The following is a 138,047-nucleotide window of genomic DNA, read 5'->3' as shown; positions in this document are numbered from 1 at the left end:
CAGTGGTATTTAAAGAAATTCTTTATATTGACTGATTCTTTAATTTGCACCACCACGTTTTTCTCGGAGCTCTCTGGACAGTGGGCTTATGAAGCACCTCACTGCTGGAAGGCTCAGGTCCTGCCTTTGCTTTTGATGTGATTGTATAGTGAATATGAGAAAAGTCTCCTGTGATCGTCCCTGGCTGGATTCACGAACCTCCTTCTTTGGGAAAAATATGACATCATCCTATTTTCTTCTGCACAGGTATTGTTTTCTCCTTGGCGGATAAATCCAGCTCCTCCAACATGCGGATCGACACACTGTCCTTCCTCCACGTCCTTCTCTGCAACCACCAGCCTGAGGTGTTTCACCCTCATGTCAAAGCCCTGCTGCCTTCTGTTGTGACCTGTATCGGAGACCCCTTTTACAAGATCACATCAGAAGCTCTGCTGGTAACTCAGCAGCTTGTGAAAGTTATCAGGCCTTTGGACAAAGCTTACAGCTTTGATGCCAAGCCCTATGTGAAGGACCTTTTCCCCGGCACTCTGAAGCGGCTGAAGGCAGCTGACATCGACCAGGAGGTGAAGGAACGTGCCATCTCCTGCATGGGACAAATCATTTACAGCTTGGGAGACCATTTAAGCACTGACCTCCAGCCAACCTTGAAGATATTTCTGGAGAGGCTCAAAAATGAAATCACCAGACTGACAACAGTCAAAGCATTAACCTTAATTGCTAGTTCTCCACTTAAAATAGATTTGAGACCCATCCTAGGGGAAGGTCTCCCCATTCTAGCTTCCTTCTTGAGAAAGAATCAACGTGCCTTGAAACTGAGCACTCTGAATGCTCTGGACATTCTGGTGAAGAACTACAGTGACAGCCTCAAGCCTGCCATGATTGAGCCTGTGCTAACAGAGCTCCCCATCTTAATTACGGAGAATGACATGCACGTGTCCCAGGTGACCGTCGTGTTCCTCACGACTTTGGCCAAGGTTTATCCATCCTGTGTCTCCAAGATCAGTGGCTCCGTCCTTGCTGAAATCTTTCAGCTTGTCCACTCACCTTTGCTTCAAGGAGGGGCCCTGAAGGCCATCATTGACTTCTTCCAGGCGCTGGTGCTGACAAAGACGGCTGCGGTGGGTTACCCGGAGCTGATGAAGCAGCTGACAGCACCGGTTTACTCCTCGGGCTCGGCCGGGGCCTCGCTGACCTTGCACAAACAGGCGTATCACTCCATCGCAAAGTGTGTGGCAGCCCTGTCCTCAGCCTGCCCAAAGGAAGCCCCTGCCACAGTGAACCAGTTTGTCCAGGATGTGAAAAGTCCCAAGTCCAGCCCTGCCGTTCAAGTGCTGGCTTTCCTGTTCCTGGCAGAGGTGGGCCGCAGCACGAACCTCAGCGCTCAGAGGGAGCTCAGAAGCGTCATCCTGGAGGCGTTCTCTTCCCCCAGCGAAGAGGTGAAATCCGCCGCCGCCTACGCGCTGGGGAACGTCAGCGCTGGGAACCTGAAGGAGTATCTGCCCTTCGTGCTGCAGGAGATCGGCAGCCAGCCCAAGCGGCAGTACCTGCTGCTGCACTCCCTGAAGGAAGTGATCAGCTGCTCCCCGGCTGACAGCCTCACGCCCTACGTGGAGGACATCTGGGCTCTGCTCTTCAAGCACTGTGAGTGCACAGAGGAAGGGACACGCAACGTGGTGGCGGAATGCCTGGGGAAGCTGACTTTGGTGAACCCTGCTGAGCTGCTGCCCCGGCTGAGGAAACAGCTGTCAGCAGGTAATGGGTAGGGCAATGACCAGAGCAGGGAAGTGCTGCCTTTTGATGGAAATTCGTTTTGTAAACTGCTTGTGGGTACAACGGGGAGCAAAGCTAGTTGAGAGGAGAGCAGGTAATAAGATGGATCTCTCTGCAAGGGGGATCAGAGGAGCACTGATCCACACAAGAGTAGGAGGGAGTTGGGAACAGGGACTACACAAGGAGATTTTGCGGGAGCAGATTCAAACACAGAGTTGGTAAGAATCCTCTAGTCCCTTATAACACACGTGTAACAGGACCAAGGGCAGAACATGCACTACAGAGTTACAGCAGTGATGTTCTCTCTTGATTTTTCACTTTTTTCTTGCCCTCTTCACTGCAGGCTCCCCACATGCCCGGAGCACCGTGGTTACTGCCATCAAGTTCACGATTACAGACCAGCCGCAGCCCATCGATGCTCTCCTGAAAGGCTGCATAGGTAGGCTGGTTTGGACAGGGGTGTGAGCTGGGGGCATGAGAGGCTGGGTGTTGTTAGCAGCTCAGGGATTTCCCATTCCTGCGTGAACCACATGGAGTCAGTTAGTTTTTATCAGTGTTTCTCAGCTTTTGGGATTAAACAGCAGCACTGTACTGTGAGTCCTTGCTAACTGCAAGAGCAACTGATGTGTTGCTCTTGGGCATGTTCCATTGTTTTTTAGAGTGCTTAAGTTCTTTCTGCATGTGAACTCAGAATTCCAGCACCCCACAAAAGGGATCTTCAGAAGTATAACCTACATGAGGAGTTTTTGACAGCCAGGGAGCCCACAAAAGGATCTGCTGTATAAAACTGGCCCTTCTGTTTCAGAGAAGTTTGATCAGATGGGATCTAAGCAAGAAAAATCCCCCACAACTTCCTTGAATAACAAAGCTTCTGATTTGACTTTAGGGTGAGGTAGCTAGTCACATAATTTGTTTTTATGCCCAAATGCAGGATAATCATGTTTCTTTACTGTGTCCCAAATAGAGGGAGAGAAAGCATCTCAAATGGCTCTGACAGACGATGCCACTAGTTATTTTACCAAAAATGCTCTCATAACCAGCCTCCTTGAAATACATCCCAATACACTTTAAAACACTGCAAAAATGTTGCAGCGTGCTGGCTGCAGGACTGACTGACGTGTTCTTATCCCACAGGTGACTTCTTAAAAACCCTGCAAGATCCAGACTTGAACGTTCGCCGTGTGGCCTTAGCCCTGTTTAATTCTGCTGCTCACAACAAGCCTTCTTTAATCCGGGATTTACTGAGCACAGTCCTCCCCAGCCTGTACAATGAAACCAAAGTGCGAAGGGAGCTCATCCGGGAGGTAACTGGGCTCAGCAGGGGCCACACGGCGGGATGGATAAAACTTGGCCTCACAGCTGAGCTGCCGCTCTGTCTGCTCTTTGCTGACAGCTGGACTGTGTGTCTTGGTTCAGGTGGAGATGGGGCCATTCAAGCACACAGTGGACGATGGCCTGGATGTGAGGAAAGCTGCTTTTGAGTGCATGTACACCCTGCTGGAAAGCTGCCTGGACCGGCTGGACATCTATGACTACCTGAACCACGTGGAGGATGGGCTGAAAGATCACTATGACATTCGGGTAGGTGCTGTGCCCTGACTGATGTCACTTTCTGCGTGGGCCTGGGCTGCAGTCGGGCTGTGTGTCCCCAGAGCCCCGTGGTGCAGTGTCCCCAGGGCCGTCAGCCCTTTGCAGACACCTGGGCCAGCTGCAGCTCCAGCCCCTGGCTGCCAGGGGTGCGCTTCCAGCTCTTAGCAGAGCCCCTAGCACGAGGGCAGAGGAACCTGGTGCAGGTACAGCCTGCCAGCAGAGCTGGGTGCCCCGAGCACCAACCCGTTTCCCTCCCCTGGCCAGATGCTGACGTTCATCATGCTGGCGCGGCTCTCGGTGCTCTGCCCCAACGCCGTGCTGCAGCGGCTCGAGCGGCTGATCGAGCCCCTCCGGGCAACCTGCTCCACGAAGGTAAGAGCAGGATCCTGCAGGGCTGGGGTGGCTCCTGCCCGAAGCTGCCTCTGCTCCTGGCCTTGTCCCTCAGTGCTGCTGGGCCACGCACTTCCCCAGCTGGAGAATCCTCTGCTGGCCTTGGCCGCTGTGCCCGTAGGGGCTGTTCTAAATGCCAGCTGAAAACGGGGCTTTGGATTTGCAGGTGAAAGCTGGTTCGGTGAAGCAGGAGTTTGAGAAGCAGGATGAGCTGAAGCGCTCGGCCATGCGGGCAGTGGCTGCTCTCCTGACCATCCCTGAGGTGGAGAAAAGCCCAGCAATGGCCGAGTTTTCATCCCAGATCAGATCCAGTCCTGAAATGGCATCGCTTTTTGAGAGCATTCAGAAAGATTCCGCTTCCCTCCCCAGCTCGGAGTCAATGGACATGAGCTAAGGTGTTTTTCCCCACCACCCTCCTGCCTCGGGACGCCTCAGCCAGACACCAGCTGGGTGGGGAAGAACAAATGCCACTGGGCTGCTCTTCTGCCTCAGCCAAGTGCAAATCCCTGGGCGGCCACAGGAGACACTGGGGATGGTGTGTTAGATGTGACAGCTGGACGTGACTGGCTTGATCCAGCTGCCTTTCTGTTGAGACCTCAGAGAATTGGAGACCTGAGATCAGGGAGTACAGCCTCATGCAGGGGAGGGGCTGGAAGATGAGTATTCCCATTTTTTCAGGAAGTTTTAAGGGGTGCACAAAGCAATTCCACGAGCAATGGAAATTACTTCCTCAAACCCTCCTTACTGCAGTACAAAAGTTTTTTAATCACTGCACATGCACTTTTTACCTTAAATTGCCCAAGAATGTATTTATGGTTTTTAACAAAAAAACATGGCTAAAAACTGGAAGCCATGTTTTATTAATGAGTTCATCCCACAGGCCTTTTGGGAAAGGAGACTTGCACCTGCCAAGCTGCTGAGGCTGCACAGGGCAGGGGGGTTACCTGACACCCCCACCCTCCTCCTGGGGCTTCAGTTTGGCATTTGGGCAATATGAAGCTTTGTTGCTTGGCTTTCGTATTTATGGTTTTGATTGCAAAATACCTCAGCTGTCTTCCCTGAGGGATGATTAGTGACTGTTTCAGTGACAAACCCTGCTTAAAGCTTTGCTGTGCACTAACACTGGCCTCTTTCTCCCCTTGGAGCACCTTGGTGTTGGTGTCGCCAGCCACAAGGGTCTCCTGGTCCTGGTCACACGTGAGCAGCAGGCCAGGGGTCAGTGTCAGAGCCATGGGGCTCAGACGTGGCAGGCAGGAGCCAGGGGTGCAAGCCCATAGTGGCTGCTGTGCTCAAATCCTGCTTTGTGCAAGAGAAAATGCCTTAAGAGACGAAGGTTCTAACAGCCAACTAGAGAATGAGGCCATCATGACACATTGCTCTAGCCATGAACTGCTCTGTGTTTTCTTTTCTCTTTTGACAGAGTGGTTGATGTGAATAGTATTTATAGTGCTGTGTGAAAGGACATCTGTTGTCTGGGTGGTACAGAAAATAAAATTCACTTGTGAAGCTGCGTACCCCGAGTTCACTGACCATCACCACGGCACTGCTCCTGGAGTGCCCCTGACAGCAGAGCCCCGGAGCCAAGCACAGGCTGCTGCCCCTCCTCTGCCCATGCAAAACAGCACCCGAGTTGGACTGAGGCTTTATTAAATACACCTGTGCTGCAGAGGCTGCTACTCGTTCTCCTCGCTGCGCAGTCTGGCGTTGGGGTTGGTGATCTTGATGGCGAGCTGCGCGGCTCTCTCCACGATCACCTTCCTGTTCTTGGAGGACACGTTGTGGGCAATCTCTGCACAGTACGACCTGTTGGGGACACACAGCGCTGGCCTTGCTGCAGCAGCACCAGAGTGAGGCAAAGCCCTCTGGAGCCACAGCGCCCTGGGGACGGGTTGGAGCTGTGCTGCCAGCAGTACTGACACAGCTGAGCTCAGGGGCATCACTGCACAGGCGCTGAACCACGACTGAAGCAGGAGCTGCCCTCCAGAACAGTTCAGCTTTTCCTGTGAACAACTCAGTCATTAATCATTGTTCTTAGTACTTTGTAGCAAAAACAAGCACTGGAGCACACTCGTGCCCAGGTCTGACTGTGGCTACCAGTGATGTGGCACAGCCTTGCTTGCCACCGTTGTGTATTTTTGCCAAGGGGATGAGATTGCCAGCCCCAAGGCCTCTCTGTGCCCCCACCCTCCAGTGGCACTGGGGGAACTGTGATGGCATCTGTGCTCTCAAAAGCAATGATTTTCCTCACTTCCCCCACCATGCCACTCTCCCAGGTGGGAGTACAGGCCCCACACACTCACTTGTTGCTCATCATCAGCACTTCCAGCTCTTTCACATTGTGGACCAGGAACTTTCTGAAGCCCGTGGGCAGCATGTGTTTTGTCTTCTTATTGCTGCCATAGCCGATGTTGGGCATCAGGATCTGTCCCTTGAAGCGCCGGCGCACTCTGTTGTCGATGCCTCTGGGCTTGCGCCAGTTGCGCTGCACACACACAGAGAGCAGTCACCAAAGGAGACCACCCTGAGCCCGCACCCTGCCCACCCTGCTGGCCTTGCCTGCACCAAAGGCTCCCGTCCTCGGGAAGCTGCAGCAGCCCCTCACCTTGATCTTGACATAGCGGTCAGACTGGTGCCGGATGAACTTCTTGGTCCTCTTCTTGACGATCTTGGGCTTCACGAGCGGCCTGAGGGCAGGCATGGTGGCTGCGGGACAGAGCGGGGTGAGCGAGGGGCGCGCCCGAGGTGCGGCGCGGCTCCCCGGGCCACGCGTGTCGCAGACTGCCTTCCCCCAGGGGCCACGGCAGGCCGGTGGGGGAATGGGTCTTCATCTGCTGGGGCTCTTCCTCCCGCCTCCGAAGCTGGCAGAGCACTGCGAGCCCTCCAGATGCGATCCTGGGAGGTGCCGCGCTGCCATCCCCGCCACGCTCCCGCCCGGCGCCGCACGCCGCGGAGATCAACAGCGACCGAGACCCCCGCTCCGCCCGCCCACGCCCCACAGGCCCCGGCCCGGCTCGTGCCCGAGCGCGGCCGCGGCGGGCCCGCCGCCCGGGAGGGGCACGGGCGAGGCCCGGCCGGCACAGGACCGGCGCCGGCCCGCGGGGGCCGCTGTCCGCGCCCCGGGGAAAAGATGCGGCGGACGGGGAGGGAAAGGGAGGAAGGCGCTCCGTGCCAGAAGCGCCGAGGCCCGGATGGCCCCGGATGGCGCGGCCGGGACTCACCGGTGCCGATGGCGCGTCCACCGCGGGCCGGGCGAGAGAGGGAGGGGCTCGGCGCGCAGGGGCTTATGGGACACGCGGGCGGTCCTGGCAGGGGCGTGTGGCGCTGCCGCCGCGCACACACAGCACCGGGCGCCGGCGGGGCGGCGCGGAGGCCAGGCCGCCGCCGCGGCGAGGTGGCACCGGGCAGGGAGGGTCAGTCCGGCGGGAGCGCCCGGATCGGTGCTTCCCGCCCACCGCCACGGACAGCGCGCCTGCTACGGGGCTGACAGGACCTGTCTGCGTCACGCCGCAGGCCGTGCCCGCCAGCCACTTCCGCCAGTGCGGGCGGGCGGGAGCGCGGCCCCTGGCGGCGCGGCGGGCCCCGGGCGGGCGGCACGGCCCGGGCACCGAGAGCGGCCCCGCTCCGGGAGCTCCGGAGCTCCCCTCAGCCCGCGTGCAGCAGCACCGAGGCCAGAGCCCGAGCGCTCCAGCCCCGCTCTGCTGGCACGGGCCGGCTGTGGGCACAGAGCTGCACTGCAAGGAGAGACAGGCACTACAAAACAGGGACGCGTTTATTAAAAAATAGCAACGACTCCAGCCACGACGCCACACAAATATTTACACCCAGAACTGTGAGGGGACCAAGGGGTGCTGGGGCCAGGTCAGCCCAGCTCAGCTCAGTCGATGCTCAGCCTCTCCCGGTTCTCCCACAGCCACGTGTGGTACACGTTCAACTTGTGGTCCTGCGGCTGCACCTGAGACACAGGGAAAACATCACATATTTACTAAAACACCTTAAAATACCCATCGCTCCAACATCATGAGTGCTGGCTTTGCAGTGCCAGGGGGCCAAAGTGAGATGCTGAAGGAGCCGAAGGGCACCCCCCACCTCCTTCCATTCGTTGACGCAGAAGATCCTGTAGGAGTCGTTGCCGTACTTGCCGATGCCGTGCAGCTCGATGGGGTAGCGCCACGCCTTGCTCAGGTACTCACCTGCGGGGCAGGGCACAGCGCTGAGCCCCTGCCCACAGAGCTGCCCTCAGCCCCTGCCCGCAGAGCCGCCCTCAGCCCCTGCCCACACAGAGCCGCCCTGAGCCCCTGCCCACACAGAGCCGCCCTCAGCCCCTGCCCACACAGAGCCGCCCTCAGCCCCTGCCCACACAGAGCTGCCTCACAGACCCACCCTCACTGCCTGCACACGCAGATCTCCTCACTGCACACACAGATCTCACTGCCTGCACACACAGATCTCCTCACTGCCTGCACACACAGATCTCCTCACTGCCTGCACACACAGATCTCCTCACTGCACACCCAGATCTCACTGCACACCCAGATCTCACTGCACACCCAGATCTCCTCACTGCACACGCAGATCTCCTCACTGCACACGCAGATCTCCTCACTGCACACGCAGATCTCCTCACTGCACACGCAGATCTCCTCACTGCCTGCCACAAGGAGCACCTGGGCAGGACCCTGTGCCACTGTTACATGACTTCACTCCGGCACATTTCAAATGAAAGCCACAAGTTTTAGGTGTTTCCCGGTGCATGCAGACCATGAATCCCCACGGGTTAATCTTGAACTCCTTTTCAACAAAACACTGTGGGAGTTTTAATCATCATCTCTCTCGTCTGAACTAAAGTCTCCTCAGCAGGTTCTGAGTACAGAACCATAAAAATCCCAGCTGGAAGGGCCTGCTGCAGGCCAGCAGAGCGAGCCACCCTCCAACAGTGCTCAAACACAGCAGCAGTGCTGCGGGTGCTTGGGTCTCTTCTACTCCAACAAGCTTCTGGTCTCCGTGGCTGGCGTTCCCTCCCCAGCTCAGACTGGGATCAGCAGCTTTGCCTGTGTGACACCAGTGGATCCCAAGCGCTGCACAAACAGCCACCAACCCACCCAGCAGAGGAGAAGCCACAGAGCAGCGCTTGCATCAAAGCTGTTTGCCTTTTGCCAGCATAACCGAGATTGTTCCAGACACCAGGAAAACCCACCCGAGAACCTGATGATGGTTTTGGCTCTGAGTTCATAGAGGCCAAGAGGTTTGAGCAGCTCTGACATTTCTTTCCAGTCTGCAGCCCTGGCTACCTCAGGAGAAGGATACTTCTTCAGGAACTCCCAGAGCACTGGAATGGCCATTTTCCCTGGTGAAAGAATCCCGTGAGCAGGAGGCTGGGATGGAGTTCTCCTTCTGCACTATCCATATGCTTTCTCAAGTGAGCTTTTCCAAGGCAAGGTTATTATTTCACAGTGACACAAGTTAAAATCAATTCTTTCATGCATACCATTAAAACTGGCAGCTGTTTCAGCCCTCTAACACCTCCCACCATTTACACGCCTACTCCTGCTACTCTGCTTACCTGAAGTTTTGTTGAGAAATATGGTGGCAATGAGAAGCTTCCACGGATCATGGAAGAGTGTTTCCTGGATAAGATTGAAAGGAGAACGGGGAGGAGTCCATTTTCTGAGGGCCTTCCTTCTGGGTGGGTTGGGGGCTGCACAGAGCAACACAGGAACATTTATTAGACAGGAAAGGATGGCTTTACCTATTTAATAAAAAAAAAAAAAATGAAGACCTCTGAAGCATCACTGTGGAGGCACTGTGCACAGATGCAGCCACAGCAGGTCCCACACAGCCTTTACAGGGCTGCAGGGCACTGTCCCACATGGCACAGCTGCAGCCAGTGTCAAGCTGCAAGGAACTTTCCACATCACCATCGATCCTGAGCCGTCCTATCCCCTCCCCACAAAAAAATGTATTTCCCTAAGTACAATACCTTCTTTGCTGTATTTACTGGAAAAATACGGACTTGTTTTCCTTCTCTCCACTTGTGTTCGTGGGACAGACTCTTCTGTAAAGAAATAAACTTCAGCATTAAGAAAAAGCAGCAATTATTTTGCTGTCACGTTTCACACACCATTTCCACTTTACGCAGTGATGGAAACAGAAGGAACTCATGTACAGAACACAAGTGTACCTAAATCTCCTCAGATTATTGCCTGACACTGCACAGCTTAAGAGCTTGGCACAGTAAGTTTCAGTTTTGAGTAAGTCTGTAGCCATGATATTATGAAAATCCTTTGCTGGGATTTTTCCTCTCCTGAGAAGCTGAGGAGCCTCAGGAGAGAAATGTAAACAATTCCTATCTGCTGCTGTGGAATGCAACAGGTGCATCCATGATTGGTCCATGTGGATTGTTTTCCATTGATGACCAATCACAGCCACCTGTGCCAAGGCTGTGAGCAGTCACAGGATTTTTGTTATTCTAGTCTATTCTGTTCTTGTTGTAGCCTTCTGATCTCTCTGTTCTTTTAGTATAGTCTTAATGTAGCATTTTAATATAATATCTAACATAATAAATCAGCCTTCTGAAATAGAGTCAAGCCTCGTGTCTCCACACACAGAGAGGAATCATCAACATAAGTCTGCATTAATTTAAATGCTGCTGGACAAAAATGAAGATCTGGATGCCAGAGCAGCCTGACCTGAAGCAGAACACGTGCCTCAGCAGCCAGGAGGGGCTGGCAGAAGGCGAGGGCTGGCACAGCCCTGCTCTGGCAGGCACGCACCTGCTGACATCCCGGCTGCTGCGCAGCTCCTCCTGCCCCTCGGCTCAGCCTCCAGCTCGCTGTCAGATCCAGCGCTCCGCGCACCCAGATCCCCCGCAGCTGGCGCCTTCCCTGTCCCCAGGCCACAGGATTTCTCCTCAGCCCTCGCAGCAGGCGTGTCACTGGAGCAAGGCCCCTGCTTTGGCAGGTGACCCAGCTCCCTGTGTGAGCCGGCCGCTCTCCTCAGCCGTGCCCTGGACGCTGCTGACAGGGCTGTGCCTGCACGCCCAGGGGCAGCACCTGCTTCAGCCACCCCCTGGCTGTCAGCTCCACGTGTGTCTGTGTGTTTGCTCTCAACACGCTTGGTCTGCCCTGTGTTACAGATTCTTCTCTGCCTCTTGCTCTTGGGGCCACCTTGGTTCTTCCTTTCTGAGCCCTTCTCACGTTTCCTGGTTTGGACACTTCTCCCATCTGCCCTCTTTCTTTTGGACTTCAAACTCTCCTCTGGGTTTGTGCCTACCACTACTGGATCTGTGCCTTCCACAGGAGATGCAGCATCCTCCAGGCGTTCACTCCCAGCCTGGATGTTCTGAATGCCAGCCTCAGCACCGTCCTGTGCACGGAGCTCCTGCACTTTGCTCTGACAATCCTCCTTTTCCAGGTCAGTCCTCGCATCTCCCGTGCCATATCCCCTCAGTCCTGAGCGTGTGCTCCCTCGAGGAGCTGCAAAATCAAAATCTGCTGCTTTCAGTGTTGTCTCCCCAGTTTTCTGCAAATACTCCACAAGTGCTCGTTTTGACCTCAGCTTCTTCCCTTCAGGGCTGTGGTAAGGAAAGTAAATTAGCAATGACTTTCTCATTCTGCTCTTCGCTTAAAAATCTTCAATAATACATAAAAATAAACCTCAAAACGAAGGACAAAAAGAGTTTTGAGGGCGACGTCGGGGCAGATTTCTGTGGTCCTGCCAAGAAAGGCCACACAGCTCACCGACAGCCCCAGCTCACCTTATGAAGTACACGTCGAGCCTCCCGGCCGTCCTGCCCGCCCGCCGGCGGCTGCTCACCCGCTGCCACCCGCGGGGGACGGCGCTGGGCCCCGCCGCGCCGTGGTCCCCGCAGCCGGGGCTGGGGCCGGGCCGTTCCGCCGCCGCGCCTCGACTGCCGCCCCCGGGGCTGCAGGGGAAGAAGAGCCCGGGTAAGGTGCCGCTGCCGGCGGAGCTCCGGGGACGGCGGGGCGGGCCTGGGCACGGGCCCCCACCCGACCCCGGGGCCGGGCCGGCGCTGTGGCCCGGCCGTGAGGGCGGCGCCGAGCCGTGCCGGGCCGTACCGAGCCGTGCGGGGCCGTACCGAGCCGTGCGGGGCCGTGCCGGGTCCGAGGGATGCGGGCCGCGCTCACCTGGCGCGACAGGGCCGAGCAGTGGTGAGCGGCCCCGGCCCGGTCCCATCCCGGCGCGGGGTCGGTCCCGGCCGCTCCTGCTGCTCGGGCTTTGCGGGCCATCGCTCCCCGTGCCGCTGCCGCCGCTCTGTTTGTGTCTCCTGACGCGCCGCTCTCGGTTTGTTTCTTCCCTCAGCATTTACGACCTCGCGTTCAAGCCGGATGGGACCCAGCTGATCATTGCTGCTGGAAACAGGCTGCTGGTAGGGAAACCCTCCCGTCCCCTCTCCTTTTCAGCTGTATGAGCGTGATTTATTTCACATTAACTTATGAATATAACCTATCTGAAATCCCCTTATCTCTGTCAGTGCAGCCTCACAGTAACATACATATTAATGCGGGCCAATTCTAAAGTATTTTGAAGCTTTTAAGTATTTCTTAGCAAGTTTTAAGCTCTATTTGCAGAAGTAATGAGATTTCAGTTATTTGTGTCATCTCATGCCGGGGTTTGAGATCCATGAGCCTGCCCCTAGTCCTGCACAGCGTGCAAGTTTCCCTAAATCTGGCTCAAAGCCGTGTCCTGGCGTGGTGGTGGCAGGGCAGGTGAGGGAACATTCACCTCAAGCTGTCTGTGGGTCCCTGGGGCTGCTGCAAGAGCTCAGGACCAGCTGCTCACAGGTCCTGCAAAGCTTTCAGGTGGGGCAGGTGTAGGAGCTGCAGGAAGGGTGGGTGGGATGGATGGATGGATGGATGGATGGATGGAGGATGGGTGGATGATGGATGGATGGATGGAGGATGGATGGATGGATGGATGGATGATGGATGGATGGATTGTAGAGGTGGAGTTCAGCATTGCAGGACAACAGGTGTTATTTTCAGGGCTAACAGAATGATGTATTTAGCGATGCTCCTTTGCAGTAATTTATTATGCTTAAACATAAAATGCGTAGAAAGATGTTTTAACAGCAAGATGTAAAATATAAAAATAAAAGATAAAAAGCCAATAAGATGTAAAACAAGCTGCCAAACAAGCTGTTGAAAAATGTCCTTAGTGCATGTTATTCTCTAGTACTGACTTTTTTCTTTCTAAGAATATAATGTTACAGAAGGCTGTTTCTGTGCTAGAAAGTGTTTTGTCTTGTATGAACTATATGAAACCCAAAAAGCAGACACAAAGGGAAGTGCATAATCTGCTGGCCTTCAGTAATTTTATATCCCAGCCCTCACACTGGAGGTGTTTTAGGCCAGGTTGCATGGGGCTTGCAGCAGCCTGGTTTAGTGGAAGGTCTCACTGCCCCACACGGGCATGGAGTGAGTGAACTTCTAAAGTCCCTTCCCACCCAAATGTGGTTCTCTGATTCAATGAAGGTTTTTTTTTTTTTTGTAAGTTCTTTTGTTTGTATATTTGGATTGGTTTTTTCTCCCCATTTGAACAGGTGTATGATACTTCTGATGGAACCCTAATTCAGCCTTTGAAGGGCCATAAAGACACTGTGTACTGCGTGGCTTATGCCAAAGATGGTAAATAGCACCTTGGGGCGTGCGAGCCTGGTGTGTGAAGTGCTTCTCTCCCACTGGAGATGGAGAATGGGCATTGTGGGGTGCTGGGGGTTGTTCTTTATCAGCTGCTGGGGCTGTTGTCCAGAGGAGGCTGTGATCTGCAGATCTGCCTGCACAAGAACCTGTAAGGTCACCTGTGAGCCAAGAGCTGTGCTCCCACTGCTCCTCCTCTCTGACTTTAGTGTTGGGCTTAGCACTGCTGAAGTGCCTGGGTAGTGTGAGGAGAAGGCTCACCTCAGAGATGCCTGTTCCTACTGCTCATCTGCCTCTGGGTTTTATTGCTCTAGTTTCTCTGTCCCAGAGCTTCCTGATCTCCTGATCCTTCATGTGTTACCTGCTCAGTGCACTCTGCTGCCAGTTCTCTCGTGGTCTGTGACTCTCAGTCAGTGGGACTCACTCTGTGGGCTGGGGGGCCTTCCTGCAGCTGCTGCTGTTTGGTGGTGGGAGTTCCTGTGACATTGTACCAGTTTAACTTGTCACTTCCCCATCAGTGTCCAGCTGGGGCTGGGCAGCACTGGAAGGACTGGTTACTGGCAAGGCCATGGAATGGTGCAGTACAGCTGCTGGAGCTCCATGTGCCTGGGGAAGCACCAGCACATCCAGGCACTCAGTCAGCCCCTTTATTACTTGAGCCTTGTCGAGTTCAAGAACTTCTTGCTCTCTCTTTGATTGAGTATTTGGAGTGAAAGTGATTCTTGTATGTGTGGGATTTAAATTATCTCTAATTCCTAGGCAAGCGTTTCGCATCTGGCTCTGCTGATAAAAGTGTGATAATTTGGACTTCAAAGTTAGAAGGAATTCTGAAGTACACGTAAGTGATGCTGCTCAGTTCTGTGCCTCAGAAGCTGATTTTCATTATGCACTGCTGCAATTAAAGAGCACGAGCTGTTGGATTTGGGAGAGGGTTCACTAAGGTCAGAGAAAAGGGGTGATGGGGAGGGAGGAGGAAAAGAGCAGCTGAAGTATCTGAGTGAGGCAGGACAGCAATTAAAGGCATGAAAGAAGGTGGGAAATCCAGAGCAATCTGTGAATTTAGAGGGCTGACAGAGAACTAGGGGAACTCAGAATAGGTCAGAATAAAATGAAACATAATATGACCAGTCTTCTATAATAAACCATAATTCTGGTTCAAAGATCAAATTAAAGATGGGTTTGGCACTTCTGGTATATTTAAATCATTTGGCTCTGTTTTCAGTCAGCCCTCTGAAGCAACAACTTCATGTTCTCCTGAGTGCACATTTACCAGGAGTTAGCTGGTCACTGCACAGAGCCTGCACAAGCACACTTGGTTTAGGATTTGGGTACAACCTTCAGTCATATTTCACAAACCACAGTTGCTGTAATCTTGATAAAATACAGTAAATCCTGCTACTTGGAGACACTTTTTACAAGGTTTATTACTGATCTACTTTACACTAATAGCAGACTTACTTGATGTACTATAAACCAATCCAATTATTTTGGCATCTGCTAAGGCTTTCAGCTCACTTGCTGAAAGTCAGAAAAGAGGCACTTGAGAATGATTAATTGAAATCTGATTGTAACTTCATTCTAGGCATAATGACTCTATCCAGTGCGTTTCATACAATCCTCTCACTCATCAGCTGGCATCCTGCTCCTCTGGGGATTTTGGTATGTCTTCTCCCTTGAACTTTTCCTTTGAGACACTGAATTCCATTGCAGCTGGATAGCTGAGCTAACCACAGACAGGTGCAGCTCTGACTCCAGAAGAGATGGGACACAAAGCTACCTAACTGATTTAAATCACTTAACCTCAGTGAGAAGGGACAGCAGTGAGAGGGCACAGGATCAAATGTGCTGCTCTGTTACTGGAGTTTTTTGCAGAGACACCCTCTGTTATTTAGATGGACGTTTTTCCCATTTAATAATAAATAATATGTATTTAAATGTCCACTGGCAGTGGACAAGATATTAGTGCCTCTGAAATCCCAGCTGAGTTCTTTGACAGTATTAATTTCCAGTCTGAACACTGGCACTTACTTGTCATTGGCTTTTTGTTTTCTTTCATCAAGGCTTGTGGTCTCCTGAACAGAAGTCAGTCTCTAAACATAAAACAAGTAGCAGGATTACTTGCTGTAGGTAAGTTTTAAGGGTTATCTGTGTCATTTAAGTTAGTTTCAATACAAACCATTTCAAGTAAGATGGAAGCTTTAAAAAAAATTACTTTTCCCTCCTTCTTTTTCAGTAGCAAAGTGTTGAGTTATACTTGGTCCTGTTTATAACCAAATCCTTCTGAAGGCATCAGAGACAGATTCTGGTCTTGAGCAGGTGTCTTAAGTGTTTTTTCTGTCTTGTGCAACAACAATGAAATGAAGTTACAGGAAAAATAACTGCAATGTTTGTTTGTCGTTCATTCCCTGTATTGTTGGTATTTTCATTTGAAGAAGGTGTTACCTGTGTGGGGAACCTGAAGCAAGGATTCCTACTGAAGTCATTCATCTGACTGGAGAAGAGACCAGAACAGACCCTAGGCCTCCCCAGTCCTACACCAGACAGTTCTGTCTGATCATGTTCTAAATGTGGCTTTTAAAGCATTTTGGTCTGCTCCAGACTGCCATCCCCAAAATGTGTCTGACTTAGCACATGTTACAAATATTGCAAGCTTTAATTTATTCTTTTACTTCTGTGTATAGGATAAAATGTCCTTGATGTAGAGTCCTTGATGTGCTGTTGCTATAAATGTGGATTTAGATGCATAAACAAACCATAGGATCACTAGCCACCTCCCAGAACTTCCTCTTAGAATTATACTTTATTCTGCCATTCCTGTGTGAGTGTGCTGTACACCATCCTGCCTTCCTGCTGCTTGTTTGTAGTAGTTTACTCTTCAGTATGTATGTGTTTTTTCAGCTGGACAAATGATGGCCAGTACCTTGCTTTGGGGATGTTCAATGGCATTGTCAGCATAAGGAACAAAAATGGTGATGAGAAAGTGAAAATAGAGAGGCCAGGGGGCTCTTCCTCTCCAGTATGGTCAATTTGTTGGAATCCTTCCAGGTAAATAATTTCATCCTTCCTTTTTTTTTTCCATTCTGAATAGATAATCCTTGGCTCATTGATTGCAGAAAGGCTTGTCTTTTATTCCTGCTGGAGCAGGTTAATTCCATGTGTGTTACCTTCTTTAAGTGATTATATATTGGGGTTTTGGGTTTGCTGCCAGTCTTCAACTGAATAGAGAGCCTGGGAACAGGTTTAGATTGGAGATGTGGGATTGTTTAGGTTGGAAAAGCCCTTTGAGGCATCAAATCCAACCACTCCCACAGCAGTGCCAAAGCCACCACTTACACCTGTCCCCAAGTGCCACATCCACACAGCTTTTAAATCCCTCCACCCCTGCCCTGGGCAGCTGTGCCAGGGCTGGACAGCCCTTTTAGGGAAGAAGTTTTCCCAATACCTAGCCTAAACCTTCCCTGGCAAAGCTTGAGGCCTTTCCTCTTGTGTCTGTTCCCTGGGAGCAGAGCCTGACCCCCCCTCAAGCTTTGAGTTATTCCTGTAGAGGATACTGGTTTTGATTTTGTGTCCCCAAGCTGTTCTCCAGAGGTTTAAATGACCAGCTGCTGTCCTTTCAGTTTGTGACTTTTAAAGAGTAGCATGAAGTGAACTCTGCTATTCTGCTACTTGGTTCTGTTGCTCTAAGAGATTTTTTTGTTTGTTTTTTTTTGGCAGAGATGAACGAAATGACATTTTAGCTGTGGCAGACTGGGGTCAGAAACTTTCCTTTTACCACCTGAGTGGCAAGCAGGTATGTCTTAGAGAGTTTATTGAAGAGTCACAGTGCATTTCTGGTTCTGTGTCCCACAGTCAAAATATTTGTATGCAGGTGCTTTATTAATTACATTAAATGTCTTCTGTTTTCCAAGCCTTTTATGAGTCTACTTTTTTTAGCCATTCCTCCTTCAGCTCTTATTTCTCACATAGCAGCTCAGCTGCTGTCTCACAGTTCTTCCATTAAAGCCCTTACAGCTCTGCTGACTTGTGTGACATGGTTCACTGGTCTGTAGAGAACGTCTCTGGGGTTTTTCTCAGCTGGTTAAAGGGGGTTTTGAGTTGTTGTGCTCTGAGCAGAATGGTTTGGGACTGGAGGGATTCTTGGATGTATTTTAGAACTGCCTTGGGAATCTTAATATAGCCAGTGGTTCTGGGTGTTGAAAGGCCATGCCTGGAGGAGATGGATGGTGTCAGTGATGGCACGTGTTGTTTTCAGGAAGATGAAATGATCCTCTTGTTAATGTTTTTGATTGGTTTTTTGGTTTATATTCCCTTGTAGATTGGGAAGGACAGAGTGCTCAATTTTGACCCGTGCTGCATCAGCTACTTTACTAAAGGAGAGTATCTCTTGCTGGGAGGGTCAGACAGACAGGTTTCTCTCTTCACAAGGGACGGGGTGCGCCTGGGCACTGTGGGAGAGCAGAGCAGCTGGGTGTGGGCCTGCAAAGTTAAACCAGACTCCAACTATGTGGTGAGTAGGGACGTTTTTCTAACGTTTTTCAGAGGGAATTTGTTACTTAAATAAGATAATACATTTTCAGCTTAGTTGCTTGGACATTCCTACCGAGGCAGTAGAACCTCAGCGGTGTGTAGGGAGGTCCTGTAACTGCCCCTGGAATTACATATGTCCCACAAAAGTAAAACCTGAGCTGTAAGAAGGATCTAAGGAGCATAACACCTCCTCTCAAGTGGTAAGGTGTTTGCTGCATTTTGATTAAAAAAAGAGGAGGGAAAAATAATTAAAAATAGCAGCTAATCGCTTCTGGAATTGACCAAATCTAATTCCATGATGGGAAGAAAGTGCCTACAGGGCAACTGTCAGCACAAAATGCTGCACTCTTGAGTCCTGTACAAGTGGGAAGAGAATTAAAGCAAATTTAAAAATTAACAAACACACCCCCTCTGCAAAAAATCTAACCAAAACCCCAACCAAATAAACCCAAGGCCCCCCCAGCATGGTGGTCTCCATGGTCTGTGGTGGGATCAGTCCATTCCCAGTGCACTTGTGCCATGGTTAAATATAAGTCAGCTCTAACTGGTGTTGGTCTATCCATTATGTACAGTCATCATATATAAACACCACACACTCTGCCAGTCCTCACCTGAAGTCATTCCCTCGTGGTGTTCAGGCAGTGGGGTGTCAGGATGGAACCATCTCCTTCTACCAGCTGATTTTCAGCACTGTCCATGGCCTCTATAAAGACCGCTACGCCTACAGGGACAACATGACCGACGTTATTGTCCAGCACCTCATCACGGAGCAAAAAGGTAATTCCACACTTGCAGGCAGGCCAAAGCTTCCTGCAGCTTGTTTTAATTAATATCCGTCAGGGCACCTGGAATTTGCACTGCGTGTACCTGACAGGCTGTTGTCACTTTGGCAGTCAAACCGTGGAACACACTTTGGATGAGGAGAGTGCAAACTTGGAGTGTGCAAGTTCAGCACTGACAAGTTTAATGAAAGATGTGGGGATTGGCAAAGAGACTGGGAGGGGCAGGGGCTCTTAAAATAAGGTTTTAATCTCTGAAAAAGAGATAAAAATACTGTGTGTTATATATAGCTTTTTTTTTCCTTAGTTGTAACCTCAAGCATTTGTGCTTATTTTGTTTCTTCATTTCTGCTGTCTTTTTATGGCAAGGATTCGAAGTACTGCTCCAGAATGTGCTGTTCAGAGAGGGTGGTAAACTGTGACAGGGATAGTAGATTATGTAGATGCAGAGCAGCAAACATATCTGAGCAGGAATGTGCTTTGAATTTTAGAAGTGCTCTAGGGAGATTCAATTTTAGTGTGTTAGTTCTCAGATTTCTGTGTATTATTTTTGTGTCAGCTTATACTTTATCATTTTGGTGTTTCTTCTTTCTAGTTAGGATAAAAGGCAGAGAGCTTGTGAAGAAAATTGCAATCTACAAAAACAGATTAGCCATCCAGATGCCAGAGAAAATCCTCATTTACGAGTTGTACTCGGATGACTCTGCAGATATGTACTATCGGGTGAAGGAAAAGATCATAAAGAAATTTGAATGTAACTTGCTGGTGGTGTGTTCAGATCACATTATTTTATGCCAGGTATGTGCTTTAAAAGCTAGAGTAGTCCTGGGGTGTGTTCAGGGTTCAAGGCAGCTGTCCCAGACCGTGGCTGGCAGGACATGACTGTCCTGTGGGGTCTGCTGCAGCACTCCCAAGGCAGCCCTGCAGTGCCCTGCCCTGCAGTGCTCACATGCTGCTGGGCTGCCACCACGGCGTGGCTCAGGTGACTGGTTCAGTAAAGCAGGCTCTAGAGTGAATTTGATAAATTAGCACAGAGTCCAGGGGTACTTCTGGGTGTGAGAGAACTACTAGGAAAAGATTGGGGGTGTTCGTTTCTGTTTGCTCACAGGATTGGAAAATCTTAAAGAATTCAGCCATTAAACTGAATCTTTGACTTTATGGTTTTTAAATGTGAAAGTAGACACACCTGCTAGTATAGGTATAAACATCACACATCAGACACAGATTTTTGTCCTCACCTCCAGGCTGTGTTTTATACCTTACTGTGTCCTTAGGAGAAGAGATTGCAGTGCCTCTCATTTAGTGGCGTTAAAGAACGAGAATGGCTGATGGAATCTCTTATTCGTTACATTAAAGTAATTGGAGGGCCTCCAGGAAGAGAAGGCCTCTTAGTTGGTCTAAAGAATGGTCAGGTAACATATCATCTCTGCTATGTGTCTTTCCACTGCAAACAAAATGTGTTCTGTGCTCTTGGAGGGAGACCTTAGGGGCAGCAGGCTCTTCTGCAACCTAGAATTTTATTTGCCAGTCTCATTTTTGGATTAAAAATTAATTACTTCTGTCTTTCACATTCTCTGACAGTAAAATTCATACAAATATGTTTAACTGGGTCTGGAAATCTGTGAGTTTTTGGTATCAACTGACAGGAATTGAGTCCTTGGTGAAGAGAGCAGGCTTGCCTTTAGTGGGGGTTGGAGGTGTGTACACTTCTGCTGATGACCACTTGTGAGGGGCTGTCTGTTTCTCACGCCAGCTGGCAGCTGGAAGTGCCAAACTGGAGCCCAGAGGGACTGATAGCAAGGACGTTGAGATCCTGTGTGTCTTCTGTGTGTTATGTATTCCTGTATTAATGAACTTGTGTGACTGGTGGAGAATCCAGGATGCATGGCATCTGATTTATCTGTACAGGCTTGCGACCTAGAGCGTGCTGTAGCAGCCAGGCTGCTCAAGAGACTCAAACTGGAAGCATTTCCCTAATTTCATTGCAGTTTGTCTCTGAAAAAGCTCGCAGTTTCACACTTCAGACAGCAGGGACGTTTTTACCCGCTGTGCTGTTCCCAGCTCGGGGGACAGGAAAGCAGGAGTGGCTTTGTTTCCCTGTAGATCCTGAAGATCTTCGTGGACAACGCGCTGGCCATCGTGCTGCTGAAGCAGGCCACGGCCGTGCGCTGCCTGGACATGAGCGCGTCCCGCAGCAAGCTGGCCGTGGTGGACGAGAACGACACCTGCCTCGTCTACGACATCCACACCAAGGAGCTGCTCTTCCAGGTCGACACTGACAGCTCCTGGGGCTTCTTAAAAGCGGGGGCAGGAGGCCGGGAAGTAGTTTGGTGCGCAGAACGTCCCACGAGTGTTGCTGTGCAGAAATTCATGTCACTCGTTTAAGCTATTAGTCGCATCTTGTAGAATGTAACTGTGATCTGTTTATCAAAACCACCCTCTCAGAGATGGTGGAGTAGGAATGAGAAGGCAGGAAATCTGTGTGAGCAACAGCTGAATAAAGAGCTCTTAGACATGTGACCTTTTCAGTTTAATTTAGAACTCTGCCCTGCTTCCCTCTGAAGCATTACAGTTAATGAGCATTTTAGTTTTATCATTAGTGCAAACAGAATTAAAGCCTAAACATCTTTGTTCGTTGGGCATTCATAGGCTATAAAAGGAATCATGATAATGCTCTCTTCATTGGCAGTTTAGTAGTCACTTATTAATGTTGATTAAATGTTTTCAGAACGTACTGGATAGCAGGGATGGAGTGCTGCAAAGACAGGGTCTGCAACTTCCTCTGTGTAATGGACTGAGAAATGATCAATTAAATGTGCTAACTAGCAGTATATTATTGTGGAATTTGGTATTATGTTTTACGGATTGATTGTAGAGATCACTAGTAAATATGCACAAAAGGCAAGACAATTATAGCTGAGTATTAAAATGTAAAATACATCCCAATGAATCTGTTTAGGAATATTGTAGGCTTTAGGATATTGCAAATGTGACTAATCGGTGTGTATGTACACACCAGGCTGTAGTGGGTCAAACACTCCAGCTGAAGGAGGCATGTTTCTTAGCAATGATGTGATTGCTTCAGTTGTAATCCTGAGATGTTTTGCTCATTAGGAACCCAATGCTAATAGTGTGGCCTGGAATACCCAGTGTGAGGATATGCTTTGCTTTTCTGGAGGGGGTTACCTCAATATCAAAGCCAGCAACTTCCCTGTCCACCAGCAAAAACTGCAAGGCTTTGTTGTGGGTTACAATGGCTCCAAGATCTTCTGCCTTCATGTTTTCTCTATGTCAGCAGTTGAAGTTCCGCAGGTAATCCTTTAATCTCATTAAGTGTTGCTTTATATCTCATAAACATGAATGTTTAACAAGTGAAGAAGCTTTTCTGAGATTTACTTGTATTTCATTACTAAAATGATTGCAGTTCACACTTCCTTCGTTGTTATTTAAGTTATATTGTGTGATCTATTTTATTTTTGTTTCTTTGGCGTTAATTAAGCTAACTTCCTTTTTGCTTTTGGTAATTGTTTCTGATTCTCCCTTTCTACTTGCAAATGCATGCACATAATCTAATATAGTGCAGGCCTTACCTCCTGCAGGATTTTTACTGTGTTCTCTCTGTATAACTTTTTTCCATTGTAATTTCATTTTTCTTGAATACATCAAATACTGTTTTATTGCTGCTTCGTCTAGATGTCTTTAAGCAATATTTAAATGGAATATTTTAGTTTGAATGTATAGTACCTGTGCGGTCTTTATATTCAAAATTTAGGGATTGCCTTCCATAAAATGCTGATTTCTGTCATCATGGAAGTCAAAAAAAAAAAACAAAGCAAAAAAAGAAAGCAAAAGGATTGTGACTGTGCATCCAGGAGTGTGCAGGGCTTGCCTCTGAGAATCGATGAAGAAGGCAGAATGTCCTGTGCTCGTATTGACTAAAGGACATCTGTGTTACAGACCCTGTGTCCCCTGAGGCCCTGGGCAGGTCCTTGGTGGGGCTCTGGGTTGCCCAGGGGGGATGGCAGGCAGCCACAGGATCACCAGGCCTTGAGCACTCCTGTCTGCCTTTGGCATGCTGTAGGCACCAAGATGCCACAGAGTTACTGTGCAGCAGCTCAGAGGCAGCTTCTCCAAAGCTGTGCTTTCGGAGAGAGGCAGTGGCAAAGGGTGTACAATGTTCAGATAAATTGGTAAAAGTAATGCAGAAATGGACCTGCATCATGCTGGGGTTGCAAAGCCAGGGTAAGGCAGTGGTGCTGCAGTGCTCCCTGTTCCCTTAGAGGGCTGGGGCTGTGGCTGCAGACCCACACCTGTCTGTGCCCCTGCAGCAGCTGGCAGCAGACCCACATCTGTCTGTGCCCCTGCAGCAGCTGGCAGCAGACCCACACCTGTCTGTGCCCCTGCAGCAGCTGGCAGCAGACCCACACCTGTCTGTGTGCCTCTGCAGCAGCTGGCAGCAGAGCCACACCTGTCTGTGTGTCACCCTGCAGCAGCTGGCAGCAGACCCACACCTGTCTGTGTGTCACCCTGCAGCAGCTCTGCCTGCATAGTACTAAAAAAGCTCAGTGTACGTCATATTTACATGTTCAATGCCCAGAAGAATTCACATCCTTAACTGCTTCCTAATATTGAAAGGAAATGAAGATTTCAAAATGGATGAGTTTGGAATGTAATTAACCCAGCTTGTCTAAAGATAAGGTAAAGATCACCCCAGAACGTTGTTCTGTCTGTGTACAAAACTGAGATGTTTATTCCCTGGGCAGCTTGTAAGGGTTGTGATTAAAATATTTTTTTCCCAATATATGTAGAGAATTTCACTAATATATCTCAGTATTATGCTTTCTGATACATGTTTTTTCTATGACAATCCTCAGTCTGCACCCATGTATCAATATCTGGAGCGAAAAATGTTTAAAGAAGCCTATCAAATTGCATGCTTAGGAGTGACTGATGCTGACTGGAGAGAGCTGGCCATGGAAGCCTTGGAAGGGCTGGAGTTTGAAACTGCTAAAAAGGTAAAGCATTTATTTTCTCGTTTAGCTTAAAGCTTGGGTTTGATATTTATATATGTGTATGTGTGTGACTATAATGCATGTTTTATGACTGGAATGCGTGGCGTTCCTGGGTTACTGTCTTGCTTGTCTGTTGTGTCTTATTCCACAAACAAACCAATTGTTTGTTACAAACTCAGGATTTTGAGATGAGGTTTTGAACTGATATATAATCTATCTCTGTAGATAAAGGCCGTGTTCTAAATCAAAGTGTTCTATAGGAAGAAAATGTTTTCATCTGGAAAATGCATTAATGGATTTAGGGGAGCAGAGCTGGGAAGCAGTGCCCACCGGGTGGCAGCAGAGGATGCTCACCTGGCCCTGGCCCCCACCTTCCTTGGTGCTATAAACTTGCCCTTTCCCCCTAAATATTTGCTGTAACCTCGGTACAAATGTGAAGATTTCCTACTCTTTGTTACCTCCTGCTAAGGCTGTGTGAAGGCAGTGGTGCTGGGATGGTACAATTTCAGTCCTGTTCTGTGTGGTGTGCCTTGCTAGGGGAGTGGTCTATGAGTGGGCATAGACTGAAGAATTGAGTTTTCTCTGGCATAAAATAATTCCCCATTTTCTTTCACCACCCCTTCTCAAGTAAGAGAGAGCAAACTGAGTTCAATGTCATGAATATTGTATGAAAGACAAAACATTCTAAAAATACACTGAGAATGGTCTGAAGTGATAGACATCTTTTAATAACAGATTTTTTTTAAAAAAAGGAAATTAAATGCTTCTTTTTTTTTTTTTTTCTTAAGTGGAGGCATCAGAATAATTCCAGTCTCATGGATGGCTTTATGCAAATAGATACTTTTAAAAAGAAGTTTTCAGTGCCTCCTTGGAATTTTTAAGTAATGCCCTCTTAGAATTAGAGCGGATTAATTCAAACAAAAGCAGCTTCTTGACATTAAAGGCTCTTACAGTTCCTAGTCCAATCCGATGTAAGCAGAATTCTGTGCCCTCTTCAGTTTGGTTGAAGTCCTGAATGTGCAGCCCAAAGAGTTAAATTTCTGTTTTGTGATGCATGTCAGGAATAAGTGCTGAGCTGCTGCAACTTGCACGTGACTTTGCCACTTGAGACTTGGGGTTGCACATTTATCTCCATTTGCAAAGATATTACACTGTCTTAAAGTACTTTTATCTTATCGTCTTCTTACTTCCTTTCCTCTCTCTGAGCTCCTTTCATGCTGGATTTTCAGAATGGTTTAAAAACTGGGAGCATATGCAGCCAGCTTTGACAATGGGATCAGTTATGTGCCCTTCCTTGTAACAGTTTCCTGAAGTTTCCTCCTCTGTGTCACACCTCGCACCAGAAAGGAGAACCAGCCAGAATGAAAGCACGGAGTATTTTAAGTGACACTTTGTGTTTCTTGGGGGCTGAGGCACAGCTCCTGCTGCCTGCTGTGCTGCTCAGCCAGGGCCCAGCTCTTTCCTGTCACAGCTCAGGGGCCACAGTCACAGCCAAACCCAAACCCAGCAGATTTCTGCCTGTCCTTCTTGCATGAGGACAGCTTGATTCGTGCAGAATGATATTTGGTGTTTTCTGGGTTTTCAACTTAATCCCTTTTGCTCTTTTTTTTTTTTAATTATTTTCAATAGGCATTTACCAGAGTACGAGACCTTCGATATCTAGAACTGATCAGCAGCATAGAGGTAAGCCAGTGTTCAAGAAGGTGTATTTTCTTAAACTTACTACTGTACCAAAATCAGTACTTTCTGTTCTGGAAGGACTTTGTTTGGATAGTGCTTCTGACTGTTGGAGATGTGTTTGAAGTGAAAAATCCTGGTTAGTAGAGGTGACTCAAGTTCTAATGGTAGGATTGGAACTTTGTGGACCAAAATGTGGGTGTGGGATGGGAACTTCTGAAACTGTCTTCAGGAGAACTGGAAAAGTGTTCAATATTCAATTAATAATTGGTAGAAAACTACTGTGCTGACAGAGCTTAGTACAGAATACTTCATAAACACGAGTTCATTAAGCCTTTCCCTACCCCCTGGAGGTAGGTAATTACTATTATCTCCTCCTTGCAGAGACAGAAACAGGCCCAGAGAAATGAAATGACAAATTTGGGGTCTCATGACAAGTCTGTGACAGCTGGAAATAGAATTTGGGATTCCATACTTCTATACTGTGCTCTAATCACTCCTTCCTATTCTTTTCACACTTCTTGATAGAATTTCACTCAACAATAACTGTCTGTCATGAGCACTTGAAAATACACTTAACACCCTTGTCCTTCTGCAGAGATGGCAAGATAATGCTTAAAGATCTTCTTGGAGATGGCATAAAGGGAATTCCTCTTCCTTGTGTTAATTAGATTTACACCTTCTCTTGAAAGATACACTCCTTGTCTTCATGTCTGCAGAGCTGTCCTGCTGCTGTCAAAATGCCAGCTGGTTACAGTGAACTTTTCTCTAACACAGGACAAAGGTCTGCATTAAGAGCTCCTTTTTGTCTGTTTATTTTCTTTTTTTTTTCTTTTGCAGGGTATAGGTAGGTGAGAGTGTTCTCTCACAGTACTAACCTTTCTTTTCCACATATGCTTCTCCAGATTTTCATTTATTGAGGATATTCTGGATTTGTCATGTCATATCTGTTTAGTAAGAAAGAATCCCCCTAAAAATAGGCATAAACTTAACTTTTACACATCCTGAAAATGCTCCTTCTGCAGTGAGTTCTACATCCCCACTTACTCTTGCCTGCAGTGGTTTGGATTCCTTTTAGGGCTTGTAGGGGTGTAACTAAACACACATGTTCCATCAATGCCATGGTTTTCTCTCAGTAATGACACTTTTCTTTCCTAATTGATGACAGAGAAACATGGTTGCCATCTCTATCTGGGAAGATTCTGTGGAGTCTTCAAAAAAGGGTGTAACACGTCCTCTGATTATTCATTTAACCAAGTTTTTGAAGGAAACTTTGAACACCAGCTCAGTGTCAGCCCAGTCTGTCAGTGTGACCAGGGAGTGATGGCTGAGCCCCTCTGGGAGCAGAGGATTGGATTTGGGTGCTGGTGGAGTGCTTTTCCCCTTGCATGCAGTTTTCTTTAAATTCAGTTCACAGCTATGTATTTCCATACAATGTGGGCTAACTGCAGCAGTAATTTTATCCCAGGCAGGGTAGTGGTGTGTGTCCAATACACAGGATAAGGCACACACATGGAAACACACACACCCACGTGTGCAAAGCTGTGCTGGGTCCCTCAGAGTCAGGGTGCTGCTGCAGTTTGATTCGTGTGCAGGGTTTCTGCACGGCTCTGCACTATGCTGTCCTCACAGTCCCTTCCCAGGCAGAACAGAACAAACAGTTCTGGTTTCCAGGAGAGCATCTACAGGTGCTCTGGAAGTGGCTGGTGCTGACCCAAATCCGTGAGCTCTTGCATGTGGGGACATGGAGGTGTCACTGGTTTGTATTCAGAGGCAGGCTGACGTGCTGCCTGCATCTACCTATTGCTGGCATTATCCTCCTGTTTGTCATCCCACCTGCACGTATGGTTAATGTGGCCAAATTATGTGCTGGTGAGATTGTAGGGAGAAAACGAGGAGCCCATCAGATGCCTTTTTTAAAATAGACTGGCATAATGATAGCATGTGTTCATTTTCCTGTGTGAAATCAAGAGAAGTGACTTTTCATCACTTTGGTTTGTATAGTGACATTTAATTTTGCTCTTCATAATTTTAATTAAGGAGGGATTTAATCCTTTAATTATAAATTCACCAGAAATGTAGGAGAGGCATAATTATGCTATCCCATTACAGGTTTTTAATTATTAGCAGTTAAAATCTAAGCCTGAAAATCTAATTGCTCAAAGGCTATTTCTTGCCTAGATCATCTAGAATATTTTCTACATCTCTCTTCAGTTTTTCTATTCTTCCAGGATCGGAAAAAGCAGGGAGAGAACAACCACGAGCTGTTCCTGGCAGATGTTTATGCCTACCAGGGGAAATTCCAGGAGGCAGCGAAGCTGTACAAGAGGAGCGGCCGCGAGAGCCTGGCCCTGGAGATGTACTCGGAGCTGCGCATGTTCGACCACGCCAAGGTAGGAGCTGCCACCTGCACGCTTGCCTGCACAGGGATTGAGGTATGGTCCTGCAAAAGAGGTGTGGGCTTTGAATTCCAGTTTCATTTTCTCAGGTATTTGTTTGGAGGTCGTTTGGCTTACAGGGGGAAAAGTGTCTCTGGCCTGGGTGTAACGGTGGCATTTTCCTTCAGAGGCTGCTACCAAGGCAGCAGAGTGTTTGTAGAGTCCCAGATATGGCTGTGGAAATTCAGGGCTTTTCAGTGAATTCTTTTGGTAGACCTTCTGATTACATATTATTGTCTATAGTAATTTTCCTTCTTTCAAAACTAAAAAGTTTGTGTTTATGACTCCTCCTTCTCCATTATCTCATTTGAGAGTCCCTTTTTGTTTGTTTGTGCTCCAAAGATGACAAGGTAGTACCCATGTTATAATAAAAATACATTTATGGATCAGAGTAAGTCAGTTCTATATAAATGCATTTTAAAAACTGTATAATATGCTAACATAGAATATTTTGGTTTACTACAGAATTTCTTCCAAAGATGCAGTATCTTCACATTTTTTAAAACTCTGTTCCATGTAGGAATAAATTGAATATAATTCTAAAAAGTGATGTTTTTATATGGTGATAAGGAGCATTACTTGGCTCTTAAGTCTTCTGTGGTGTTTTCTTATCAAAATCCCCGAGAATGCATGCACTGTTTAGTCTCATTCATCACTCATCAGAGCCCTATTCTGCCCAATCCAGGACAAAGAATTCACCATGACATGCACAGAAACTCTGTAGCAGAGATTCCCCGAGCCATGCTGCAGAGATCTTTTTCTTCCAAGAGCTCAACAGAAACATTTGGGGGCTTTGCTGATGTAAGCCTGACTTCCGCTATTTTTGGCTGATGAGTCTTTGTTAGCTTCAGTGTTTTGGCTCCTCTTGAACATAAATGTAATTCATACAGGAAAATGTTCCCATAAGTCTTTGTAAGAATCTTTTAATTCTTGGCTGCAGTCATGTCTAAATTTAACCAGTAGAGAGCAAGAGGTCTCATGTCTCCTATATTTCGGAGTGATTCCATGCTGAGAATTTTTAGGTACTTCATAAGGCAGCTTCTTGTGCAGGGAGTGCACAGGACATGGAAGGACATGTAAACCCCCCTTGTTTTCCAGTTATTTATCCCAGGAAAGAAACATGGGGGAGGGGTGTGTTGTTGTGGTGCTGTTTGCACTGGTGCTGCCAGAATTATTCAAAGGGACCCACAGAACCTGGTTTCTTGTGCATGGCTTTGATGAGGCCAGGATGGAGGGTCCAGGCTGGAGGCAGAGGTTGGGAGTCCTTTGATATCTGGTCACAGGCTCTTTATCACAGCCCCAGATCACAAAAAACCTCTTTATGCTGTGGGAGCTGAGCCTAGCTTTTGATTTTGGGCTTGTTTTGGTGACCTAAGCTGGAAAACAAGTCATGCCAAAGAGATTGTATGAGTTCACTCTGGAGGGCAGTTTTCCATACCAGAGGCTGTGGGGATAGCTGTGTGGCTGCTCCTGGAGCAGGGTGTGCTGCAGGAGGCAGCCTGGGGCTCACGTGGAGCTGGCACTGGTGGGCTGCACTTGTGGCTGTAGCAGGGAACTGCTGAAGTGCAGTGCTCAGGCAGACCTGGTGTACAGGTTTTTGCCCATTTGTTGCTTTGGTTCTGGTTTTTTGAACCTCAATCAGAATTTGCCAGAAATATAGAGGATACACAGTTTTCCACTCTTTTCCCACCTGTCATTTCTCCTCTATTCTGATTTTTCTTTTGATAGAAGCTGTTTAATGGGCAGTAGCCTGTTCTTTTAGCAGTCAAAATTGCCCTTAATCGATCTTCTGGTGTTGAAGGGGGGTTTTGTGTTTTTTTCCTGGCACATGATGTCAACAGATGTGAACCATATGGTGCCAGAGCTTTAGTACTGGCAGGAGAAGCTGAACTAACTATTAGAAATATTTCCAAAATGGTTGTCAACACAGGGTCCAGGCTTGATGTTTGCATTCCTTCCACAAGTCCAAGCAGTGCTTCAGAGCACTCTCACTTTTGAGCAGCTGTGGTTCTGCCATTATAAAAGAACTTAATGGATATATTTTTTAAAACACCTTGTGTCCTGCAAAGACACTTGATAATAATTTCAGCCTTCAGTTGATTTGTGGTGGGACATCCTGATGCCAGTGTGTGATTTAGTGGATGTGCTGCTGTTGACTGAGCCTGGGCTGGGACTGGGTTGTCACTGAGAATGAATCCATACCTGCTTGGCTTGCAAGAGAAAATCTGAGACTTGGAATTGATCTGTTAGAGTTTTTAGATTAGTACCATTTTGTTTTGGAAGGCCTGTTTCTGACAAGCTTGCAGAAATCATAACTCATATCCACCAAACCAGGCTTAGCAGAGAGCAGGAGGGGACATCAGTGTTACCCCTGAGGCACCTGCACTGTCCCTCTCTGGGCCTGGCCACAATCTCCTGCTTTTTTTAAAATTGAAAGCCATATAAATAGGAGACCTGCCATTGTTTCCTCCCAGACACGGGGCCTTGAGGATGAGCTGCTGAAGGCTGGCTCAGTGCTTGTTGCTCTCCATGGAGGATTTCTGTCCTTGGGAGGCATCATGGTTTTCATTACAAAAGCCTTTACCTGTTTTAGAGTTTAGACTTTGTGACCAGAAGATAACGCAGACTTTTGTATTGCACTGTTGCAGGAATTTCTGGGATCTGGAGATCCCAAAGACACGAAGATGCTGATAAAAAAGCAAGCAGACTGGGCCAAGGATATCAATGAACCCAAGGCAGCAGTGGAGATGTACCTCTCTGCTGGAGAGCACATGAGGGCCATCGAAATCAGCGGCGACCACGGCTGGGTGGATATGTGGGTCTTTTGTCTCCTCACAGATAATGCATAACAAAAGCTTGAATGAGATTTTATGAATTCCACATAATTTTAAAATAAGACCAAATGTATTTGGTATCTGCCTTTATATCAGACTGAGTATCTGAAACACACCTATGATTAAAAATGATTTAAAAGTTGCATATGTTTAGAGGGTAGAGGCATAAATATGTTACAAAAACGAATGCATTACAGCAATGAAGAGTATGCATGGGTTTATCTCCAGTATGAGATTGTCTAAAATAGCCTGAGTGCCTTCAGAGTGATCATCACACAGTACCTGTACCAGGCAGCCCATTGCTGCTGTTCTCAGCTGTCTAGGATAGATCTAGGGGATAGAGAAGTCTCCTGGAGCACAGAGTCTTTGGAAATTCTGTGGCCACTCCTGTCTCTGGTCGTTTCTCATCAGCCTAGGTGGCACTTGGGGTCATTTGCTGAGCTGCCTTAGGACCTTGGCCGGGCCCTTGAGGCTGGCCTTGCCTCTGTTCTGCTGTGTGGCACAGGGGCTGGTTTTTATCCAGGAGCCTACTGCTCAGGTCAGGGCTGGGAGGTGTCTCTGTGCCACTGAGTCATGCAGGACGTGTTCCCTCCTTCCATCTGCACAGAGTCTGAGATACAGGGCTGAATGTGTGAGCAAAGAGGGAAGGAAGGCTTTGAGCTTGCAGAAGGAAAAAGCTATTTGGAATGTTTACTGAAACTGTTCAAACAGGGTTCCATGGTAGTACTATTAGGATGTTTATTAAATGTTAACTGATTGAAGGTGAAGTTATGACAATAATTAAAAGGCAAAGCACCAAGGCAGAATCTGAAACATCTGGCTTCTTTCTGCTGACTCTAGGTTAATCGAAATTGCTCGAAAACTGGATAAAGCTGAGCGTGAGCCTTTGGCCAAATGTGCCTTCTATTTTAAGCAACTTGACAACCCTGGCTATGCTGCAGAAACCTACATGAAGGTTGGTGACCTGAAAGCATTGGTCCAGCTCCACGTGGAGACTCATCGCTGGGAGGAAGTGAGTGTGCCCTTGATTTCTCTTTGGAAAACCACTGCTTCTTGTTGTCACTGGTTGCAGCTAAAAGGGAGGCAAATGTCTGGCTCCCCCAGCACTGCAGTGAGGGAGGAAGGCTTCTGCAGAAGGGTTCAGAGTATTTCAGTTTATCACCTATGCCAGCATGTGTTTGGTGGTGGTGTGGTCTTCTGAGAGTGCATCCAAACTGCAATTATAGTGTTACTTCAATTTCTTTAGAAAATGCATTCAGTAAAAATACAAATATTTTTTGTCTCTTGCTGGGAAATCTGCTAAATTTCCCAGATAATCACTTTCAAGTCTTTCTGTTTCAATAGCCAGTCTGTTATTATGCTAAGCTTCTTTTCTTTTGTTGTTGATTGCTTTTTATTTTAAAACACACAAGTTTCATACTGGAGAAAATATGGATTACACTCTCTATTCTGTGTGTATGTTTTGTTGTGAATTTTCTTAGAGCTGAAGGATTGATCCCATGGAATATTTTAAACCCTTCAAGTGTTTAAACCATGCAATATTCTAAGAATGAGCTTTTATTTGTCAGGCATTTGCTCTGAGTGAAAAGCATCCTGAATTCAAAGATGAAGTCTATGTCCCTTATGCTCAGTGGCTGGCAGAGAGTGATCGATTTGAAGAAGCCCAAAAAGGTGAGAATGTCACTGACAGGTCACTGCTCACTCCATATTTACTCCATAGTTCTCCACTACAGAATATGCAGACTTTGCCCTGGTGAATTTCAAATCAGTGGTATTCAAAACCAAATATAACCCATCTTTTAATATGGTTTTAAAGTAACTGGAAATCCTTATAGGAAAATGTGATGGATCTATCAAAAATAATGGCATCTAAATATAAGTCCAGATTTTCTATCTTGTTGTATATCTGAGTGTGGCACTTAAGAGGTATTTGGCATATAATGCTAACTGTTGTTAAGATTTTTATCCCACAAAAATTCAAAATATGGCAGCTCTCTTATAAACCTGAGTGAAAAACGTAATTTCTCCTTCTATTTAGGCAATATTGGATTTGCACAAGTCAAGTTTTGCCCTTTCTTTAAGGTTTTTGTGGCGTTTGTTTGGCTTATAAGATTACATTTGAACAGAACTGTCAACTTTCCATCCTGTGGAAGGGCTTCAAAGTTGAGTCCCCAAAGTACTGGAGAGCCAAGGAGCGTTGAAGTGAGCTCTGAGAGCCTGCCTGGCTCGGTGCAGTCCGTGTGCCAGGAGCTGTGCCAGGAGCTGTGCCCTGAGCCAGCTCGGATCGAGCCTGACCCTGCTTGGCTGAGAAGGGCTGGGCTGGATCTGCCCCTGCACAAGATGAGTTTGTGTGTCCTGGCAGCGAGGCTTGGAGCAGCTGGGCGAGGCCAGGGCGGTGGTTTGCCCTCTCTGGACGCAGCTTAGAGCCCCCACAAAGCTCTGTGCTGCTGGGGCTCAGCAAGTGCAGAACTGGAGGAGCTGGAGGTCCTCATGGGGCTGTTCTGGTCTCAGAACAGAACGTGAGGTCTGGTTCAAGCTGAGATGGCTTCACTCAGGGGGCAGCAGTGCTGTGGGGCTGGGTTTTTTGGGGCTGCTTCCCCCTCAGCCCTGTTCCTTTATATGGAGACTGCATTGGCCAAATGCCGTTTGCCAAGTGAGAATTCAAGGTGCATCAGAAAAGGACATGCTGTTAGTAAATGAAGGAAGGGTGTAGTAGCTGTACTCTTAAAGTATTCAGCACAATACTTTTAAAGTATTCATACACACCAGAGCACTGGCTTCAAACAATTTATTGTAGTTTTGAGTGAAGTTGGGATTTGCAGTGTTTGGAGATTGCTGTTGTTTGTACAGAGATCTAATCATCACAGCATCTTCTCTATTTAAAAAAACCCAGTAACCAGTGTTATACATACTCCTTGAGCTCAAGAGTTGCTGGACAGTGCAAAAGCTTCAAAATACCTACAGATTCTTCTCATGTTCCATTAGTGTCACTGCATTCAAGGAGGAAAATACCAGTGTATAATCCCCTTTATCCTGCCCTGGACAGCGTGTTTGATATGGGCTGAACAGAGTGCTCTCAGTTCAGAGCCATTAATTTCCGTTAATTGATGCAATCCCGCTGTGAGCCCTCTTTGTTTTGGCCGGGCAGCGTTTCACCAGGCCGGCAGGCAGAGGGAGGCCGTGCGGGTGCTGGAGCAGCTCACACACAACGCCGTGCTCGAGAGCCGCTTCAGCGACGCCGCCTATTATTACTGGATGCTCTCCATGCAGTGCCTGGACATCGCCCGAGGTGAGTCACCCGAGGGAAGTGTGCCTTTGTCACCTTGTTGTGCACCTGGACCGTCAGCTCTGCATTGTCATGGCACTGCAGCTGCTGCTCTGCTGGGTTTGGTTTGGGTTTTTTAATGCTGTGCGCATCCCGGCTTGTGCTATTTTTGTAGTGCCCTGTTTTTCCCATGTGCTAATTTAAAACAAATAAACAAACCAGCGACATCAGCAGGCATAAGGCTTCTTCTGAAGTCTGGCTGGGATGAAAATCCTGCCTCCTGGGACCGTGTATCCTCCTGCACCTTCCCACCACACCCATTGCCTGGGGGCTCAAAGTGCTAGTAAATAAAAGATGTGGAAGAGAAAGTTACCTCAAGTGTTTGAACATAGCTTTGGGAGGTTACAAATTATTTCTGTGAACTGGTAAAACTGATTGTTTGCTAGCTGTCATCTTGTCCCCAAAATGTATGCCACTGTTAATAGTTAATAGGTGTAGTTTAGTGATAATGAATGCAGAAGGTTGGGAATACTGCCTTTTGCCTGGTGCTCTGAGTACCTTTGGTTTTAGTTCAGCTGATCTGTCGCCCCTCAGGTGTTTGAGATGCATGTTTTTCCAAATGGCTTGGTAGTGTATTTGGTATTTGTGAAAGTTTTCAAAACTAATTGTTTTCTGGCATTCTGGAAGAGGTTTCCAGTGATGCACACCTGCTGCTTTCTGTCTGTAGCCACTGGCTGTGTTAAACCATTGCCTCATTGTTCTGTGTTTTGCCATGCGTGTTTCAGGCCAGAAGTTTGCTCAGAAGAATACAACTCTGTAAGCATATGATTTGCAGGGGTAGAGGGGGCATGCTTGCCTGGTACATGCTTCCTCTGGCAGTGCTGGTGCTAAAATCATAACAGGTTGTTTTCTCCCAGCTGAGTCTCACAGACTGCTCTTTGGGACTGACACCAGTGCCTTTGCCTCCCACAGAGAACGAAGGACAGCAGACCGAAATGTTGCAGAAGTTTCATCACTTCCAGCATTTGGCAGAAGTTTACCATGTCTATCACTTTATCCAAAGATACACTGTAAGATACTCACTTCAGAATTGTGTATTTATGCTTCCTGAGCTTTTTTGCTTAGGGAGTCAAAAAATAACTAGGACTTTCAGGCAATTAAATATTGAATGTACAACAGTGATACTGTATAGTAAGTTTATTTATTTGTTTAACTTTATTTTATTATACAGTCTTCAGCTGTCCTGTACAAGGGCTCGCTCAGCTCTTTACAGCTGCAGGTGGGGCAGGGCTGTGCTGATCCTGGCCTCCCTCCTGCCCGTGGCCCTTTTTGTGCTGGTTGCCTTGGTTTGGTCCCATGGTGCCTGAGCCTCTGCTCCTGCACAGGCCAGGGTCAGTTTTTCCCTGAGTCACTGGAAAACAGGGTTGAACAGAGGGATTTCCACAGGGTGCTGCGTGTGTCACTGATGTGCAGTCACGAGTGAGGAGCTCCTACTAATTCCAGCAATTAGAGTCATGCTGCCATCACCATTGGCACAAATATCTGTTGTAAAACATTTGAGAACCCTTGCTCTGTGCCTTGCCCAAAAGAAGACCCTGTGCTATGGAGCCTTTGCTGTCAGACTACTTTAGATCTCACAGCACCAGAGATCTGCACTGTGGCTGTGCAGACTGCCCTCATTTTTAAATGACCTGTTAAAGGTTCTGTCCTAGCTACACTGATCTCTCTGTCTCTCTTTTCTGTATGTATTAGGCATGAGCTTTGGTGATAAAGATATGTAAAATCCACTTGTTACCTTCTGTCAACACCTCTTTTCTCAACGGATGAAAGAAACACCGTACTAGAGATGCCTTGTGCTGTGTTGCTTACTGATGTAAGTTGTTTGTTTTCCAGCTTAGAAATGTGTGTCTATGTTTTTCATACCACAGGAGGAGCCTTTCAGCTTCCACTTGCCTGAAACCCTCTTCAATATTTCCAGGTTTCTGCTTCACAGCTTAACAAAGGAGACTCCTTTGGGGATCTCAAAAGTGTATCCTTCCAATATTGTACAAAATCTAGAAGTTATCATGTGATAGATGAAAGGAATCACTGCTGTTGGTCCAAGGCAGGGACTTCCTGCAGGGAATCTTTGGTGTCACCTGTTGGTTATCATTAATGGGAACTGACTTCTGTCCCTCAGGAATAATCAGTGTCTTCAAACTATTGTGTGCTGAGCTGCAATAACTTGTTTGTTATTTGATATAGTTTTGGAGAGCTGTGCAAATCAACTGATGTCTAACTCTGTTAGGCCTGGAACACCTGCCCTGTCTGGTGTGTCACCTGTGTCAGAGGAGCGGGTTCCAGGACACCAGTCACAGCAAAAAGATGTTGGCTCTGAATCTTGACAGCCTTGTTAGAGGGAGACTGAGCTGAGGCAGCAGCAGGGAAACCCAGGAGCTTTTGCTTGCTGTGGGGCTGGTGTGGCCGTGTGGTCTGTCAGCCAACATTGCATGGCTCTGTTAGTGCTGGTGAGCCTCTGGGAGTGCTGCCTAAAGGGGCAGTGTGAGCCAGTGCACTGCACCCTTCTGGAAGGGATAGCCACAAGGCCACGGGGTGCCACAGGGAGCCCTTGTCTTGCTTTCACTTCATTTCTGGCTTTGGATGGGATATTAGCTTTCCTTTTCATAACTTCCTCGCTTGGAAATGTAGAATCTTTCATGAAGGTTTTGATAGCAGGCCTTGTGGTCAGTAGGTGCAAACAGCACTTACTGTTTCACTCTGGTGAAAGGGAGGGACAGCACTTGGTTGCTAACTTGGGGCACACTCTTCCAAATCACATCAGGTGTATTTACTCATTGTCAGTGGGTTACTTACACTGTAAGAAATGTTTGGATTTTGTTTTTTGTGGCTGGGGGAAAATGCGTGCACCCCAAAATTACTGAAATATGTAAATGTGAATGGAGCCATAGCAGTGTTTATATAGGGTCAGTTCCTTACCTTGCTAATAATTGCCCACAGATGTTCTGATAGTCCTTTCACACATGTTTGCAAATGAAGTTCTGTAAATAGATTTCTCTGTTTAAAGCCTGTTTGAAGTCCCAGTGTTGGATATGCTTCATTGCACAACTTCTGTGATTAGACAGAGTATTACGTTTTTTCATAAATGCTGTATGTATTTTTATTCCTTAATTAAATTATAGCAATACATTATTGGCCCTGGCAAAGCAGAGTAAAGCTCTTGGTGCATATAAATTGGCTCGTCATGCCTATGACAAGCTGCAGGGACTGCAGATCCCAGACAGGTTCCAGAAATCTGTTGAGCTGGGCAGCCTGACAATCCGATCCAAGCCATTCCATGACAGTGAAGTAAGCTGTAATGTGTTTCATGTTAATCATTAATATGTGGCCTAATCCTAGAATATGAGTTCCTGTGTGCACAAAACAATCTGAAATATATTATGCATGGCTCTGTGATATAATTGTATTTCTGCTGGAAACACAGTCCTTTTATTGTTATTCTTTGAGTCAGACTTCCTTCTGCTCCTGAGAGCAAATTAAAATCAGCCCTCTCTTTGTGGGCAGCTTCCATCCTCCCTCTCCTCTCTTGCAGTCACCTTCCTCACTATTAATTCTTCCAAGCCCTTTTCTCCCCAGTTCACATGCTATTGTTCTGCAGTCTTTGTCTCTCTCTCCAGCTGGAGGTCACTTTCATTTGTCCCACTCCTAACACTCTTCCCCTCCTCCCTCCATCCCTTCGGTGACCTTCCTTCCGTAAATCTTATTTTAACACCTTTTCTTCTTTCACTGAAGTCTGGCCTTCTGCAGTGTTCTATAAAGCCATGTCTCAGGGAGTACTCACTAAAAATAAATTGCATTGTACCAGTGAACATATACCTGGCCTCCTGAAATAATAGAAACACACCCTTTAAGAACTGCCTAAAATAACTCTGCTCTTGAAAAGAGATTAATTAATTGGAAAACCTAAATTTGACCAAATCTTAGAGAAAAAACTTTGCTTCAGTAAACTTCTCTTCAACTTCTTTTATCCCTGTGTATTTGATACAGAATTGTGCTCCTGTTACTGCAAAAGCCAGGTGAAAATCTAATTGTTAAAGTGGTGAAGACAGCTATTTTCAATGGGAAAACTTGCTGTTTGTTAAAAAGGGGAAGCCTGTTCAGATGTTGAAGGGCCTGATTTCACAGCAGAGCTCCTCCAGACCGGCGCTGGTGCTGTGCCGGTGTTGCCAGCCGAAGGGGCCCGTAGTTAACTGGAAACAAGGAGCTGGGCATGTGCTGCTCTGTGGTTACCACGCTCTCAATCTGTCTTTGCAGGAGCTCGTGCCCCTGTGTTACAGGTGCTCCACCAACAACCCCTTGCTGAATAACCTGGGCAACGTCTGCATTAACTGCAGGCAGCCTTTCGTCTTCTCGGCCTCCTCCTACGGTGCGTGGGTTTGCAAGCAGATAAATGTTAACAGAGTAGGTCAGTGCCTGATCCCTTCTTCCTGCAGTGCTGTTTGGACAAACAAATGTTCTTTTACTGTTGTTACATTTGACTAAGTGGGGGTTGGTGGCTCTCGCTGCAGAGCAGCAGCGCAGCATCCTTGCACTGCCAGACACCAAAATGCATCTAGTGCTCTCTGAAGGTGAACACAACCCTTTCAGAAGTTTGGGAGGTTTGCTTTGCTGCAATTTTATTTTATTTAGCTTGTTTCATGAGAGAAGGTGGGCAGAGCACTACTGACATGAAGGAGCACAGGATCTGCTATGAGGCATTTCCTGAGTTCCTGCAGGTCAAACACTTCCTGCCTTTCCCACCTTTTAGAGGTGCTGCATCTGGTTGAGTTCTATTTGGAAGATGGCATCACGGATGAAGAAGCTGTAGCTCTCATTGATCTTGAAGCTCCAAGAGTGAGTAAAAGAGAGAATAAATGGCAAGAGATGATGACTGACAGTATCCTTTTGATTAGAATTGGTTTCCTTTTCTTAGGGAAAATTAAACAATTCAGAGTTTATTTTTTCCCCTTACGTTTAAACCTTTCTGTCATAGGACTGATGTAAGTACAATTCCATCTTGTTTCTTTGTTGTGTTAGTATAACAACAAAAATATGGTTCAACTGAACCTAATATTGTCAAGACACTTTTCCATTAGGAGAGTTTATTTATAATCCTGGCAATGTTTGTTTTTAACAGTGGAATGCCATGCTTTACCTATTCTGTGTGGACTGTTTTCTGACAAGGATGAAGGGAATCTGGAGTGTGTTGCTTCCAATAGCAGCTTCTTTTAGAGGCTGCCTTCTCCTAGCCAAGGGAAGTAGCACTTCACTACTGTTCCTGTTGAGATCTGGTTTGGAATGCTTTGGCATCCAGAGCTCCCAGTTGCTGTCAGGGTTATAGAATATGAGATGTAGAGTAATGCACAAGAACACACAAACTCTGACTAAAGCTGCCCAAAAATGTAACTTCAGTAGATTGCTTCCTTTGCTCTGTCATCTGTGGAAGGGTAAGAGCTGATGTCATGCCTGGCTGTGGTCAGTCTGTTCTGGCTGTTCTGCAGCAGCTGCAGTGATAAACTTCCCCAGTCACTGGAAACCCCAGCAAGGCCTTCTTGGTACTTTTTGTAATGGTCTGGGGACTGCCACAGTTTGGGATACTCTGAAGCAGCAAGGGTCCTGCTGGGGTGCTCTCTCTCTGATTCTGTCAGTGCTGGCTATGGTAAGCAGAGCCAGTTTTACAGGAATTCTTGTGCTTCCTTAAGACATGCATCCAGATGTTCAGAGTTTGAAGCTTGATGACAGTACAGATATTATTGAGGATGATGATCCCTTTACAGCAAAACTGAGCTTTGAGGTAAGAACTGTACCTGTGTCTACCAGCACAACATTTTTAATAGAATTTTTCTAAATAGAATTTTTTAAAATAGAAATTTTATTTTAATAGAAAATTTTTACTTTACAAAGTCACTCTTCTGGTGTGTATGTGGTACAAAGAGAGCTGCAGAGCAGGGAACTGGGAGGGGGATGGCACTTGAGAGGGAAATGGACTAACCAGTTAACTCCTCCCTTAAGAATACAAACAAAACCCCTCAAAACAAACAAACAAACACAAACCTCACAGAGCAAGAGTGATTTCAAACCAAGCCCTCCTGGAATTTGGTTTGCTCACCGTGCTGGTGCAGCAGCAGCCCCGCCGCAGGGCAGGCCTTTCTGCAGGCTTTCAGGGCCTGTGAGCGGCTGTTCTTTGGGAGGGGTTGTGCTGGGATAGGGGAGGACGCTGGGAGCCCGTGTGGCTGGGTGCTGCTCTGCTGGAGCTTTTGCTAAAACTGACGGGGGTTTCGGGGGGACGGGGCTTGGGCCGGGTCGGGGTCAGCCTCTCCTGCTGTTGGAGCAGAGCTGGGCCGCGGCGCGTGACGCGGCGCCGCTCTGTGCAGCAGGGAGGCTCGGCCTTCGTGCCGCTGGTGCTGGGCCGCGCCGCGCTGCGCGCCATGAGCCGCAGGGACGTGCTGATCAAGCGCTGGCCGCGGCCGCTGCGCTGGCAGTACTACCGCTCGCTGCTGCCCGACGCCTCCGTCACCGTGTGCCCGTCCTGCTTCCAGGTATGCCGCGCGGGGGGCTGCCGGGGCCCGCCGGGTGAAACGGGGCGAGCCACTGGAGCCCCGTGCTCCGGAACGCGCTCGGCACATTCCCGATGAGCTGGCGGCAGGGCGGTGAAGCCCCGGCTCCGAGCGGGGTGGTAGACAGGGGAACAGCTGTCCTGGAAGACCTGGCCGTAGCTCAGTTTGGGAAGTTGCCCTGACAGCAAGTCAGAACCTCTTGAGCCAGCCGTGGCTGACAACAGAAGCTGATTTGTGTTTATTTCCTTTTGCTCTGTCTCTGACTTGCAGCCTGGCCTAGCAAGGAAAGCCAGTCAGTGACTGTTGCCTTGTGGTTCAGTCCTGCTCCTGCCTTGCTCAGAAATGACTTTTTGAAATGCTGGAATTCAGTCATGTTTGCTTACTGGCTGCCTAATTGTCCATCCTTTTGCAAAAGTGGTTAGCAGGTTTGTGCCCTCTCAGCCGCTCTGGCAGAGGTCTGGGAAGTGCTTGTTGCTGTGTTCCAGGCTGTAGCGTCCCAGGTGATTGAAACCAAGAGGCCCAACTCCCTGTGCTGGTAGTTCCAGAGTGTCTGTGCTATTGAGCTACCGTTGAACTCAGTTTGCATTTTCTTTGAGCAGGGTACAGGCTAACTTGTTTTAAATCTGTTCCTAATTAACAGATGTTTCACACAGAAGACTATGAGCTCCTCATACTCCAGCATAATTGTTGTCCATTCTGTCGGCGGAGAATAGATGAGTCAAACCAATGACAATGAAGAAAACCAGTCTTTTACCTCAACAACAGACTCCCCTGTTGGCTTGGCAGAACCCTTCTTAGATCTGTAGAGCTTTCCTAATAACTTAGTTACATCATCTAGTTCCATTTTGTATGTAAGAGTGCAACCAAGTTGAAAAATTGTAACTATTTTTTTAAATTAAAACGTCTGTTTTTTGTGACTGTGCTCTGCATTTTCCAGGCAAGCAGCTGAAGTGCCACAGAATTTTACAGGAACATTTCTAGAATCAAGTTCAGCCTTCAAGTAATTGGTTTTACTCCAGATTGTGCTCCTTAACACACACCAGTTATTGACAGATCTTCAAATAAATGGGACTATTTTTCGCTATTTATTGTCTCAGAATTTGCTGTAATACTCCTGCTTCTGATCGGAAATTTTTTCCTTTTCCTATTCCATTTAGATAAGAACAGCATTTAGAGCCCTTTAAATATAATCTGAAGAGCTCCAGTACTCTTGGCACTGGGGGCATCTCAGAGCCACCGTGGGGCAGGTGGTGGCTGGCTCTGTGTGGAGCTCACCTGGCTGAAGTGCAGCAGGTGAGGCTGTGCACCCTGAGCTCCGTGCTGAGCACGGAGGCTGTGCCAAGGGGTGCTGCTGAGCAGGGTGTCCCCAGCACCGTGCCGCTCCTGAGCCCAGCGCCAGCTCACAGAGCGTGTGGCAGGAGGCAGAGCTGCTGCTCTCTGCTGCAGCCGCTTGTGGAGGCCTGAGACACGGGGGGCATCAGTCCCAGGCAGCACCTGAGCCCTGCAATGGCTCGCTCTGCCTGCAGGACTGAGCAGGAAATAGGAGAGCAAAGGCCAAGAAACTCCTGTGTTGAGATACAGACAGTTTAATAGCTGCAGCGCAGCTCTGCGTGCAAGCAAAGCAGAGCAAGAAGGAATTGATTCCCTGCTTCCTGGAGAGCAGGGCTCAGCATCGGTAACTGTCACTTGGGAAGGCAAACACCACAAGCACAACATCCTCCTTCCTCCCCCTTTCCCTGAGCTTTTGTTTTGGAGCACAACATCATCTGGAGCGGCGCACGCCTTTGGCCAGCTGTCCCGGCCCGTGGCTGTGTTCCCAGCCCTGCCCTGCCGTGGCCGAGGGGGACAGGGCGGGCAGCACGGATCCCGCAGGGCTCTGCCCCGGTGTGTTCCCGGCTCCAGCAGCAGCAAGAGCACACAGGTAACCAGCTTGGCTGCAGCTGGGACGTGGTGCATCTCTTGACTTTAATCCAGGATCAGCTGTGCCGAGGTGCCGTGAGTTGAGTTGTGACGGCAGCCTGTCCGTTCCAGCCTGCCTTACCCCGAGTGGGAAAGGACGCGAGCAGCCGGCTGAGGTGCCGTGAGTTGAGTTGTGACGGCAGCCTGTCCGTTCCAGCCTGCCTTTACTGAGTGGGAAAGGACGCGAGCAGCCGGCCGAGGTGGCCGGTGCGGGCAGGGCAGCTCCCTCGGGAGCAGCGCTTTGCACGTGATACGGGATGTCTGTCTGCTCCAGTTCCTCTGGAAAAGGAGACCCTGCAGTCACTGCCGAGTTTCCGAGTCCCTCAGTGGTTCCTGACCAAGTTTGCTTGATTTACCACTTTAAAAACATTCTGTTCTAATTACAGCTCGTCTGCTTTCTGACTCAGCTGTCACTGTTTGCAGTGAAGACTCTGCTATTGACATGGATAAACAATGCTGTTTGAGATGGGAGCCAGGGTGGAATTTAGTTCCTTCTGGAACTGAGCTGGCTGTGCAGAGCCAGTGGGAGTGAAAAATTATAAAACTGAAGAGAAAGGGTTTGCTGTGACACAAAGACAAAATGGACCAAGACAAAATGGACCAATGTTTTTTTTTTAACAGCTCTGTGAATATAGTCTAGCTTTGAAAAGTGTTTTGGGTTTTTCTGGGCAGAAGCACTCTGCATGTTTCATACGTACATGGTGAAGGGTTCTAGTCCAGGCTGCCCTGTGCCATGGAGCCCACCAGCTGGCTTCATGCCGAGGAGTCCCTGGAGGTACAAGAGGTCCCAGCACGGCACTTTGGTTGGAAATTGTGGGTGATTTGCCTGTTCCTCCATCCCTCAGCTGCCTGCCTGTGCCACTGCTGCATCCAGTGGTGACGCACGCCAGCCCTAAGCTCTGCAGAGCAGCTGCTACCTCAGCAGTGGCTTATTGCATCAGCTTAAAGTGTTTTAGGAAATAAACCTTTAATCCCTGTGTGCCCAGGTAGAAGTGTAAAGAGCTGCATTTGCAGTTAGAAAGTGGCACTGCTCTGGCCTTGGAAACAAGTGTGAGAAATTAAGTGAGAGGGGCTTAGGGTGAACAGAGTGTGTGTGAGGACCTGGTGTTTTCGTGTTAAGGTGAAGGAAGACCTTTGGGACTGACCAGAGACTGGGCCTGCATTGGCTGCCAGCAAGGTCTGCCCTAGTCCATGGTGCCAGCACTTCAGCTCCTTCCACCTTCCCCACTTAGAGGGCAGGTTTCCCAGCTTGGTCTCTGCTCTAAGGAGAGTACAGTGCTTTGTGCTTTTTTCCATTAAACTTATTTCTGAACTAGCTTACAAAGAACATTGGTGAAAACTAGGCCAGGACTGGAGGAAGTTTATTAGGGCCAAGAGGACATGAACTTCTGCCCACCTTACACCCATGAGCTCCAGCAGCTCTGGTACATCCTCCTGTACTGGACGAGGCCCCCGTGTTCCCCTGCTCCTGCTGTGAGGAATGCTCAGCTCAGCCCTCAGTGCAGACAAAACAGCAAGGGGAGGTGGGTGTTCAGCTCCCTTCCAGCCTCTGTCACCTACAAAGGGGCAGATCAAAGTCTCTCTTTGTGCTCGCCTCCTGTACGTTCTGTCCCACTGCCTCTGAAAAATTAAGATAACTCAGCTGTGTAACTCAGCTTCTGGTTGGCACAAGGAATGTTTCAAGCACAACTGAGTGCACAGAGTGGTGAGACAGAGAGACAGAGGGCACAGAAGGCTCCAACAACAGCCTTCCCTGTGGAGTTTGGTAATTATGCGAGGTTTGAGAAGAGTGAGGTTGTCTGTCAACCAGTATATGAAGCTGAGTGCTGGCTTCAGTTCTGAACATCCCATCAGTGCCCTGGTCCAGCAGCCTTCTCAGCACCATTGCAGAATGATTCCAGTCCAGGACAGATGGACTAGGTAATTTATTAGCTGTTACCAATGCAGTTGGCACGACCCAAATGGGATACAAAGGCACAGAGGGGATGGCACAACCTGCAAGTGGGCCAAGTGTTTCATGCTGGTGAAACAGCCAGATCCTGAGTAGAGAGGTGGCTGGAGCCTGTGGAGGAAGGCTTGGTCATGCTGCCTTCTGCAGCCTGCCACAGGGACTGGCAGTATGTGGGGATGGTTCTCCAGTGGGGACTGGCTGGTCTCACAGATCCAGTTCCCCTTGTGAGAGTGGGGCTGGGACACCTCTGCCACTGAGGGACCACACCACGCCTGCTCAGCCAGGCCACCATTTGCAGCCCCCAAACCCACAGTCCTGGGGTGTGAACCACACATGTCCCTCCTGTTAGTGGGGAAGGGAAAGGAAGAGCTCCTGTGCAAGGGAGCTGCTGCCTGGTTTGAGCCCTTCCAAATGAATGGTGTGCAGAGCTACCTCTTTATATATGTGACCATGAGCCGTGGTCTCCAACAATGACAGTGCTGGGCAGAAACTGGTGTCACCTTAACACCTTCCCAGAAAAGCCAATTACCCTGGGATGATTATGATTAATAATTCTCTAAACCCTAATTGTGCTGACACCAGTGCCTGGAGCTTACCCCAGGGGCACTTTATAAGAGGTGCCCTGTGGAGGAGAGTGTCTCCTTGGGGCGACAGTGAGGGCTGAGACGTGGCAGGAGTTCCATTCCAGAGGCAGTTTTCCCCTTGCACAAAAGAACTCCCAGAGTAAGAGCAAAAAGCGCCTCACAAACTGCAGCCATGAACGGGACAGAAGGCCAAGACTTCTACGTGCCCATGTCCAACAAGACCGGGGTGGTGCGGAGCCCCTTCGAGTACCCCCAGTACTACCTGGCTGAGCCTTGGAAGTTCTCGGCGCTGGCTGCCTACATGTTCATGTTGATTCTGCTCGGCTTCCCCATCAACTTCCTCACGCTGTACGTCACCATCCAGCACAAGAAGCTCCGCACACCTCTAAACTACATCCTCCTGAACCTGGCCGTGGCCGACCTCTTCATGGTGTTCGGGGGCTTCACAACCACGATGTACACCTCCATGAACGGGTACTTTGTCTTTGGAGTAACAGGGTGCTACATTGAAGGCTTCTTTGCCACTCTGGGCGGTAAGTTTTCCAAATATTCAAATGTCTTCTGTCAGAAATTTCCCCGGATTTTAGTATGGGAGGGAAAACACAGATGATCTTGGAAAAACATGGTGCCTGTAATGTCCTTGACCTGCTGCTGTTGTGGACTGAGGGCATTTGCCCTGTTTCTGGGTAGGAGCTGAAGAAAGTGACAAGTGACACTTTTAAAAAAACCCTTTCTTTTGAGAGCCACCTGCTCAGCATCCTGAGAACCACAGTGCAGCAATGGAAACCAGCCAATACCAGATCTTGCAGTTGTTGGATTTGTGCATCTCCTTGGCTCACTTTCTGACTCAAGAGATGACAATTTTGTTCCTCCTATTTTGCAGGGCTGAATCTGCCATTGGCTCTGGTGTGGTGCATGGTGGTACAGGCAAGCAGAGCTGGCTCTCCTCCCCATGCCAGCCTGGTATGGAACCAAAGAGATGTGAAACAGAAATTGTGTGTCTAAAAATGTCCTCCTCCATTTGTCTCAGCCTTCAGCCACTGCTACTGTTTTAGTGATTTGGTCCTTGTGGCACAAGTTGCCTGGGAAGCTGTGGGTAGTGAGGGGAAGTCCTGGGATGATGGGCACTTGCTGCACATCAGATGTGACCACAGGCTTGCAGGTGCAGATGCTGTCTGGGATGAATGGTGGGATCAGCCTTGAATCTCAAAACACTGCAGCAAAGTGGTTCCTGTGGGTCAGCAGTACAGTGAGAAGGGGTCTTCTCACACTGTCCTACCACATCTGCCCTTGAGCATTCTTCATTTATCTTTCTGAACCCTTGACAGAGATTAAGCTTCTGCCAGGGGTTGTTCTCAGGAACATCAGTCTGAGGAGGCCTCATGCTGCCATCAGGGTGGTTTCTTTTCCTGCTCAAAGTGCCTGTGTCCCTTTCTGTCCCTCTCCCTGGTGCAGGTGAAATTGCTCTCTGGTCACTGGTGGTCCTGGCTATCGAAAGATACGTAGTGGTCTGCAAGCCCATGAGCAACTTCCGCTTCGGGGAGAACCATGCCATCATGGGTGTTGCCTTCTCCTGGATCATGGCCTTGGCGTGTGCAGCTCCCCCGCTTTTCGGCTGGTCCAGGTAGGGAGGGCATGGACCCAGTGCCAGGGGTGTGGGAGCCTGGCTGGTGGCTCAGCTGTGGCTTCCAGCCAGTCTCCTCTGCTGGGTGCTGACCTGCTGGGCTCACCTTGCAGGTACATCCCCGAGGGCATGCAGTGCTCGTGTGGGATCGACTATTACACTCTGAAGCCAGAGGTCAACAATGAATCTTTTGTCATCTACATGTTTGTGGTTCACTTTATGATCCCACTGTCAATAATTTTCTTCTGCTATGGGAACCTGGTTTGCACTGTCAAGGAGGTGAGTACCTGCCAGATGCAGTGGCCAGTAGGGCTACTACCCCTGTCCCCAGTGCTAGGAAGGGACCCACACCAGGTTCAAGAATGGTGCCAGGGACAGTCCTCCAGGAGCCAGCCTGGCCATCCACGAAGAGGGAAACAGCAAACTCCAGATGTGCAGCTTGGCTGCCGTGAGCCCTGCCCCTGTGTCCCTACGGGTGCAGCACCCACGGCTCCATCGCGTTCCCGCTCCCTTCTGCCCGCAGGCTGCCGCCCAGCAGCAGGAGTCTGCCACCACCCAGAAGGCAGAGAAAGAAGTGACTCGCATGGTCATCATCATGGTCATCTCCTTCCTGATCTGCTGGGTCCCCTATGCCAGCGTCGCGTTCTACATCTTCACCAACCAGGGATCAGACTTTGGGCCCATCTTCATGACCATCCCGGCATTCTTTGCCAAGAGCTCAGCCATCTACAACCCTGTGATCTACATCGTAATGAACAAACAGGTAACGGGCAGGGTGCCAGGAAACCCCTCTTTTGTGTTTCTCTTTATAACGGCTGGCAGACAGTTACAGCATCTCAAGGTGCCAGTGGTCTGGAGCAGGGATTGTTTCCAGGCAATCTAGTCCTGGCACATGGGAAACTGACTGTGCAGCTCATCCTTGGTGTCGCATAAATCTCACAAATGCAAGGCCATTCCACCTGAAATAATGCAGGTGCTGGGTTGATGGTGGAGCCATGACGGGAGCAGGCAGGGCTGGCAGTAGGTGGGGTGGGCGGCAGACAGTGGGACAGGAGACTCCATATAGGCATAGTCCTTCCTGCACCACAGTACTGCTGGGCTTAAAGACAGTCTGCAGCTAGAGCTGATGGTGTCCAGCTGGCTCACCCTGGGCTTCCCTCTCTCCCAGTTCCGTAACTGCATGATCACAACCCTCTGCTGTGGCAAGAACCCACTGGGTGACGAGGACACATCTGCTGGCAAGACAGAGACCTCCTCCGTCTCCACCAGCCAGGTCTCTCCTGCATAGGCCCCAGGGGAGCAGCCAGTCCCTGGGGTGCACCCTGGCAGCACAAACTTAACCCCACCACTGCCACCACCCACCCCTGCTTCACCGTGGCCAAGGCCCTGTGGGGCAGGCTCCTCGCTCCTGCCTCTAGGAACCCTGGGAACAAGGCTGAAAATGTGTACACATGTTTTGTAATTAAAATGCAAAGGCTTAGCTCCTCTGGCATAAATCCGTGCATTTCTGTTGACTTGCTGAGACCTCATGGCCCTTCTCTGAGTGCAGGCTGGGTCAGAGAGCTCGTGCCTGGGCCATGGCAGAGCTGTCCTTCCTCCCTCAACCCACCCTAACCCCCCAGCCGGGGCACGTTCTGCATCTGCTGCTGCCGGGGCCAGAGCTGGGCCGTTTTCTGGCCCTTTGGTCAGGGATGGATGCTGGCCAGTGCTGCTGGCTGCTCAGCCCCATCACACCCTATCTGCCCAGAGCACGTCTGGCTGCTGCCAAGTGCCCCGGCTCTGCCAGATGCTCCCAGCTCTGGCCCCGTCCCATCTGCCAGAAGTCCTGGGAGACGCTGTGATTCCTCCAGGGGGATGGGACAGACAGCGGTGCCCGGGTGCCGCCTGGCAGGCGGGTGGCACGGCAGGCCCTGCCAGCGCAGCGCAGCCGCGTGCGGCCGCAGCTCTGCGGGACAGCTCCGTGCTCGTCCTCCGGCACGGCTGCCGCAGCACACGGATGGTGTTTGCACCCTCAGCAGCAGCAGCAGCTCTGCCCCGTGTCCCCCAGCAGCCCTTCCCCGCCGTCCTGCCTCTCTTCCTTAGGCATCTCTGGACCCCTAGGGCCAAGCCCCCAGAAGCCTGCCCGTGCCCTCCCCGTTTTGGCTGTGGTCAGTTCGGCCCCGGCCCAACAGGAGGTTTTGGGCAGCCCTGGTGCTGCTGAGGCCTGCCGGGCCGGGGCTGCTCTCCCTCCACACCGCAGCAGGCAGGACCCAGCAGCATATGGCTCAGCCATGCCGACATATGTTCCAAGCACATTGCAATTGTAGCGGTGTTCTTCATTTTTATTTTTAGTTCAGTTATACAAATAAGATGTTTTTCTCACTGTTCAGTGTTATCAACATTTGAAACTATTTTTGTACATTATTATCCTCTCTGATTTCTAATCCTATGCAGCTTTGCAAGGACTAATAGGGAATGTATAGAGCCCATGCGAGTTAAACCCTTAATAAAGAGCAATTTGCAAGTACAATTCTCTCATTATTTTTTTTATCGATACTTCTGCATATTCAGTGAAATCTAAAGATTAGAGTTTTATGAATAATTCAGTGTTTAGGCTGATGTCTGATTCATGCTATTCATGCTCTTCAAACCTGGGAGGTGGTTTTGGAGGGAAGAGGAGGAAGGATTCAGTGTTTATTTGCTGTCCGTGAGGCTGTGCTCCACAGGAGTGTGGTGATGCCTGGCACTGTGGCTCTCCCACCCATGGAGGACCAGCCCTGGCACAAGGCCTGGCCCCAAGCCCCCAGGCTGTCCCCACACCGTGACACCTGGCTGCTGCTGCTGGTGCTGGGGGCAAACAAGGGTTTGGGACCCTCCTGCCAGTTCAGCCAGGTGCCAGAGGCATCACAGAGCTACCAGAGAGGTGATAAATGGATCCAGGATGAGGAAATGCACCCAAACCTTCTGGTGCCACCCCAGCAGCTCACTGTCCCCTGCCTGGGGAATTCAGAAATGGACTGGAAATGAAGCAATAAACAGGCTGGTGCTGGTCAGGGGAGGAGGAGGGCATGTGGGGCTCCAGGCACTGGGTGTATCCCCTGGGCTCAAGAGGTGGGTGCAGGCCTTGACAAAGATCTCCATGGGCAGGGCTTTTCAGGCGCATTGCTGTGGTCTGCTGAGATGGCCACGAGCCAGTCCTGCCATCATTTAATCCCACTTTACAACTTTCTCATGTTTCCAACAGACAATGCACAAAAATCCCTGTGAGTCCTGTGTGAAGTGGGCAGTCCCCGCCGCGGGGACATTTGTAGTGGGGACTGGGTGGGGAACAGTGGGGACAGTTTCTACACCAAAGAGCCATTGGTGTTTTACCCAGGTTCTCCTCACAAGCACCCCTGCCTGCACGGAGGGGTCATGGAAGTGCCGTGGCTGCCATGTCCAGGGCTGGAAGTGCTCTCCCCTGAACATGGGATTCAGTGGGTGGGGGCAAATTGTTGTCATGATTGTGACACCTGGGGATGCTGGGTGAGAGTTGCTCCTCCTGCCTCTGCTGGCTAACCAAGCAGCTCTTCATTTTCCTCCTCTCACTTGTGAAATCTTCTCCCATCACCATTTTCAGAGTCCCATTTCCTAGTGAGGCCGTACTTGGCAAGGGAGAGGGCACATCCCACCTTCACCCTGGCAATGGGTCTGTGTGGGCCCCATGCTCTGGGCTGGTTCCCTGCGCACCCTACAGCAAGTGTTGTCAGCAAGCTGCAATCCCAGCACCCCAACACCCAACCTGCAGCAGGTAGACACCTTTTGTCTGCCTGTTCAGGGCACTCACCCTGTAAAGCCCCATCTCTCATCCTTCTCTAAACCCTCTGCTTAGGTGTGCCCCTTCTCCCTGCAGCCCCTCACAAAGCTTTGGCAAAGGCCCTTCAACTTCCAGACCCTGGCTTCCACCAGGGCTTCGACCACAGCAATTAGCAGCTGCCAACCTGCACCTGCAGCCAGGCTGCTCATCAGATAAATTGGATGGAGGTGAGCTAGGTATGGCAGTAGAGTTTGTGCTGCTGTGGGTGGAGGTGCCTGTGACTGCCTGGGTTTGTGTGCTGCCATGGAGCCTCAGCTGGGTAAGGGGGTCTTCTGCAGGTGCTGTGGGGTCCCTCAGAGCTGGAGCTTGGCTCATGCTCTGGGTTATGGTGGCTCTGCTCCCTGGGAGGGCTGCAGGGATGAGCAGGGCTGTGGCTGCTTGGCTTCTGGGGGCTTTGAGGCTGCTGGGGGTGTGAATGTCTCAGGACTGGACTTCAGTCCCAAATGGTCCCTCTTCCAGCGGCCAAAGCTGCTGGCATCGTCCCACGCCATCCGGCCCACCACCCTCCAACCCTGCAGATGGTCAAGGAGGCACTGCGGGCCCACGATGCGAGGAAGGGTGCCTCTGTTGTTGCAATCAAGCGTTTCATCCTGGAGAAGTACCCCACTGTGGACCCCATCCGCCTCAAGTACCTGCTGAAGCAGGCGCTGAGCAAGGGGCTGAGCTGCGGGGACCTGGTGCGGCCCCACAACTCGACTGCTGTGGGGGCCACCGGCACCTTCAAGGTGAGCAAAGGCTGCTGCAGCCACAGCGCTGGGGACTGAGGTGCTGGCCGGCCCTTTGACACCCCTCTCTCACCTCCAGTTAGCACGCAAGAAACCAGGGCACAAGCAGGAGCTGGGCCAGGCAGATCCTGATGGGGAACAGGCCCCAAAGCCAGCACAGAAAGGGACCACCAAGGACCCCCAGGCCCCCGTGGCAGGAGCACGACCGCGAGGTAAAGGGCTGCGGGTGCTGGGAGCGAGCTGACACGGCCTGGCCTGGCCTGGCCTCACCGCTGCCCTCCCTCCGCAGGTGCCACAAAGCAGCAGCCGAAGGCCAAGCCCGTGAAGGTGAGTCGGGGCCAGCACGGGCTTGGGTGGCTCGCGGCACAGCAACACCCTGAGGGGCTCTCCTCTCTTCCCTCCAGGCCCAGCCACGAGCAGCAGAGAAGCCCAGGAGCAACAGAGTGAAGCATCCCCAAACTGCTGACCGGCCCCAGGCTCATGGCCCGGGGCCTTCAGGGCCCCCAAAAGCTGCTGGCCACCGCCAGGCCCCCCGAAAAGGACGCTCAGGACCCAGCACAGCTCAGGCTGCTGAGAACACGGGAGGGAGCGATAGCGACGGCTCTGGAAGTGCTGGGGTGAAGGGGCCCCAGAAGGTGCCCCGGGGAAAGAGCAAGGTGAAGGTGCCCAAGAAGGAACAGCAGGAGGCCCCCAAGGCACAGGGAGGTCAAGATAAGGCGAGGAAGCCCCGGGTGACTGCAGGAGCTGGGCAGGGGAAGGCCAGGAAGAAGAAGGCAGCCCCTGTGGCAGCAGACAGACAGGCTCCATAGGGAGCTTGGTCCTGCTTCTGCTGGCCCCAGGACCTTGGGGCCTGTGCTGGTCTCTGTCTCTAGGACAGGTTTTAACTCTGTGTTGTCCTCACCCTAATAAAGCTTCTTTACTTGCCTCAAGAAATGGCATGACTGTTGTGGGTCCCTGTCCCTGCATTTCCATCTCAGTGCCAAAATCCCTTAGCCCTCTCCTCAGCCTGCATGGCATGGTGGTGAGCTGATGCTGCAGGCAGCTGCCTTGCTGCCTGCCCTCACTGAGAGGTTCTCTCTCTGTCCCCATGTGTCCCCAGCTGTGGTGCCAAGGGGCTGCTGGGCTTGGGGGCTGTGTGTGTGCAGGATGACAGTGTGCCAGGTGATGGGCAGGGACCCCGAGACCCATGGGACACAGCATGGTGACATCCCCAGGAGCAGAGAAGCTCGTGCTTGGCCGGTGCTGTTGTGGAGCCATGGTGCCCACGGGCTGTGTGTCCAGCCCTCTGCTGTCCTGGCTGCCCTTGTGCTAATGCCTGCCTGAGCTGGGATTACAGGAGCAGCAGGGAGCAGGTCTGGGTGCATGCCATGGGCAAGTGTCTCCCAGCAGAGGTGAAGCAGCCCGTGCTTTAACTACAGTAAGAGAAGACAGAGGTGCCTTAGGGGCTCAAAAATCAAGTTTGGGGTGTTACTGTAGCCTCCAGTGCAGCTCATGCTCTTATTGCCAGTCTATGGCACAGTTCCCACCTACAAACTTTTCTTGTGAGCTCCCGTGGATCAGTGTATCACACTTCCATTTAATAGCTTCAGTTGCCTGAATTCCTCTTGCTCTGCCCAGAGCAGGGCCCTTCTGAAGGTCGTGCTGATCGTGTAAAGGGTTACAGTCCTCCTGGGTGGGAGAAAATAAGTGGAAGTAAAACTCTTTCCAAAGAGGATTTTGTTAATCTGCAACTGGCCTTGCCATTGCCCTCCAAGGCTCCTGGCCTTGCTTTGGGGCTTAAGCAAGAGCTGAGCAAACTAACTTCCCTTAAACTTCAGCCTTTCTGTACTGATCCATCTTTAATGGAACTGGAGCTCGTGTCCCTCCAGGGACAGGGTGGGGAATGTGGCAGCACTAAGTGAGCGGAGTTCACTGGCTTCTCAGACGGGGGTGGCCTCACAGAGCACCACTCACGTGTGGCAGTGTCCCCAACTGCGCCAGGCAGGGACTGTGTCCTCCCTCTCACCAGCCACCAGGTGTGACATGCAAAGCTCTCCTGCTTTGAGAGAGGCCAAATAATTTAATGGCTGGATTTAGCTTTGCAAAGAAGCAACTTCCTAGTGGAAGAAGAAAATCCCTCTGGTGTCTGGAAAGCACAGCTTTTACTAGGGCAGGGGAAGATTTAGCAATGCCGTGGTTATTAGGGGCCCTGGGCCACAGCTGGTGTCGGGGTGCTGCAGCTGCAGACCCAAGCCTGGTGCAGGCAGGCACCTGCCAGAGGAGAGGGTGCCTGGCAGCAGCTGCTCCTGTGGGTTACTGATCTCCAGCGCTGGTCACTTCAGGCGCTGTTGTCCTCATGCTGGCAGTCCCCTCCCGTGCCTGGTCCAGGGAGGAACTGGGGCATTGGCTGTGGGAGCGGTGTGTGTGAGGGTACAAACCTGTTCCCACTGCACTGCTGACCCCACACATGTGGGGGTCATGTGCAAAACTTGTCTGTGCACGTGTCATCCACGTGTGTCCTCCCCGTGTGCTTGCAGGAAATGCACACCACACGTTCAGCACCTTGTTTTATTACAAAGATAGGCTTTGCCAGGAGTCTGCCACTTCCACTACACAGCAGGTAAGGGCACTACACCCACAACACGTGCCAAAGTTTAAAAACATCTTACAAAGGGCTTGGAGGTTCAAGGCAACACTACAAACCCTCTGCTAAAGTTGTTCCTTTAAATGGTTGTAGCAACTACTTTTTCTTTTTTCTTTTTTTCTTTTCTTTTTCTTTTTTTTTTCCTCTTTTTTTTTGGCTTTGGAAAAGAATTAAATAATAAAACAATAGCTCCAATACATGGCCCAGCCACAACACCTGGAGGCAAACTCTACTTACTCTTAGCTCACCTGTATCCTTTCCCTGTAATAAACAACATGGGCCTATAGCTCCATGGTCCTCTCCCTGCCTCCAGCCAAGCTCAACATTCTCTGCTACCTTGGTCCTTCTCACCCTGGCCTTTCTTGTGCTGGGCCTGCCTACATCTCTGGCAGCTATTCACAGTTTCTAAAAGACAAAAACATCAAGAAATTTTTGTGAAATCACTTTCAAAATAAAATGTAGCCCAGCTACATTCTTAGAGTTTCTATTCTGAAGCCACATCCTCAGCAAAGACATTGAGACCTCCACAGTGTAAGTACTTTTTCTGTAGTTCTCTTTTAAAAAAACTCTGTTCTTCCCCTTTCCCTCCCCTCCCTCCCCACCTTTTAACATACTGGATAAAGTCTACTGTTTGTTTTAAAATAGATATCTATGTACACATACACAACTCTGATGTTCTGGTTTCTGACAAATGTGGCATTACTGGAAATGATGGAATGGAGACCACCTGTCCATGGCAGTGAATCACCCAGGAGTTTTGGTGGACGAAGTCATCCAATGCCAGAAGCATCCTAGCCAGCTGCATGGCTACCAGAAGCTTCCCTTACACCCTCCTGCAGTGAGGTAGTGACTGTGTTTCTTTCCTGGCAGCTGGAGCAGTGGCTGCGGCGGTCAGCCCTGTGGGCAGGAGCCTTTGCCCGTGCAGGAGTGCTGGTTTGAGCATGTGGCTGTGTCCAGCCTCCACGGGGGGCTGTGTGACACTGGAGCAACCACAGCTCCCCAGGCTGCAGGAGGGAGAACAGGCCACCAAGCTGGGCTGGCAGGGTGGCACTGGCGTTTCTAGTGTCAGGCAAGCTCCATTTGTCTGCCACTGGAGCCTCTCAGTGACCCCAGCCTAGCTGGGACACTCTCTACCTCAGTTTGCAGCTCCGGGTGCTGGAGATGCCCTGCTGGCCTGTGTCACCGCTGGGCTGGCAGTGGCTGGGAGGGCTGAAGACAGGCTGGCCGTGCGGCCAAGCCCGCTGCCTTGCTGCTCTCAGGTGCCACCACGGGGCTGGGCCCAAAGCAAGCAGAATGAGCTGCCTCAGGAGACACCTCTGCAGGCCTGGCCTGGTGTCTGGTGGCGCTCACAGGGAGAGGCAGAGGCAGTGCTGTCGCTGTTTGCCCGGCGTGCGGCCTGCGGCGCGGTCAGGGCTGCCGGCAGGCCCCACGGGCACGAGCAGCGCCACGGGGCCGCGGTGCCACGGACACGCGTGGAGCCAGCGTGGCGGGAGCGCCGAGGGGCAGGCCCGTCCCCACGCGGCACCGCGGCCGGCGGGCTGGTGGAGCGCTCACCTCCCCTCTGTGTTCCAGCCACACAGGAGAGCCCAGGCACGGGGGAACAGCCCTTCCCGTGCTAGCACACGCCGGGCTCCCTGCAGCTCCCAAACAGCTGCCTCCATTAGGGATAAAGTGCTTTCACCTTGCCTTAGCTGCTTGGGAAGCAACTGCTTTGTCTCAGCCTTGAGTTCCCTGTGCTGCCCAAGTCTCAGATGGAGGAGTGGTTATGTTTACACATACAGTACAAAAATTAAAAGGCACAAATATACACAGAATGCAGCAGATAGTGAACAGCTGATAAGAGTCCCTGATGTTGGAAAAACAAGGATGTTGGAGGGATGGCGTGGGAGCTCAGGCTATGATGGTCTTTGCTGTCTGTGGTCATTACTCCCTGAGGTGACCCTTCTGCTTTGTGTCTGTTGTTCCAGCCTCTGCAGCCCCGTCCCGAGGAACCACGCACAGGGATGCACGGAGTGCTGACGGCTTGGGTGCTGACCAAGGGGAAAGTGGTGAACTGGGCTTGCCACAAGGGTCATGACTCCATTTCTGGCTGGCAAGAGCAAATAAATTATGGGTGCCACAGTGCAGACCAGAAGAGTTTTAGCTGCTCGGAAAGGTGTCTTGTGGCTTCTTGTGAAGTGAGGCAAACTCGTAGCCATGGCCAGGCCCACCCCCTCCACAAGGCTGGTTTGAGTATGACCAAGGTATGCCTGCGGCTGAAGGCAGGGTCCCTTGCGGCACTGTGCTGCAAGAAAGGTCACTTCTAGGGCTGCAGCCAGCCTAGGCTTCACTGCAGGACTCATAGATGTTGTCCTCCATGAGAGCAATCACTTGCTCAAATTTGTGCTGGAGCTGGGTGCGCTTTGTCGTGGGGTTTGCATCCAGGGCGGCCACGATCTGTGGGAGACACAGGCAGGCAGGGTGCTGAGGCAGTGTGGGGTGCCCACCTGCCAGCCCAGCTCACCCCACCAGACGTATGGAGCCCAAATTCCAGCCAGAGCTCCAAAGGCGAGAGCCCACCCAGCCCCACAGCCCCTGTGCTCACACCCCTGCTCTCCTAGAGTCCGTGGTCAGGGCTAGGAGTGGAGTGATACATGACAAAAATGCACTGTTGTAATAGAGCTGAAGGGACAGCACCAGCCCACAGGTTGCAGGGAGGCAGGAACCAGCCAGGGCCACTGCCTCAGTGGGGCAGGGACAGCAGGCACAAGTTAATTTGGGGGTGACCTTATCTGTATGTTTTGCTCTCCTGAAAAGGTCTATACATCTGGCAGCCCTTCTTCAGCCCAACCAAATGCCATTAAGATCAGAAGGCTGGGAATAGCCAGCCTTCTCTTCCAAGAAGTTGCCAGCCAAGGCACAGAGAGTAGGTGCATCTGCATATGCATGTATTACATACGTTCTGCAATTATGCACACCCAACAATCCTGCTCTGTGGGACTGGATGCAGGTGTCTGCCTGCGGGGTTACTGCAGGGTGGTTCCTCCCTTGCCAGGCAGAGCAGAGCCCTGTGCTGTAAGCCCCACTCACCTGGGAGCGGTATCTCTTGGCGTATTTGTATATCTCAGCCATGGCGACGTTGGTGTTGAACTCATTGCGGTATTTCTTTATAAAGACAGAAAAGAGAGGGACAATATTAGCAGGATGGAGCACGTGAGTTCCAACCCAGCCAGCTGGGACTGACTATGGTGAAAGCAGGTTGTGCTTGACTTTATTGGTACAGCTGGGTTTTTAAGGAAGGTGCATTTACTTGCATCAGGATGGGTCTTGGTCTTTCCAAAGCCAGCTGTAAATACCCACGCTGGGCAGCACTGTATATCCCTCTGTGCCCAAAGCCATGTCACAAGAGGGGACAGTGCACCAGCTGTGCTGCAGAATATCAAGAAAAAAATCCTACTTGGTGCCCAAAGCTAAAACACCCTGGCGAGAAGGTTTGATTTTGAGGAACCTGTGGTGCATCGCTGGCAGGACTCTGATCTGGAATGTGTCTGCCAGCTCCTGAGGCTGGTACCAGGGCTGGCTGCCTGGGACTCAGGGCTGTCCCTGGCAGTTGTGCCTGGGAGCCAGCTGGCTGGGTGGCTGTGGGACTGCAAAAATCCTCGTCCAAACTTCCTGCCTTTTTGGCACTGAATTTTGCTCTCAACTCCCAGTGGTGCCAGAGCTAGTTAGGCTCAAGCAAACTCATGGGTCTTTACTGCAGCTCTGGCAGTAATTGAAGATGCTTGGAATTAGGTCAGATGAAGTTTGTGTGTGGAAGTTTCAGGCAAAATATCCGTTCTTGTGTGCTCCTTCCAGCATTTAAGCAGTAGCTGACTGCAGCCTATGTGCATCCCCTGCTGTTGCCAGGCTCCAGCAGGACACTGCCGACTCAACCCCATCCTCTCCACCCGCTTACCCGTGACTCCTCGGCCAGGTGGGCGTTCATCTCCTGCTCACTCAGAGGGGGCATGTCGTGGATTTGCTTGTAGTATCTCTGCACTATCTTCCGGTACTCGGGGATCTCCTTGGCATACAGCAGTTTGTTGGTCGGGGAGTCCTAGGGCGAGACACTGAGCTCAGGCACTGGGCTTGTTCCCAGCTGAAAACGTTACCCTGTTTTCAGACCAAGCACCAACACCAGATAGGAACCTCAGCTGCAGCTGGGTGCAGGGAACAGCTTTGTCTTTGGTCCCAGCTGTCACCGGGGAGGACTGCGGTGCCGGACAGCACCGAGGCATGGAACGGCTGAGACACATCAGGGATCTGTGGATGGGCACCATGTGGAGACAGAGCACCATCCTGCTGCCCTTGCATGAGCTGAACATCCATCAGCTCAATGCCAGTGAAGGGGTGGTGGGTGTGTGTTTTAATTTGCAGCGAACGCAGGAGAAAAGCACACCCAGCATCAGGCAGGGTGGCTTGCTGCCAGGGGATGCTCTGCAGGTGAGGTAGCACACCTGTGCCACATCAAACACCTGGGCTCTGTGGTGCTGTGTGTGGAAATTGGAAACAAAGGAAGGGCTTCTGCACGTAGTTGCTGGAGTTTCTTCAGCAGCCGCAATGATTTAAGCTAAAGAACAAAGCTATCTTACAAGTTGAACTTTGTCAGCTGAAATGTTGCTTTTGGATATTTCATGTAGCTTTGATTTATTTTGCATTGGCTAATCCAGCCTGCCTGGCCTAAATTGAGTGCACGTAAAGTAATTAACAGAGAATACTGAATTCTCTTGATTAATGTCAGCTTGGAAGACAGCAGCCTTAACCTCCCAGCCACACAACTGGGCCGTACCAGTGGAGGCACAACCCTGCTGCCCTCCTTGCAAACACAGCATGAATAATTTTAACCTCAAGGCAATCCTGCCCTCCTGATTTCATTACCCCAGGAATGAACTTGGCTGACTAGCCTCGTGTTGCATCCCCAAAGGGAATGGCCCCAGGCCTGGGGACACCAAAGGGAGTGAGATCACCGTGTCCTGTCCTGCCACCCCGACACAGTGTGCGGGACTGCTCCCCAGCGCTCTGACAGGTGCAGAGCGGAGGGGCCCTGCTGATGGCAGGGAGTGTTGGGTTCTGCCCACGGGCAGCATGCTTGGCTCTGTCAGGCAGGAATAGGGGAGCCCGGGGTGACTCCAATCTGCTGCTGCAATCTGTAGCTTGGCTAACGCTGCACGGGAAACAGGAAACGGGCACCAGATCCCACAGCAGTTTATTTTCAAACCCAGTGACAAGGCATTGTGAGACTATGGCCAACTTACAGACAGCCTGCTCATAGCATTATTTTTTTTCCTTGGAAACATTGAAGGAAAACCATGCTGCCTCTTTTCTAAGTTATTTTTTAATTTGTGTCTGATTTATCTCTATAATGAAGAGATGGGCACTGGTTTCTTAACTGCTTGTGCGCTGTCGATGTGTGGACTGAGTCTGCTCTCACATTTGCAGTATCGAGAGCAACGTGCTGAAACCAAGGGAAGAATCTGGTCTGGAAAATGCTCAGTGAAACACTACGTGTACATGCAAGCTGATTTTTATGCTGGGGATTTATTCTTCCCACATTACTCAACAATTCATTCACTTATACTATTGTATTTCAGAGAAGTGTTTCCATCTGCTGTCTGACTCCAGCTGACCCCTCTTCCCCTCATCTGCCACTTGACAAGGACAAATTGTAGGTGTTTCGTAACACATGCAAAAAAAAGACCAAAACCCAAACAAACAAAAAATCAAGCACTCATTAGATCTTCCTCCAGCACTAACCTCTCCCAACAAAGGCTTCCTGCAGCTCTGGGGCTGGGGGTGTAGTGCCCACCCCCACACTGCAGGGTGTCCCCCAAGTCACACACTGTCACCGCCAGGCTCTGGGGTGGGGGGGACAGTGTGGGTGACTTACAGCATTTCTTAATAAAACTTCCAAACAAAAAATCAAGCACTCATTAGATCTTCCTCCAGCACTAACCTCTCCCAACAAAGGCTTCCTGCAGCTCTGGGGCTGGGGGTGTAGTGCCCACCCCCACACTGCAGGGTGTCCCCCAAGTCACACACTGTCACCGCCAGCCTCTGGGGTGGGGGGCAGTGTGGGTGACTTGCAGCATTTCTTAATAAAACTTTTTTATGCCAGGAAGTTTCAAATGTCAGCACTGTGCTCAGCCAAGGCAGTGGGAGAAAAGAGAATATGCACATGGGATGTCTTCCTGCCTGCCAGCCTTAGGGGCTGTTCCTGGGGCCTGAGGGTGGGAGATGGGACCTGGCTCAGGGAGTCTTGTGCTCGCTTGGAGCAGGCTCAGCTGAGCCCACCGGCCTCCAGCCCCACGCTGGGCACGGCCACTGTGGCTGGTGACTTCTGCCAGGCCCTGCCCGCCCTGCCTGGCCCCGTCTGTGGCTGCCTGAGCAGGAGCCCTGGCTGCAGGTACCTTGCCCAGCTGCAGGTCGGAGAGCGAGCAGGCATCGATGAAGGCCTGGGCGATCACCGACAGACAGGCGTCGATGTGGTCTGTCTTGTCGATGTCGAACACAAACTGGGGGTTTTTCAGGATGTTGACCCAAAACCTCAGCGGTAGGCTGCAAAGGGAAGGATCCGGGGACATACATGAGATGAATTTTTGTCTAGCAGAGGAAGAGGGGTGGAAATGCAGGAAAGATGATGATAGAAAGGGAGTAGTAGAGAGGAAAGCTGAGGAGATGGGTTCTGCTATTTAATCACCCCTGGTACAGATCCCTGCCTTGACAGAGGGGCAGGGACACACCTTCACCCTCAAGACATTTTTTCAGGCTGGAGGCCGTGGCACACGTGGCCTTCTCTAGGCACACAGATGCCCCTGCTCCTTCAGCAGCTCCCAGGCACCAGCAGCTTTGCCTGTGTGGGTCTGTTGAGTCAGGCTTCCCCACTTGCTGCTGTTTGGAGCAATGGTGTCACCTCCTTTTCCCTCTTTCCTGACACTAACCCATCATCTGATTCTGACAGTGAGCCCCATGAAGTGCATTTCATCTGTCTTTTTTTCTGTTCTCTCATCATTTTCTCCTTCAGTTATTTCACTGCTGATTTGGCCACAACACAGCTTCAGTCTATTGCTCACCCTTCCTACCCTCCACAGCAGCTGAGAGGTGAAAACCACTGTAAGTCTTGGCTCTAACAGGCCAGTGAAGGTAGTAAAGGGTAGGCAAATCTGTTGCCCAATGGTTGTATCTGCATGCCTGATTTACCAGTAAAATTTGGTTTTAGTTTTCACACACTGGGCTGGAAACAGTTCCTGTCTTCACAGTCTCCAAACTGCTAAGCTTCTCCTTGACACTCTCTCCAAGCTCTCTGCTCTCTCCATTTAAATCCTCTGGTTTCTTTCCTGCCCTATTTCCCCTTCACTTTGGCTCCTCCACCCCGTTCCTGCTGCTCATGTCCCTCAGCACCACTCCATCTGGTGCCACTGCTGAGGTGCTCACCAGCACCCGCTCCTGGGGTCCCCTGAACACCCTGGAGACTCAGCCTGCTTGCAGACATAAGCAGGAAAAGTGCCACTAATGGGCTGAAAAGGCAGAAAAGCAAATGAAAAGGATCCAAATATGTGGGTTTTTAAATTTCCGTTATGTTTTTAAGACCTGACATGGTCTTGGACTCTGTCTCAGATCCCCAGTGCTTGCAGCTGACACCATTGCTGTCTGCAATCATCCTATTTCTCCTTTCATTATTTGTGTGTGCCAGTTCTTTCAGCCCTTTGTCTGCCCATGCCTCCTCTTTCAGCTCACTGTTCCCCTGGGCTTCATATTTGTTCAAAGCTCTCCAATCCTATGTTTGGCTTCATCTTTCACAGCCCTCTCTGCCACCCTCCCTGTTTTCCAAGTCCCCCTTCTACTTTTAGCAATCTAATGATTAGTCCAGGACACCAGGGTTTTGCAGCTGCTGCTCCCAAGAGATGGAAGGAAGAAAAGAAGGATTTCCTTTTCCAAACCTGTTGGTCTTCCAGATGTGCAGAGTGTCAGGGTCTGTGATCCCTCTCTTCTCTGCCTGTTCCTCTAGGAAGTCAAAGAAATACTTCACAGCCACGGGTGGTTTATCGTCTCGGATACTGAGAATGGCTTTGAACAAGTCATCCAGGAACTTCTGGAGTGTCCCCTGCAGGACAAGAACAGAGTGGACCCTGGGGAGAGCAGCAGCACCCAAGCCCAGGAGAACAGCAGAGGGGCTGTGACTGCTGCACATTAGGGAAAACCCTTTGCTGCCAGTTGGATAAGGGAGAAGAGAGGGGACACCGAAGCAGGGAGGGAACAGTTTGTTTGTGGATAGTGATATAATAAACTTGCATTTGGGGTTAATTTCTTTTGGCATGGAGATTTTCTTTCTTACTGCTGGGATCTCACATCTGTGCTTGTTCTGTACACCACAGACAGAGAAGACCAGAGACTGCTGGCCATCCCTGTGATCTTTGCTTCAGTGAGGCACCACGCTGGGATTAAAGATGGGCCAGATCTGACCTCAGATCACACAGACATTTCTCTTGCTCCCACAGCTGAGCATCTCCATCTCCTGTCCCAGCAGCATCTCTTTCTGGGGAGATGGGTTCAGGTCTCAGCTCTGCATCTTGAGCCCTGAGGCAGCCAGAATCCCTTTTGTCTGCACAGACCCCAGTCCATCACAGGGAGATCATGGGGGGCATCACACAGCAGCAAGAATGAGCTGGGGAAGCTGGAGTGACCCCGAGGAGCCTGACAGCCTCACTAAAAATGCTCCAGCCACCCAGGAGAGGAGTCCCACTGCCTTCGGGGGGCAACCAGCCCTGCAGCACTCCTTCCATGAGCAGGCTTCTCCCTACAGACCACAAACAGTCCCACCTGCCCAGAACGGGGGCAGCCCAGCTCCTACCTTGGTGGAGAGCAGCCGTGTCAGGTAGATCTCTGGAAGAACCTTCTTCCTATGGCTCTGTCTGTGGGACTTCTTATGTTCCACGGATTCGTCAGTTGGGAGAACCTGGTTCCAGATAAAGCACATGGTCAGAGCACTCTTCTCTGAAAACGTCCCACTACATTTTCCTTTCAGCATAGAATTTTAACCACATATAAAATTCAATTAAAAAGCAGTTACTGCTTTATAAACACACCCTTATATGGCTTTAAAAATGTGATCCATAATATTCAGTTTTATGACATTTGTTTCTCCTGTGCTCTTTATTGCCTCTCTCACCCTAGGTGAAGGAAATTAACCCATCCATCTTCCTCTGCACGCTGGCTGGCTTGCCCCCTGGGCTGTGCTGCACCTCGGGCTCCCAGCAGCAGTGCACATGGCTTCTGCAGAAACCAACTTTGCTTGGATTTGGAAAAAGCACAGTATGTAGGAATGCTGGCTTTTTCAAAACAAAAATGAATATTCCACTGGTTGGGTCAGTGAATTACTCTCTAAAATGACAAAGCAAGCAACTGACATCCATCTTGGCATTGTTTCACATGTGAACAGTTGGCTTTCCATCTCTTCTCCCTCCTTGCTCTGCATGTGTGTGTGTGTGCATGTGTGCTTCTACTTGAGCATGGAAATGCTTGCAGAGAAAAAAAAGCCTCAACCAGGCTCTAAAATATTGTTGTTGTCCATAACACCTTTTTTCATAACAGCTTTTAGCAGCATTTAGCACTTGGCACTTCCAGCACGCTGCAGCAGCAGGAACCCACGGACCTGCTCAGCCCGGGAAGCAGGCGGGATGCCAGGAGCTCCCAGCAGGTGACAGCCGAGGTGTCACAGACACCACCGCTGACACTGTGCCCGCCGCGCTCTGAGCTCGCCCCTGAGCTCTCTGTGGCTGCCAGCAGCTCGATCGGACGCAGCAATTTCTCTGCCATCCCAGGAATTCTTTATCATGTCCCTCAGTTTACCTACAGATAAAGCTTTTTATCTACAGATCACCTTTCTGCGCCTCTTTGAACCCTGCTGAAGAGAACTAATGAGCCCTGGTTGCAGCTTGTTCATCACATCTGGCACTACAGCCCGCAGACATAATTTAATTTAATATCAGCAGCCACCACATGCAGCCATCATCCCTGCAGCCAGGAGAGGGATACTTACCAAGTGGAAGTACTTTTCAGTGTCCAAATCCTTCACTGTGAAGAAGAAGAGAGACACAGTGGCTCAGTCAGGGGGGCTCAAACTGAAATCCACCTTCACTGGTGACCTTCATGTCAAGAGGCATCTGAACCCCAAGAATCCCAACACCAAGCTGGCGTTCTCACCCACAAGTGATCTCAGGGTTTCTCCTGGTTTTGGGGTTGTTTATTGCATGATCAGGCTCATGGCAAAGTACCCTAGGAGGTACTTTAAGGGGGACCTGAGGTGTCCCAAGGGATGTTTTAAGAGAGACTCAAGAGGGCACGGAGCAGGGTGAGCACAGGGGCACTCCTGCTCCGTGATGCCCTGCTGTGCCCTGCACTCCCAGGATTACCCCAAGCTTCAGCATCAGGGCAGCTCAGTCCCAAGCAGCTCCTTGCCACAGCAGGCAAAGGACTCTCTGGAGGCAGCCTGGAAACAGGGCTTGAAATTCCTTGTTTAATGTGGGTTTTTGTCTCACTTGGTCTGTTTTCACTCTGCACAGCCTGAAACCTAGAAATGCACTGGTAAGGGACTGAATATACGTAACTGGGAGGGAGAGGACTTTTTCAACCAAGTGATTTCAGATTCTTCCTTCTTCTCATTCTGTCAGCACAGATTGGGTGCCAGCTCCCAGTGAGGGTGTGAGATGGAAGGTGCAAACACCTTGAGGGCTGGGAGAGCACCCTCCGCCCCATGAGGCAGAGGGAGGAGATTGGATAGCACATGTTTAGAGTCACTGCACCCACAGCACCCAGGAACAGGGGCTGGCAGCGTCTTCCAGCATCCCCAGCCACAGACAACCCTCTGACAATGCAAGCATTCCTGCCCAGTCATCAGCAGCAGGGAAGAAGAGATGTTACCTCTGCTCAGCGTGGTGTCCTTCTTGTCCGTCAAACTCATGGCCAGGGATGCTCCTTCAGGGATCTGTGGAGGAAGGGAAGAGCACGCCTTGATGACAGGGGCCTTACCAGTGCCTCCTGTGGACATCCCAGGAGCTGGGGGATCTGGTGCAATCATAGCTCTGCCACAAACATCCCCTGAACCTGCCCTGCCCTGCCCGTCCCCCATTATGTAGAAAGGGAATTTTCAAAACAATTACAAGACAGTGAGGTTCTCAAAGCCGATGGGAATTGGGCAAATACACGTATCTAAGGTGCATTTTGCGATGCCGACACCGGGTGATTTGAAAAGGAAGGAGAGTCTGGCTGTGCAGGGGCTGGTTTGCCATTCCCCAAACGGGAGGAGGGAGCGGTGGCAGGCGGGGGCTGGCGCAGCCTCTGCTCAGCTCGGGGGCAGCGTGCCAGCGGCACGGCTGCTGCCCCGATAACCGTGCCAGTGAGCACTCAGCTCCACTTCTGTTTTCCAGGCACGGCTACACACCAGGGAGGATTACGCTTCCAGGCATACCAGGGAATATGAAAATCGTTAAGTATTTCTGGTTTCATTTAATTTTAAACAGAAAAACAGTCAAGAAAACAATCTGATTCACCATGTTTCCTCATATTTTTGGCCTCACTTCCTCGATGGTATCCCCATGCTCTCAGAGCAGGCTCTGACAGTTGTAGCTGCAATTTCAGCAGGAGTGTGGATCAAGAGCGCAGTGATACTAATCAGCCAGGCTGGTGGCCCTTGGGAATAAGAGCTTTCCCCCTCCTCTTTCTGTTGTCAGTAATAACTTGTTTTGCATGAAGAGTGTTAATTAGTTTCTGTGTGTTGCAATATTAACGAGATTCTCGCCAGGGCAGATGTCTATTCCCTGGAAGCTCTCACGGAGCTATGGCAACCTCTCTGCTTGTTCCCGATGATCCCGTTTTGGAGGGGAACCGCAGCTGGCCCTGGAGGCCGGGCAGGCTCCGAGGAGGCAGGGCTCCCCTGAGGGGTCGGGCTTTACCTTGTAATGTGCTAGTGTGTTGAGTTTCTTCCTGCCGTCCTCCACCACCGAGGTGTCATCGAGGTCCCGCAGGATGTAGCTGTCAGTGCTGGTGGCAAACCACTCTGAACACAGAGAGGGGAGAAGTGAGACCCCAGCCCGAAGGAGGCAGGGCCCAGGGGGTCTGGGGCTGAATGGCTGCCCTGATGTCTGCCCCCCTGTCCGTGCTGCTTCACCCACTGCTCTGACAGGCACCAGCAGCTGCTGCACGACTTTAGGTGCTTCACCTGCTTTCACAGAGTGGCTGGCCCTTACCGAGGTCAACGTCTTCCACCCTTGGCCACTGGGAGTAGGGCACGTTCTTGCAGAAGGCCTCCAGAATTTTCTCTTTCACTTGACTCAGTGTGTCCGTGTCCATGGCTCTGACACTCAGGGAGTCCATCCCACAGCCTTGGAAGGAGACGTTGAGGTTCTGCAGGGAGAGACTCTGTTAGGGACAGCCTGCCTGTTCTGCTGGCTCCCAAGAATGCTTGGAAGCTGCGGTGTCTGCACAGCTCTGGCTGGTGCACCCTGGGCCCCGTGCTGATGGAAATCAGGCTGAACTAATGTGGCCATCGATGCTTTACAGCATGAGAAGCACTGATTTACAGCCCCAGGGGCTGAGGGCTCTGTTGACCAAGCTGGGAGAACACAGCAGCCCCCTCTCATGTTGTCTTGGTAATGGGGTTTGATCACCACGAGGCAGGAGGAAGGGTCAGCCCCCATTACCAGCCATGTCCTCAGTTGCTTGGCTCCAACTTGTGACTAATGGGACCAGCAGAGCACATTGCTCAGCCTCTGCTTGATGCAACGGGCCAAGCTTCACTGCTTAAACCAACTCTAAGCCTGCTGCAGTGCATGGAGCCCTTGAGAGCTCCTGGACAGTGGACATGCAGCTGTGAGGGCCTCCAGGCTGCCACAGACACCCGCTCAGAGACCTGGGAGGCACAGCTACTGCCTCAGCTGCAGCCCAAAGCTGCAGGGCAAGGCGAGCAGCCCTTTCTGTAAGAAACCCTCTCCTCTTTTTGCCTGGGTACCTTCTCACCAGCTGTGCTCACCTAAATGCTCTAAGCAGGATCTCCCTCTCACCCTGGCTCCGGGGAAGCCCCAGCACGTGGCTACTCACCCTGGGCTTTGCCTCTATGTTCTCCCTCAGCAGCCACTCCTCGTTGAGGGTGTACCTGGCCTTCCCTGTAATGGCATCGATGGAACCCTTGTTAATCTGCTGCTTGATGGCACAGATCAGCAGGAAGAAGGGCTCTCCAACTGTCTCCTGGGGAAAGGAAAGAAGACCCAGTCAGCAAACCGGCCCTGGTGGTGACAGGTCCATCAGCAGCGTGGCAGGGACAGGCTCTGTGTGGACACTGAAGGTGCCTCTCCACACCAGGGAGCAGGACTAGTCCATCCCAGGTGCTGGGGGTTGCTGCCTCCCAGCTCCCACTTGCCTCTCTTTGAGGCTGCTCAGAAGTTTTCAGACTTGTGGCAACATGACAGCGCAGATGGGGAAGAGGACACAACAGCCAACAACAGCCGCAGGCCGTTTTTGGGGATGCTGTAGCTGTCAGCATCAACATACCCCATCCAAGTTCTGCAGCGAGCACCGGGGCTGTGGAATGCCACCGACGGGCTGTGCCAGCCTGTGCTGCCTCAGGGGCAGAGCTGGGGTGCTGCTCAGAAGGCAGGGGCATATGCATGGCTGTGCTGAGCAGGGATGTGCACACATGATACTCAGCAAAATGCAAATGTGCATTAATTTACATGTGAATTACAGAGGAACAGGGAGAATCTAGCATACTGTGCTACAGAGATGCTTCCTGCAATTTGACAGGGTGCAGACTGTACAACATGCTGCACTCAGCAGCGTGATGGGGCTGGCGTGCACAAACATCCAGGAACAGAGGTATTTGGGCACCCTGCTTTCTCATGAATGTGTCAGGCTAACCCCTCACTGAGCTGCCTGGTTTGCCACTGAACTCCATGGGAGTGAGCCCACAGCCTGGGCCTGTGGCTCTGGGAACCAGCGTTCATACTTCTCATACCACAGCAGAGCCCTCATCACAGCAAAACACAGGATCAAGGTCAACAAGCTGTTCCCATGTGACAGCAAGCAAACACACCATTTAACTCCTTACATTCATCAAACCCAAGTTCATGGGAGAGAGGTGAACTGTGGCACTCCTGCAGCAAGAATGAAGAATATAACAGGGAGCATCTATTTCTGGTGTGATTCAGCTACACAGTTTAATGCCAGATTTCTGAGCCACTTCTGCCTGCTGCACTGATGTGCAAGGGAAACATAAGCTATTTTCTTAAGGAACTCTTCAGTTGTAGAGTACATCCCATTCTCCCTAATGTTCACGTTCAATTTCCTTCCAATGAGGCAAGTGCAAATTCTGCACATTTATGCATTCTGAGCCTCCCCCCTGCACACACGGGCCTGCCATCTGAGAGCCTGCTCAAGACAACAGATACCCCACGGTTTTGATATTTCTCAGCTAGGAACTGCTAAATCCTGTTCAATCTGCTTCTTAATTAAAACTTGGTGATTCTTTTATTCTAATTGCCCTATAAAATTGCTAATTGCTAAAGCAATTAGTTCGATGTCAATTTGGATGCGCTGCATTTGGTGTGGTTGATGATAGGGTGATACAGCAGGGCTGTCAGTGGGCACACGCTGTCTGTGCCAGCAGGGCACTCACTTTTGTCAAGGGTAACTTCATGAATACTGGGATGCTCCCTGGGCTCCTGCAGGGGTCTAATGACTCCTGCAATGCCCCTGTGGGCAGGCAGCACAAATGGGCTCAGAGCAGGGCTGCGGGAATGCAGGAAGGCATGGCTTTCAGAATGTAGGGGAAGGTGTGGAGTCAGGAAGTGGAGAAGCTGAGGATCGCAAGGAGTGAAGAATGTGCAGAAGACACAAAGAGTTAATTTTGGAGAGAAAGGCAGAAGCAAGATATAACAAGGGGACAACACAGACATGGAGCTGCATGGGCTGCAGGACCGCTGCCCTCACACTGCAAACTGCAAGACAGCCTGGCTGGCCTGCACACGGGCTCATCAGCGTCTGACACTGGCCATGCTACCAACAGGAGCCCTGTTTGTGCCACACGTGAGCAGGGACAAACCTGAGGCTAAACTCAGGGCTGGGCTCTGGAGCCTTCCCATCCCTCTGTGGGCAGCTCCAGCCACCGGGAGACTGCAGTGTCTCCAAAACCACGAAAAAAGGGCGAGTCCTGCTGATATGAAATGAGCATGGGCTGGCCCTGCAGCACCTTCCTGCTCACACGAGGCTGCCCTGGAAGCGTGGGGTCCCTGTGGGCACTGCAGGGTGCAGGGGCAGGGTTTGGCCAGGCCAGCCCACAGGGACACAGCCACAGCGCCCCACTGCCCAGATGCTATTTCTGTTCGGCTTTTTGGCTGTCAGGCTCAGGAACTGTGGGATGTTATGGAAATCTGCAAAAGTGCTAATCAGACAGCGAATTTCAAAGCAGGGAAAGATGGGCTGGCAGGCAGGAACTAGAGATAAAATGGCAAACTTGTGAAACCTCCAGCATTGTTCGGAAAACTCATCTGGAAAGGAATCAAAACTGTCTTTGGACTTGGCTGGTTAGGAGAAAGGAAGTCTAACCAGAAGAGATCAGTGCTGATTCAGGACAAAAAAATACTTTAAAAAAACACAGTCTGGGGCCTTTTTTTCCTCCTATTGTGAATGTATTTTAATGAGACTTCATTTTCATTTTTGACTGAACTGTTATGGGCCCTTAAAGCCACCCAGGGCACTGAAATAACTGCAGTAATGGAAAGCACAGTTCAGGCTGGCAGGACTTGAACTGTTCCACGCACACGGAGCGTGGGAGGGCTTCGTTTTTATATGCTTGGGAAAACAAAAAGGTTTAGAGCACAGACTGGATTCACATGCTGCTGCCCTATTAACACAACTCTGACAAGTTGTTATAGATGTCCTCCCAGGAACACACTACAGCCATTTCCAAAATGTTTTGGTGAGCCCAGGGTGGGAACAGCACAGAAAACAGCTGCTTATCCCAAGTGCCTGCTAATTTTGGGACAATTATCTGTTTGCATTCTGTGAAGAACCAAACCTCCATCCCACATGCAAAACTTGGGTAAGCTTGGACCCAGACATAAAAGCCAAATTCCAGAACCCTACTTTAACTCCCCAGCCCTGTTAGGAGCCAGGCACAATGGTACCATGGTAGATTATGAAGATTTTCTTTTAAAGCTTTTTCCACCAAAACTGTAGCACAAAGAACAGACGTGGACCATTTCATCTACCATTCTCAGTTCTGCAGAAGCAGAGTCGTGCATCGATTGTGCAAATGCTGCAAGTTACCTCTGAGCCCCTGTGCCTCGCAGCAAGCCCCTGCCAGCTGATCCCAGCCCCTCTCACACCAGGCCAGCCCTGCCAGGGGACTCCATCGCCTTCAGGTGCCCTCCACATGTGCAGGCCACGAATGCCTGCGGCCGGCAGCTCCTTCCCAGCTGAAGACAGCTCCTTCAAATCATTTTCCCCCAAAACACAAATGGACGGGCTGTTAGGCAGAGCATTAATGCGAAACAAATGTTTTGAGCATGTAGCGTTGACTTACAAGGGAAAATACAAGCACTTGGAATTCTTCCACTGCACAACGGCGGGGACTTTCACAGCAGCTGTTTCAAATAGACATTGTGATTAATGGGGATAATTCAGGAATGAAAACCAGGCCCATCATCACATGTCTGACAGAGCAGAGCTACAGGCAGGCAGGCAAGCCTTCTTTTTAACCAAGAAATGCCTCTCCGAAGGCAGCAGAGTTTGATCCTAAGGAACGCAAGGCACATGGGAGGCCTTTGGCTATCACTACTATTTAAATCACAGCCCTGAGCTGACACCAGCCGTGTGGAAGGAGGTGCTGTCTGTTCTACCACAGCAGCTCCATCCTCATGTCATGGGGAAGATGCCAGCTCTGCTGATCTGGATCAAGCTCTTGTCCCTTTGCACAGCTGGACTTGTGTCACCTGGGACAAATTTCCTCTCCAGACACTCCTGTCTGATCAATTATTTTCCCTTTCCATATTTCAGGAGCAGCTCAGTGTCGCCTCGGATCCCACCCTCACTGTGGAGCATATGAGATATCAGAATCTCCTGGAAATCAGTTTCATTGTGCATTTGCATTCAGAGATGGAAAAGAGGCTGCAGCAATGCTCTGCACTGCCATGGCTTCAGGCTGGACATGGGAGGCCTGGAGGGGACTGCAAAATCAGTGTGTAGCCTTAGCCCCTGCCAAGAACCTGCTGCAGGTGGATGGAAATGCACATTCAGCCAGCAGCTTGACTCTGGAAAGGAGCCACTCACCTCACAGGACCTCACAGTCCTGCTCCCACCATACCCTGTTCCATCCTGCCTCTGTGGGCCAGGGGAAGCCACCTCACAGCTCACAGCTCACAGCTCGCAGCTCACAGCAGCACTGCCCAGCCCTGGGGATGGCCACAGCCCCCCGGGGATGGCCACAGCCCCCGGCCCCAGAGCAGCCTGCAGGAATGGGCAGCTCCCAGCCGGTGCTGCGTGTGGAGCTCCTGCCATTAGTGAGCCGTGTAATGTGCTCAAGCCTTCAGGCCCATGTGATAAGGCTCCACTTTCCTCTTTTTTCCCTGAGAAAGCCTTCTTGCACAATATCCATTTTTAGCACAAGCTGGAGCTGGATCAGATGCCTCACATGTGGTCTCCCCTCCCCAAAAGGGAAAATCAGCACTTTTTTTTCTCCAGTGGTTGACTACAGGCACAAAATCTGAAGATTAAAAAAAATTTACTAATTTCCTCTTTTCTATCCTTACAGACTAGATAGCTGGGCTACACTGGCACAGTCATCCTGATCCACTCCGGTAACTCTTCTTTTATTTGACTGGCTAACTGTGTCAGCTAGAATGAAAGATTATGAACTACAAAACCAGTAGCTTTAGGACAAAAAGTGATCCTCTGGAATCAGAAGACGTCACAATATGTATGAAGACAATATAGAACCGCTTCTGTGGATGTAGACAACACTTTGGGAAAAGAGATTTTTTCAAAGGCTTTTTCAAGGCTCTTCCCGCGGGTATAATGGGGTATCCTCCAATTAACTGCTGTGGAATCAATTAAGTTATTGCTCAATTCTTCTGGGGAATTCCAAACAGAACTGGCAAATGTTGGAGATAAAGCACTGAGCAGATGGACTGCTGATGGCTCTGAGATGCCAAACATTTTCCTGCTCATTACTGAGAGAAGACCGTCAGCCTTCTGGGACAGACAGCCCACCTCTCCTGCTCAGATTTGTGCAGAGCCACGAGGATTCCTCTGCATAAGAGGCCCCACACACCCACGGGCTCTGATACAGAGCAGCCCCTCTGCCTGCCCTCGTGCCTCCCAAGACAGACACACTGACTGGCCAGCACGGCTGTGCCAGCTGGTCACAGAAACAACCCATAACCAGGAGAGCCCCAAAACCTCCGGTTGTTTTTCACTCTGGTTGTTTTTCAGCTCCCCTATGGCTCTTCTCAAGCACAGTGAAAATGTTGAGCCGTGCTCTGGCCTGCCACAAAGACTAAGCTCACCAACATCCTGGGCAGAAGTGGAGAAGCCACTGAACTTCAGGTTGCTTTCCTACACATGAATCATTCAGTTTGCCAAGTGTTAGTGACCATTTGAGTGGCACTGCTAGCAAGTGTCAGGTGCTAGGCTGTCCCCCGCATCCCTCATCCCTGCTGCACACAGAGGTGACCCTGCACCCACCACAGCAGGGCCTGCTTCTCTTACTCTGAGATAGCTGTACATGCAGATGGACATCCAGTTGGTGAGCATCTTCTCCACCACAGATTCGGTCCTCCTCAGCATAAGCTTGGGGTTTTTGGAAGCTGAAGCATCTATTAGATCCACCAAGAGGTCCTTCATGATGCTGGTGTAGTACTCCAGTTTCCCATGCAATGCAATAGTAAGCAGGGAGGCCAGGTTACACCTGAAACACAGAATGACACAGGACTCAAGCCCCAGTCCAACAAGACTGAAGTGCTGGCTGGCACTAAAATACCCAATACACAAAGGCAGTCTTTCAGACAATTTTCATGAGCCTTTAGAAGTTCCAACCCTCATTCAGTGCTGCAGGACTTCAGGTCAGCTTGCACACTCTTACTGGTAAGCCAAATCTGTGAGTGCTCTTCAGGGTTCATGGCCACCCATCTCTAACAGAAACGTGTAGGCAAGTGTGACTCAACCTTCCACTGAAACACACAGTCCCAGACAAGTCTTTGGTTCTGGAGCTTTTACCTGTCTCTGACAGCAAAGTCCTTCTGTTGTTCAAGAGCATGAACAAATACAATGAGAAAGTGCTTGTTGTTGAGTAGGGTGGAGAACAGAGAAATTCCTTCTTCCATGTTGGGTCTGCAGTTCTCAGGGATCTGAAGAAAAATTTAGAAAGCAGACTAAGAAAACCCTGCTTTTTGTTTCCCTCCACATTTTATCCCTCCCAAAGGCAGGGACGCCCCTACTGAGCACAGAGACACTAAGGAGAAGAGCCCTTCTTCCCTCTACCTGACACAGCCAGCAGCTTTGCTGGCAAGGAACACCAGCTGGGTCAGTGTCAGTGGCCATTCCACTCTGTTCAGCACTCCTGAGGATACCTGGAGCACTGTGGCCAGTTTGGGGCTCCCCACTACGAGACAGATGGAGCAAGCGCATCTGAGGGCTAACAAAGCAATTAGTGGGTGTACAAGGAAAGGTGAATGGGGCTGGGTTTGGTCAGCTTTCAGAAGTTCTAGAGGGAGACCTCACTGCAGCCTCAGGGTTACAGAGTCAGGAAGGATCCCAGGCCATGCTCCTCCACACAAGAGCAGATTCACAGATTTGCCTTCTTCAGCTGGCTAAAGCTGCTCCAGTGCTGGTCTGAGTTGATGGTTAGCAACACCCAAAAGTGTTTGTTCTGTTAGTGGGTTACTCACCTTCCACTCCCCCACCAGGAGTGGATGTGTTTCCTGGACCTGGGAGCCCACCTGTGAGCTGAGCTGCTGGGATGGCAGGATGTAGCACTCCTCGTAGAGAGAGGAACACTGGAACCAAGCACAGAGTTAGGGGAGGGCACCTGCGTGCTGTGCACCTAGGGGGAATAAGATGGGGAGGCATGCCACTGGGACTAAAGCCACCCATTCCAAAGACATGCACGAGACTGGCTGATGGAGCCTTGAAACACTTTGCAAGAGGCTCCTGGATGAGCAAACACCACAAGGATGGGGGGAGGCAGACGTCTGCTCAGACGCAAGGCTGTGAGGGCAGGGAGACTGCAAATAGAGTAATGTGATAGCTAGAAAATTCCCAGAAGAGAAAGCTTTACAGAAGACTATATCAAAATAGAGGAGTTCTGGGTGTTTCAACATATGTAACTTTTAAAACAGATGGGAAAAATGTTTAAATCTCTAGCATTCATATACCAGCCTGAATTTAAAGCCTCCAGTGTGTCGAGATATGGAGACTGGGTAACTGAAAAACCTGAGTAATAGCTACTAATGAAACACTCTGCAGTCATAAATCATCATCTCAGTCCTCAGCACTGACACACAACTGCCTCGGGGGTGAAATACAGCCGCAGTGAAGGGCACACAGCCACAGCAGCCGGTGACAGGAATGACGGCACCAGCACGTCTGCTGCAGCTCTGTAAGGGACTCCGGGCAGACAGACTGGAACTGGGTGCCCAAGGGACACCCGACTGGGAGCACCACGCACCCAGCCTTGGACAGGGAGGAAGGGAGAGACAGAGACACCCAAAGAACTCCTGAGGATTGGGCGAGCTGCTGGGAATGCTTGGGGGCACCCTGCATGGGACAAAAACCCCCTCTCCTTGTTGCCAATTCACCCTTCAGCCACCCTTCAGCCTCTGCTGAAGGAGTGGGATGACACTGGAGCCCTTGAGGAGGAGACCCCAGCACTCTGCTTGTGTGAGAGCTTTTTCAGAGGAGGTGTGCAATGGCCCCAAACAGGCAAGCCAGAGCAACTGCTGGGACAGTTGCCGCCAGCTTCTGTCATGTGTGAGTAAGCCCGATCTTGTATGACACCCCAGGAGGTGCAGCTCCACTTTTGATGATAATTAAGGCTGAAATATGTGACAAGTAAATACATAACAGTGGAATGATTTTGTGACACTGTAAAAGCCCTTCAGCAGAGCCCTAAACTGGGTGGGACATATCTGGGAGCAATGAGGTGCCCGTGACACACGCTGTCTCCTTACTTTGGGGAAGAATGTCCTGGTGACAAAGTGCTTGTACTCCAGGAAGGGGATCCCCTGGCTGCGGTTTAGCTCCTTGGTCAGGTCTGTCATGTCTGTCTGCAGCTCTGCAAAACCTTAGACAAAGAGACCCAGAGATGGTGAGAGCCCAGTCCTCCACCAGCCGAGGGAGGCACGGCAGCCTCAGCTCTGCCCCTCCCGCCGTGCCCTCGCGGGGCTGAAGCCGTGTTTGCTCTGGGCAGCACATTCCCATCGGGGTTTAGCCACCAGACTGACAGAACATTCTCTGCCCCAGGAGCCCCAGTGCCCTCAGGACAGGACATCAGCCGATGTGGCAGGATCATGGACCCCGGGGTGGTGGGTGCCAACACCTGGAATACTCTTCCCATTGCTCTACGAGGAGCATGCTGCAGTTTCTGTTGCACCCAAGAGGAAAGCACACTGAAGGTTAGCGTGACCTACAAGTAACCCTCTGACACAGCCAAGGGCCATTAACCCCAGGGCAGAGAAGCTGGTGGCACTGGAGATCAGTGGCTTGCCCAAGCCAGGCAGCAGGACAGTGGCAGGACCACACTTCCAGCCACTGAGCATCATTCCCAAACCCTGTCAAAACTCACAGGCGATCACAGGAATTCTCCTACAAATAGTTCTACAAACTTCTACACAGCACAAGGTGAATTGCTTCAAGCCTGCTAACCCAACACCTTGCTCCTAGCCGTGGTTCCTCAGCACCCAGACAGTGACTTACCTTTGCGGATTTCCTCCCGGATCTGTGACTCCATCTCCTCCATCTGGAGCAGGGTTTTCTGCCAGTAGCGCTCAGCTCTGCGGCTCTTTGTGCAGAACACAAAGAGAGCTGGAAAAGAGGAAGAGAAGAAGCCTTTTGGACCTGGGCTTAGGAGCAGCTGCAGCTGGGATCAGAGCAGTTCTCTCTGACACAAGCGCAGAAAGCTAAAGCCAGAGTTGGTTTCACACCTACCACCAGACTGGTATCTGCTCAGGCAGTTGTCGATTATCTGTAAATAAGTAGAACCAGCTGGAATTTAATGATCGTGCTGTAACTGTCATCTTCAATTTAGGTCTGGGCTGTCTGTATTCAGCTTAACTGTGTATTAATGTGTTCCAGCTGATTAGTGAATACAGAATTGAGGACGTTTACCACCTGTATTACAGTGTTCACATCTGACAGTCTTCCCATGCCTCCAGAAATATGTTTCTAATGATGGGTGATGCATCTAGTAAATAGGGTGCATTATAGCCTTTGTTAAAAATAAATTAAATCCTTACTCTAAAGCCCTCATTTGCTGTGAAATTGAAGGTTTCTTGCTGCACAGTCATTCTGGGCACGTGATGAGCAGGGACCCTAGCCCAAGGACAAAGGTGTGCAGCACGGCTTCCAGCCAGGTACATACACTAATGTGCCTGCTTCAGATTTGCAGCTAAGGATGCTGGCTCTGCTCTTCCTACTCGGCCAGGCACCTGTCACTGCTTGTTCCTGATGATGGGATCTTGGACTAACAGCACCTTTAGAATGGTCTGGGACAATCATGCCTGTGACCAAGATCACTTTCTCACATCCTCCTTTATTTTGTATTATAGTAATTACTAAGTATTTGGGTAAGTTTATAAATATCACAGGTTCAAGTAACAGAGTTGAGCTGTGGATTCAGCCAGGAAATGCTCTGTGCTGCAGGGAGCTGTGGTCCTGGTACTAGCTGTGTGCCATACCTGCTGCACCCAGACTAGCTTCAGGTTCTGCACAACTGCAGCACTCAGAGTTCACGCCTCCACATGCAGAGAAAAAAACCTTGCCACAGCCTGGGAACACGTCGTTCTTTCCCTTACCAACAACAGAGAGGACCAGCAGGATGCTGCAGATAACGATGGACACAATGATCGCGGTTTCTCCTCCCCCAAGGTGCAGCATGGCAATTGTGTAGTTGAACTTTCCAACTTGGATCTGAGGAAGGAGAAGGAGGCAGGAAAAGCAGGAGCTGATCAGCAGGTTGCCAAAGGGCTGGGAGCAGGGAGGGACACAGGGCAGCGCTCAGCAGAGGACTCTGAGCGAGCTGGCACAGCCTCCCAGGCTCGGAGGGAGGGAGGCTGGGCTGTGCCCTTCACTGCCAGAGCCCGGGCACTCTGTGTGCCCCCAGGGAGCCCAGTCCCCCTCCTGTGCTCTGGGGGATGCCGAGGCCACACTCAGCAGGCTGGGATGCTGCAGTGGTGCCCATCCCAGAGCCAGCAGAGCTTTGGTGGCAGAACTGCAGGCTCCATGGCCCCACTGCACCTGCCCCAGAAGAGACAGCCCTTTCCCAGAGAGCCCGTGGCACTGTACAAGGCTGCCTGTGCTGCTCTTACTAGAAATCACTTCCATTAATCACCAGCTCCTTCATGGCTCTGAACAGCCTTTGGAGCCCTGCTGCACTCGCCTTTCTCCTCCAAACTCAGAACGGCTGCCACCCAGAAAAAGTAGGGTTAAGAAACTTGAAAGTCCTTGAAATACAAATAAACTAAGGGAATAAAAATAAATGAGACCATAGAGGAGTAATGATCTTGTGGCTAAAGCAGTGAAAGGGGTGTCAGAAGGTGCTGGCTCTGCTCCCAGCCCGTACTTCTTGTGACAAGCACAAACCACTAGAGCTCAGTCCTTGGGTCTCCTGATCTCCAGAAGGGAAGAGGCCAGACACATCACAGGCTGGCAAGTCACTGGGTGCCATTTACAAACAGCTCTTTGGGGCCTTGGGATGAAAGAATTCCACAGCATCATCTGATAAGGAAAACTCATGACCACACAAGGCTTTCACTTCTGGAAATGTGAGTTTCACTTCTCCCGGGGAATGAGAAGTGAGAGAAACTTGAGAAAGACCTTGAAATTACGTAGCGAAGAGCTCAAAGAATCTTATGGTTTTGATTAATCATTTGATTAATCAAAATTAATCTTGATTTCCTGTGTCATGGAACACCTCTGGGAAAGGTGAAATTCCAGCAGCTCTCAGCCACTAGACCAAAGCCATCCCACAAGAAGGGTCTTCCCACCACCTCCACCACCAGACACACAGCTCCATCCTGAGGGAAATCCAGCCCTAGCTCTGGGAGCACTGGTGAGGACATGGCTGCAATGAGGCAGCTCCTTAATATGTTTTGAGTCTTTTTCCCCTCACCAGCTCAGCCTTTTGCATTTTTCAGAGAAAAAATGCCTCAGCTGCTGTTTAATTCAATGTTTAAACTGTGTGGTCATAAACAAAGATGGGCCTGAATGTCTTGACAAGTGTCTCCTGTGCAGCTGGACAGCTCTACACAAACAACACTCAGTGTGACCCCTGCACGTGCCTGCCCTGTGCCACCAAAGCCATTTCTCACGTGTGACAAAGCAGCGGCCACTCGTGGAAAGGCCGGCAGGCGAGGGCCCAGCCGTGCCTGCAGGTTTAGTAAGGGTGCACAGGTATGAATATAAGCAGATTAACTAGCTGCACTTTCATTGCTGGTGCACTCTGAACACCCTTGTGATATTTAGGGCTGGGTATCACTCTCCTGCTTCCTGGGGACTTGCCGTGGCTGGTTAATGTCACACCAACACTGGCAAAGTCAAAAATTCCTTTTCTTCCACAAAGGAATTCCCCTGTTTCTCAATTCTTACAAAAAAAAATTTATAAATTACCCTGTTTAAAATTCCTGTTAAGATGACTCAAGAAATCCTGTTACTTCTGCATTTCCATTTTTCCAGTTTGCAACAGAATTTCATACACCTCAGACTGTTTGCAGCACACTGGACAATCCTGTCAGAGAATTGGTAGTGCAGTGTGCCTTTCCCCTGGGCAGCCCAGCTCCAGAGCTCTGCAGCTTCCTCCAGCTCTCCTTGCCCTCCCTGCCTGTGCCTCAGCTCCCATCCATCCCCTGCCAGCACACGGACTGGGAGAGGGTCTCCCACGGAGGTGGAGGCATTTTCTCTGCAGATAGAGATCCACGGTCACATCCCTGCATGGCCACGGGCTGTGCGACGTGAGGGAAACTGAGGCAAGCACAGCAGCTCGGTCCAGCCCTCTGGAAAGCAGGACAGTAGCAAAGTGTGGCGCATTTGCAGACACAAAGAGAAAGAGCAGCCCAGAGCACGGAACTCTGCAGCGAGACAGCAGCAGCCTTTGGAAGGCCTGAGTGCTGCTGTCGCCCGCCCGGTCACGCCGCAGGGACCCGGCAGGGACCCAGCTCGGTGAGGCTGGGCTCTCACGGCCCTTCTGCTGGTGGGGCAGAGCCAACGGCTTAAAGCTGTAAGGAAATCCCCAAACTCATCTGATGAGGAGCAGGAAATCAGCGCAGGTGACAAAACCTCACATGCCTGAGAGCCAAGCGCCCTGCCGGGGCACAGCGGGCAGGGCCATGCCCCGGCCTGGAGCGGCCCTGGCCGCAGCCCGGCCCTGCGGCCTGCTGACCGCTGCCTGGCCCTGCAGCCTGCTGACCGCTGCCTGGCCCTGCAGACTGCTGACCGCTGCCTGGCCCTGCAGCCTGCTGACCGCTGCCTGGCCCTGCAGACTGCTGACCGCTGCCCCGTGCTGCGGCCTGCTGACCGCTGCCCCGTGCTGCAGCCTGCTGACCGCTGCCTGGCCCTGCAGCCTGCTGACCGCTGCCTGGCCCTGCAGACTGCTGACCGCTGCCCGGCCCTGCGGCCTGCTGACCGCTGCCCTGTGCTGCGGGACCCCTGCCCCGCGCTCACCGTCACCGGCAGCTGCCTTTCCGAGGAGCTCAGCGACTCGTTGATGGAGCAGTGGATGACTTTGTCTGAAACGATCTGGATCTCGCACGAGATCAGGCCGATTTTCACCTGGTATTCATTGCTCTCCAGGCCCAGGCTGTCAGGCTCTTTCTAAAGGCAGAAAAAAAATCAGGATGTCAGGCTGCAGCATAGCAGTTAGAATTGCAATCGATCTTCCTGCTTTAATTTCCACATTCCCTGCTGTTTTGCAGACCTGGGAAGACTTCCCTCACCAAGGACATTTTTCCAGCACTCCACAGGAAAGCCAAACCCAGGCCATTCCCCATTTTCCTGTTTCCCATTCTTCACTCAGCATGGGGCATAGGATGAACAAGCCCCTCATGGAACCTGGAAAAATCTGCTTTTGATCGGGCCTGCTGTGCATGGAAGATAAGGATGTAAGCACCCATCTGGGAGGGGGGAAGGATGTACAACGGAGGGGACAGCCAGGGCATGCCCCTGCAAAGCCTGAGAAAGGGGGAGCACATTTCTGGAGCACGTTGCAAACCATTAGGATATCCTGCAGCAAACAATGGCCTTTGAATTACTATTGCTCATTGTCCAGGCCAATCAGCTTCTGCACCCCAACTTCCTTGGGAGCTGAGCTGAATCCAGTAGCCAAAAGAGAAGAATGAATGATCTGTTTCTGCAGGAATAAACACCTATTGTCAGGCCCTTCTGCAGCACCTGCCTGGTTTCAGGCCAGGGCATTGCAGCTATTTTCCACATGTCCAGTATTTCATTTAGCCCCTTGCTGCAGCACCCTCCCCAGGCAGCTCTCTGGCATCATGCCTCAAAAGGCATCCCCAGACCAGGCTGCATTTCCTGGGGTGGAGAGATGCAGAAGCTGCAGGCTGAGCCAAAATCACCTGCTCCTGCCTCTCCAGTTCCCATCCACCCCCTTCTCTGTCCTGTGTCTGTGGACGGTCCCCGTGCTGGCACCTAGGACTGAGGAGCTGCCCGGGGTGGGGCTGGCAGCACGCAGAGAGAAGCAGAGCTGTAACAGCCACCCTCTTACGTGTATGACCAGAGTTAAGGGCTCGCCAGGATGGTGCTTGATCCACTTCTCCTTCTTGGCTGTGGAGAACTGGGGGTCAGCGTAGTAGCCCAGGCTGAATTTGCTGACGTGCAGGGCCTCCTCGGGGTACATGTCCTCATCCAGAGCCGCGCGCTCGTCCGTGTACAGGCGCCCGTTGAGGTAGAAATCCACAGGGGCTGGCTTGCTCCCCACAGTGACGTTGGAGGCAGCAGGAGAGGGGCAGGTGATGGCCGTGTCAGAGTGCACCTTACAGCGCTGAAAGCAGCAGGGTGAGCCCGTCACAGCCCGCACCACGAGCGCTCCCGGCCCGTCCCGAGGCACGGGCCAGCCTCGGGCAGCAGCCCTGAGCCCTGCTGCACCACCGGGCCAGCCCTGGCCCACACACCCACCGTGTGCTCTCTGCCGATGCCACGGACAGCCATGGACACGTTCTGCACCAGCCCAAATCCTCTTCCTTCCAGGGTGATGATCCTGCCCCCGCTTTGAGAAGGGAAGAAGGAGAGGGTGACTGCAGGGGACAGTGCAGCAGTGGCATGCGAGGGCTGCATCTTCCTCCTGCCTTTTTCTCAGAGACATTTCCAAGCTGCCTCAGCAGAAAATGTAACCCAACAGCCAAATTTTTCTTCCTACTTAGAGGGGAAGTAGGGAGCTACCTACACAGCTACCCCAACATCATGGAAGAAAGGAAGGAAGGAGGAGTAGATGCTCTGGTGGAAAGCGGGGAGCCTCTTCCAGCAGCAGTGAGCTGTCCCCCTTACTCCCACTGTCCAGAAGAGCAGCCTCTGCATGCCAGGGTATGCAGCAGGCATCCTGGCCACTGGCCATGTAAGTGACCTCTGAAGTGATGGCCAGGACACATCCCCTGCCCTGCAGCAACCCACACAGAACTGTGAGACTTGGAGAGGGAAATGTCCCTCATCCTGCATCTCCCAGGAAGTTATGATTTAGACCAAAATGTGAGAATTGCTGTGTTTTGAATCTGCTTGGGGGGAATGCAACACTGTGCAGTCAACCAACAAGAATAATGAGCAGCCCAATGTGCACAAGGCAGAGCAACAGCTGGAGAACCATTACCACCCATCTGCACCCTAGACCCACCTTCCCCCTATCACATCTGACTTGTCTGGAGTATTTGCCAGGGAACAGGCAAGACTCACAAGTCCTGTTATCTGAAGAGCACTCCAGGCACAGTGACTTTGGGCACAAGGCCCCAGGGTTCTCTGAAGCCTGGAATATCACTAGGAAGTTATGATCCAAGTTCCTCACTAGCCTCTCACATCTGCAGACTAGTGTACAATTTTGCATTGGTTTAGATTTTGGTTATATGCATTATTTTATCCATATAGTAAGAGAAATCAGATCCAGCTAAATTTTTACAAAAGTTATTGGTACCTCATTGTCAATAGCCCAGCAATGTGCTGAAGTAGTCAGACTGCAAGAGCCACGCCAGAGGCTGGAGAGAGCCTGCAGTTACCAGCCCTGCTCTCTGAAATTTGGGAATGGCTCTAAGTACCAAGGAAGCAGACTAAGGTGACTGAGAAATACCCCAGTGGTTTCCTTTGTGACTACAGGCAGGACATTCTTCCCTTGTCTCTTTTTAGACACTGCTCTTGCCACTCAGCAGTTGGAAGCCTGGCTGAGTCATGACTCTGCCTTTCCCCTAACATTCCCACAGCCTGCAGCCTTGGCATTGTGTTTGGGAACAGAGAGGCAGCTTTGTTCCAAGAGGGTCAGACCACCAGAGCCTGCTCCTGCTCGCCCCTGGGCGTGCTGCCTTCAGCAGTGTCCTGCAGCACTGCCACTGCCCTCCCAGATTTCCTATCAGCCCTGGGTTTTTCAGGCTCCACAGGTGAGCAGGGTGGTATTTCACCACGGTATTCTAAGGAACAGAAGCCTGAGAACTCCACAGAGATGTGAAACTAAAAGCAACACACTTTAAAAATTAAATACTGTGACCTCAGGGAAAGTTGAAATCCAAAATTACAAAACTCATCTTATCCTCCAGCAGTTTTACTGCCAAGAAAAATCCTCAGGGTGTCATAGAGCCCCCACCTGGGCCTGCCCAAAGCACTCACCAGGTGTGCACAGTATAGTTACCAAGGCTGACATATATCCACTAGTAAATACATCATAACAAGCTATGGACAGTCCTGGTGTGTGAGACCTCTTCTACTCTCACGCTGGGGTTACCCTGGAGCACCCCAAGAGCAAGCTAAGCACTCTCTATACCCGTCCAGCCCAGAGCTGAGCAGCCCCTTTCTCCTGGCAGGACCCTCTCGCCACCCTCTCCCACCTGGAGCTGCCCCAGCTAGGGCAGGATCTCACCTGATCTGGCTCTTTTTGGGGTTGATGTCTGATATAACCGGGTTCTTCTCATACTTGAAAGTGATGTTGTGGCTGGCACAAGACTTGTTCTCGAACTGCACGCAGACTGGCACAGCCGTGGTGAGCTCCACGGCGGGCATGGTGCAGGTGATGGTGCTGTCGGTGCGGCTGCGTGGGGACAGGAGGGGACAGCTGCAGGAGCTGCAGCCTGGTGTGCCTGAGCACCCCAACAGGCAGCTGGCAGCCACAGATGACAAGGAGCTTCCTGCCACATGCCAGCTAGCTGTTCCTCAAGCCAGCTAGCTGTTCCCAGGCCGGCCAAGGGGCAGCTCTCAGCTCACAGCCCCGGCTGCTGGGCCCACTCCAGCAGGGGATGCCAGCATGCAGTGGTGCCCCCGTCAAAACCCTCGCTCTGCCTGCCTTCTTGGGGGACAATACCAACCCTCCTAACGCTTTGGCTCCCCTCACTACTCCAGTGCCAGCCCCAGCCCTGCTCCCACCTGAGGTCCGTGCACTGCTTGGAGGAGTTGATGAGGACGCGGAGCTCTGAGCCGACATCCAGCCTGCTGCCTGTGATGGTCACTCTTGTTCCTCCTGCCTTCGGGCCATTCAGAGGAGCTATGGACTGCACCACGGGAAGCTAAAAACAAAGGGGAAATATTTTTCTAGCCCAGTAAATCTGCAGCTGGATATTCCACACTGTACATGGGAATTGATTCAGAGCTTTGAATAAGTGTCCAGCACTGTGAGGCTCAAACAGCAGCACAGCAAAAGCTTTTGCTGGCAAGGTTTCAGAAAATGAGAAGTGATACAAACACTAAGGAGCAAGATCACATAAAACCTCTGTGACTCTCAGTGGTCCCTAAATACTGGCTGTAAATGAAACATGGGGCCAAACGGGAGCCCAGGATCCCACCCTTCCCTTCAGATTTCCAGCAGGAGGTCCAGAGCCAGTGACAGCACAAGGTCCACCAATAAAAGAAATCTCTCACTCATTCCCTCCCTCACCAACTCAGCCCTTTCAGATCCATGTCCTCCTAAATGCAAGGATAATGTTAAAGCCCCACTGGAGGATGGCCTTGAGATCAGTAAAAAGGCCACCTGGGTTTAGATAATTGAATATCAGACCCCTGCTAAGGAAGCTTCAAATCTGCATCTCTTGAGGCAACAGGAACTGAGGGGGAAGTTACTTTGCCTCTTGCCATTTGCAGCATAAATTAGCATGTATGTTATCTGTGTTTGCAGCCCCTGGAAATCTTCCTGAGATTGATGAGCTGGAGGCTTTGATAACTCACGTGGCTCTGAGCCCTCTTGTCTGCTCACAGGCACACCAGGAGAGGCTGCTGGCAACATCCCTGCTCCATTTGAGCAGGACAGCCAGGGCAGAGCAAATCATGATCCTGAGAGCCTTCCACAGGGCACTGGTGACTCCCTCTCAGACAGACCCCAGCCCATCCCTTCCTCGTGCAGAGCAGACCCTGGACCCTCGCAGGCGGGCAGCAGAGTGCAGGCTGAGCCTGCTGCTAATGCCTTGCCTGGCAGTCTCTGCCACACAAACCTGTGCATTAACACCTACCCTTGCCCTTGTCCTACACGCAGATGGCTCCGCTCCTCTCCTGCCGTTTCCTCTGTCGGTTCTGACCATCACCCATTTCCACCAGATCCGTTTTGTTAATTTCTATTTCTCTGGTGTCTGCAGGCAGCTGTCTCCTGGCCTTGGCCCTTAACCCACATATTCATAAGTACAGCTACAGCACCAGCAGAGAGGATTATTCCTGTTCCCCAAAGGCCTTCCCCTTAGCCAGAGCCAGGGGCTGCTGCTCTTGGTGCACTGCCAGCACCAATCACCTCCATCGCAGCTTTGGCAAATCCAGCTCATCCATAGCCTGCTATAATGTCCTGAAGAAGCCTCTCCCTCCTCAGTACAATTACAGCTGAATTCTGTCTCTTCTAGGCATGTACAATCGGGACTTTGAAAGATGTAGTACATAAACCATATCTGGTATTTCATGAAGTACCTTCTTTGGAAGGGCAGTTTTGAATGGCTTTTGAACTTTTCTAGGCAAACTGTACCAGTGCCCAAGCTCAGGTCTCACCAAGACTAGCCTTGCGTGGTGTGGGCTACTCCATTTGCATGCCAAGAGATGGGAGAGGAGAACCAAGAAAACAAGAGTGTTGCTTGGTCTGCAAACGGTGTGAAAGCTACTTTCAGTGTGACACATCTCCATCACCAGTGTCCCTGCAGTGTCCCTCCCCAACACTTGCACAAGGCAGGGCACCCCCTCATATCTGCTCCCAGATTTGCAAAGACAAACAGAGACAGACAGAGGGACAGCAGTTTTCTACTGTGCCACCCAAGTAGGAAGGGCTTCTGTCCCACTCCAGGGAGCAGCCTGCTCCCTAAGCTTGCCCAGGAGCTGCTGGAACAGGGCTGCCATGGACCCAGGCTGAGGTCAGGGCCCGGCTTTGTTCAGCATTGCTGCTGCCACAGGTGTTTCCTGAGAGGCTTTTCCTCGCATGTTAAGAGCTGGTGAAGGAGCTGCCCAGCCCTGTTCCACTCTCCAGGCCCTCTCCCCCCTCTCAGCCAGCCCTGGGGGATGTGCCAGCTCAGCACACACATCCTGAGAATCCCCAGACCAAGGGGGGGTGTTAGGATGTGAACCTGGACACCTGGAAACTGTGGAAATGGGATCTGGGAACTCCTGCTGAGCCTGGCCTGGCTGTGCCATCACCTCACCAGCCTCTCCCCATGCTGGGTGCTGGGGTGTGCCATGCCTGTGCTGGCTGCATGCTGTCAGCTCCCTGAACTAAACACCATTGTTGGCTTCAGGGTGGGAGAATCACACTCCATGATCTGCCCCAAATTCCTCACAATGGCCACCAGGAATCAAAGTGTTTTCTGGGGCTCCAAGTCTCGTCCCAGGCCAGCAACTTGCAGCACAGACTGTCCTGCCCCAGCTGAAGCTGCAGTGGAGGCTCAAAGGCTCCAAGCACTCCACGTGCCCTCAGCACCCACCCAGCATGGCTGTCCAAGAAGAAGGCTCATGTAAGGAAGAGAAAAATACATGGATTTCTCTCCAGGTTTATAGAGATGAAAGTTATCTTTGTGAAACAGCACAGCACAAAGTTATAAAGGGCTTTTCATTGCACAATGACATGGGGTTAGCTTCAGTCTAATCCCTACACACTATTTCATGCAAAAACTAATACAATCTCTGCAGCAGAAATATCAGTTCTAAACAATGTGAGTTTATGGAATGTAACTTACACAGCACAAAGAGACTTCAGAAGTCTCAAAAAATCTCACAGGTTGTAGCAAGACTTCAGCAAAAGAGGTAGAAGAAAACCGAGTTCCTTTTTATAGCAGGAGAATTGTGAATAGAGCTGGAATGAGACAGACCCCTGCAGGAGCTGAGTCTGGGAGCGTGGCTGTGCTGCCAGCATCCTGCTGTGGTCCTGCCACACCTCCCACAGGTAACCACAGGTGAGGTGACACCTCAGCAGCTCCGTAGGGACCCCAACACGTAGTTGTAGATCCTGTTTCTCAGCCAGCTAGGGAAGGCGAGGGGCGCTGCACACCCACTTTAAGGGGCACAGGGATCACCACAGAACACTCAGGAGACTCACCACGTAGGAGTACCGTTCCCTGGACCTCCCTTCCCGGCTCACGTTAACCGTGACCACGTCCGAAAACGCCTCCGGAGCCTCTCCGGTCTGGCACACGACTCTGCGGATGGATGAGGAGAATGGCAGCAGTGCCAGCGGCGAAGGCAGCAGCAGCTGGCCTCTGCCTGGCCACAGGGACAGGGAGGGACAGGCGTGAGCCAGGGCCATGCAGGGGTCGCGGTCCCTCCTCCCCAGCGCCCAGCTCACGTCTCAGAGACGACGTATCTGCCGGGCAGCGGGGCGCAGCGCACGCCGCCCACCCGCACGGCGCCCGCGATGTCGCTGAAGCGGCGGCCCAGGTTCCTCCCGCGGATGGTCAGCAGCGTGCCCCCCTCCAGGGGCCCGCGCAGCGGCTCGATCTGCAGCACCAAGGGGCAGGGCACAAAGTCAGAGCAGCACAGGATCCCAGAATGGTTTGGGTTGGAAGAGAACTCAAAGATCATCTATGATTCATGCTGGTGGCAGGGACACCTCCCACTAGACCAGGTCAGGGGAGAACCAGGAGCTTCTGGCCTTCATCCTTGAGCCAGTCCCGGTGCCCAAGCACCACCTGAGCCCTGTGAGGCAGAGAGAATCACTCCTCACACTCCTGCTTGCCCCGTGCACCCAACACCAGAGTCTCCTTGCTCTGGCTTGGCAGAGGAGAAACCATCACACTTCTGTGCTATGTGGGGCGGTGGGGTTTAGTAAAGGATCACTTCAGCTGCAAACACATCTGGGAAGAAACATGCTTTCTTCCACAGACCAGCTTTGAACCCACTCCTACACCGCTGGTTTCACCTGACAGCTGCTGCCCCCAGCGCTGTGAGGGGACAGGGTACTGGTCATGACAACATCCCAGTGCTGCGAGAGGACAGCACTGGCCATGCTTGTGCTGCTGGTGTTTTTCCCTCTAACATGATGAAGCCTGGATCCTGTCACTAGCAAGATGTCCTTGGCACCAGGTGACTTGACAGCACAGCCAGTCAGTGAATAATTCAGCGCTGTACCCCGTCCTGAGCCAGGGACAATGTGCAGATCCTCCTCTGCTGCAGGCAGCACCGTGCAGCCAGCCCAGCCCCTGGCACACGCCCGCCCCACGCCGCGCTGCGAGCACCCTCCGTGCTGCATTGGGTCTCACCTTGCGGATCTCAGGCGGTGGGCAGACTTCAGAGACCTGCGGGGGCTCGGTTTGCAGCCTGCAGCTGGAGCTGCTCTCGCTCCAGAGGCAGCGGTGGCCCAGGTCCTCCCTCCCCAAGCACTGGGAGCAGTCGGCGCTGCCGGTCGCGCAGTTGTACACCTCCACTGAGCCCAGAGACAACAGACAGCATGAGCTCCAGGCCCGAGGCTCTCGCAGCTTTGCTTAGCCTAAGGCAATCCAGCACACACGGCCCCCCCGCTCCCACCACCTGCCCGCTGCATTAATCCAGGAAAAGCTGAAATCCAGCGGACGAGGCTCTCGCGGCTTTGCTTAGCCTAAGGCAATCCAGCACACACGGGGCCCCGCTCCCACCACCTGCCCGCTGCGTTAATCCAAGAAAAGCTGAAATCCAGCGGACCAGCAGAGCAGTCTGCGCGCACAGCGGGACCGGGCAGCACCTGGCTGCCATCCTGCAGATTCCCCAGACGGCCTGGGCGCTTGTTCACACTACAATATCATTTAGCACATTCTTTTCCTTTTTCTCCCCTTTGAAAAACAAGCAACACCCAACTTGGAACCTTTTGTCAATTAATGCTACGTGTTTCCAACTCTCAGCATCCACATGGGAAGCTGCTTGGCAAAGCTGGCTCCATCCTGCCAGGAAGGCAATCGCATTGCTTCCACACTGACAAAAAATGGGGTAGTTTGTGCTTTGTGCAGTGTTTACAGTTCTTTCCTTCCCCCTGTGACCACAGACCCCTTTCATTGACTTCTGCTCCCTTAACAGATCTGCTCAGCTCAACTTCCATATGTTTTTCTTATACTGCCTTCACATCTCCATTAGCTGGTGCCCTGGGTTACATTTCCTCTCCAGCCTCAAGACTTCTGCCACTGAAGTGTGGGGATCCATGGAGGTAACAGTGAGAAATGCACAGGAAATATGGCTTTCACACCCTTTTCCCCACAGGAGACTTTGCAGGAGCACATAAAAAGCAGAAACAGACACACTTGGCACTTCTGCTCACAGGAGCATCTTAAGGCACTTCCTGAGCAGCTAATGAGTCCCTCAGCCTCAACGCTCTGCTGTGCTGTGCTAATGAAACTTCATCAGCACCAACACTCTGCCTGTGCCATGCTAACAAAACATCACTGGTACTGAGGGTCTCTCCTATTCTCCACAAAAAAAAGCTTATTTCATGTCATCTGCAGTCCCCCAGGGGTTACACTGGGTGGTTTTCCAACCAATAGCAGAGCATGTATTCCTTCAATGGACTATCAAAACAGAATGCACAATTAAAGCTAATAAGCATTGAAATAATAAACAATAACATCAGTAATTTCATTAAAGACATTTTAAAAGATGCCCACGTTTGTCTAGCAGATCTTTGATGCAAGGCAGTCTCTAATGTGACTCACACCAGCCTGAGCAAAGCGAGGAGGAGCCAGAGCAGCATAACAGTCCCGTGGGAACTCCAAATATTCCGGCCAATTCCAATGGATGCAAACATGGCCTATGTAAACGAGCTCCTTCTCCATGCAGGAGGAGGGGAATTCCACCACGCTTTTTCTGCTGTGGTTCCTGCTCCCAGCACCACCCACACAGAGAACTGAGTCTTCTACACAGCCAAAACCCCATGTCCCACCCCCCTCCTCGGGGTTACCGCTGTATTGCAAAATTATGCCCTCTTCTTTCTGCAGAGAAAGCAGATCTCATGCCTGCCCATGCTGGCATTTCCAGGTATTTTCACGTTGCAAGATAATCCTCCTCCATTCACAGGGGTTTATCAAGGGAAAACTTTCTGTCCTGGTCACTGGCTGTTGGTGCTCGTGAATTTCTCCCTGCCACAGTTGTCCTCCAAAGGAAAGCTCTCTTTGGGCTCTCCTCCTCTGCACCTCAGATAAATCAGCCCCTTGTGCCACAGCTGCTGACACTGTTGAGAGGCAGAGGAGCTCGGGAATGCTGCCTCCAGCCAGAGCCCCCGGCAAGGGGCACCCCCAAACCTCCAGCCACGGCGAGTGCGGCAGCTGCTGTGCCAGCCCGGCTCCGTGGCCACCCCCCGGGCTCGTCCTGCCTGGCTACCATGTCTGTCTGACTCATTTCGAGTCTCACTGCCTGCCTTCCTCAGTCTGCTGATGTAGCAAGGGCTTTTTTGGGAATCCAGCCATTCTTCTCAGAGACAGGGAACAGGCCAGGGGTGAAATGTGCTTACACATTTTATTCCTTCTCAGCAGAGGAAGCAAAAAGAAGGACTCAATTTTCAGAACATGTGGAATCTTGATGCCATGCTCCTGTGAGAGCTGAGGGAAGAGCCCTGCCCCATGCCTTCTCTCCCCGGGAGGAATTCCTCTCTAGCCCACATCCCGGCTGTGACTGAGAGCACCAGGTAACCTGAGCCATGCACGGCTGGCAGCTGAGACCTGAGCTGCACTTCTGGGCAGGGCTTGACTTTGGCTGGCTGTAACAGGGATGTGCGGGTGCCAGTCTGGGCTCTGGGCTCAAGTTCATGGGGGTGACTCTGGGTAAATATGTTTTTTGCATGTGCCTGAGAGAAGGGACTGCGCTGTGCCCACTGGAGCCATGGTCTCTCTCCTGCAGCCATAAACTCTGCCCAGGTTTCAGAGAGTCATTCAAGCCAACCAGATGAGAGGAGCATAAAAATATTTTCAACTCAGACCTGTCATCATCTCTGGACTGTCGATAAATCTGTCTGGTTTGTCCTTCAGCTGGAGGTTCACTGGGAAGCGATGGCTTTTCTCTGATGTGTGGAGCTGCACACAAAAAATAAACAAAAACTCATGAAATTTAGTAAAAAGGAGGTTACATACACACACACACCCCCCATGGATTGACCTCTCTTGTGAAGCTTCTTTGACCACTGCTCCTCCAGACACAAGGGTCTTATCCTTAGCAGAAGAAGTGGGACAGCTGTTTTGTTTTAATCATTTTGCTGAAGCCCCAGTAAAGGGCACCAGGACACAGTGCATATCACGGTGAGCACAGAGCCCTGGGTTGCTGCTATTTTTAGCAGAAACGGACAGGAACACGAGCAGCCTGGACTGTCTGCACATTCTCAGTGTGGGGCTGTGATACAGGTGACGTGATGGGAAAGTGCTCTTCTCCAGCTTCCACTTGCAATGCTCCTACTGGTGAAAGCCCAAATGTTTGCTGCATTTTGCAGGTGCAGTTTGCCCTCCAACAACCACACACTGCTTTCCAGTGAGCATCACAGCATTTCCTCAGGCCAAATCCTTGCTCAAAATAAAAGCTACAAAAACAGCAATCCTGAAAGGTGGCCAAATTTTTTGTCTGAACTAAACTCTTCCTATTTAGAAAGGTAAACAAGCAGCTCTTTCCCAAGCCGGAGGGGAGCAGGGGCCAAAGCCATTGCAGATCCCCACGGAGCTGGGGACACAGCACCGGGGACACGTGTGTGCCCTGCCAGCATCAGCACATGCAGAGAGCCCAGAGGGGCAAATGCAGGAGTGAGAGATGGAGCGAAGAGAGCAAGTGGAGTCCCACTGCCAGGTGGGAGGTTGGGGTGAGACCCTGCCTGCCCTCGGACCTGATGCTCAGCCTGGGGGAAGCAGGGCTGGCAGCCTCCCCCCTGCACTCACCAGCACATGGACACACTCCACGGCAGAGGAGTTCACCCACTGGGCTTCAAATGTCCCGTCTGTCCCAAAATGGCACTCCAGAGCTGTCTCCTAGGAGAGGGAATACAAGGCAGAATGGCTGCAACAACCATTTTGTGCATTTCTCTGTCTGTCAGTCGATCAGCAGGGTCCGTGTCCCACCTTGATTCTGCCACTGGCACCTGAACTCTGCCCAGGTCAAAAGGAGATCAGTGCCCGACACTAAATGTGCAGCCCAGGAGCTGTGCCTGGCCCACAGCACACACAGACCAGACGTGCCTGGCTGGGCTCCTGTAACCCCAGCAGCTCCTCTGGGCAGGGGTGCGTGGCACTGCAGCACATACTGAGAGCCAGTGTTGCCCCAGGCCACCTTGTCCAAACCAGTCAGTGATTTGGGCTCAAAGTCACCTTCCTCCTCCTCTTCCCAACAACTACACTGAGCAAATCTCCAATTCAAACAAGGACCCAGCCGAGAACAGGTTCAAAGACAGACTTCTGTGCTGTTTTCCTGATAACACAAGGATGATATCCTGCACCAAATTATTGCTGTACCCGCATCCTGCAGGAAAAAAATCCTGTCTCCAAGCAGTTGATGCTCCACCACTACTGAGGTCTAACTATCCTTTGAAAACTGGCAGATCTGATAAAAGACATGGAAGGAAGCACCAAGCTCCTGGCAGGCAGCTGCTGGTTCAGCAAACACACAGGCAGAATCTTGCCCAGTGCATCACCTGCACCCAAGCAGCTCTGGCTCTGCAGGCTGCCCACAGCCCTGGCCTCACGTCCCTGCAGTGCCCCTGCTGCAGGAAAGGCTGGGGGCACATGTCTCTGAGGCTCCCAGCTCCAGCAGCACTCATGAGTTCCTCCAGAGAGGAAAGGAGAAGAAATCCTCCCCGGCACCCTGGGACAATGAGCAGAAGGTGATGGAAGGAAGCCAGACTGCCAGAGCCTCTCCTGCTGCCCCTTTCCTGCTGACTCCGTTTCCTGTGGGTTCCATGCACTATTGCTTCCTCCTCAGCCACCTCCAGCATCCAGACAGGAAGAAGGATTTCTCACCCTGTTTTGCTGATTGCAGAGGTCACAGCCTCCTTCCTGTAGGCTGGAGCTGTGCAGGAAAAGGCCACGAGGGTCTGCTCTGCCCCTGCACCGAGGCAAGGAGGTGTGGTGGGAGTGGTGCCTCCAGGGCCTCCAGAGCACCCTCCAGCACACCACAACAGCTCCACTGGCACTTCCAAAGCTCTCCTCTCCTGAAGAACAAGGAGCCACTTGGCTGCCCAGGGTGCTGGAATCATCAGCAGGGGCAAGGCAAACCTGGCCCCATGAGCCCTGTTGGTCTGAGCCAAAATTACTCAGGGCAGATTTCTACAAACACCAGAGCTTACTCAAGCACTTTTCCAGTGCTCAGCCTCTTTACCCCAAATTCCTCTGGCTCTTTCTGGCATACAGCACATCTCCAAAGGCACCACTTGATGTCCACTTCTACTTTTTGCTGTCAGAATTACCATGTCAGAAAATTTCACAAAAAATACTTTTTCACCTCAAACAAGCTTTGCAGTGATGACCTGAAGGACATTTACACTCCAAATGAGCTCTGCAGGGACAATCTGAAGTTAAACAATGCTTCCATGCTGTACTCAAACACTGTGGCTCAGACAGGGCTCCCTGTCTGCCCCTCAGAGCTGTGTCCTTTATTCCTCAGCACGGGCACTGGGGCCAGGCTGGATGGGGCGTTGGGAGAGCTGGCACCAGCATGCTCTGTGGTGGTGGAGCAAACACCCACAAGGAAACAGGGAGCTTTATTTCCCCCAAACACCTGTCCAAACCTTCCCAATGCCTTTAGGAACTCATTTACCTTAGAGAAAGTTGCATTGGCCAGTGAGATCACGATGTTCCGAGATACACCCGTGGGCATCGGCTCCAAAGGGGCAGGTACAATTTGAGGACAGTCAATTTTCTTCTGCTAGGTACAAAAACAGGGAAAAAAGGGGTTAGCTGGGTGCATGCTGAGCATCCTCAGCAACAAGGGAAAGGAACCATCGAGGTCCTTGATAAGATTAATTTCACTGGGAAGGGGGCACAGCCAGGTGCACAGTGAGGTGTACCCGCACCTCAGCTGCCACTCTGGCAGGGCCAGAATAACTCTGAAAGCAGGCACTGCCCCCTCCAAAGGCAGATCTCCCAGTGTGACCCTCTCCCACGCCCTGTGAGCCTGTTGCACCCGTTGCATTGCTCACTCCTGCCAGCACCTGCAGGGCCTGTGCTGCAGGGTCTCCACCCTGCACACTGCCCAGGCTGCGTGTGCATGCACAGAGGGTGTGAGGAGCCGCACGGCCGTCAGGGAGGGGGCTGCAGGAGTGGGGCAGCTGCACTGAAAGGCTTAAATGAAGCTGAAAAATTATTTTAAAAGGTCATCTGTCTCCTTACTTTTGTTCTTGTTTTAAATTGATGTCTCAGACACTGGAGCTGACTCAGAATTCCAGTCTGTGTGACAAACCCGTTCTGTTCTCTCATGAGACGTAAATCACACTGCGAAACTACAGCAAGCATGAAGCCAGATTGTGCATGGCCCCAGGGTACATCCAGAGTAATGCCTGTGACAGTGGAGCCATTGGGGTAAAAGACAACAAAATACTTGGTCCATTATGCAGAACCATTTGCAGCAGGCAAGATTTCCTCTCACTTGCATCAAAGATTACCCTGCTGTGGCTCCACTGATGCCAGTGCTGCTGCTGCTCCAAGGAGAGGCTGAGCCTGCCCTCCCAGTGCTAGGATGCCTGATCAGACACATCCCTGGGACTGGGCATGCAGCGAGGGGGAGGTTTCTCTCCTGCCCTCCCCAGACCTAGATAGGGGTCAGAGAACTACCTGGGAGTGTCTGTTTGACTGTGGAAAAAATATTTCACTTCTGTCAGGACACTCTAACCAAGCATAGTTGGTGCTGCCTAAATATGGAGATTAAATAACAGAGATTAACGTGATAAGGGAAGCAAAACAGCAAAGTAAACAACTGGAGAGAGATTTCAATCCCAAGCCTCTTCCAAGGAAATAAAGAGAGTTAAAATAGAACCAGCACAGCTACAATTTCAAGCAAAACCTCCCCTGCCTGATGAGTCCTTGCATGTCACCAGAGCTGGCACAGCTTCCCAGAGAAATACACTTTAGAGGACTGATTAACTTGTCATCTTGCAGCCCCTTCTCCTGCTGTTCAGCAGCCACCAGAAATAGAGCTGCCAGCTGCCTATATCCGTCACATCTGGATCAGAGGAAAGGGGCAGAATGTCCGGGTGCTGGGGATGGAGGCGGGAGGATGCAGCTCTCCCTGCAGAGCCACGCGCAGGTGCAGCGCACAGCGATGGTTTGTTTACCAAAGCTCCAACTGCACGATGAAAGCACCGTGTTTCCAGGGCTACAGAGCACCTCTCCCGCTCACGAGACCAGCAGGAGGCACAGAGAGAAAACAAACATGCCCAAGCAGGTCAGCATCCAGCCCAGCTGAACCTCTGGAGCAGGAGACCCAAGGAAGTTAGTCCTTTGCTAATCGAGGACAAGCCCAGGGCAGTCCCCAGGCGACCACACGGCCCTGATGTCCCCCAGTGTCACTGCTGAAACTGACACCCTCAAGTCCCTGGCAGGAGCACACAGCAGTGCCCAGCAGCACACACAGCATGAGCGCCCGCTCCCCAACAGCCAGCGTGTGCCAGACCCCTGCAGGGCTCCCCAGGCTCTGGCACAGACAGACCCAACAGGAACAACCATCAGGAGGGTTTTCAACTTCCCAGCACCCATGCAGACAGCCAGAGAAAATGCCAGACACTGAAACCTGTGGAGTGGACTAAGAGGAGGATGCTTCCCCAAAATACCCGGGTATGCACAGGCAGGCACAGCTGACCCCAACACACTGCCCCGTGCTGCCGGGAGCTGCCACCTGGCAGGGACTTCTCCATCCCCATTTCCCAGGGATTTACAGGATCTGGAGCTGTAAGCGGTGGCTTCAGCTCCACCCCCATGCCCTGCACTCCTCCCCACTGGAGGAGAGTGGATGCCAGGGCTGGCCCTGGGCTCAGCCTGAGAGTGAGGGTGGGACATCTGACATGGGGCCAAGCTCCTCTCAATGATGAGCATGAGCAACACTGGACACCTGAGTTAAGAGCAGAGGTGCAAAAGGGATATTCAATTTACAGTGTAAAAGCTTGGCTTGGATCTAGAGCATATTGATTGCTAAAAGGCCCATTTTATTTAAATTAACGTCAAATTAAACTTCAGTAGTAGGAACTCTGAGCCTCTGGGTATTAAAGCTGCAGTTTGGAAAGAGGTGATTTTGTCCTCTGGGTGAGCACCCCAGTGGTGCCCCAGCACATTATTAACATAAAGCAGCCTCGAGTCACAGCTAAGGGAATGGTGGAGTATGGCTGTTTCTTCTTGCACCCAAACCCAGGTGGCCCAGGATGAGGAGAAAGAGCAGCATTGCTCCAGGTACGAGAAGTCATGGAAAGCCAAGAGCTGGAGCCCACGGGCGGCACCAGGACAGCAGAACCCCGGAATCCCTGAGCCAGCCCCCTCCCAGGCACGCCTCAGCACAGCACAGCACGGCAAGGCACGGTGCCCACCCACGCCACACCGCCCTCCTGAAGAGCTGAGGAGGGTGCCCAGCCCAGCAGGGCACAAGCCACAGCCGGCGCGTGCTGGGCACGGCTGCGGGAGCTCGGAGCCATCCTCACCTCCATCCGCAGCGCGTCCTCACACTGTGAGCGGTTGGAGACGCAGCTGTAGGTGGAGGGGCACCAGTGGCACTTCCACCTGGCTGAGAGGCAGCTGGTGCACCTGCAAGGGCAAAGGCAAGGTGAGCAAAGCAGAGTATAGGCTGCTCAGAGGGGCCACACCCCAGCCCTGCAACCCCTCTTCACACTGTTCAGCCTTTAATGGTGCCTAGAAAAACCCACTGCAGGTGCTGGATTTCCCTCCGCTCTCCCTGGGAGCTGGCAGGGTATGTGGCCAGAGCCCATCACGCCCAGGCACCCCTGCCTGGCCTCAGGCTACAGCAGACTGAGAGCCACCTTCCCCTGCTTAGCAAACAAACAGGAACAACCAGTTAGTTTTTCCCCCAAAAAAATGCTCTTTCCCCTCATCTGTCTCTCTGAGGACAGCAGACTGAGAGCCACCTTCCCCTGCTTAGCAAACAAACAGGAACAACCAGTTAGTTTTTCCCCCAAAAAATGCTCTTTCCCCTCATCTGTGTCTCTGAGAAGCCTGGCATGCTGGACCTGACTAGGACTCCCTGCTGTTTACACAGACATGGGAGTGCTGGTGGGCCCTGTGGCCAGGTCCTGATGTCATGCTCCTGAGAGGTGGATGAGTTTTGTGTGTGCCACTAGAGCCTCCTCAAGCTGATGGGGGTATGTGACTGCTCCCACCCAGGGCTGGAGGGAGCAAGAGAGCGTGACCCTCCCTTCCCCAGTGCCCCACAGATTGCTGGGGAGGCCACCTCTGCTGCTGAAGGGTTAACAGAACAAGCTTCAGATAAAGATATTATCTATGTTTAAAAGAAACCCAGCCCAGATGGCTTGAGGACCCTCCTCTGGCATCACATCTCCCACCATCCTGCCAAACCCTGCCCAGGCCCCAGCTGCCAGCTCTCAGGAGCTGAGCTCCCCCACCAACCCCACACAGGAGCACCCTCGTCCAGCTTCGTGCTGGCACCCTCCCAGCGCCCAGCTGCCCCACCATTGTCACCCCCGTGCCACCCACGCCCCGCCACGGGGGCTCTGCTGCCGCGCGCTGGCCTCACTCACGCTCTCTTCGGGTAAATGTTCCCAATCCTTTTGCAATCATAGATGGTGAAATTGGCCCGGATTATGTTTTTGTTGTTGACCCGGAGAGAAGTTTCAACGACCACGTGGTCTGAGAAAATCAAGCCAAAGAATATTGGGTTGCAACAGCCCCTTGCTCACACTCACACTCAGCAGACAAGAGAGACCCTTGGGAAAACAAGGGCTAAATATGATTTGTTTTCTCTAGGGCTTCCTCCGAGCTGCATGTCAGAACTTGGACAGTCATCCTTTCTCCTCTTCCCTCCTAAATCAGCACTTTACATTACTCTCACAAAAAAGAACATGGTGACTTTCAGCACAAAATTCCAGCATGTTATGCAAGTGTTAATTAGCAGATTTAATTATTGTCTTCACGTACAGTTGGTGCTAAACTGTAATTTTTAAAATGTGGTAATTAAAACATGTTAGTTATCATGTTTTAAAATCCCGCTCACTTTCCCTGTGCCAACAAACCTGCAGAGAGCGGAAATCCCTTTTTTGGCTGCTCAACACACCATAATACCTTCCCTCCCCCCAAAATTGCCTTTTTTTTTTTTTTTTTCAATTTTGCCGTATAAGCACCAGGGAGAAGAAACAATGCTTCTTTCAGAATACAGACAATAAATCAGCATACTGGATTCCAGAAATTCATTTGGACATTGCTGAAACCAACAATACAGAACAGTTAATGATCTCCCATTCTTTGGATAGTTTGGGAGGAAAGCAATGCAGCTTTACAAATGGGCCTAGGAAAAGTGGAATTTTCAGAAGGACTAGCTAATTCTCCCCTTACTGAAGTCAGCCATCTTCAATAGCACATTCACTCCACCGTTGAAGGATGAAAACTTTACAAGCACTCAAGCCTGGACTAAAGCATCAAACTTCTCCAAAGGCACCGAGAGGGGCTGACTGCATCGCTGAGTGGCCAGCTCAGGTGTGCCAGCTCAGCCAGCAGCTCAGCTGCAGTGGCCAGCTCAGGTGTGCCAGCTCAGCCAGCAGCTCAGCTGCAGTGGCCAGCTCAGGTGTGCCAGCTCAGCCAGCAGCTCAGCTGCAGTGGCCAGCTCAGGTGTGCCAGCTCAGGTGTGCCAGCTCAGGTGTGCCAGCTCAGCCAGCAGCTCAGCTGCAGTGGCCAGCTCAGGTGTGCCAGCTCAGCCAGCAGCTCAGCTGATGCAGTGGCCAGCTCAGGTCAGTCAGCTCAGCCAGCAGCTCAGCCTCGTCCCAGGCACTCATCTCCTCTGCCCCATGGGGCCTCGAGACAGGCATCCCCTTTGGCACCGTCACAAAGCAGGGGACACCGGATGCTCTGGCTGGCTTTTGACTGCAAAACGGGGCTAAGAGTCCCTGAGCTCCTTCAGGTACCCACTTGCTCTTCCTGCAGAACTCCTCCCGAAAGGCAGCGTGTGTTTTGGAGGCAAATTCAAGAAAGCAATTGAAAATATCAATATAAAAAACTACATTATTTTCCCAGGGCTAAAACATTTTGGGCTTAGTACATACTAAATCTAAAGCAGAAGCTCAAACCAGGTAAAAATAAGCACGTGAACTGGCATTTAAATTCTGATGTTTAAAACAAAAATTGATAGATTTGAAATACTATCAATTCATGTAAAGAGGGTGGAATTCCAACGCTTCAGTCATATGCCCTGTAAAACAGACACAGCTTTGGGCTTTTCTTCCCTGTATGTGTTAACTGCACATACCACTGAAAAAAGAAATAAAGCCTACTAAAAGCTATGCTCACAAAAGTGGTTAGAAGGAACACATCTTTTTTGCCTCTGCATACCTTGGTCATCAGGAAATGCTGGATATTTCTCGTGTGGAAGCAAACTGCAATAAATAAATTGGTTTACATAATCCCCAGCGACTCTGGCGACCGTGTGGATGTTGTTTCCATAGTCACATGAAATATTTGTTCCATTCAAGTTCGGGATAGTTCCATTTATTTGTATTATCAGGGCCTATATTAGACAAAAAAGTCAGCTATTATCACAGAAAATTATATTTAGAAATTGTCAACATTTTAGAAGCTTTTAAGAGGTAAGCAACTCCAAAACAAGCCCACAGACAGGGTCTGTCTTGAAACAAATAATATTTTTACAAAAACCTTTAACATATAATTAAAATACTTTAAAATAGCAACAATACAAAACCAGGAAATGAGTTGACTCAGCTGTCTGCAGCTGATTGCGTTTGAAATTTTGCGAGCCTGCCCTGTGTGTTTGGTGCAGCAGCTCTGGGTGGTTTTTGCCGTAGGCTCAGCTCTGGGTGCTGTTTTCCTACAGACCTGGCACGCAGGCGGCTCAGGCTCCGGGGTGCAGCAGGTCACCCCAGCTCCCCGAGAGCCTTGGCCAGGTGCAGCAGCAGAGCTCAGCACCCCCTGATCCGTATCCAAGCCCCGAGGAGCCGTGCTGCTCCGCGGGAGGAGCTCGGGTGGCTGCTGCCCTGGGAGCAGGCAGCGGCTCTACGGACCCTGCAGGGCATTGCTTTGGAACTGGCAGCAAACGCACCGGGTTCTCTTTGTCAATATTGATCTCAGGCTCCAGGATGGTCATGGAAGGGCACTGCTGCACTCCCTCACTCACACTCGCCCAGAAGTTGGCCCCCGTGAAGTTGGTGCACTCATGCTGCAGAGAACACCTGCAACGAACAGAGGAACAGCTCGTGGTCGATGAGTTTTAAAACAGGTGATAAAAATTGAATTGAATTGAATTCCTTGTGAGGGAAGCTCCTGAGAAAATCTTGTGTCTGTGTCTTTCTCCATCCATGCAGCTAAGCCTTAACGTTTGCTGCTATGGTTTAAGCATCTGCTTGCCATGATAAAAACATGTTCTCCCACAGCACCATTGGAGCAGCAGGATTGAGGAAGGCAGGAAAAGGCCAGGGCTGAACCCGAACTCAGGAGGAGAGGATGACATTTTGTCTGACATCTTCAGTTTGCAAATGTGGATTCTAATTTTGAATACCCCCTTTTGCATGTGATTGTCTTCTACTGATAGATGAGATCTGCAGGGGCAAAACATGGACTTTCACAGGGTGTGGGTTCTCACAGTCCCATGGTTTGACACCTGCAAGAGATTCTTTGCACTGGCACTGCCTGTGGCATGACAATGCAGCTATGGTGAAATCGTGGCTCTGAAGAACATCCCCAACCCTTTGGGCCAGATGCAATTGTTTCTAACAGCATGTATTTTGTAAGGAATGGAAAAAGACTGTTGGTGGTGTGACTGTGGGGAAATACAGAAGGCAGCAGAAACCCTTGCCCAGGCTGAGGGCCCGGGGACACGGCGAGACGCTCCAGGACACGGCTGTTCCTACCTGGTCTCCATGGTGCACCACCCGCAGTAGGCGTCGGCGGCGGCCAGGCACTCCGCGCACGTCGAGTACTGGCTGCAGGCAGCCACCTTCACCCGTGTCATCTGCACGACAACACACAGCTGCTGCAGGCTGCACAGCCAGACTGCACAGCCCCACAGCTGCTGCCAGGCTGTGCAGCCCCACAGCCCCTGCCAGGCTGCACAGCCCCACAGCCCCTGCCAGGCTGCACAGCCCCACAGCACCTCCCAGGCTGCACAGCCAGACTGCACAGCCCCACAGCCCCTGCCAGGCTGCACAGCCAGACTGCACAGCCCCACAGCCCCTGCCAGGCTGCACAGCCCCACAGCTCCTGCACACTGCACAGCCCCACAGCCCCTGCCAGGCTGCACAGCCCCACAGGACCCCCTGCCCTGGACGCTGCAGCACGGCCACGTGCAGCTGGACACAGGACACCAGCACCTCGGGCTGCGACACCCTTCCCCTGGGGCAAACTCACCCAGCCCGCCACAGGAGCAATCCCTGGCATGGCTTGGAAGGCGGAGCTGTGTCGTGGGCATGGGGACGAGCCCAAGAAGCCGCCTGCTGCCTGCTGAAGCAATCCCTGGCATGGCTTGGAAGGCGGAGCTGTGTCGTGGCCACCTGGCATGGGGACGAGCCCAAGAAGCCACCTGCTGCCTGCTGGGGACCCCTGGAGCCTGTCCAAGCCGCGAGCCCCAAGACAGGAATGATGCCCTGGGGCTCGGGAAACCACAGGGTTTGCAGCCAGCTGAGCTGAGCTGGGCTAGGCTGGGCTGAGCTGCTCCTTTTCAGCTGGTGCCATGGAAGGAGCCATGTGGGACCAGGCTACCGAATGTGACACTGCACCTTTCAGAGGTGTCAGATGGACATGGCTTTATAGCTTGTCCCTCTCTGTGAAAAGCTCTCACCCAGACCTGCAGAAAGCTCCTCTCCAGTCACAGCCCAGCACTCTCTGGCTGTTTACACAAAGATCAGAAAGCAGCACCACTCTAGAAACCTTGATTTGTGAAAAAATCGAAGTACCTCTGGGGACTCACTTGGCAGGAGCAGTTGGAAGGGAAAGCATGTGTTGGTTTCTCCTCCTTTGATCTCTAAACATTTGGGAAGGGAACCTGAGTGGTTTGGAAGAGTGGGGACTGAACATGTGAGGTGCCAAGAGCCCTGAGCTCCCACCAGGCAAGCACACTCCAGGCTGCAGGCTCCTTGAAGCCCCACTTCACTCGCAGCACCTCACTGTTCCCCAGCCCTGCGGGGCTCAGCAGACCCACCCCAAGCCTGTCAAACTCCTGGGGAGCTTCCCAGGGTGCTCTCTCCACCAAAGTGAAACTACTCATCAGATTTATTGGAAAAGAAGCAGTCAGAGGAGGCAGCACGAGCACCACAGCAGTTGTTTGATCAGCCTGAGTGGAGGGCACAGCCCAGCCAGGGGCTGAGATGAGACAGTCGGAGCCATCAGCTAAAGAGGCTTCCTGGGAGGGGGCTGTGAAATGATAATGACCAATCTGCAGGGAATTAGAGCTCGGAAAATACAAATGCAACATGTAACATTTGGGGCTGTGCATCTGTTTTGACAGATTAAAATGTAATTCAGGACAAACCCTCAGCGCCTGGAGCGCTCAGCTCTCATCTTCCTACTCTGTTAACCTGACGGAGATGGGACTGCCTGTCTGTACCTGCTGCAGCTCTCCAGCTCTCTGCAGAGCCATCCTGCCAAGCACTGAGCAGAAATCTCCCCAGGGACCACTTCTGACAGGCACTTTTTGTCTGTAGGATCTCCTGAAAGCCTCCCTAAAAACCATGTACTGTCATTTTGGGGTTTCTGTACAGGAACAACCTTTGCTTATTTCTATGCTTATTTCTGCACTCCCATAAGTGCAGTCAGTTTCAGTATCTTTCACTCTTCTTTTTACCTGACCACCACAAAGACCTGATAAGTTGGGCTGAATGGATAGGCACCTCCCCAGAAAGCCCAGTGACAGCTACAGCTCTGAACACCATTAAAGAAAATCTTATTGTCCCTTTCTGCTCCCAGTATCTTTCACTCTTCTTTTTACCTGACCACCACAAAGACCTGATAAGTTGGGCTGAATGGATAGGCACCTCCCCAGAAAGCCCAGTGACAGCCACAGCTCTGAACATCTTGGCTCTCACCATTAAAGAAAACCTTATTGTCCCTTTCTGCTCCCACCTCTAAGCTAAATCAAATGCATGCTGTGCTCCTAGAACTGTTTTGTTGAGGACTGAAGGTCTCACCTGGTAAGAGGTCATCAGGTAGAGGTAAGTGGAATCAGAAGGGTCAAACTGCATGATGGGATGGACAGGCTCTCCGTAAGCCACTGAGATGGATCTCCTGCTAATAACCTTCATCGTACTGTCCAGGTTTATCTGTGGAGAGAAGACGCCACTCACTGAGACCATTTTCAAACACTAAGGGCAGCAGATTAGTTCTCCTTGGTTATAAATAAAAACCAGAGTGGTATTCAGTGGTGCCCAAGCACTGTGAATGTCTGCACACTTTGCAGGCTGCACACACAGAGCTTTTCCAGAGCTTTCCTGGAAAGTCAGCTCTGTGTCACTGGGCAGGCACGGCACAGCCCAGAAAGCCCCAGCCCTGCTCAGTGATGCAGGACCCTCGCTGTCCCTGGTCCCTCTGAGGGGCTGCCTCTGGCACGTGGAGGCTGTACCCCTGCACAGCTTCCTCCAGCAGGCACAGCAGCCTTTGTGTCACCCTCATGCAAGTGGCACCAGCCTTCAGGCCTCAGCACACACGCATTCTGTACAGAGAACATTGACTTTCCACAACTTAATGAAAAACAGTGAAAATCAGCAACAGGGCTGTACAGCATGGCACCTCCTGCTCCCTGCATATTTGAAAAATAAGTGTTGTCACTCCCAGCCAGAAGAAGCTTCTATCCCTGCTGACTCCAGAAGACCACGGCAGCTGCCACGACAGTGCCAAGTCCTACCTTTCCTCATGAATCACCAACCAAAGTGCTGGCAGTGATGGAGGGGGCTGCACAGCATCAGCCTGCCTTTCAGTTCTCTGAATGTCTTGGCATTTGACTTGAAAATTCAGTAAATTAAATGTGGCATTGCTGAGAGGAAATAACAATGGGGCTACACAATTTCTCGTGACAGTCACTTTTCAGCTTAAAACAGAAAGGGAGAGAGGAAAATTCCGGCCTCCTTACTAGCAAGGGAAGGCAATAATTGTAATGACCAAGTGTGCCTCTGTTCTCTAAATGTGGATTAATTAATTAACATAGGTTAATTAATTCTTACACTAGAGCAGCACTGACACACCCCAGTCTGACAGCACAGGCTCAGACTTCTCTCTGCTAAGAAACATAGCACAGAGAGCTATGCAGAAAAAGGGTGCTATCACTGTGTCCATTTCAAAAGCTGGCTAGCCAGAAGCTAAATTATTTCCCTGGGATCACCCAAGAAATCCATGAACGAGCCCTGACATTCCCCAGTGCATCCCCTCTCCCTCTCTGCTGAGATGTGCTCCGCGGGGCTGGTTACAGACACCCGTGCCTGGCTCCCTCTGCCTCCTGGGCAGGTTCACCCTACACCCTCTTCACACAGGCAATTCCTGGATTCCAGGGGGCTTCAGGCTCTGGGGGAGAGCCCCCACAGCAGCACAGAGAGGCAGTGACCTCCAGTCCTGGCGCGGCAGGGGAGCAGGCTGGGCTGGAGGACAGGATTGCCCTGGGTCACGCCACCAGAGCCCTCATCTGCTTCCACACTGCACTTCCACACCTGCACACACAGGACAGACCCCTGCCTCCCACCCCTGCCTTGAGGGCACTGCACCCTGGCACGTCTTGCCCTGGCTGTGCTGCCCAAGCACTGCTGACCCTCTCATGATGGCTACATTGGTCTCACCAAATGCCAGTCTGCAGCCAGAATTGCATTAATTGGCCATGCCCCTGGTAGCCCTAATTGCTGCTGGCAGGAGCTGGGCAAGCACTAATTCTGCCCCTCTGCTGTCTTTTCTCAGGCAACAGATCTGAATGATTTGCTCACACCAAGTACCTTGTCTCCCATGCCAAAGAGCAAGGAGCCCCAAAGGTAGAAGGGCTTCTGGTTATGCAGCTGTGTTGTGGAATTAGATTACAGCTATCTGAGCAAATTATCCCAGCCCAGGGTAGCCAGGAGCCTCTCCCTAATGGAGGCCCTGCAGATAAGGCTGGTCTCTCCAGCTGATAATGGAGCAGAGCTGTTAATGCCGTGTGAACAGGCTGCTCTGTGTGTGGCATGTGCCCCCCAGCCCTGCCCGGCCCAGCGCCAGCTCCCTCCCACCCTCACAGATCACCTGCCCCTGTGGGCAGCAATCAAAGCAGGGAGCCTCTGCGTGATTGTTCCCACATTTCTGCCAGGAGCACTGAGATGCAAGGGAAGAAACTGCGTAAGTTTTCTTCTACCCAAGTATTTTGATCCAGTATCCCACATTATGCATCAGTCCCCCCAGGCAGAGATAAAGCAGGTATCAGCTGTCTCTGCTCCAGGCATTTTCCTCTTCTTCTCTATGGACTTTTGATACTGGCAGTTTACCAGACTGCTGTGGCTGCCTGGAATCAAAACTTTCTCTGGCAAACTTCAAGCACTAAGGCTACTGAGGGCTTGGCCTTGTGTCCTGGCTGCAGAGCTGGGGCATTGCTCACCCTGCATCACCTCTTGCACGTTATTTAGAACAGACTCTACCACGGGTTCACACCTGCTTTGGATTCAGCTGTGAAGAAGAATCTCTTTGTGATTCCCCTGTCTACATGGAGTCTTCAAAAGCCAGCAGCTCAGAGGGAGAATTTATTAGAAGAGCTTTTAATAATTTTAATAACTTCAACAATTAAAACAATAACAAAATATTGTAATTAAAGTTAGATTGTGTGCATATAATGGTATTGTTTTAAAATTATATTAATATAATTAATAAAATAGTTTAATAAAGTTAATTTATAATTCAATGCCGCGCAATAGCATTTTCAGCTTAGGGTTTATCAAAAGCATCCTGCTCCCATGGCAGCCCTGAGCAGTGATTAGCAGCCACCAGTCATCGGGCAGCGTGTGCCACTGTCCAGGCTACGGCAGTACCCGAGCACCTCATTGCCTGAAGGAAGCAGGTGCTGAAGCCAAGGGACAGCAGGTGCCAGGCTCTGGGCAGAGCAGAGGTGCTGGGAGGGGGAGCCCCGGCAGCTGCCCCGTGCCCAGCCCCGTGCCCAGCCCTGTGCCCCGTGCCCAGCCCCGTGCCCAGCCCTGTGCCCAGCCCTGTGCCCCGTACCCAGCCCTGTGCCCCGTGCCCAGCCCCATGCCCAGCCCCGTGCTCAGCCCCATGCCCCGTACCCAGCCCTGTGCCCAGCCCCGTGCCCAGCCCCGTGCCCAGCCCTGTGCCCAGCCCCGTGCCCCGTACCCAGCCCTGTGTCCAGCCCCGTGCCCAGCCTCGTGCCCAGCCCCGTGCCCAGCCCCGTGCCCCGTACCCAGCCCTGTGCCCTGTGCCCAGCCCCGACAGCCGCCCTGTGCCCAGCCCTGTGCCCCGTACCCAGCCCTGTTCCCAGCCGTGTGCCCCGTACCCAGCCCTGTGCCCTGTGCCCTGTGCCCAGCCCTGTGCCCAGCCCCGTACCAGCCCCGTGCCCAGCCGCGTGCCCCGTACCCAGCCCTGTGCCCAGCCTCAGCAGCCACCCTGTGCCCAGCCCTGTGCCCAGCCCTGTGCCCCGTACCCAGCCCTGTTCCCAGCCCTGTGCCCCGTGCCCAGCCCCGTGCCCAGCCCCGTGCCCAGCCCCGTGCCCCGTGCCCCGTGCTGCTGCTGCTGGCCCCACTTGCCTTCAGGAGTCCTCCACCGGCCGTGCCCAGGAACACCACGGTGTAGTTGTTGACGCTGGCCACGGCCACGGCGGTCAGGCCGCTGTGGGTGAAGACGGGGGTGGCCGTGACGGGGTTCACGATGGCCAGCGGGTGCTGCAGGTGCGCGGCTCCGCAGTCCAGCTGCTCCGGCTGCAGCTGCGGGGAGACACGAGGTCAGCAGGCTGCACAGGCACGGCGTGCTCCCCTGCCAGCCCTCTGCAGCGGGGACAGACCCCCCAGAGCCCCGCTCTGCCGAGCCGCGGGGCAGCAAAAGGCAGCCGGCCCTGGCTGACAGAGGGGCTCCCGCATGGATCCACTGCCAGGGGCCGGGGGGCAAAGGCAGTGCCTAAGGACCTGCCACTGACCCGTGTCTGTGAGCAGGCATTTGACTTGTTTGGCCGAAAGCAAGACAACAGGCTTGACTCTCCTGTGCTAAATTAATTAGTGCATTTGCTGCATGACAGCAGCATTTGCAAGCGGGACTGATGCCTCATATTCCTACTACCCTGCCAAGATGCGCCCAAGATTTATGATCCCCTCACTCCAAATGCTCTGAGATTCTCGTGTAATTTCTCCTCAGACAACTTGCATGGATTCGACAACGCCTGAACATCACAACAGCCTCACTGCCAACAATTCACCCGCAGTCACTCCTGCAGCAGTTTCCTGAGCTGCAGCAGGTGCAGCTGGAGCCCTTCAAACGATGAGCACGTTTCGAGGGCCATTACCACTCATGCACAGTGTCACCCCAGGTGTGGCCCAGGGCACGCTGTCACCGCGCTGTCACACTCCTCGGCAGGGCTGGCATTCCAGCAGGTATCCCAGTCACCTGCGCACAATCCAAGCCCCAGCTGTGGGAAGTGCCTGCACAAAATTCCAGCGAGAGATGCCTGCAGGGTTGCATCCCACACCCCGAGGACAAAGCACATTTATGCCTTTCTGAATCCAGTCATAAGGCAGATAGCGCTGCCACAGAAGCTGACAGAAGTCTGAATTTAAGCAGAATAAATGCAGGGATTTGAGGCTGTATCTGTCAGGGAATGGGAATGCAGTTTCCACCAGGCAGAAGGTGACCACCAGCCTGTCCAGCACAGTCCTTCCTCCCTGGGCTATACCAGGGCCTGGATGCTAATTCCCTACTCATCATCACTATTTCATTAATGGAACCAAGATAAAGCTTTGGCTCTCTCCTCTCTCCAGACAGTTCAGAAGATTAAGCAAATCTTTAGGCTTTGCCACAGGAGGGTGAGACTGGGCAGGGTCTCTCTGCAGGGTCATCCCACTTTGGGGTGCAACTCTTGCCTCATGCAGATCTGCCCCCAAGCCACCACCGTGTCTTGGGTTGGTGCCACACCACAGCAAAACATTGCTGGGGACAAGTGGGGAAGAAACATGCTAAAACCCAAAAGGAATGCAAAGTGAAGGGGCTTTGTATGCATAAGCAAGGGATGGTGCCCCTGCAGCAGCAGAAGAAACAAAGCCCCAGACAGACGGCCACAGGGGTTGGTGACCTCCCTGCCATGCACGAGTGCTGGGAGCAGCCAGCATGGGCACTGCAGGCCGTGGCACTGCCACTGCCCTCCTTGCATGGTAGAGCACAGCAGCAAACCTCACCAGGAGCTGTGCAGCAGCTGGTGAGCAAACAGCTTGGCTAGCAGAGCAGTCACAGCCCACAGCAGCCCCTCACCCCTGAGCACAGGGATCGTGCTGCTGCAGACACATCCAGGGCTCGTGTCTCTGCTGCTGGGCTAGCACAGACACACTGCACTAGGGACAGGCTGGGTCCTCTCCAAAAAACCACCCTGACCTTGGTCCCCCGTGCCCCAGCAGAGCCCGTGGCCAGATACGGAGTAACAAAGCCTGATGTGGAAAACTTCTTCTGCTCAGACGAGGGCCAAATGGGGCAGCACATTCCAAGCTGTAGCTCTGTTCTTAGGGGACCAAGACGAAAGGATCAAGTTTGTGGATGCAATGCTAAATGCATTTTGCAGTTTAACTGCAATTCATTCTAGTAAAAACTAAAATCACAGCCCAAATTCTTAAATGTGTATGTTTTCTCTGTAACTGGCCACACAACTTTTTTCATACTGTACAGAGGACATGGCAAGCCATTCATGTTTCTGATTTAATGACTCCTTCCCTTCACAGTCAGCTATTTAGAAATTCACTTGGGGTTATTTACTTGTCTTATGGATGATTATCTCTAGCTCTTCTTCATTACTCTTTGAGAATATCACCACCTGAAGCTTACAAGGCTCTTTCCTGCAGGGAAACTGAGGCACAGAGGCATCTCCGGCCACCTGGGACCCCAAGGGACGCTCAGCACCTCCTCTCCATGGCAGCTGTGCAGGAGCTGGGACCAGCATCACTGCCTGCCAGCCTGAAAGACATGGCTCTTTCTTCTCACAGGTGGCCAAAATCACGGGAAGTCCCTTATCTGCAGCGCCCGTCTGCTTATAAATCATGTATTTCAGAGCTCATATCAGTGCAAAGTGTTTTCCACAGTAAACAGGATGTAACTATTCTAACCCAGGCCAAGCTTTATTCTGGCTGCACACATCCTTCCTCTGAAACACCTTTCTTCAAATGACATCACATCTTCCAACACACGGACGGGAAGGAGACACGTGTTATTTCCCTCTCCCGGGTCCAAAGAAGGGATGACATGCTGTGCTGCTGCTACCCATACCCCACGGCACCCAGAGGACAGCTAACTCCATCACGATACAGTAAACAGGATGCAGCCAAGTCACCTCCTTCTGCAGGCACCAGCCCGTCACCACAGCTGGGAATTGCACTGGATGAATGGAATGGAAGGCCATCTGCAAGTGGAAGGGGTTAAATCTCACTCCTTCTTAAATCAAGCTGTCCTATCCTGAAGTGGGAAAAGAATAAATGTTTTCTTCCAAAACCAATCTCTTTCTGTAATCTGCATTTTAAAACACCCCATGGGCATTTACTGTATTGCCTCTATTTTTCTTTGACACACTCTGGGTACCCAGTAACTCACAGAACTGTGGGCTGACTCCAGATCCAAACCTCCTGCCCACAAGATGTTGACTCTGCCACTCTGTCACTGATGAGGAGCCTCTGATGGGGGTGAAGCTGGGCACAGCCCCCATGCCCTGCCAGGACGAGGGGACACTGCTGTGCCCCTGCACATGCAATTTGTGCTATTGCTGCAAACTTCACAAGTGATGCAAATGAATTCAAATCAAGGGGCCACAGCTAAGAGGATGGTAACTCAGATTAACCCCTGAGTGCGATTGCAGAAACAAAATGGGACAGAGATAAAAGATTTCCAGCTACATCAGAGCTCAAGAGTTCAGCTGTCCTCACAGTGTGAATTCAGCTCTTTATCCCAGGCCTATAAGGAGCATAAAAAGCGATTTCCCAGAATTTCCATTACAGCTCCCCAGCCCTGGGCATGCAGGATGTCCCTTCGGGAAGGAAGTCTGTTGGAAACAGAAGGAGGAAGAGGAGTGGTGAGGCAGCTCTCAGGAAAACCATGAAATGCGCTGATTTCTGCATCCTGTGTTTGTGACCTTAAAAATAGTTCTCAAGCAAAGCTGGAGCTAATTTGTGACTCAGAAGCTGCGGCCCAGAGCCCCTGCCCTCCACGCTGCAGCAGCTCCAGAGCTCCGGAGTGAGAAGGGGAGCCCGGCCCCTTTCAGACTTCATATCAGAGAGGATTAAAGTGTTGGCTTCCAGCATGCCTGGAGTCCTGGGAAAATGACACAGCCAGCATCGGATAATCCGCTCCAAACTTGTTGATTTGTGGGACTTAGCCATCATCTTCATAGGCTCAAAATTTGGCAGCTGCTCCCACACAACTGACATTTTCAGGCCATTAAAGGCTGTGATAAAAGGGCTCTAGTTTTATCTCTTGCCTTCCTTAACATAAACCATTAGGCTTTTATTAACATTTAGGTATGACTCAGGGAAATTTCTGACTGCAGAGAGAATATTCAGAATAATTAGGATACTGTCTGAAGAGAACAGCAGGACACAGACTTGCACTGAACAGTAGGGACAGGCTAAAAGCCATGGGGAAATATTGCACAGGAGAATGGACACAGGCAGTGATGCCAGGCCAGCCTGGCTGCTTTCTGCTGAGGGAGAGTACAAGCCCTGCTCTGTCGGGCAGAGCCCAGACCAAGCACACACCCCAGCATTCCCCCCGAGCTCCCCGTGCCCCAGCAGTTTGTACACACAATCACTCGTTTATCTGCTGCAGTGTCGCAACCAGACCTGTCAAAACCAGGCTTTTTGGGATGCCTGGAGGAAAATGTCATCCTCAGAAGAGGACTCCACTGTTGAGGCACTTGAGATGTAAGCAGCCTCCAGCTGCTCAAGGGCAGGCATCAGCACAGAGCTCCTCAGACTTCCCATCATATTTTTTAGGCAACAGGAGGCAAATCAATGCGCACTTGTGGCCAGTCAAGGCACTCAGGCTGAAAATCTCTGGAAAAATGAATCTGGACAATTTTTTCTCAAGAATTACCAACAGTACAGTATCCACGCAGCACAGCAGACATTCTTAAAAACCCAAAAGAAAGGCTTAAAGTGAGACTTGCACTCTGGTTTCACTGTTTGCTTAGACAAGTTCCTCCAGTGAGGAGGTGGGGGTTTTGCTGTGCTTTGCCCGTTTGCACAATGCCAGCCCTGGGCTGGGGTGCTTTGTGAGTCACTAATGTCACACCAGCAATGGTCTGTCCCAACATCCCTCTGCTCCCAGCAGCCGCCCAGACCTTGTGCCTGCAGGGAGCAGGCACTCTCAGAAAACTCATTCTTCCCTCTCTTTCCTCTTGACTCCAAACTCTTCTTTCCTGCCAGCTCCCAAATTTCACTCTTGGCAGCTTCACATGGGACTGTGGCTGTGGTAAGAAAGGGACAGGACACAGAGGGCTGCTAGGAGGCAGGACACAGTGAGGTAAGGAAGGGACAGGGCTCAGAGGGCTGCTAGGAGGCAGGACACAGCAAGCACAGGACTGATGGCAGGGGAAAGGCACGGCTGGGTCGGGCCAAAGCACTGCACCCCAGCAGCAGCAGCTAGGCTCACCTGCACCGCAGCCACAGAGCTCAGACCACCAGAGGTGTGAGAGTGTGAGCCCTGGAAGAGGCTCTCAGCATCCCAGATCATCTCAGAGGGCAAAGCCCCAGCTCCATCTGCTGCTCTGGCAGTGGCTGCTGCCTGCCAGAGCCCACCTGAGCAGAGGACACAGACAGGGACAGGATCAGGGCACTGCTGGGCTGCAGGCACAGCCAGTCTGCTACAGTGAGGCCAAAGCCTGACAATAGCTTGAACAACCTCAGGTCCCCATTGCCATCCAACCATCTGCTGCTCCGAGTCCTCAGAGGCTCCAGCCTCAGCTCCAGCAGCGGCACCAAGGTTGGATGCCAGCAGCTGACAGTGTGATTCCCCTCTAGATCTGCTCCCTCCTCCAGCCACGACTGGCCCAGCTCATGGCCATCATCACTGCATCAGCCCCAGCCCTGTCATGCTGACCCCAGCTGGAAAAGAAAGCTGAAGGCAATGCAGAAGGTGACTGGCAGGAGCTGCACAGCCCTCCCAAAACCCTTCCAGCCCTGGCAGCCCAGCGTGGGTCCCCCCTTCCCGCTCCACACAAGTCCAGGGTCTGGCACCCCCCAGTGCTTCCCCAGCAGGGCACAGACACAGCACACGCCACAGCGTGGGGAACTGCTCAAAGTGGAGAAACATGAAAAAGAAGCACTTTTTAAACTAAAATTGCACATCCTTCATGCCGCCAGGAAGACTGGTCAAGCTCATTATGTTAGCCTTCATCCTGCATTAAATACAATACTTCAGATTATACAATCAAATCCACCAGGAATGGGCAAGTAGAGGGATTAACAAAAAGGCTCCAGAGGGGTTGTCACAGTCAGAACAGCACATGTTTGAGCAGCAAGAGCTTGTATGTCCTTTAAATTCACCCCTCTCGGAAACTCAGCTCCTCTTCCCACTCCCTGGGGACAAGGGGCTGAGCAGATCAGCCGAGTGTGCCTCATCTCAAGGACACCCACTTCTGCTCAGAGGCCCAAGAGACACCTCCCCACTGAAACTGCTCAGAGTAAGATGCTTGGTTTATTTAGGCTGTAGTTTCTTAGCTGTTCATTCCTTGTTACTCTCCACCACTCAACCTGTGTTTCTCATTTACGTTAAGCTTTGGCCTCAGTAACCAACCTCAGACCATTCAAACTCTCTTCCACAGGGAAGAGTCCCTGATGAACCATGAGTTTGGCTCCTCCATCTTTGGTTGTTACTATTTTATTATTGCTAGTACTAACACTTAGCACTTCACATGCTCAAAGTGCTCTGAAGGCATATCTGTGCAAGTCAGGGCTGAAAAAAGCATCCATTAAAGTAACAGCTTCTTACCTAGCACAACTGGTCTTTTGCATGTGTCAGTTCAAATCTATTTCATTTAGCAATAGTTTATAGTAAATGTTTTCCTGTATTTTCCTCATTAGTTCTGCTGAATCAATTAAGCCCCGAGATAATGAGCAGAACTCTACCCTTCTTTTATACATCCTAAGTAGAACCTGCCTCTGAGAAGCAGCGCTGTGCTGCAGTGCTGTCCCCCCTGGGTACCCCCCAGGCATCACCTGCTCCACAGCCTCAGCACCAGAGTCCAAAAACAAACCACCACCACTTGGTCTAGCACCCAGCCTGCAGAAAAAGCTTGCCACAGAAAGCTTTATAAAATGTTTTTTGCTCATTAAGTGAGCACTCCAAATGCAGAAGGGACCAAGCTATACAGATGTAGTCTACAGGAGACACACCACTTCCCTGCATCACCAGGTTCCTCCCCTCTAACCCCTGTCCTCATTCTGGGCGCAGAAGAAATTCAAGTAAAGAGAAATATCAGTGCAAAGAAAGGGCAAAGGATGAATGTGTGAGCCAGGCTCCTCTGGCCTGTGGCCAGCCCTCACACTCACACCCTTTCTCCTCTGGCAGACAGCACCTGAACAGAGCAAAAGGTGCTCTCCAGGCATCACTCTGAAAGCACTGTGCCTGTTGACATCTCCACAGATTCAGCTCTGGAGGTCCTCACTCCCTGCCCCATTCCCCTCCCAATTAGGAAATCAGGATTAGAATAATTATATAACTTGGATAATTTTAAATATTGTTACAAATCAGTGGTCCTACTGGATTCAGCAACTGAGCACTGCTCTGATTTGGTTAAAGCATGTAAGGATTTCCTTTTCTCTATCATTTTATATTTTGACTTCAAGATTTGTAGAAGCTGCTGTTTGCAAAGCTTTTTGGAGAGACCCGCTGAGCTTGCAGTGATACCAAATCCCAGCAGGAATTGCACTACAGTTAGGAGATTCCAGGGACATAACACTGCAACCCCAGCTCCTCCCAAAACTTGCTGTCTTTTTCCAGCAGCTCCGGTGAGTGTAGTGAGTTGTGGTTCCACAGTCAGACAGCCCAGCAGCAAGGCTGCCCCACGCTGCCTGGAGCAGGGTCCTGGCTGGGACACCCAGGGGGGACAGCAAGGAGCACCCACCCCAGTCCTTCAGCCCTTCCCTGGTTCCAGAGGCCCGTACACATCAAAGCAGACATCCATCACCTGCATCTGCTCTCCAGACACCAACTTCTGTCCCTTCAAGCAGACATGTAGCCCCAGTTTCCTCCCCGTTTAATGACACGCTACACCTATTGCCAAAAGCCCAACATGAGCCCCTGTCCTGTACAAGGCTGTTCCCAGCCTTGGGAAATCACACACAGCCAGCCCTGATGCCTCTGAACCGATGTCTAGGTCTATGAGACAAACTGAAGGATGACAGGGACTCACAAGCCGAACAACTTTGGCTAAACCTCCTCATCTTTCACCTCTCCCCTCTTCACCGAGTGCTATCATCACGCTGTAAAATTGCCCTTCCTGAAATGATCACTCCACACACAGGTATTTTCTTGAACATGCCAGGTTTTCAATAGCTCCTTTTATTTAGGTGACCCACCAGAGACGGCAGTGGCCACAAGCAGCTCACATGCTGGATGTTGGCAGCACGCAGCAGACAGTGGATGAAAACCAAATAAGCAAGGGGCTCCTGCTCCAGAAGGAGCTGTACACAGCAGCAAAATACCTTAAACAGAGACGAGACAGAAATGGAAAGGTAAGCTCCAGATTTCCTTCAAATAATAGATGAACATGTTTTCAAAATCCAGACTTTCAGGCAATTTTGCTTCTGGGTTAGAATTGAAAGATTTGTATTCCAGTTCCACTTAGAATGCATAACCTGCAGACATCTTGTAACAGCAACAGCCCTCCAAAGGTTCAGGCCCAAAATAGGCAGCTTGTTCCAGGAGCTGGCACAGCTCAGCTGGGTTCCGTGGCTGCAGATGCAAACGTGAGCCTGCAGCTTCACTGGACACTGGGACTTTCACTGGGTTTGTGCCTGGGCTCCAGCACTCCAGCAGAGCTCCACAGCTCCCGCAGCAGCACCCTTGGGAGCACGCAGCAAAGCCGTGATTGTGGCTCTGCCATGCTGCCTTCAGAGGGGCACAGCAGAACAAGCCTCCTAACATGGAAAACAGCTTAATTATCCAAATTAACCCCTTCTTAATCATGTTGCCCACTGGAGAAAAAGCCCGTGCTGAGGGGCCTCTCGTCCTGACGACCGGGAGAGGAAGGCACAGGAACCAGCAAGGGCAGATCAGACCATGTGCCATCCCTGTGGCTGCAGGATGCCACAGCCAGCACATCCCCACTCCTTGGGCACATCCTGGCCCCAGCTCTCAAACCAGCGTGCTCTCTGTGTTGGGCAAGCCCTGCTGACACTCAGCAGGTCCCAAGGCAAGCTCAAGGTGGGCTTTGCTGCCCACCCTGCCCACCAGCACACCACGGCTGACAAGGGCTCATCTGGCCCTGCTTGGTCTGGGCTTTCCCAGCACAAGTCGTCCCGCGGCCCTGCAGCCTCGCTCTGTCAGAGCAGTGGCTGCCAGCAGAGCTGCTCTCCAGATGTTAGGAATAAGTACTGCTCCCTCTGCTCAAAAAGTCAATAAATTCTACTGGCCTCTCAAAGTGAGAGATGCCGTAGACAGTCTGCCACCTCCTCCACCTGCTGCAGGGTGTTACAGCCCAACTTGAAAACAACAGCTTAAAATCATTTCCTTACCAACCCCACAAGGAATCAAAACCAAAAAGAACACAAAAAACAAAACTCACAACCAAAACCACCCAACCAAACCAAAAAAAGAAATAGCAAAGCGGATCCCTCCTGCAGACATTGCTGTTGATCCCCTGCCACACTGTGGCCCCAGGGATGTCTGCTGGGGACAGTCACACTACAACACTTGGGGCCTCAATTCAAATCCTGACACTGCCACTCTTCTGAGCAGAGACATCCATCGGGGCACCTGAGCACCCAGCTCTCCACCCTGGAACAAGGACGACAATGCTGTGTACCCAGGGCTCACCATGCCAAAGGGACCTCGAGCGTGGGCTTGTGAAAACACTGCCCTGGGGCAGGGCGCTGGGGACAATGCCACCAAGCAACAGTCACCCACCCCTGGAGCAATTTTCCTTCCTCCAGTTGAGAATGCCAGCCCCCATCCAGCCCCTGCCTGGCACAGAGGAGCAGTCCCACCCCTCAACTATCCCAGCACAGGCTAGCAGCCACATGCCCATCCATCCCTGCTCCCTGCTGCAGCCGAGGGGCTCAGCCCCTGCACCTGGGAGCTGCTGGCACCACGCTCCACCCCGGCACGTGCCGTGCACAGCCTGGCAGGGAGGCACGGCCACGCTGCCATAGGTAATGTGTGCTGGCACTCAGGGGCCATAGGTAATGTGTGCTGGCACTCAGGGGCCGTGGGCAGTGTGTGGTGGCACTCAGGGGCCATAGGTAATGTGTGCTGGCACTCAGGGGCCGTGGGCAGTGTGTGGTGGCACTCAGGGGCCATAGGTAATGTGTGGTGGCACTCAGGGGCCATAGGTAATGTGTGCTGGCACTCAGGGGCCATAGGAAATGTGTGCTGGCACTCAGGGGCCGTGGGCAGTGTGTGGTGGCACTCAGGGGCCATAGGTAATGTGTGGTGGCACTCAGGGGCCGTGGGCAGTGTGTGGTGGCACTCAGGGGCCCAGCTTGCCTTGTGCTGGCACTCAGGGGCCATAGGTAATGTGTGCTGGCACTCAGGGGCCATAGGAAATGTGTGCTGGCACTCAGGGGCCGTGGGCAGTGTGTGGTGGCACTCAGGGGCCATAGGTAATGTGTGGTGGCACTCAGGGGCCGTGGGCAGTGTGTGGTGGCACTCAGGGGCCATAGGTAATGTGTGGTGGCACTCAGGTGGTTAGAACATTGCTTCCAACCACCGCAGGTTCCAGCTTGCCTGGTGCTCCCATTAAATTACCAGAGCCAGGAGCTCGGGCTTACTGTGTTTGCAGCCCCTTTCTGGGAGAGGACACCAGAGTGTCCCAGCAGTGCCACTGAACAGACACCTGTTGGGATGTACAAGGCGTAGTAAGGTGTTTCTACAGCATCCCTGGGCATCCATACACATCTCACGGTGCCTTATTCTCTTCTCCAGGTGCCCTCAGTCCCATTCACTGAAAATGAAACTTTGAAAGGTCAGAAAAGAGATGGCAAATCCCCTCTTTTCCATCCCCGAGGCCCTGCAGCTGAGCCTGCATCCACTGTGGCTCCTGGGGCGTGGGCTCGCGTTCACGTGTGGGAGTCAAACAATTCCCTGGAAAACCCTTGGCTTCAGCCAAAACGACTTTTCCTGTTTTCCACCTAAACTGTTATTTAGTTACAGGAGATTTGATGGGCTCAATGGATCAAGCCTAGTCTGAGCATCCAGGTACCAGGAGTTACTGGGTGTGTGCAGCCAGCTGTTGGCAGAGCTCTCCAGAAACAGCAGCCTGCCTGTGACCCCTGTCTGCCCAGGGACTGGCAAACACTTTGCCTGCCCAGCCAGCAGCACTGGGCTCCCAGAGCAGGCAGGCACCGTGCCACAACCAGGAGCCAGTTTCTGTTCCCTAAAGCAGCACAACTTCCCGTTTCCAGGCGCAGAAACTTTTGCCACTTTGACCGAATTCCCCTTTGCAATCTGGGACCTGTTTGAGCTTGAGATGCAAAGCAGGGATGAGCCCTGGGGCCCCAGGAAAGCATTCCCAGCACCCACCTTCAGCTCGGGAGCTGCTCCTCGGGAGGCTGCCCTGGCACGGAGCACGGGCCATGCCAGCCCTGGCGGTGGGAGAGCCCGGGGCACTGGCAGCCGCAGAGCTGAGCCTGCCTCCCCAGCAAGGGCGGTGCTCACACGGCTGCCTGCGCGCACCCGACTGCAGCAGCAGGCTGTGCTTTCACATCGGCTCCCAAGGAAACCTGACCACGCTCACGAGTACCAGGTGAGACACAGAACAGGTAGGCAGTGCTCTGGTCCGGGTCCAAAGCCAGGCAAAGCTCACTCTGTGGCTTAAACCTCTTGTCAGGGCATCCTGGGTCCCTCGACAGCCTGGCCCTTCACTCCCAGCCCTTGGCAGCTGGAGGGACACCAACCTCCCACCACCTGCAACACCACGTCCCAGAGCACAAGAGACCAGGTGACAGCCGTGAACAGCTCTGCAGCACCTGGGCAGTGACACCTTGGGGTGCTGCCAGCAACTCTAAACAGCCTGCGCTGCAAAACAGAAATCAGGCTTGCTACAAGAACTCCTGCCTCATTTTTAATGAAGAAATTAAGTGCAAATTCCCAGTTTCCTTTCTGTGGCTAATCCTCTGGATTTATTTGAGTAGATGTAGGGTTAGAGCACATTTAGTTTCATGTTTGGAATTTCTAAATTAGTATAAACCAGCACTTCAAAGTAACTCAGCTCCTATAAAACACAATCCCATGGAGATGCCACAGTATATTTGGACAGTAAGTAGATGCTTTGTCATATTCCCACGTGCATATGAGATTTTTTTCTTTGGGAACATTTTCTGACTGGTTTTAAACCACATTTCCATGCCCAGGCACACATATATACAGAGGTTGTTTATACAGTCTACCCAAGGAGTTCATTTTATTTAACAACCCATTACAGTACAGCTCACTGGTGGGTATCTCATCATGATACCCCCAAACACAGTGTTCAGTGACCATGCAGGATCTGACACAAAGCCACAAGAGCCAGAAACTTGAGAATTAATGCTGAAACGTTTCATTATCCCATGCCACTATGCCTATGGTTTTCAGCAGAGGAAACAAACTGGATTTTCAGCCTTTTTCAAGTTGCAGGCCCCAAAATATTTCCCAAGAGATATGCAGTTCCCTGGCCAGCAAATCTAGGCCTAATGACTATATCTGCTTTCTGTACCTCTCCAGGAGTTTTTAGGAGACCCTGGGGCTCATGCAGAACCCACAGAAGACCCTGAGTTTGGTGCAGCTGTGAGCATGGGATGGGGTTTCCAGTTCAGCTTTTCCTCAAATAAGCTTGCTCATCACAGCAAAATGTGCACACAAAGGTGCCTGGCCGTGTCCCCTGCCAAAACACCCACTGAGAGATGGAGCAGTGGCAAGAGGACACTGTGGGGGCTTTGCTGCACTGGGACATGGCTGTGATGCAGTGAGACCAGAGGAACAACCAGGCAGACCTTTGCTTTCAGTGGCACTGAGGGGGACACTCCTGGGATGTCCCACTCCTGGGATGTCCCACCCCTGGGATGTCCCACCCCTGGGATGTCCCACTCCTGGCATGTCCCACTCCTGGCATGTCCCCTGCTCTCAAGCCAGCTGGAAGCTGGGGGTGGGCTCTTGCCTGCTTTGCTTTCTTATGAAATGTCTGTGTGGGATGTCTTCAGCACCCCACAGCTGTGTCACACTCCAGCCATGCAGCCAGCATAACCTTCAAAGCCACTGGGCCATGATCCTCCCGGGGCAGAGCAGCTCAAATAGGAGCTACAAACCCACGCAGTGTCCCAAGGATTTGATAAGCTCTGTCAGCACGCTGCTGCAATTGCTGTTACAGGCAGTTTGCTCCAGAGAGCTCCTACTCCTCTTCCCTTCTGGGGGCTTGAGTCCAAATTCCACATGGGCTTTGAGTGGGCAAAACACCGCAGCGATTCCATGCAAGTATTCCAATTTAGCTGCATTTGACACAAAATTCATTATAAAAAACTATTTCTGTTGAGGGGAAGCAATCCTAGAGCTCACCCACTCACCGTCGGTGCAAGAAGCCAACCAACCTAAATCCTTCCCTCACACATCCTCCTTCCCCTGAGCTGCCACTGTGAATTCATCTCCTCAGTACGTGACTTTTCAGCAGCCCTCATTGAGAAGAACCAACAGCCCCCACTCCTGACCCAGACCATCCTCCTCTGCACATTTTCTCCTCGTCTGACACAAAGCTGTTAAGCATGTGCTTAATTGCAAGTAAGCATTTGCATGGAGGACAGGGGCTGTTTCCAGGCCAAGCTGGTGGCTCCCCTTCCCCAGCCTGGGGCACGCAGGGCAGCTGGCAGATCTACCTGCCTCATCCACCTTCCAGAGCCCCTGTGTGGCCAATCCCACATGGCCACAGTGGCCAAACAAGTGGCTGCCACCACATGGACCTGTCCAGGGACAAAGCCCCTCGTTCTGTGCCAGCTCCCTCTGACCCCACAGCACTGCACTGAGGGGGGGAAGCCCTGCCCCACATCAGTCAGCTCTGAGCAGAAATGCCATGGGACTGACAGGGATGGCTGGCAGGCTGAGTGCCCTCTCCCAAAACCCCTCACTGCTGGGTGAGTGCTGGAGCTGCCTAGCTGAGTCAAAGCAAGCGCTGCTGAGAGGAGCATTCAATTAGACTGGAGTGCACACAAGGGGTCAGTGATTTTCCTTTCACACTGCATTTCACCTAACAGGCCCTGGTCCAGACTCGTAACTGACTACTTCAGCTGGACGCACTCTTGGAATGAATCAGGCCAATATCAGGGTTTTTTCTTCCAAAGGGAGATTAAAACCCAAGTGTTTGGTCCTCAGGAAGAGCTAACAAGCCACACTTACTAACACCAGAGCCCCTGTCAGTGATGCACAGGCCATGGGAAAACTGGAAACCCACTAACAGGAGGAGAAGTGGAGTTCACTACGGGAAGACAGATACTGATCTGCTCTGCCAGACCAGCTGCTGCTTTAATACATTTTCCTGCGGCCTTTCCACATCTGGGACACAAAACGTATTAGAGTATTTCACTGTCTTGAAGGTGCAAACTGATGTTAGGTTTTTGCAGCACAAAGAAACACACTATTACAACTCTTCTCTTGATACTGCCACTCTGGGACTTAAAAATAAAAACAGCTTGTTAACTTGTTGGCAATTCTAACAATTAAGGAAAAGGGGAAAAAAAAAAAAAAAGGCTCTCCTGACTAGCAGGATGGCTTCCCAGCAGGCTCGATCAGCGATTTTAGGGGAATACGCTTCAAATAAGTGGGAAGTGTAGAAATATTAGGCATGAACGAATATTAATGTTATGCTTCATTTATATCCTGCTGTACTTGACATCAAAGGATCTCAGAGCAGCTTTACAAATGCAATCTGACGCTACACGAGTTGGGTTTCTGAATAACAATAAATACGGGAGTACGTGGGAAACTGAGGCACCTCGGGCTCTGTGACTGGTTCAAGGCCAGCGACACAGTAGCAATACCAGCTGGTACTAGAACCCAATCTCCCCACCCATCTTATATCACCACTGCCCTTACTGCTGTCTCCACAAGACATTTCCTTGCAGCCTGATCTTGCCACAGTTGCAAGCACGGAGGGCTCCCGCTGACTCCCAACAGCTTGGCAGTGCTCAGTTGTTTTAGCTCATTCCCCTGGCCCTCATATCCTGCTGCTCATCCCTTCAGGAACACAGCATCCTTCTCAGCCTTTATGGCATCGGTGACAACAGGCTCCTGGCCGCCCTCCCAGCCTACCCAGGTAGAGGAAGGTGCTACCAGGAACACACATTACAGCAGAACAGTGTGACGAGCCAGGACCAAAGATGGAGTGAACTCTCATCTGTGCATAGTCCGCTTTGAGTCACTCATTAATTATCTGTCTAAACACCTTACTGGATACAGCACTTGATGCTTTCAACATCGGCAGACTGGTGATAGTCGTGATTATTTTCTTTGCCACAGCAGTCCTGGGGAAGCTCAAGGGTGATGGGTGCTTCTGCCACTGCGTTTCAATTACGACCAGGCAGCTTGTTCACTTGCCAAGCGCCGCCAGCAGCCCCAGCCCGATGCTGCTGCTTGACCCGCCTTGGCAGGGACAGCTCAGTCCTGCCCGGGGCTGAGGGGCTGCTCCGCAGGGATGCTGAGCCTCAGCCACAGCCAGCGAGAACCACGGGTGCCTTCACACCCTCTGAATAGGATTCCTGACTCCCAGTGAGTCCTCTGAGAGCCGTGACCATGCCAAGATGTCAGGACTGAGCTCCCAGTGTTTAACACACCCAGTCTTTGTGGAATTAGCGCCAGCTACTAGATTTGCTGGCTGTCAGGCAGCTTGTACTTTGCCACCAGGGAAAAACTGTTCAACTTTGCTAGAGTAGGTCTATGAACCAAGTGCATTAAGACTACATATTTTACCACAGAGTGGAGATGCCACACTAAACACTCCGGTTACCATGGGAAACCTTTCTCTCTTTGCCACTGGCATTGCACAGGGAAGCCCAAGCCCAAATGCTCTATCTCGCCTCTGAAATCAAACAGATGTTTTCACAATCTTTGATGGAGCCGAGCTGTGCACTCGTCCCAGAGGAAGGAAAAAAATGCAGCGTTAAAGCAGCCCTTTCCCCTCTCTTTTTCCCAAGCATCGTATATTTTTAGTGACAAGGGAAACAGGCGACTCTGTCTCGCGCTAACATTTACGGCCACTCGGAAACAAACTGTGACAATGGCAAACTTCTGCCACGAACGCGGGGAGCCGAGGCTGCCTGTGTGCCGTCCCCGGCAGGGCTGTGCGCCGCGGGACGGGACATGGGGCTGGCGATGCCCACAGACACCCGGCGGGCAGGGCACCCACGGGAAGTGGGGCACCGGCGACCAGGTGAGGGGAACGATGCTGTGCCCGAGCAGGCGGGAGGGTCTCTGGGGAGAGCAGGGAGGGCAGCGGGCTGGGAGGCTCAGCCGCCCGCCCGGGGGAAGCGGGGGATTCGCTCCAGCTCGGGAGAGGTGGCGACAGCAGCGGCCCCGGGACGGGACACAACGGGATGGGGCCGCTGCCCACCGCCGGCTACCGGGTCCCCGCGCCCCTCGCCCCGGCAGGTGCCCGCCGCCCGCCGTACCTGTATATTTCTCTTCTCGCAGGCCGGGCCGGTGCCCTGCACCACGCTGTCCAGCACGGTAACCATGCCGGCGGCCGGGCTGACGAAGCAGGAGTTGCGGGCGGCCCGGATCGTCTCCTCGATCTCGGCGAAGCGGAAGACGCAGAGCGCGGACTGCGGTCGTCCCCGGGCGCCGCCGGCTCCGGCCCGCTCGAAGACGCCGAAGAGCAGCTCCTCGGGGGGCGGCGGGCCCGGGGCCGGGCCGGGAGCAGCGGCGGGGCTGCGCCAAGCTGCCCGCGCCGGGAAGACGGAGACGAGGCGGGTGAAGGCGTCGGCGGCGCCGCCGCAGCGCAGCCCCAGCTGGATGTAGGACTCGGTCAGCTTCTTGGTCTCGCCGCTGCCGTTGAGGGTGGCCTCGGCCGGCTCGCCCAGGCAGATGCGGGCCAGCAGGCTGTGCGCCGGGCTCTCCTTGTCGCCCGCGTTGGCCTCACTGTTGAGCGCCAGGTAGGCGTACGGGCGGCGGGCGGGCGGCGCGGCCCCGTGCTGCAAGAAGGCGCGGACGAAGCTGAGCTTGTGCCGCGCCTTGTCGCCCGCCTTGATCTTGAGGATGTTGTCGTCGGAGGGGTTGATGTCGAAGGTGAAAAGCTTGGCCAGGTCGCCGCGGGCGTTGAGGGCACGGATAGCGATCTCGGGCGTGTTCTCGAAGCGGTGGTCCTCCAGGCTGTGGTTGCGGGGGAAGAAGGGGCTGCCGAAGCCAGTGTAGGTGGCGGCCACCAGCAGCCGCGCCCCGCCACCGCCGCCGCGGCGCAGCACCAGCCCCACGGTGGAGGCGTTGGGGTGGTTGGCCGCGACGTTCAGCATGCTAGGGAAGACAGTGACCGAGTCGCTCCCGCCCGGCGGGAAGCGCACGGCCACTGCCGAGATGTTTGCCATGCTGCGCAGCTGGCAGAGGCCCTGGTAGATAGAGCCGCAGACGACAAGGACGCCCTGCTCCGGGTCGGGCTGCAGGATCTTGTTGTAGTTGTTGGTGAGCACCCTGGGGTGCTCACAGGAGGCCTGCGGCAGCTGCGGTGCGTGGCACAGCGGGCTGTCCAGCACCGGCCCCACCGCCGCCTCCGCCTCCAGTGCCAGCTCGCCCCCCGACAGCTGGAACAGCCGGTTGACGGCCGCCAGGTAAACGCGGGAGCCGGGGCCGTCCAGCGCAAAGTTGTTGGTGAGGGTGGGCGAGAGGAACTTGCGCTGCACCTCCAGGCCGGCGGCTCGGCCGGGCAGCAGCAGCGGCAGCAGCGGCAGCAGCAGCGGCAGCAGCGCGGGGGGCCGCGGCTCAGCGCCTGCCGCCGGGGCCGGAGCCGGGACCGGAGCCGGAGCCATCCCGCCGCCGCGCCGCACAGTGCATGTGCCCGTCGCCGGGCGCGGGAGGGGCGGGCGCGGGGCCTCACCGCGTCCCGGTTCTCACCGCGTCCCGGTCCGCGGGCCCTCGTGTGCCTGCGGTGAAGTTAGCGATGTCTCCCGCGCCGCCGACTGGGCGGCACCGAGCGGCTCCGGGGGGCTCCGGACAGGGCGTCCCCCCGCCGCGCGAGGGGCTGCTCCGGGCTGTCCCCCTCCTCTCCTCTGCCTCCTTCGCGTTTTGGAGCAGGACAGGCCGGGGGGGACGGGCGGGGGAAGAAGCACTTTTCCCAGCTGCGGCGCAGCACGGCGAGCCGGAGCAGCCACCCCCGGAGCCCCCTCGCCACCCCCAGCCCACACATCCCCCGCAATACCCGCTCCCGCTCCCCGGGGACCGGGCGGGGGACGAGGCCCCACCCCTGCAGCGGCTCTGCCCGCGCCACTCGTCAAAAGCGGAGCACAGACCGGCCTGCGCGTCTCCTCCGCCCTCCAACGGGCGCCGCTCTAACACGACCCAAAGCGATTTCCCAAATTACACACTGGGATGATGCAGAGGACAGCCCCTGAACCGTCCCGCGGGATCGCTCCACCTGAGCGGGTTCACTCCTGGCAGTGCCAGCTGGGGGGACACGTCCGAGCCTGAGGAGCGCTCCCGGGCACGGCCGTGCGGGGAGCCAGGGCCCAGCCCGGGCTGGAGGCAGACGGGCACACGCGTCCTGCAGCACAGACTTTGCTTGCCCGTGTGTCTCACGGCCCTGCAGGCTTCATGAACCAGCCCTGAGCAATCAGCCAGCCCATTACCCAGCTGGCCTCCTGCCACAGCACCGTGACACAGGGCACAGCCACAGGTCGCGCAGGGTCCTGAATCCCTGGGCAGCACAGCCAGGTCCCCGTGCAGGAGGGGACGCGGGTGTGCTGCAGCGTGGCAAATACCAAGGTCATGACATGCTCAGCGTGCTTCAAGCCGAAGCGCTGGCAGAGGTAACAGGCAAGAGGAGCGGCCGTGGGATGTGGGCACGGCACGCTTGCCTCAGCCTGGGTTCCCACCAAGAGCAGACCTGGCTGGAGCACCCGTGCCCTGCAGGAAAGGCAGCGGTGGTGCAGCTGCAGCAGTTGTGTCAGCGAGGCTCGGGCATGGAGGCATCGCACCAGCCACCAGCAGCTCAGCCTCTGAAACAAGGGTGGGAAATGGAGGCTGGTGTTTGGTCGCAGCTGCCTGGAAATGCTGCACAGGCGAGCCCTGAAGAGCTGTCCTCCCTCTCCCCAGGCTGTGCCTTAGGCCCCTGCCCATTCCTGTGGCATGGAACTTTAGTTATACAAAACATGTTAATGAGGCTGATGGGGATTCTGCACGACTTCTGTTCTGCAGAGAAAAATCCTCTGTTGTTGTCTAATCTCATTTCTACACCTGCCAATTTTCCTTTCCCCTTCCTGTCTCCTCACCCTCTTCAGAGCACTAATTAATACACAACTGCCTTGGCCATGCCATGTCCACTGAAAATCTGCATTGAATTAAATGCTGTGCTTTCTTGCTATCTAACTCATTGTCTCCGCTAATCATATCCTTAATTAAGAATTATTAGCTGTTTTTAAATGTGGGACTCACAGTTGTTAGTGGCGTTTTCCCCTTAAACTACAAGTTAGCAATTTTTAAATGTGATCATGTCTTTAATTGCATGGAAATAAACCCACATGATCCCAAACCCTTAATCTGCCTATTTTAGGATTTCTTATGGCTGCTTACCCTGATAGCAGAGCATCTTCCATGTGAAATCAGCCTTTTAAGGCATATCAAATTAGGTTCCAGATTACAGTGAATTAAAAAAAAAAAAATAGGCCAAAGAACATTGAAAAATGTGTGACTTACCCAAAGGTATCCAGTACTGGCTCTGTCAGAAAAAATTCCCCAGGAACTCTGACTCCTATTGCCTATGCCAAACATTTGTCTACACTGATACAATTAAAGACAAAATATTTGTGGTATTCAAGGATTATTTGACAAAGATTTTATTGCTATTGTTGTTGTTAGGAAACAATTTTCTGGTAAGATGCTTTGAGGGGAATATTTTCCAGAAATGATTTCCCACCCCTATTATCTAGGCTGTTATAAGCTCCAGTGAGTATTTCAGGATAATGCTCCTAATGGAGTAGTAGAGGTTTTTAAATCTCTCATACACAGATCTCACCATTATTTTTTGTTCAGGAAGAGAAAAAGGTCAAAATTAAACCACAAGCCTTTTGTCACACAACATCACCCCCTGGCAAAATCCCTTCCTCTTTGACTCGTGTGCAGGTTTGAGGATACCAACCTCTCAGCTAGGACAGGGGGAGAGAGGCTGTGCACACAAGAATTCAAAACTGCTTTAATTATTGATAAATATATTTATACAAGAACACTTTCCCTTTAGGGGAAACATGAGTTACTCATGCAATTACTCAGGTTATATTGACTCAACACTGTCAAGCCCCTGGATTTCATCACTTTAATACAGAGAGTATAAACATGTGTTTATTCAGCAGGGGTTATCCGTGACGTGCCCATAGGGTGCCCTGTGGATTTGGGGAGGACATCCCCCCTGGCAGCCAGCGGTGGCAGCTCTTGGCCCAGCAGCCAGGGCAGGGCAGGGCAGGGCAGAGGGGCTGCTCACAGGGCAGGCAGGCAGCACCACTGGTGCCTCCTTGCCTGGGGTGACAGGGACCCCCAGGGACCTGAGCAGACAGCGTGCTCCATGCCTCTGTGTGTGGCAGGAGGGCGTGGGGCAGGCCCAGCCGGGCAGCACGTGCTGGCACAGGGGGCAGCTGCCCCACACAGCCCTGCAGGGAACAGCCCTGGGTCAGCTGGCACCTGCAGGGAGCAGCCCGGGCTCAGCCAGCACCTGCAGGGAACAGCCCTGGGTCAGCCAGCACCTGCAGGGAACAGCCCTGGGTCAGCTGGCACCTGCAGGGAGCAGCCCGGGCTCAGCCAGCACCTGCAGGGAGCAGCCCGGGCTCAGCCAGCACCTGCAGGGAACAGCCCTGGGTCAGCCAGCACCTGCAGGGAACAGCCCTGGGTCAGCTGGCACCTGCAGGGAACAGCTCTGGGTCAGCCAGCACCTGCAGAGAACAGCCCGGGCTCAGCCAGCACCTGCAGGGAACAGCCCGGGCTCAGCCAGCACCAAAGCCCCCAGGACAGGGGGAGCTCCCTGGCAGGACCCTGGCAGGGGAGCTCCCAGCCCAGGGCTGCTGTGGGAGAGCCCTGGCAGTGCAGTGGATCAGAAGGTGCCCCAGCTCTGACAGAGAGCCAGCCCCCCTTTTTCTCATTTCCTTTATCCCCTGCCCCTGTGTGCAGTTTGGGTCTGTCTATGTGACTGCAGAGCAGGTTGGCAGTAGACCACAAGGTGAATTCACAAACACTTACGGACAATTTTTGAATTTCTTTAGCCACTTGCTTTCTATCTCAGAAACCTGTACTGATGGAAAATGGCCACTGGATAGCTGTATTGCATCAGAGCAAGGGGCCAGTCCCTATCTTCTCCCCATCCTGCCTGAGGCCATGAGTGGTTATCCTACAGAAGAAGGTAACAGGTAGGAGAAAGTGGAGTGGTCCCCTTGGTGTCCCCTGTCCCAGCCCAGAGATGCCCAGAACAAGGCTGCCCCCAGAGCAGCGTTTCTGAGCAAAGAGCCATTCACCAGGGAAACACAAGGTGAGATGAGGAGGAGCAGAGAAGCACTTGGACACAGGGAAATCGCTGCCTGAACTAGAGCTGTTCCCTGATCACCACACTTCCCAGATTCTCTCCGGCCATGCCTGTTACCCTGCCCTGATGCTCTTAGATGTCAGTCTCCCAAATCATCAGGCTGGATACATCAGCAAGTGCTCACTCAGGCACTTCAGGGCACTCAGAAATAACAGTGGGCTTGGAAATAGAGTGATTAGCAATCCTCAGTGTATTTTTGGATCAGCGTGGACAGAGACCCCATTTTATTGTTACTAATCTGTGCTGCAGGAACTGCTCATGGATGAGGCCAGAGTGTCATTCCTGTTTTTACTAATGATTTAGCACAGTGGCAGCCTGCTAGGTGCTTAGCAGAAAGACTGAGGCAAGGTCACTTCCCCAGCGTCCTTTGACCCAAGCTCCCGCCCCGCTGTGGTCCGGGCTCGGCTGTGACAGGAGCTGCAGGGCACAGCACGCTCCGCTGCCACCGCCCTGTCTGGGGACGGGGGACAGGGATTTATGGGGACCTCAGCCACTTTCTGAGGAAAACCAGCCTTTTCTTCCTTGAGCCTCTTTGTTTTCAAAGACGAGCCTTTCCCAGTGTAATATAGAGCCCTGCTCTCCTCGGCATGTGTAATGCAGTCATAACCTTGTCTGCAGCAGGCAGCCAGCTGACGTGTTTGCCATGAGGGATTTGCCTCCTGAGAGGAGCTGTGCAGACAGAGATTGTGAGCACAAAAAGGTTTCTTTCTGGGTTAATGACATATTTGGTGATGGTGAAAGTTCACACACACAATAATGGCAGGACTTTCTGGACTGGGAGGTTTATCACAAGGCAGTAAAGATGGGTCTTTGGCAGCCTGTGCTGGGTTTGACCTGGGCACTGTGGGTGGACAGAAGCTCTTTCACCACTTGGACCCTCACTGGATGCAAGAGCAGCAGGTTTCCCAGTTTTCCCCAGACCTTCTTGGTGACCTGTTGCTTTTATTTTCCTTAGAGGCTTAGGGAGGACCCAGCACTCACTTATCCCAGTTTCACATTGGTCAGGGCTGGAGATGTGGCTCATGAGCTCAAATGCAGCTCCAGTTCTGATCTGTGGGAAGCTCAGCCTGTGCTGGGGTGGTGGCCAGGTGGAGCACAGTCCCTTCCACCCCGGTTACACTGACGGCCTCTCATCCATACCTGTCTCTTGCCAGCATGGGCATCACAGGCAGGCGTGGGTGCAGGTGGGCAGGGCAGAGTAGGGCCCTGGCTCCAGCTAGCACCAGCCTTAGGGGGTTCCTGTGAGCAGCAATGGTTTTCACACCATTTTGCCTGCGCTGGGGCCTGTTAAGCCCCCCAGAGCTGCGGGGCACTGCTCACAGCATTATGGCACAAGGGGGCCACCACGTCCCACCCGTGCCAGGCCCTGCGTGTCCTGACTCCTGCCGGCCACCGAGGACGCAGGACCTGGCTCCCAGCAAAGGAAGCAAATTCAGCATAAAGCACAGCATCCCTTCACGGGAAACCCCAGCAGAGGCCAGTGCTGATTGCTCAAAACAAAGCCCAGCTGCCCTGGGAGGAAGCCTGACTCCTACCCCAGGGTTCACACATGGAGCCCCAGCTGACCCATACAGCAAAGCCCTGCAACATCAGCCAGCAAGGCTGATCCTACCAGCTTTGTTCAAACATTCTCCACCAAAGCCAGAGGAAGTTTTCCTTACGAAGCCAGGCAGGATCGTGCTGCATGCTCTGCAATATGCTAACTTCCCCGTGAGCAGTTGCTCAATACGTGTTTAAGTAGACAGGCCACCACTACTCGTTAACCAAAACAAATGGGAAAAGGGGAAAGCTTACAACACAACAATTGCTTTCAATTAGAGGATATATCTATTGCCAAAATATGTCAGTGGGATTTGACAGACTACATTTTTAACAGTGTACTACTGAAGAACAGGCTGCACTAAAATGCAGACTAAACTAAACAGGAATTTAATTCTCTTCCCTTCCTTCCCACAGCATAATCATCAGCCTGTAAATATATTATTACAACCCATAGTACCCTTGTTAATTCCAACCAATTTGACTTACCTCAGTGGCTTCAGTGTTATTCTCTCCCATGTTCACTGAGCTTATTGAGCCTTCAGTGTTGATGCTCATTTTGTGCTTTGAAGTGAAAGGGTTAAATGTGGTTAATTGTAAATTAATTGTTTGTTTTGCATGGCTTAATACAATCCTAAGTATTTTGGTTAACAAAAGATATACCATATTGCACTGAGCTGGCTTGCATGTTTTTGGATATGTTGCATGCAGAGAGTGTGATCTCGCTCTCAGCATTTCCCTGGTGACCCCAGCAGTTCTAAAGGCTTCCACATCACTCAGGTACAGCAAACACATTCATTAGAGATAAGTCAAAAGTCACACACACACATATACTCGTGTGTAAAAACTACCTGTGCCCACATACACATTTAAAATGTTGGCAAGCCCCGTGCTGGACTTGGTTGCATTTTGAATTTTTAGCACAGAAGGAGAGTTCTCAGACAGTTCCAGATCAGCTTGCAAAGATACAGCCCCTGCACAATCCACATGTTTCTGTGCACAGATATGTATTTGTGTTTGAATTCATCACAAATTCAAGAATGTAAAATTAATGCTGTTAGAAGTGTGCTGATGGAAACAGTCACATGAATCCTTGAAACCAATTTTTATCTAGATCTCCCAGTGGAACGGGCACCCAAAGCATTTTACCCACCAGTTAATGTGACCCTGAAACTGAGCAGAAGTAGTGGTAAAGCAAAGGGAGACAAAGCAACCTCAGCTGAGGTGCCTGAGTGGAAAAGGCAATCAAACTACCTAAGTAGTAAAAATTACCTTTTAACACTGTTTTAAAGTGTAAACACCACGCAGTTAGAGATGGGGTACTTTTATCACTTGGATGCCAGCTCTGCTGTTCCGTCTGCCTGAGCAGTAGTGCTTGTGCTATTCCACATCTGTGGATTACATTGCTCACAGCTGTGCAGTGTATTTCAGGAGCCGTGAGTGTCCCTGGTGCCTCTCAGCCTGCTCTGCTCCACAAGGGTGCTGCACTGCAGGTGACAGCCTGGGTGCTGAGCTCCTCTGCCTCTCCAGCTGGGCCGTGGATTGGCAGGATTTGTTCACCCAAAGCTGGAAGGAGGCAAATCCTGTGGCACACATCAGGTCAGATTTGTGCTCTGTCAGCTTTTGTCTCCTCCGAGACCCAAACCTGGGATCCCCACCTCCTGCAATCACCAGCATATCCTCCAGCCAGGTCAGTCCCCCTCCCTCTCTGTGGGGTCAGCCCCTGCCAGGGCTGTCTAACTTCTCCCTGGTAAATGCTGGCCAGGGGAACGGCCAAGAATCTGTCAGGGTCACAATGGGAAAACATGCATTTTACTGGGTGCCTTTAGGATGAAATATGGGATCTTTCTCCTCCCTAAGAATAGTCCTTTCAGGCCAGGCAGCTAAATACCAAAGATTCATTCACAAAGAGAGAGCCACTGGCACACAGGAATCAGCTGAAAGGCTTGGGTGAGTTCCTGGGGAAGAGGTATGAGCAGCACCAAAGCCATCAGAGCCAGCAGTCATTAGCCTCTCCCCTGCTACCCACGCAGAGGTGCCCAAGATGGACAGAGCCTCAGAGCCTACAGAGATTTCTGAAGCCTGGAATCTGACCTCCTAATCTTCTCATCTCCCTCTTGGTGCTCTCTGTCAATGTTCCTCTTCTAAGTGATGTCTTTTAAGCCTAGGATTAAAAAAACCCAATAAAACTTACTCCCAGTTTCAATCAAATCTGTCAATCCATCACGTTGCTCATTGCTGCCTTGCTTAGCAGCATTTAGAGTTCCTTGTGCAGCACTCACAAAGCAGCCTGGGGGCCAGTCTCCAAGATCCTGGCACACATGGAGGCACTTCCTAGCTGGCCAACGACCCCACTGATCTTATCAAGCTCTTTGCTAAGCAGTTCTGTAACCACCACTGGCAGGCACACAGAGCATGGCCCATGGCAACTGCATCTTTGTTCTAGCTTGTTCCTGGGACTGAAAAAGGGTGTGCATGTGGTTCCCAATGGCTCTGACTGCTCTGGGACTCAGTCAGACACCCACATGGGGCAGGCACCAATTCTCCTTTGCAAAACTTGAACCACAGTAGATTCAAGGTAGGTCCTGGCCTTGCCCTCTCTCACTCACAGGAAACTTGCAGAGCAAGTGTGGCAGCTGGAGTGCAGGACCTGGCCATGGGGCTGTTCAGATGCAGAAGGTTGAATAAATATTGGTGGTTAAACTAGTAATTAACCCACCAGTTGAAATAACCAATAAATTCTGTGTTTTTCTCGCAGCTGATGTAAATGAGAGTTGATTGTAAACATCTCATGCCTAAATTATACCTTGGAGAATCCCAGTGACACAGTTGGCCTTGCCTGAATTATTTCAATGCCAACAAGGCAGACAAACGAGTGTAATTGTCCAACTCCTTTAACTTGCTGGCTTTTGCCCTGCTTGGAAACTCTAGCAGCTGGGCATTAATGCAAGTTTTGGAACGTAAATGCACCTCTGCTCCAGCTCTGGCACTATTAACAAACCTGCTCTCCTTTCATTCTTTTTAAGACAGAAAGAAGTGGGGTTGTTTAAAAATTGGAAGACCCTGTTTGTTGTCTTTATTTCAAAAGAATATTGCACTCCAGCTCCAGAATGACCATTAAGAAACTGGTAGCCAACTCTTTTGTTATTGTGCTGGGTCTCACACTTAATCAGCTACAGGTCTAACAGCTCTGATCCCGTGCAAGAGATGGGGAAGAACAGAATGTAAAAATTCACCAGTTTCCATGTGCCACTTTACCTGTCACATGAAACTTTGCATCTGTTTCATCCTAAGACCTAATCAGACCAGGTCCCAGCTGGAGCTTTTTTAGTAGAAAAAAAAAAAAAAAAAAAAAAAAAAAAGCACTAATGTCTACTTCCTCTCTAAGAGGCCAACTCTTCCTTCCCTTCACATGTGCATCCTCCACGCAGTCTTTGGAGGAAGCAGGGAGGGAAGCACCAGAGAAAAGGACAGAAGAGTGAATGGATTCAGGAAATACAAAGAAACCGAGGAAGTTGGTCCTTTGGGCAGCAGCAGATGTGCATGGCGTGTCTAAATGCCTGCCGCACACAGGCAGGGGAGCAGGGCAGCAGACAGACGGGGAGAACAGGGAGCACGGGGAGCACGGGGAGCAGGGGCAGCAGCACAGACAGCACGGGGAGCACAGGGAGCAGCACAGGGAGCACAGGGAGCACAGCACAGGGAGCACAGGGAGGAGCACAGGCAGCACAGGGAGCAGCTCAGGTGCGCTGTGCTGCAGCAGGACAGGATCCCCGCCCGGAGGTGCGCTCCGCTTGCTCCAGCAGCACAGGAGCACAGGGAGCACAGGGAGCAGGGGCAGCAGCACAGGTAGCATGGGGAGTACAGGGAGCACAGGTAGCACAGGTAGCAGCTCAGGTGCGCTCCGCTTGCTCCAGCGGCACAGGAGCACAGGAGCACAGGGAGCACAGGTAGCAGCACAGGTAGCAGCACAGGGAGCAGCTCAGGTGCGCTGTGCTGCGGCAGGGCAGGACCCCCGCCCGGAGGTGCGCTCTGCTTGCTCCAGCAGCACAGGGAGCACAGGGAGCAGGGGAGGGAGCACAGGTAGCAGCACAGGGAGCAGCACAGGGAGCACAGGGAGCAGCTCAGGTGCGCTCCGCTTGCTCCAGCGGCACGTCCGTGAGCGGTGCGGGAGCCGGAATCTGGAAAAAGCGAAAGCCTTTACGGCAGCTCCACCAGCTCATTCCCACATATGTTGTTTACCAGGACTGCAGCTCGCTGCTGTGCGGAGCTGCCTGTTGAAGGCCAATTAACCCTTTGCTGGCCGGAGCTGAGGGCTTGGCTGGCTGGGTGACCAGCAAGCAGCTCGGCTCTCAGCCTGACGGTGCCAGGTGCCCCCGAGCCACAATCCAGGTGTGCAGTGGCCACACAGCCCTGGGCACACTGGAGAGGAGAGCAGCCTGCTGAGGGGGAGCACTGCAAAAGGGTGTTTCGATTGTATCTTCTGGAAAAAGGAGTTTGGATTGTACCTTCACACTCATTGCAGCTCTCCAGGGAGCAGCTGTCTCTCAAGACGTCTAATGGTACCACTCTGTGGAAGAAAACAAGTAATTCTTTAATTTCAGGAGATCATATTGTGAGCTTAAAGCTAAAACAGACAAGCAAACACTTTTCTGGTTTGAGAAAGGAAGAGACCAGGGCACTCATTTTCCAGCATCATAATGTGGGACCCTTTCCACTTAGGGAAAACAAATCTCTGTCTCCTTATCTTTTCCTTTGCTGCAGATTCTAATGAATTCTTACCAGCTATAACATTCATCTGCACGCTTAAAAATCAACCTTGTAAAAGCCTACTTGCCCACAGTGAGTAATTCTTTTGTTGGGTGAATAATTTGTCTCCATGGAGGGGCTTATGTTTGGTTTACACTTTTGCTGCTTAGGATAATATGCAGCGGGAATCTACATGTTTTGTATAATTCTGTACTTTACCTAAGTGTTGAGGGAACTCAGTCAGGAGTGGGTAATTTCATTTTCATTGTCCTTAACAGCAACTGAATAAGTAAATACAAAATAAAGGAAAAATCAAATTATTATCTGAGTCTTTGATTTTTCTCAGGATTACCCCAATAAAGGATGCAGGAGACAATGGGATGGCCAGGATGGGAAATTTCCATGGCAGATTTTTAGGTGCTTTCTAAAATGTTTTCCATTAAGTGTCCCTAGAGGTCCAATATTTGTGCAATTATCTGAAGAAAGAGGTCTTTTCTTTCCTTCTTTGGTTTCCTTCATCTAATGGCTTCTTAAGGCTCTGCAACCCACATTTTTCTTTACAGAACACCAGAAACAGCATCCCTTGTTTTCACACTTCAGAGAAGATACAAAAGAGACCTTTTGGCAAAATGTCAGATTGTGTGACTGATAACACCCCCCATCATTACAGACTATGACTTGTGGCCACCTTAGAAGTGAAAACAAAACATGTACATTTTACATTGGCCACTTCTCCCCATCTTATTAATTTAGGACTAGTCATTAGCTGGCGGAGAGGGAAAATAATTTCCATCAAGAACCCAGGCAAGGGGTGGGATAGAAGAGGAGGGTAGCATCTGACATTCCCCCTCTCCTCCCTCCCCATTTTCCAGCATTTTCCCTCCAGAGATGCTGGTGTGAAACCAGCTCACATGACAAATTAAAGTGATTCATAACCCAGCTGCAGTCCCTGCTGACAAGCCCCATTGCAGAGCAATCATGCAGATTTTATGCACCCAGAGCCCAGGGAAGGGCCTGGGTCATGGCTCACGCCACACTTCAGAGCAGTCTGACACAACTTGGCTGAATTCACCCACAGCACGTGAAGGCCAAATGGCTGTCACTTGACAGCACATAATAAAGTGGCTTTAGAAGGGATATTTTTTCTGTTAAAATAAATTTTCAATACACCATCCTGCATCTTCAGCCCTTATCTTTTTGTGTGGATTTTTTATTTTTTTTGGCACTCCTGTCAGTCTTTAAACACACAAACAGGGATTACACAGATAAGCCTGCAGTGTGGTTCATTCTGGCAGTGGCTTATTAATCACAGTTCATTAACTCGGGCATCCATAAACTGGACAATTCAGCTGTGGTTCTCTCGTCCCACAATAAAGTTAGAAGCAGCTCAGGGCCCATTCAGAGGAGCAAGTGCAGCCCCAGGCAGGCACCGTGGCACGGGGAGGACGGCAGCAGAGCAAAGAGCAGATCCTGCCCACACTGAGCAGGGCAGCAGCTCTGGTGGCCCCACACCAGCAGAGCCACCACGCCAGGCCCAGGGCCATGCAGGGCATCCCCTCAGGAGCAAAGGCACACAGGTCCATCGGCCACATGCTGCTGGTGACAGAGACCTGGCTGTCCCACGTGGTGACCGGCAGCCACGAGAGCCACAGGAGAGAAAGTGCTGTGTGCCTTGACAGAGAGAAAGTGCCGTGTGCCGTGTGCCTTGACCCTTAGGGGGCCATGGGAACGATTGTGGAAAGACTGAGGCCTGCTGGTTTAAGTTGTATCCCACATGGGATACTGGCGCCTCTGCTCAGACCGCAGGAAGGTCTGAACTGTGGGAACACCTCCTCTGGACCTCGTCGTCCAGGTCACGCGGACTGCGCGGTGGTCGCGCCGGGAAAGCCCCTCAGAAAGAGACATTTAGAGGTGTTTCCACTGATGCCTCTGATGAGGGAGAAAAGCTGCAGCAAAAATGCAGAGCAGGAGAATGAAGGATTTCAAAATAATGACCTAGGCTGATTTCAACTCTGAAGTAGACGGAAGGAATGGAGCTGGGATCCGCTCCCATCAGATGGAAATAAATTGGACAATTTCCCGGACAGATTGGCCCCAGCTGGGAAAGAGAAAGAAGGCAAAGAGGGAAGATGGTTCAAGTAGGAAAACAGAAGCTCTGATATGCTGGGCATTTTCAAGAAAGTCAGATTAGATATATTATCAAATCAACAGCATTAGATTCAGCTGGCAGTATCCTGGGAGCAAAGAGACAAAGCTTGTCAAAGCTGATAGTAATTCAAGGTGGAAGAGCAACCAGGCTTTGAGAAATTTTTTTTCTGACCATGACAAAAACTGATCTGCCCCTCGTGGAACAGAGGGGATGCACTGGAGGGTGGCAGGTGCCCCAACGTCTCTCCCACCTCTCCAAGAGACCTTGGGCAATACCATCAGAGACCTTGTCACTTCTCCCCACGCCTGGCTGGAGGAAGGCTGGCCTCCCATGCTGCTTGGCAGGAACCCTGAGTATTAATTAACACATTCTTAGCCAGTGTTCCAAGCCTATGTTAGAAACTTACTTGATGAAAATCTTCAGCCCTTCACAGAACCTCCCCTGAAAGGACAGGGATGGGTTGTCACAACCTGGATGTTGGGACAACTACCTGCATGGTCAGAAATTCTCTGGGGTTCCAGATGCTCCAGACAAAAGCAAACCAAACCTGGGCAAGAGCCCGCAAGCTGAAAGCCAACAATAAACAAAACAAACTAAATCGCTGATTAGTGTTGGCTCACTGCTGCTCAGGAGGCCGTGGGGGGAGCAGTGATTGGGGCCTGAGCCTCAGCCTGTGTCGGTGAGCTGACGAGTTGCTGACACTGTGCTGAAGGAAACAGAGCAAAGGACAGCAGTCCCTGCTTTGCCAGCCTCCGGGCTGGGAACAGAAGGACATCCTTCAGCATTCCCAATGGCACAGTGGTGGGAAAGGAAGTGAGTCAGGGCTGGAGCAGGCTAACAGGGAAGCAAAAGCAGCACCCTTAAAAACCACGGTCTGGTCTCAGACAGGAGCGATGGCCACAGGCAGTGGAAACAGGAAGCACGGCAAGAAAAGCCCAGCCAGCTCCTGCTCTGTTGTGCCCCCTCTCCCTCCCCAAAGCCTTCCACCTCTGGGAGCAAACAGGAGCTCGTCCAGTGGAGCCCTGAAGTGCTGCTGCCCGTGGAGCAGGCAGTGAGTCTTAGGGACCCCACTGGCCATCAGAACTTTCCTGATGCTCAGTCTGTGCCTGCGGCCTGGAAGTGGCCTGGTGTCACTGGGGGGAGGCACTTGGGGCACCAGCACTATCCACCCCACTCCTGCACTGGCTCTCTGAGCTGCTGGTGCTGATGCAGCACTGGGGCCTCAGTGGGGCTGCTGGCTCCCTGGCTGTGCAGGGGTACCCTGGACTGACCTTGTCCCACTCTGTCCCCGGTCTCAGTGCAGGGAGATGCCTCAGCAAGGGGAAACCCCAGAGTGATGCCTGTGGTCTGAGTGGTGTAGCCAGGAGGATCATTACAGTCCTGGCTGGCCTTGGCTGTCTCTGGGCCTGTGACCTTTCTCAGTGCCTTCATCTCAGAGGGAGGCAGTGCTCTACCAGCAGCTGAGCCTCAGCATTGCCCTGATGAGATCTGCAGGGACAGCAGATACTCCATGCACATGCTCCAAGGGGAATCCTAAAAACAGAAGGCAGCAGAGTGTGAACCATCTCTGCCAGGTGCCACAACCACAGTCAAACCAGCATGAGGTGTGAGCCAAGCCATCTTGGAGGGGCTTCACCCACCCACTGTCCCCTGGAAGCCGGTTGTCATGTGAGGA

General features: G+C 51.7%; 6 protein-coding genes across 15 annotated transcripts in view; 4 read left to right on the top strand and 2 right to left on the bottom strand.

Moving 5' to 3' along the window:
- The window catches only part of LOC121347109 (cullin-associated NEDD8-dissociated protein 1-like), a 13,781-nt gene extending 8,525 nt beyond the window's left edge, over nucleotides 1-5,256 (top strand). Inside the window, exons 10-16 of the mRNA XM_041425452.1 lie at nucleotides 247-1,752; nucleotides 2,114-2,209; nucleotides 2,905-3,074; nucleotides 3,187-3,351; nucleotides 3,625-3,732; nucleotides 3,917-4,145; nucleotides 5,171-5,256. Of these exons, the coding sequence (XP_041281386.1) occupies nucleotides 247-1,752; nucleotides 2,114-2,209; nucleotides 2,905-3,074; nucleotides 3,187-3,351; nucleotides 3,625-3,732; nucleotides 3,917-4,144 (2,273 nt within the window). The 3' untranslated portion in view covers nucleotide 4,145; nucleotides 5,171-5,256. The remainder of the gene's footprint in view (nucleotides 1-246; nucleotides 1,753-2,113; nucleotides 2,210-2,904; nucleotides 3,075-3,186; nucleotides 3,352-3,624; nucleotides 3,733-3,916; nucleotides 4,146-5,170) is intronic.
- A 124-nt stretch (nucleotides 5,257-5,380) lies between these two features.
- RPL32 (ribosomal protein L32) lies at nucleotides 5,381-7,205 on the bottom strand. The gene is made up of 4 exons (XM_041425454.1): nucleotides 6,969-7,205; nucleotides 6,353-6,453; nucleotides 6,051-6,232; nucleotides 5,381-5,553 (listed from the first exon to the last, which is right to left on the bottom strand). The coding sequence occupies exons 2-4, from the start codon at nucleotides 6,446-6,448 to the stop codon at nucleotides 5,424-5,426; spliced, it is 408 nt and encodes a 135-aa protein (XP_041281388.1). The 5' UTR covers nucleotides 6,449-6,453; nucleotides 6,969-7,205; the 3' UTR covers nucleotides 5,381-5,423.
- A 4,564-nt stretch (nucleotides 7,206-11,769) lies between these two features.
- IFT122 (intraflagellar transport 122) lies at nucleotides 11,770-41,605 on the top strand. Of its 9 annotated transcripts, none has more exons than XM_041425821.1 (29): nucleotides 11,770-11,918; nucleotides 12,070-12,136; nucleotides 13,310-13,394; nucleotides 14,166-14,244; nucleotides 14,989-15,065; nucleotides 15,467-15,533; nucleotides 16,305-16,451; nucleotides 17,121-17,196; nucleotides 17,722-17,913; nucleotides 18,572-18,710; nucleotides 19,308-19,510; nucleotides 19,987-20,124; nucleotides 20,816-20,980; nucleotides 21,827-22,024; nucleotides 23,587-23,727; nucleotides 25,354-25,407; nucleotides 27,633-27,794; nucleotides 30,488-30,654; nucleotides 31,514-31,685; nucleotides 32,242-32,344; nucleotides 33,822-33,962; nucleotides 34,911-35,008; nucleotides 35,867-35,967; nucleotides 37,118-37,283; nucleotides 38,250-38,361; nucleotides 38,743-38,871; nucleotides 39,689-39,768; nucleotides 40,349-40,513; nucleotides 41,172-41,605. In XM_041425821.1, exons 1-29 carry the CDS (start codon nucleotides 11,878-11,880, stop codon nucleotides 41,259-41,261), a joined length of 3,555 nt encoding a protein of 1,184 aa, XP_041281755.1. In that variant the 5' UTR covers nucleotides 11,770-11,877; the 3' UTR covers nucleotides 41,262-41,605. The 9 variants fall into 9 exon arrangements, 6 of the variants coding, with proteins under 6 accessions (XP_041281755.1, XP_041281754.1, XP_041281753.1 ...); XM_041425820.1 differs by having other exon boundaries at nucleotides 38,250-38,400; XM_041425819.1 differs by having other exon boundaries at nucleotides 18,506-18,710.
- Nucleotides 41,606-45,088: 3,483 nt separating this feature from the next.
- Nucleotides 45,089-48,141, top strand: RHO (rhodopsin). The gene is made up of 5 exons (XM_041425633.1): nucleotides 45,089-45,558; nucleotides 46,481-46,649; nucleotides 46,763-46,928; nucleotides 47,173-47,412; nucleotides 47,818-48,141. The coding sequence occupies exons 1-5, from the start codon at nucleotides 45,198-45,200 to the stop codon at nucleotides 47,935-47,937; spliced, it is 1,056 nt and encodes a 351-aa protein (XP_041281567.1). The 5' UTR covers nucleotides 45,089-45,197; the 3' UTR covers nucleotides 47,938-48,141.
- Nucleotides 48,142-48,835: 694 nt separating this feature from the next.
- LOC121347153 (histone H1.8) lies at nucleotides 48,836-53,592 on the top strand. The gene is made up of 4 exons (XM_041425543.1): nucleotides 48,836-51,209; nucleotides 51,289-51,421; nucleotides 51,499-51,536; nucleotides 51,614-53,592. The coding sequence occupies exons 1-4, from the start codon at nucleotides 50,928-50,930 to the stop codon at nucleotides 52,016-52,018; spliced, it is 858 nt and encodes a 285-aa protein (XP_041281477.1). The 5' UTR covers nucleotides 48,836-50,927; the 3' UTR covers nucleotides 52,019-53,592.
- A 2,063-nt stretch (nucleotides 53,593-55,655) lies between these two features.
- PLXND1 (plexin D1) lies at nucleotides 55,656-124,241 on the bottom strand. 2 transcript variants are annotated; one of them, XM_041425541.1, is made up of 36 exons: nucleotides 122,834-124,241; nucleotides 106,553-106,729; nucleotides 102,986-103,117; nucleotides 100,715-100,815; nucleotides 99,907-100,036; nucleotides 99,183-99,357; nucleotides 97,382-97,490; nucleotides 96,311-96,413; nucleotides 93,445-93,552; nucleotides 91,575-91,664; nucleotides 90,635-90,728; nucleotides 87,960-88,123; nucleotides 87,047-87,198; nucleotides 86,801-86,900; nucleotides 83,674-83,813; nucleotides 83,174-83,341; nucleotides 81,238-81,328; nucleotides 80,828-81,103; nucleotides 79,771-79,920; nucleotides 76,908-77,022; nucleotides 75,811-75,918; nucleotides 75,066-75,178; nucleotides 73,785-73,892; nucleotides 73,114-73,244; nucleotides 72,607-72,805; nucleotides 66,943-67,089; nucleotides 66,093-66,249; nucleotides 65,799-65,902; nucleotides 64,768-64,831; nucleotides 63,887-63,921; nucleotides 62,699-62,803; nucleotides 61,788-61,951; nucleotides 60,258-60,405; nucleotides 57,767-57,907; nucleotides 56,902-56,976; nucleotides 55,656-56,268 (listed from the first exon to the last, which is right to left on the bottom strand). In XM_041425541.1, the coding sequence occupies exons 1-36, from the start codon at nucleotides 124,181-124,183 to the stop codon at nucleotides 56,152-56,154; spliced, it is 5,841 nt and encodes a 1,946-aa protein (XP_041281475.1). In that variant the 5' UTR covers nucleotides 124,184-124,241; the 3' UTR covers nucleotides 55,656-56,151. The 2 variants fall into 2 exon arrangements, with proteins under 2 accessions (XP_041281475.1, XP_041281476.1); XM_041425542.1 differs by having other exon boundaries at nucleotides 93,445-93,549.
- Between the last annotated feature and the right edge of the window lie 13,806 nt (nucleotides 124,242-138,047).

The sequence above is a fragment of the Onychostruthus taczanowskii genome, unplaced genomic scaffold (assembly GCF_017590055.1).
Source record: "Onychostruthus taczanowskii isolate IOZ18803 unplaced genomic scaffold, ASM1759005v1 scaffold9, whole genome shotgun sequence".
Taxonomy (NCBI): Eukaryota; Metazoa; Chordata; class Aves; order Passeriformes; family Passeridae; genus Onychostruthus; species Onychostruthus taczanowskii.
The sequence above is the reverse complement of the archived record's forward strand: the minus strand, read 5'-3'. Positions and strand labels throughout refer to the sequence as shown.

Coding starts and splice junctions, on each gene's coding strand:
- RPL32 (XM_041425454.1), bottom strand. CDS start 6,448: ATGCCTGCCCTCAGGCCGCTCGTGAAGCCCAAGATCGTCAAGAAGAGG. Junction 6,233..6,352: donor ACCGCTATGTCAAGATCAAG/GTGAGGGGCTGC, acceptor GTGTGTGTGCAG/CGCAACTGGCGCAAGCCCAG. Junction 5,554..6,050: donor GTGCTGATGATGAGCAACAA/GTGAGTGTGTGG, acceptor TGTCCCCAACAG/GTCGTACTGTGCAGAGATTG.
- LOC121347153 (XM_041425543.1), top strand. CDS start 50,928: ATGGTCCCTCTTCCAGCGGCCAAAGCTGCTGGCATCGTCCCACGCCAT. Junction 51,422..51,498: donor GGCAGGAGCACGACCGCGAG/GTAAAGGGCTGC, acceptor CTCCCTCCGCAG/GTGCCACAAAGCAGCAGCCG. Junction 51,537..51,613: donor CGAAGGCCAAGCCCGTGAAG/GTGAGTCGGGGC, acceptor TCTTCCCTCCAG/GCCCAGCCACGAGCAGCAGA.
- PLXND1 (XM_041425541.1), bottom strand. CDS start 124,183: ATGGCTCCGGCTCCGGTCCCGGCTCCGGCCCCGGCGGCAGGCGCTGAG. Junction 75,919..76,907: donor GCTGGTCCTCTCTGTTGTTG/GTAAGGGAAAGA, acceptor CCTCTTTTCCAG/CTCTCTTTGTGTTCTGCACA. Junction 56,977..57,766: donor ACCTGGCCGAGGAGTCACGG/GTAAGCGGGTGG, acceptor GTCTTTATAAAG/AAATACCGCAATGAGTTCAA.
- RHO (XM_041425633.1), top strand. CDS start 45,198: ATGAACGGGACAGAAGGCCAAGACTTCTACGTGCCCATGTCCAACAAG. Junction 46,929..47,172: donor TGGTTTGCACTGTCAAGGAG/GTGAGTACCTGC, acceptor TTCTGCCCGCAG/GCTGCCGCCCAGCAGCAGGA. Junction 47,413..47,817: donor ACATCGTAATGAACAAACAG/GTAACGGGCAGG, acceptor CCTCTCTCCCAG/TTCCGTAACTGCATGATCAC.
- IFT122 (XM_041425817.1), top strand. CDS start 11,878: ATGCGGGCCGCGCTCACCTGGCGCGACAGGGCCGAGCAGTG. Junction 25,408..27,632: donor AACTGATCAGCAGCATAGAG/GTAAGCCAGTGT, acceptor CTATTCTTCCAG/GATCGGAAAAAGCAGGGAGA. Junction 38,401..38,742: donor GATAAATGTTAACAGAGTAG/GTCAGTGCCTGA, acceptor CCCACCTTTTAG/AGGTGCTGCATCTGGTTGAG.